At 37.8% G+C, this 144,179-nt stretch overlaps 2 protein-coding genes across 14 annotated transcripts in view; one reads left to right on the plus strand and one right to left on the minus strand.

Annotated features, from left to right (window-relative positions):
* Positions 1-12,021: 12,021 nt before the first annotated feature.
* On the minus strand, positions 12,022-104,202 carry MACC1 (MET transcriptional regulator MACC1). Of its 12 annotated transcripts, XR_011698302.1 has the most exons (9): positions 104,036-104,202; positions 100,960-101,091; positions 84,306-84,420; positions 80,227-82,235; positions 77,214-77,402; positions 74,533-74,744; positions 65,190-65,309; positions 44,779-45,018; positions 43,315-43,865 (listed from the first exon to the last, which is right to left on the minus strand). XR_011698302.1 is itself a non-coding variant. In XM_071560878.1 (8 exons), the coding sequence occupies exons 2-8, from the start codon at positions 100,981-100,983 to the stop codon at positions 12,092-12,094; spliced, it is 2,679 nt and encodes an 892-aa protein (XP_071416979.1). In that variant the 5' UTR covers positions 100,984-101,091; positions 104,036-104,202; the 3' UTR covers positions 12,022-12,091. The 12 variants fall into 12 exon arrangements, 7 of the variants coding, with proteins under 7 accessions (XP_071416979.1, XP_071416976.1, XP_071416977.1 ...); XM_071560878.1 differs by lacking the exons at positions 43,315-43,865; positions 44,779-45,018 and adding an exon at positions 12,022-12,101; XM_071560875.1 differs by lacking the exon at positions 43,315-43,865 and having other exon boundaries at positions 44,154-45,018.
* Positions 104,203-142,925: 38,723 nt separating this feature from the next.
* Positions 142,926-144,179, plus strand: part of ITGB8 (integrin subunit beta 8) — a 47,538-nt gene continuing 46,284 nt past the window's right edge. For both annotated transcript variants that reach the window (XM_071560880.1, XM_071560881.1), the window contains exon 1: positions 142,926-143,601. In XM_071560880.1, coding sequence (XP_071416981.1) covers positions 143,475-143,601 — 127 coding nt within the window. In that variant the 5' untranslated portion in view covers positions 142,926-143,474. The remainder of the gene's footprint in view (positions 143,602-144,179) is intronic.

Here is a 144,179-nt window from a genome sequence, read left to right on the forward strand (position 1 = left end):
TCAAGGATATCCTCTAATGTCAACCTAAACAAAAAAAAAAAAAAAGGGGTACATTCACAGTATCTGTGACATTTGCTGACATCCCATCTTTCTTCACCTCCTACAGCAAAAAAACAGTGTCTGCATAAATGTAGAAGACATTGCACTTAAAGCCCACAACTCTTCTTGTACTGCATCCTAGGTTTTAATGGAAACCTCTGTGGTTCCATCTCATCTACTTCCCTTCCAGTCAAAAGGAACATGTTCGATTTATTCACAGAAACTGTTTTCCTGATAATATGAATTGGCCAGGGATGAAGCCTACTTTAGAGAAGTACTCCTCCAGCACTGTGAAATCCCTTGCTTTAAAAAAATGCATCACTACTCATGACTCCCACACAATTTTGCTTTTCCTCATGTGCCAAGCTTAAAAACAGAAACTCATAACTGAGTTGTCATCAAAACAACTACTCTCTCAGAATTTGCATATTGCATACCTAATGATCTCATGTCAAAATAAGAGTACAATTGGAAAGGAAAATCACTGAAACATTGCAGACCAAACTCTAGTTGTGCTGATCCTACAGAGACAATATCCCACTAAGACATTGTGCCTGTGCAGCACATGCCATGCTGGACATATCAGGAAGCTTTCCTTGAGCTGAACATTTGATCTCACTAATGCAACATGCGCAGGACAATTTCATACCGTGTGCACAGCCCTACCTACCAAACATCCTCCCTGCTATGCAGGGTGCTCTTGCATAGCACTTAATTCAGCTTAATGAAGAGTCTTCCAGCCCATCCAATGGCCAGGGCCTGAAGGACACAAAATGCACTGGACTTCTATACTGCTTTGTGGATAAATATGCTTCTTATGTTAGAGGTAATTTCCTAGGGAAGAAGCTAAATGGCTTCCAGGAACTGAGGACATGTTTTTTTTTGTTTGTCTCTCAAAGTTACAGTAATACAGCTGGTTCTCCATGCAAGGTTCATTATTTATGAAGTCACAATTCCTAAAAATGGTTGGAAAAAAAAGAGAGGAGCAGAAAAAAAGCTAAACCCACTTACTTAACATTTATTTAAAACATCTAAGTTGCTTGACATGAGAATTATTGATTTTAAGACTTGGGAGACAAAGAACAATATTTGAATATATTCATGTAGTAACAGATAAAGAACAATATTTTGAATGGAATTTCTTTTATTTTTATTCTTATTTTTCAAGGCAGTTTTTGTTTCCTGCATTCTATTATTAAAAAAGAAAAACCAAGTTGAAGCACCAATGCCCAAAATCTGGAGCAGACAACATGCTCTTTTGTGTTTGCTCTTAGCACAGAAAAAGCAGGGATTTTTCCATTTTGCACAGTTCACATTTTCCTGCAGTGATGCCACAAAACCAGCGGCATATAAATACCTCAATACAAATTAGCAAAGGCTATTATTTTGCCATTTGTCATAAAAGCTGTCTCTGAGAACACAAACACATATTTCATTTCACATCAGAAGCACGCTTGACAGCAAGGCTTAACTTCATGCACCTCCTGCAGTTAGCAACAAAAAGCTTTCAAATTGTTTGTCAGATACCACTGACATTTCATAAGGGCACAAAATTTTGCTACTGTGCCATCTCATTGAGGGATTTTGCCTGACAAACAAGCAATAGAAATCCTTGCTTCACTACCACCACCACCAATTCCTATTGACATCAGTAAGTGCCATGAGACCTTCAGTATTCACACATTAGCTGAAGTCATTAGTCACAGTAGATCGTATTTTTGCTGGCTGTTAGTCATTGATTTTCTATTTAAGTTTAATGGCAAATTTAGCACTTACCAAAGCTGTCAAATTAACAGCATTGACTTCAAAACTGAATTCACTTCAGAGGTAAAAAAATATTAAACACAGTCCAAATTTTTCCACACTGTCAATATTTGCTCCTTGGAGCAAGTCTGAAGAAAAGGGATCTATCTTCTATATTACTGCTCATTTCATTTTTGTCTTTATAGAGACAGGCCAGAAGAGTGTTAAACTAAGGCAAGGTTTCAAAAGCCTGGGAAGATTTCTTAGTCATGCTCTTATTTAATTTCCCAGATAAAATTCCACTATTTGGCTATTATTCTCCAAGAGGAATTCACATCTTGTTAGAAGGACTTCTCTACTCTGAATCTGCCTGATGCCAATGTCTCTGGCCAAACTACTAGAATATGGAAGAGTACGGGATATAGCTTAATGTAAATCTTCTTTATTTGAAGGTGAGATTGTGTCTGTGGCTTAATGTAATCACCATCCACAAAGGCAGCTTAATCCTTTAGAAAAAAAAAAAGACAACACATTTCATATTTTAAATAACCTAAACTTTACACTTTTGAATTCTCTCAAATTGAGACTATCAAACAGAATTTGTGTCAGAAATTGTAGTGGTAAAAACAGTATTTTTTGCTTCTAAAAAGTCCAATACAGCCATGCTTAACCTTAGCTTAGAACAAAAGTAAAATCAAGAACTTAATTTCTCCTCTCCTCTAGCATGCTACCATTATAACCATGGTATAAAAATGTTTATTTTAAAAAATCAATAAAACCTAAATTAAGAACAATATCAACGATCTGGAATAAATAGATGAGAGAATTACCAATATGCTGTTTACAAAGACCTCCATTTTATAAGAGAAGTCTCATGAAAGAAAGAAAATAATCTGCTCTCCCCTCACCCTCCTCTCTCAAAAAGTCCTTGTTTTCTCTTACTAGGAATAAGCAGCATGATAAATTTTTCATTTTCACTTGTAAGGGTTGGAGGATGATATTTAGCAAGGGAAAATTACATAATAAATGCACAGTTTGGTCTTATTAGCAAACAAAAAAATGCCATTATACTAATGAATCTTAGAAGACTGAGGAATGTAAAATCTAGCATCTACTACTGAAAATAATTCTGCCTGTAAAAGGCAATATTTTTTCTTAATGAATATTTTATCCAGAAGGCTATCACCTCCCAAATTTCTGCACTTGAAAACGTAAACTACTGAGGATGAAGTCAAAATATAAAAGAACAACAACAGCAAACCTCCCAATCCCTCCCCAAACATTTTTCAAAATTCCCAAATCTTAAATAAATGAAATGAGAACTTGTCAAAAATCATTAGTCTCTGTTGACTTCACCAAAGGCTAACTAAATGCAAGTACTATCCAAATGTAGTGAATAATTTCAACTTTCTTTTTCAAAGGATGTTGAAAGCTGTCAGGGCCTCAGTCACTTCACTGTTTTTAGCTCCAAAACACAACCAAGATGTTCTGGAGCATATTAAGAACAATGGGTTCTAACTACTTCTCAGGAATGGCCTTGATTTTTTGCTTCCCCCTCAGCCATCACCCCTGCCATTTTTTTCATACCTTTTTTGACTACTTTCCATAGACCACTGAAGACTAAATGATCATTATACAGGTTTGTGTATTCACAAGAACAGGAGTTTGCACTCAGTGACACAAGTGGTCCCACTAGGTCTTATGAGGAGAAAGATAAAAATCTCCAGCATTGGTCTGCTAGGATTCATAAGTGGAATAAAAGCACTGCGATAGCAACACATGAATCTATCAGGTACCTTGCCTCTGACTAACTGCCATGGGTCATGTTTTCCTTCAGCTTTGCCTGTTTCTCCCATTTGACTCTGCTCCTACTTTTCTTACAGTCTATATCTGAGTAAAAATCCCTCTTCATATTCTTAATTTTTTCCTTATTCCTCAAATATTCTTTTACTTAAATGCTGGTTTTGGTGATCTCAGATGATTTGGGACTTCCTTTATTCTACTCTGTGAAATACCAGTGTTTCAAGGCTCTAAACTCTATAAAATGAGCCTTAAATTCAATTAAATGTGAGTACAAATTCCCCAAAGTAGAGAAAATAGAAGTCTGATGTTCCAGAGTGTTTCTACTACACTGGTGACAAACTGGAGTCATACGATTAAAAATGAGAGGATATTAAGACCATTTCTTAATCCAATAATTAATATAAATATTTTTACAGGTGGGGGTTTTTTTCATAAAAATCACATTCTTGAAGATAAAAGACTTTTTCTGTCAGCACCAGACTGACTATGTTTAAGAAATAATAAAAGGACACAAGTAGTGTGAGTGAAAAAATGCTGATGATAATTGACATTAATTGACATTCATGCATTATGCTGGAGCATGACTATTTAAAAAAGCAACAGAGCTACAATTTGAGTACAGTCTTAAAAGACAAGTAAAGAACTATAGATATTTAAATATTCAATTATTCACTACTGCAGTTTTCTGAAAATCATGTAACACAAAGTTTCCATAGATCTTTTGCTTTCAAATGAAAATATCCTCTTACAGCTGTTCTACTCCATATTTTTATACTATTGTATGCTAGTGGATACAGAAGTAGGTCTGCTTGAAAGTAGGAGATGCACATTGGATGATTTACTTGAAGAGACTGTGCTTTATAAAACATTATTAATCTAGCATGACTAAACACTTGACAGTGCTTATATTAAGAAACAAGATCTACATCTCTTTGGACCTTCACCCTGACAGATTCCATGTAGTCACAAAGACTTTGCAACAGGGTAATTTATTAGCTCACAACCCTGAGAAGACCAGTGTAGAGGGCGATTGTTTGGTAGCAATCAAGGGATCTACCCATTGAACTGTATCTTTTGGCAGGGTTAGGATGAACAAGACATGAATATAAAAGAAAGGAGGATTTATCAATCTCACTTTGATGGTGAGAGAGTGAGGCATAGATCAGTGAGATGACTTCATATGCTAAGAAAAAGCAAGGAATTGAGACCAGACCTTTCAAAATCCCCAAGTTTTATTAACTTTCTCTTAACTTACCTTCATGGTTACTGTTTCCCAGTGTGTTATCCCACCCACCACAGCAAGTATGTCTCTCAGCAAGTATGACAGAGGAAAGCAAAATGTCATGATGCATTTCATATTCTAAAGCCTTTTAAAATGTTGCTGGATGAGTTCAATAGTTTTTTGTTCATGGTGATGTTTTAAAAAAGCTGCATTTTCTTTTTTAAATCAATTTTAAATGCAAACAGGGTAATTTATGAAGTACTGCCAGTTAAATTCCTAACTACATCAGGTTTTATGTATGTTTCCATCATGCTGAACTAAGCGTTTAATAATACAGCTGTCAGAGCAGCTAAAGTTAGCAGAACTTTAAAAGCTGTCTCTCAAAAAAGGTGTCCTAAATCTTATGAAGAATAAAGGATGAAAAACAAATTTGAGGGAAAATTATCCATAGATCTTTGGCCCTAGCCATTTACCTCCTTTTCCTCTAAATTGCTTCTAATAAATGCAATGGATATATGAATGATGGGGTAAAGAAGTTCTGTCTCTGCTACCCAACTCTGAAACAAAAATTTTCAGCTTGATTTAAGCATTGGCCTGTTATTCAGAGCCTCTTAACTGGGATGTTGTAGGGCTTTAGTTCCCTTGAAGAATTTAATTTTTTCCTTTCTCTTATCTTTATTTAGAAACGTTTCTGCTTTGAGGGAGAAATTATAACCTCAGCCTGTGGCATGTTTAATTTTACTCATAAAGGACTGTAGATGGCATAGTGTAAATATTACTGACTCACTAATAAACATGATCAGACAAATTCATCAAGAGTCATAGTGAGAGCAATTAGATAAAAATTTGAACAGAAAGACAATAATACTTGGGAGAAGAGATGAACCCCCACCTCACTACAACCTCCTTTCAAGTATCTTCAAAGAGTGCTAAGATCCCCACTGAGTCTCCCTTTCTCCTGGTGAAACAATTGCTCATGAGACTTGTGCTTCACCTCCTTCACCATCTCCGTTGTCATTTTCTAGACATGCTCCAGCATGTCAATTCCTTTCTTGTAGTCAAGGGCCCCAAACTGGACACGGTATCTGAAATTCAGCCTGACCTGTACAGGGGAATAGGCACTGCCCTAGCCTTGCAGAACACATTATTTCTGATACAAGCCAGGATGCCACTGACCTTCTTGAGTACCTGAGCTCTCTGCTGGCTCATATTCAGCAGCTATTGACTAGCACCCCCAGATCCTTTTCCACTGGGTAGATTTTCAGATGGTCTTCCCCAAGCCTGTGATGTTGTGACCAAGGAGCAGCACATGGCACTTGGATTTATTGAACCTCACACAAATGCCTCCAGCCCATCCATCCAGCCTGTTCAGATTCCTCTGGAGAGCCTTCCTACCCTCCAGCAGATTCATACTCCTACCCCACTGCATGTCAATAGCAAGCTTACTGAGGGTGCACTCGATCCCCTCATCCATATCATTGATAAATATGTTGAACAGGGATGACCCCAACACTGAGCTGAGTGCTGGGGATCACCACTTGTGACCAGAGACCTGCTGGATATAACTCCATTCATCACCACTCACTATGCCAGGCTGTCCAATCAGTTTTTTATTCAGTGAACAGTGCATCCATTCAAGCCAGGAGCAGCCAGTTTCTCCAGGAGAATATTGTGGGAAATGGTTTCAAGAGCTTTACAAAAGTCCAGATAGACACATCCGCAGCCTTTCCCATCAAACAAATTAAGTAGGAAAAATATTTTACTTAAGCTAATACTGTTTGTTACCCACAATTAAGGAGAATTAGCCAGTTTTTCAGCTGCTTTTAAAAATAAAAGTGGTTCTACATTTTGCCAGAATGTATTCTATACTCAGAATATAACTTACTTTCAGGTTAGCTTGATTTCAATAAAAATATTAACCCAATTTTGCTTTCTGCTTTTTTGTGTCCAGTAAAGCTGACATACAGATGACCCTTGCAGTGCTGAGATCTGCAAGAAAGCATGGTAACCTCTAGTCTGACTCATCTCTGCTGTGGATTGAGAGAGTTATTATTGCTGCTGCTTTAGGTTGGCTGTGTACACACAGACTGTGGCTTCTACAGCGTAGTGAGTGTAATGTTTACTGAGGGCTAACCAGCAGTCCATCCAAACTGGCCAGAAGAAGAAGACTCAGTCTTGCTATTTGAACACTATTAGAACTACTTGGGAGGTACATCCTCACAGGTGGATTAGTGTGAAAAGAAGTACAGTCCATGAAGTCTTCAAATGATTTTTCCATGCAGCTTTGAGTGTTATGATCTTGATTAGGACATGTGGCAACCACGTAGAGTTCGCACAGAATATACAGTTAAGACTGCATGTTTTCCCTGCTGTTGCAGCACATGTGCTGATATACTTCAGTTCAATTGCCTTGTTCATCATTCAGTACAACTTCAGTGAATACAGATGCCTAGAACTAACTGAGGAAATAAATAAATAAAATTGATTGTATCTTAATTTATATTCTACTCACAGAGTTACCCTTTTTTATGATAGTTCAACACTTGAACTTTATGATCTTAGAGGTCTTTTCCAACCTCAATGATTCTATGATTCTATAATTCTGTGATTCTCTGAGAGCTAAATGTTCAGTAAGGTTAGTATGCCGTTTAGTTTTATACAAGATTCAGGTAGACAGGCTTTCTCTGATTGATTAATGTTCTCAATAACTTTTAATTCTTTCATCTCAATCTATTTTTTTCCTGTAATATTTCTTAGAAACAGCTTTACTATGGAAGTAAATTTTTAGTTACTTTAAAAAATACAGATTCTTTTGACAAGAAGAAAAACATGAAATAAAATAATATTCTAACTTTGATAAATTTTTGATGCTCAGTTTTAGCAGAGAAAGTCTTCCCATTCAATTTTTGAAGTCACCTGAGTACACTTGTTAAAAGACATTTCTTAAAAAAAGATAGAGTCTAGCAGGATTTTACTTGCTTCTTACTTTTTCTCAATCCAGAGATTACTATTTACACCAAAATTTATACTGGAATGTATAGGGCTCTCATAATTTATTTTTTTCTCTGTGATATTTTTTCCTGTTCACTAACTTCTTCATTTTTAAGTTCTAATATAGATTGATTATCATTTTGGGAGCAGAATTATACTCCTCCGAAGCACCCCCTCTGAGTCAGTCTGTGGAGGAGAAATTGATTCTGTCTCCTTGCACTGTAAACAAATTGTGTGCTAGGGAGATCAGCCTTTTTAAAGATTATAATACCTTTTTTATTTTATGCATCTTCATCTTTCCAAGCTCAATAAATGAACTATTATGAACTAGATTAGAAAAGTGAAAAAATAAACAAACAGAAGTGCAGGATTACCTCTGCTTTCCAAATCATTAGGTATTTTAAATTGCATTATGACATTATAATCTCTCAGCTAATATTTAGTTTTTCCTTACCAATTGACACTGTGTGGTACATTTAATATAGTCCATATCTGGAGGGAATTTGAGCAAGATTATTTTAGCTCCCTAGTTCTACAGAAACTATTGTCATCCACATTTAGCAGTTCCTAAATCAGCAATTAATTTTCCAGTCAAGTTCTAAATCAAGCCTGATTTTTAAATCACTCTTAATTATGGAATGATCATTTGTAAACAGTGACACTGAAATCCCTGGCCCTTAAAGCATCCTTGTCCTGCCTATAGTCTAACAAACTTGAGCTCCCAACCCAGTCACAACCCTCAAAACCACAGTCAACAGTGTCCCACAACCCCACTCCAACCAGCAAACCTGCTCCTGAATTCCCACATCCTCTTCTTCCAAGCCCCTACCTTGAAGCTTCTTCATGAGTTCCTTTAGCATTTTGAGAATATTTCAAACAAAACTAGCAGACAAGCCATGGGAAGGCAAACAAGAGGAGCCTTCATTTCTCAGGGAAAGGAGAAAAGAGCGTGTATCCAATTCCAGATGCTGAAGGATGTCTCACTAAACAGCAGATATGAGCAGAACTGGATGGCTCTTTCCCAGCACCCAGAGGCTGCCTGGGTGCTGGAAGAGGAAGTGGTCGCAGCACCAAACCTGCCAGAGTTCAATAAGCATTTGGATGATACTCTCAGGCACGTGGTGTGTCTTGAGAATGGTCCTGTGCAGGGCTAAGGGTGGGATTCAATGATCCTTGTGGTTTCCTTCTAACTTAGCATAGTCTGTGATTCTGTGATAAGCCAGTGGGATAGGGATAGATCAGAAAATCTCTCCCTCAGATAGAAATTTCTTTTATTGTTGGTTTCTGCTCTGGGAAAAATGCCATCCCTGAGCTAGAACTGAGGAGTTGATAACCCAAATGTTCATATAGTACCAAGGGTCTTTGAGAAAAAGACCAGTATGCTACAAAAAGCCATCAAAACCAACAGTAACAAATCTTTATGGTTGCTCCAGGTGAAGTTCATTTGCTAGAAGCCAAAGCCCTGAGACTTTGGCTTTACACCTGCACATGAAAATAAAGGCTTTGCAAAACCCTGACTAGTGTATCTATCTCTTGGCTAGCAGAAATGTAAGAGAGAGGAAGTGATAGCGGCTTCTGAAAGGCTGCGAGTCTCTGTTTGAGTCTGCTTACTAGTGTCCATGTCCTTCCTTCCAGAGGCAAAGTAAGTAGACACTTGGCACCAGTTTTTCCACAGCTATGTGGTAATTTTACAGAGCTGAGTCACATCAAAGGTCTATTGTGTGACTCTAGTTCTTGATCAGCAATACTATATACTGTCCCAGAGCTGAGTTGTATGTGTTCAAATCATTGCACTAAACATAAAGAAGGCACTTCCCTTAATAAGCCCTCCCTAGATGAACACATCAAGGCTACACTGAAGGCTGCCACAATGCTAACCCACAGTTCCAACATTTTATTTTGTTAGCATTTTTAAAATTATGCTTGTCACTATTTGTTTCATTATCATTTTTTATCCCTGCCTCCCTCATCTATCTGTGCTCCATCCATCAGTGGTTTTTTATCATAGTTACTCAGTTTTTGCTTTTATGTTATTTGGCCTGAAAGACATATTTCATTGTCACTTCACACAGCTTAATTTTCTTCCTGTCTAAATCTCTAAATCCCTGTGTAGAAAATACATTACATCAAATATATGCTCCTATAGAAGCTGAGAATAAATAGTTTGGCATCTGGTAGATGCTTAGTTGCCAAATTACCACTCCATATATCTGCAGTCTCATTGTGGAAATGCTAGTAAGATTTATCCTTTGCCTATATACATTATAGAGTTATAGGAAAAAAAAGGAAATCTTATTGAATAGAGAATGTCACAATTTAGAAATATAAGAAAAAAATTCAATGTTAAACTTCTGGAATGGTTTTGCAAAATCTTTAAACTTCGTGAATAATTTCCTTCAGTGCTAATATCCTTAATTAAATCCTCACTAGCTCTGCACTAACTTCAGGGTAAAATTACCATCCTTTATCTTTTCATTGGGATTTCTAAGCTCTCCCATTCACCAATTTCAACTCTCTTTGAAGAGAAGGGAAGGCTGAGAGAATTAGGTTTGTTCACCTTCAGGGTGACCTAATCGCAGCTTTCCAGAAGTTGAAGGCAGTCACTCCTGAGGGGGATTGGCTTCAAACTGAAAGAGAGTAGGTTTAGGTTAGATATAAGGGAAAAATTCTTTACCATGAGGGTAATGAGGCAGCGGAACAGGCTGCCTAGAGAAGTAGTGGATGCTCCATCCCTGGAGGTATTCAAGGCCAGGCTGAATAAAGCTCTGAGAAACCTGGTTTATTGAAAGACGTTCTTGCCAACGGCAGTAGGTTAGAACTAGATGATCTTTAAGGTCCGTTCCAACCTGAATCATTCAATGATTCTCTAATTCAACTCTTTTTCAGGTACTGCATTTCCCGCTTGTCACATGCCATTTCTTCTGCCTCTTTGTCCCCTTTCTCTCAGAAACTCTTATTAGTGATACCTCTGTGTATTAGTCCTAAAGTCAGGTAGTCAGAAATAATGACATTAATAACACCTTTCCTTGATCCGTTTTTCTGATGTGGTCATAGATCCTGAATGATGACTGAGGTAGAAAATATATAGAATATAATAAAAATATATTAACCTCTGCTTGACATCTCTTTTTGCCTCAGTGAGTTGTATCACCTTTTTACATACTTTTCTTTCTACCATAAAGAGTCAAAAAATGTTTTATCCATTTAAACCTCATTGTGTCTGGCAACATCCATATATTTTTTGTGGGATTTGTTTACTGAAACTGGTCTATCTGTAGTTCAAACATCATATGAAGTTCCTTATCTGAGATGAGTAAATATAACATCTCTAACACAATTAACTGAAACTTTTTAATCTTTTTTTAGATCTCTCTCTCAGCCTTCTCTCATTTCACTCAGAAACTATTGTTTCAGAAATAACTTGCAGCAGCAACACTCATAAGTCGGGGATTATTTTATTTCTGAAGTTATTACTATTTATCATTAAATAGCAGCAGCACTTTAGCATTTTCTTTTCCAGAAAAATTATATATTCAGAATGACTGCAACTGAAATGGGAATGATGATATAATAAGGGAATCTATGGAAAGTATATGGATAGAGATGGTAGAAATATTATTGTCACTCTTGTAAAAGCTGTGTTTTTTATATTTATATTTTTATTTTCTTGGGTGGGATATTAAAATTTTATTTTACATTTGCTGGTTTTCTTGAGCAACACTCCCAAACCTTGATGTCATTTGTCTTTATTACTTGAATGAATGATGGCATAGATTGTTCCTTTGGGCTCTTCCCAGACTGTTTTCTGTATGCATTTGCTTTGGTTTTGTTTGTTTAATTCTTGCTGTTCTCATTTTATCTTTAATTAGTTCCGTGTTCCTCTTTCCAGTCCAAATTGCACAATGCTTTTTGAAGTAGCAGAGAAGTAGGTCAGGAGGGAATAATTCTGTTCTTCAGGAAATGGTGAAATTTTTTTTTTTTCCATTATGAAGTGGAATTAAAATGACCTATAAAACACACTTTCCAAAACATCATTAAAACCATTTGAAGGCATCATATTGCCTTGTTACAAAAAAGTTCAAACATTTTACTATTAAAACATTTTAAAAACTGGCATGAATTTTATTAAAATAGAAGTTATTTTTTTTGAAATAAGTTTGGAAATAAATTATTAAAAACTTTCATGAACATCAAAAGAAGATAAATCTCTACATGAAAAAATGTGCTGAATAGTCCAGAATTTTCCAACATACTACTTTCTTTTTCTTTGGTCAAGATTCGGTGCTCTCCTCATCAGGGTAACCTTCAAGCAATACAGAGCAGACATTTCAAAAAAGAAACACTACAACTCCCTTCTCTTACAGAAACTTGTCTCCTTTCCCTTTGCACTCCACACCCTATTGTCTTCTGAACAGCACCAAATGGCACTGCTGTCTTCTCTTTGCTCAAGCTTCTGGCAGCTCTTCTCCTGGTAACTCCTGTTACTGACATCAACCTGCAGACCTCTGACTCTTAGGTTCACTTCAAGCTGACTTTTGTGTCTACCTTTGAATTGGCAACATCTGTTATGGCTTCTTCACAGCCAGAGTGCAGAAGTGCCCCATCTAGAAGAGCTAACAGCCACACTTCATGCTGCCCCACTTCTGGCATGTGACTTCCCTGAATTCAGCTGCCCCTGCTTTTTGTAATTTGCATTTGTTCTCCTTCTGTCAGGGCTTCAGCCGATCCATAGGTCTTTGACACATTTTGTTCCCCCTACAGACCCATTTTTCTGAATACAAATTCAATTGCAAATTCAACCCATGCACCCTACATTATAGAATCCTTATATGCATATGAAAATGTCAGTCTTTTTCTGTTAGTTCATAACCTCCAAAACCTTTTTTTTTCCAAATTTTCACTGTTACTGGGCTTTTTGGTAAGCACTACCCTTTCTACTATACTAGTTTATAATTGGGTATTGGCTTTGATTCACTAAGCATGTAAAGCCCTACAGAAGTTTATGTCTTCCTGATAGCTTTCCATCAAGATTAGTAAGGACTTATCTACTGGACACATCTACCAGAAACAATCATTTATGCATTCATCTTGCATTTTGACTTCTGCAGCATCCTGAAATTGGGACTGAACTAAAATTGCTTGAGAACTGGACAGAATAAGCAGGAAGAAATTGGACAGGAACAAAAGACCCAAGGGGAAATGGTAGGAAAAGACACAATTTATCAATACTCTAGAAAGAAGCAAATAACTCGTATCTTCTAGTGTGCATACTCTCTGACAAAGAACCCAGGATTCCTAAATGTCACTATTTCAGCCATCATTAAATATCAATTTTGGTGGTTAACTACTGTTGTTATCAGTCATTTTGCTTTCTTAAGTGGCAGAAATTTACATGAATCTAAACACTGTTACTCTGCTGATGAAATACGTGACATTCAGAGTTAATATAAAATGATGATCATCTTTTTACAGCCTGCCTAGGAACCACTAGAAGAAAGCTTCTTTACAGAAAAAAAATTAAGCCAGGAGTCATACATCTCTTCAGGGAATTAGGTAAAGTAGAATAATAGATGAATGGTTAACTTTGTGCAGGCAGATGAAACCCCAGGTGAAAGCACACTTACCTTAACCCTCCAACCACAGCCGAGTTCATTTGTACAGACTTTACAAAGCACCCTTCAAGGTAAATAAATGAAAGAAAAAAACATAGTGTGTTCATTTCCTCCAGTGTCCATGAAATATCTGCTCTGGGATTGAACTGGGTTTCTATAATTAAGGTGACTGCCACATACCATATTCCTATTTCATTTCTTGCTAATGCTGTGAGCAATCTATACTATATCAACTAGAAATGGAAAAATTGCACTTACTGTAAAGTTCCTCTTCCTGGAGTATGAACTGCAGCAGTGCTTGGAATGTGTGACTTGCCTTCATGCCAAAGGAAGCTGTGCTTCATATTTTAAAAGTATAGATACTGCCAGCATATTTAAAGGAAAAATGTTGAGGCCAATTATGTTTCAAGTCAAGAAGCCAAGTTAATTTTTGTCTGTAGATTAGATGTCTTCCATGTGCACACAGAAGAGCAACAGCACATTGTCTTCTAAGAAAGATCTTGAGAATATTCATTCACTAGTACACACCTGATTGAGCTTGTGAAGGAGATCCAGACCTAGCTACTACTGACTTACTGACTTCAATGACTCTGAGGATTTTCAGAGCAAGATCCCAAGGCTTGAACACTGTAACTTTTAAGTAATGTTTGCCAAAGTTAAGCAGTCACTTCATGTTTTCAAAATGCATTTTGATAGCAAAGTAAACTTTAGAAAGGATAAGGTGAACATAAAACATATTATATAACTAGTCATTAAATGAGCATTACCAATTTCGTGCTCAGGAAGAGATAGATGTTTTGTGGGAAAACTAGCATGTGAATAAATCCTAATGTATAAATAAGATAAAATTAACTATGGGTGGTGAGGCATCCCTTATTATGACAGTTCTTAACTGGCAAGTGTTTCACCCCATAGCTACAGTAGTGTTGTTCTACGATAGGTATGTGTGTGTAGTTGAACTATTGAGTATTCTGCACATACTCTTGATTTCTGTTATTTCAGTTATTTCTAACTCATTCTTCTCATTAGTTTCTCACTAGTCCCCAGTACCTGACAATGTCATGTGCTGCAGTCATGCTGATTGCTCAGCCTAATTCCAAGTGAATAAAACCTGTAATATAATCAGTGCAGAGGAAGTATAGCACATTTCAAGCGGTCAGCACAGTCAGCTCAGATCACTTCTTGTGCATTAGGAACAAAAGTTAAGCTCAAAAGGTGTGTTGTAGTTCAGAATCTCTGAAAAATGAAACACCTTTATCAGTGCTTTGTAGTGACAACTTTTGGTAATAAACCCATGGTCTGTGGTATGCCAGAATGCACAGACTTGTTTGTATCTCTCTTCTGTTGGCATATTTTCCAACAAGGCATTCATTTACAGCCCCTTTTAATGGCTGAAGTAGAAAACAAAAGGGGAAAATCAATGTATAATTTAAATAAAAGTTGGACAGAGTATGTGTAGCAATGCAAAGGGTGAGCTATCAGGATAAATGGTGAAAGTAAACCCTGTTTGTAGACTAAGATTAATGACCTTGTATCCCAACTAGGATTACATCTGGCAAAGGTCAAACATGAAAAGTTATCTTTAGTTTTAAGAATGAAAATTTCGGAAAAAATGAAATGCTAATCTGGCTAAGGTCCACTGAAATATATGACACAAGGAATTACACTGTTACAGTTATCACATTGAAAAGTGAGGTTTAAAATAAAATGGCCCAAAGTCAGTTTTGAAGAAAAAATAGTCAGTACAACAGCATTGCAATAAAATCTTTGCTTGGACAAATATAATTGAGTCTTATGTGTGTCTTATTTAATAAGATATATATCTGTCCTTCAGTTGTACTCTGATTGTGGTAATTTAATTCTCTTAACTTTAGCAGATGGGGCACTATGGCTTGGAAGAAGAAACACTGGATTAATGTTTTAGGAGCTATTACTAATTTACATATTTGTTACCTTTATGTCTCTTGATTCATAGATTTTATATCTATGAGGGACTATTTTGTTCATCTAGATAGATTTCTTGCAGAACATGGACTATAAACCCAGTAATTCAGGTTTCAAATCAGTAAAGTCTGTTTGAGATACATCTTTCAGAGCACGTATCTTGCCATAATCTTTCTTCTTCTCACCTTTACCTGTTCCTATTCCTTTCCTCTCTTGTTCCTCTGAAAATAAAAGTCTGTTTTCATCCTACAACTCCTAGAAACACTTTTTTTTTAAAAAAATCACACACAAAACCCAAATGCCACTTAATAAATACTGCATGAGACAGCCACAGATAAACTTATTTTTTGAGTTCCTATTCTGTACCAACTCTGACTGCTTACTGATATGGCAGTGATAACCTTGCTTCTGTGTTAAACATAAAGGCACACACATTGCACATAGAGATTGTGATTTTGTGATACGGTTTGTCATATTTACAGGAGGCAGTAGGACAGATGTAGAGTTACCATGACTGTCTTGAGTAGTTCTACATGCTCTGGTTACTACCACAGCCATAGCAATCTTGCTAAAGGGGGAGAGTCTGGGTAGATAATATTACTGTAGTCTTTATTTACCTTTCTGACTAGGAGTAATGAATGGTTGACATCTTTTTGTTCAGATATACAGGGAGGCAGAAAACATTGATACAGACCACAACTTGATCAGAACATAAAATAGATGTATTCCCAACATTTCCTTGTGTGTGAGCACCTTCTAAGGCATCAGCAGCACTCAGTTGCTATGGGGAGATTTCACTGGGATACACAAATAATGATCTAGAAACACATGTATCTTTAAATATAGAAGACCCAGATTGATTGGGAAAGAGAGAATGAACCAAGTGGTTAGAAAACAAACTTGCCTAAAGTGTTCCTGGTGGGAAGAGGAGAAGACCCTTCAATTGTGCACTTTAAAGAAACAATTACCTTAGCCTCTCTTGAACACATCTGGTGTCCTCTGAGTCTTAAAGCCCCGCTCTTTCCTTTCTTCCTCCCAAGGCCTAGCAGTTCACCATCATTTTCGGCACTCAAGCCTCATCACTTCACTCTGCAACAGTCACAGAGGAACTCTAGAGGAGCACAACAGGCTTCTGATCCCTAAAGGTAACTGTATAGAAAACTACTGTTCATCCCTTGAAGGAGAATTGTTCCATGTTTCCTTACCCCTGGTGCAAAAGGAATAAAATAGAACAGTGTTGAGCCAAATATAGCATAATACAAGCTAGATCTCCATCAGAATGCCATATTCACTGTGTACACCATATATGTGCATATTATATAAAGAGTATATATATGAGTGTGTGCCATACTTGCTGCATGTACTACACTTTAAATTACTATTTGGAATTAATATTTAATGAAATATTTTTTCACCCTATGTCCAAACCATCTGGTCTCTCCCCTTTATGTGTCAAATGGTGTTTATAAAGTCCTAATGAGTGCTCTGTAAATAATGCAGCAAGAACTGCAGCTACTTCCAACTATAGATGCCCTGAGTAAAGTGTGTTGAGTTGTACCTTTTCTCTGACTGTTGGAGCACTGCACTGTTGCAAAGCGGAAAATGCAGGATCTATCCATGAAACTCAGATGATATAACAGCAGAAGAAATTATGATAATATGCATAATTAATAAAAGGTATCTCTCACAGTTTTGTCTCAAGATTTTATGCAAGGGAAGACTTTATTATCCCACCATGCATAACACCTACAAATGGCACAACTAGTGCATATGGAAAATGCTGATACTAAATTTATTGTAAGATAGGCATATTGAAATTAACAACTTGAGTGGTTCAAGAAACTGCAGTAAAAAGTTTCTGCCTTGTCTTCATTAGAAGCTCTTTTTTAACTTCTCTTGCAAGATTTTGTTTAATTACTTTGTGCTTATTGAGAATTTTCATTAGATGATTTCAAATTTTTGAGACTGAACACATCTAAGTGAGGAAAATTATATTGCTTTTTTATAAACTACAATTGAGATTAAGTTAATCACCAAATCAGTGAAAAAGCAGGAAGTCAAACCCACTGGATATCTTTGCTAGGCTGAGTGGCTGTTAGAATCAGGTATAACCACCTGCCTGGAATTATTTTAAAGGGCTTTCTGCATTGAAAACTATGCTTATTTGAGTTATCCCTCTTAAATAGCTTTCTAAAACATGGCCCAAATCACCTGAAGTAATGAATGTTGCTTTTAGAAGGAAAGAATTAAGGAAACTCATACATAGGTATTATCTCAGCCGTCTTTAGAAGTACTATTATACCGCCTGTAACAGGTTTACAAAATTAAGATCTAGTGCACTGAAGCCAGTGGAGGTGCACTTAATAAATTGTGGATCTAGTCTCTACAGAGTCAAGTGAAACTCATTACATTACAAGAATACTACCTTTTGAGTTAACAGTTTATTTCAGATGTGAAATCAGAAGTTTTATAAAGTTTATCCCTCATCCGTGATTACATTCATCTTGCTTAGAACATTGGATATTAATGGCAAGATTCTCAGGTTAGGCTTTAAGCTTAGTCTATTTTCCCCTTAACTGCTCCTTAAACCAGTAAGGTAATAGACAAAATCAGGGATAAGGTGTGAATTCTGCATATATCCAAAAAAATTATGTCAGCACTAAAAGGAAATCTCTGTGCATTAATGTAACCATGCAGCATACCCATGATGCTGCATTTTATGGATATATTTAAAAGCGAGATGAAAGGAAGAAAACTGTATTTCTGCAACCAGAAAAGAAATGCTGTTTACTGTTGCCACACTGTAATAGTCAATTATTCCAGAAACTTAATTATTCTGCTAAATCCAGTACACCAGTATGGCACATCCAGAATTCTCTGACTTCTGTATTTTTTTTCACCGTCAAATAGCACAAAATCTTTAGAAGAGTGTTAGGGATTTAGAAGCTTACTGGCTTTGACATATTAATAAATGTATATGGGTGTGTCAACCCATTATACAGGGCCTATGTAAAGTATGCAGGATCAGGTGCTGTTAACTGCTGGATCCATTGGCAGTGGCAGGATGTTAAGTTTGTGAGTATTTTTGGAGCAGAAAACATATATTCTTTTGATATAACTATATTACATTTATTTTCTCTCATACAAAGACAGAAGCTTATATTATTGTTGGCATGTACTCATATGGGAAGCGGGAAGTTGAAATTTGAAAGTTTTTCATTCAGGCTATTTGTTAAATTTAACTGTGTTGGCCTGGTAGCCCCCTTGTTTTCACTTTGCTATACCCTTAAAAGTAAAGACAAGCATTGCTTCCTCCTTTCCTATACCTGCCAGGGAGGTGATAGGAGAAGTATGGTAGCTCTGCATGCAAAGTTGCAGTCTCTGGCAATGTTGTAAGACTAGAACTTGAATGCTGGTTTTATGAACTTGATCCTGAATATGAAAACAAAAGACTAGATTTTGGCATCTAGATTATTAATCACTTTGCTCAGGTTTAAGATCCCCAATGCAGGTAGGTAGCATGGCAGCCCAATAAATCACACTGACACCCAACTGAAAAAGGGCAATGCCGATTAAAAGGCTGAAATGTCATCCCTGTACAGATCTAGAGGATGAACCCCAGTTTTAGTTGGCACCTCTATGCACTGAGAAGCACAGCCTTATTCAGTTTCCACCTCATCTTGATTCAAAATCTTCCCATGTAAATTTATTTGGTTACATGTGTACTCTACATTAAATTTAATGAGAACTATGTAGATTGAAAATGATACTATTGGCACCCCTGGAGTTCAGCTTTTTAAAAATTTCTGAACTATCCCCTGAAGCCTGCTATTTCTCAAGAGCATGAAACCTTAACACTGGTTTAATCTACTTCATTATTCCACAGAATTATTACTGTTTTTGCTAAGACAGGTTCTTTGTAGAATAGTAGTATTCAGTCTCCATAGTTTAAATCCCTAGGTTACTAACTGTTAGACATAAAATGTTCTAAATATGCTTCTATGGAGACCTGATACAAAGAAGACACAGTCTATTATTTCAGTTAGTGCAAATCTTTGGTTTTCAGATCTACATAAAACTGCCAGTTTGAATAAGCTTGTTCATTATTAAGTGTTACTTTTCTTATCTGACATTCAACTTTTCATGTACAGAGGAATTTTTTGTTTGAAAAACTGTAGAGAACAGAAAGATGACCAAACCAAGGAGGTGTTAGGGTATGTTTTTACACAAGTCAGGGACTTGGAACTGTAGAAAATGTCTAGGTGTCTCTGACTGCAGAAAATAAAAAAGCATTAAAATTTAAATTATATCATTCTTTTTTGTTGACTCTTTGGCTATGCTGAACACCAATAATTCTTTTCCTTTAACTTTTCCTCTTAAGTCATCCTGAGTTTATGTTGTAGTTTTTTTCAGATAGCTTTACAAGTCCCTCCTATAAAAGAGAGACTTGTCAGTAGCACAGTCTATACCCAGCACAGCTGTGACAAGAGAATCTCAGCTATATTCATGTGCACCACCAACTATGTAAGTGTTTATACTTCAGACCGATTTATTCAGATCCTTCCCACCAGGCACGTCATTCTTTAGTGTACATTTGAGGGGGGAAAATTGAGTGAAGAAAAAAAAATCTTTCTCCGAACAAAACAATAAGCTACAGGTCTTTGGTTGGACCCCATCACTTGATCCTTTACCATACCCCTTGATTGCCTTTATCTCTTGAGCTGATCTACCCAATTAATTTATTTGGAACAGAGCTCAACAAGAGCATGTGAGTTTTCATTCACTTCTTGAAGAGTTAATGAAATCCTCAGATTGGGTGTAGTTAATGCTATACAAGATATACATTTGCCAGTCTACCTGGACTCACATATGAGATCTTTTACTGCCTAATAGGACATAACATTTTTTTTTATCTATGGAATACCCATTTCTATAGATATGACATTCATAACTCAATGTCCCTGTCATGGTGCAAAAGGGGAATCCCCCACTGCAGGGCTGACTGACTGCATGTCCCAGGGCCTGATTCTCAGCTCTCAGCAGATCTCCAGCTCTGCTTTGAGTCACCAGCAGATATCACATACCTGTTGCACTCTGTTATGGATCATCAAGGAAAAGGGTTCCTCTTACTTGCATTGGGCTTGTAATTGCTTGTGTTTTGTATTCATAACCTGTTTAGTTCTTGCTTTATTGCTTGATGAAAGTAAAACAATCTGTTTGTTTGTTTGTTTGTTTAATAAAATTGTATAATCTTATCTAATAAGAGGCAGAGAAGGGGAAAATATTTCCATGGAAGCAATTCTTTTTTTGTCATTAAAAATCAGGATTATCTTAAATGTATACTGCTACTTATAGTGTAGTCTTTGCATTGAAAATTATGAAATACATTGGATAAAGAAAAGTACAGAATGAAATTAATAACCTAATTCAAAGGAAATGTTTAGTATGTCTTTTTTAAAGATTTACACTTCAAGACTAAAAATAAGTCTTTTAATAGAGAGTTGTATTTTTGAAGGTTATTTGATTTCCAAGTTCTTAGATTCATAAAAAACCATAGGATTCATACAAATTCAAAGAATTCCTGCTATATGTGTGTCTTCTGATAAGGCTGTGCTTACTATGTTCTACTACTGTATGTGCCTCACAGAACTTCGCAGTCTATGCTGTAACTCAGCAACTCTTCTCTTTTAGGGAAGGGATTTAAACTCTGAGTCAAACCAAACACCTCGGACTAATTTTAAGTGCTGTCACATGGAGGTGAACATCCTTGCAGCCCAGAGCTGTGCCCAAGCAGAGGGCTGGAGGATGGCCATACAGCTGGATGCAATGGAACAGGGCAGGGTTGGTGGGGAATTACAATTTACAGTATTACATCAGCTGTACCACTGCTTTGAATCACAAAATAAACTCTATAGTCTATGAAGCTACAGTTCTCTTTTTGTTTTCTGTTATATTCTAAAAATGACTTTCAGATGTGTTGGCAGTCACAGCTCTTGCTGAAGGCAGTTGGGATTGCAAGTGCTCATCTCAAAGCTGATAAAAGATGAGATTTGTGTAAAATATAAATATTTCATAACAGAGCTGTCATCTCATTTTGAAGTGAAAACAAGTGTAAGAGCTGACTAAAACTTTGTTTTGGTCTTTAGAAGAGAACAATTCCTATACTTTTATTAGTATTTTTTGTTTAAGAGACAGTATTTAAATAATGTCTATTTGATAATCTGTATGTCATCATCAATACAAGTGTAGAATTATTTTTGTGGATATTAGGGCAGGTGGAGGTCTTTTGCCACATTATCAAGAGTGGAAAAAAAGTTGTCTTTTGCTTGAGGACTGTAGTGAGCCTGATGAGGCAGCACTTCCGTTAATGTGCTCTCATGAGTTTTTCTCCGAAGCCACACAAATAGAACTGCTTTCTCCTCTCAAAAGAAACAAACTGGTCAGCATCTGTGTGGCTGAAACTGGTCAATGGGTACATCTTGCCCACTGGCAATTTTTCCTCCCTACAGATATTTAGCTGTAGGAAGAGATGGTTGAGTCCCTCATAATCAGCTCTGAATATAGCTCTGAATAAAACTTTCCTATGAAACCTCTCTTGTTCCAGGAATGCTAATAAAACTTGGGTTTAGGCATGTGTGTACAGAAATTGTGGTGAGTATGGTGTCTTTCTTTTTAGGTATCTACTTTGCTGGATTTTGAAATGCTGTTAGTTAAAGCAGTTTATCCTTGAGTAGTCTCATGAGCAGTTACTAATGAGCATGTTACTTTGACATGTCATTTCTAGTAGTGAGGTGAGCTCTGTTCTGCTACATTTTTATATATCACTTTGATTTCTAGAGCCTAGTAGTATCTAAAGAACTGAGCATTTCAATACAACTTTTACTATCAAACACATCTTTTATTTACATGAGTAGACCTCACATATGGTAAGCTTTCCCAAAATATATATCTGGAAAAACTTAATGTTACTTGTAGGATTTAAAATTGCATTCACATTGAAAGGTTTGATCCTACCTTCGCTTAATCAATTTCTGGTATCTATTAGAAGTCTCTCTCTCAATCTTTTGTACCCTCCAAGCTAAAGCAGATTGCTCCTTGTAACTTATTTCTTATGTCTCTCAATAGATTAAGAACTATTTCAAGGACAAAATGTTTGTTTTGGATAGCATGTAATAAAAGGAAAACAATAAACTCAGAATTCATAAACTTTCAGAAAGTACATAATTTAGTTTAATTTGAATTAATTATCCCTAGAAATTAATTGTACTAATTTTATGGCATTATCTGTGGCTTTTGCTTTTGTTGTGACTGATCATGTGGTTGTGATATAAATTATGTCTCAATTTAAATGAGCATTAAACTGTTCTGCAGAACAACTAGATAAAGGTAGGGAGAAGACATATTTCACTGTTTCAAATGAGTATTTCGAGTGATTTAGAATTTCATCAAAACATAGAGCAAGCAAAGGGAAAAAATTGTTAGAAACATACTAAAAGGAAGAAACCTTCAAAGATAGTATTTTATAAGGAAGATAAGTTTGAAGATAAGATTGGGGAGTCTTAAATTTACTTCTTGTTCCAAATGTGGCTGTTTGTGTAATATTAAGAAGTTTAGTTGTTCAGCTTCTGTTTCCATTAGTGTGACTGTACTGGTAGATTAACCAGTACAAAAATCTTAAAATAAGCCAGAATATAATTAACTCTTTCTTTTAGGCCACTTTACCTATTGAACACCATGAGAATGGACCTATTCTAACTGAAAATCAGATCTCTGTGCTTCTATTTTCCTATTTCAAGAATAAATGGAATAGAAAATAAGCAGAGGTGCAGGTTTTGGAAAATCAATTATTTGGATCAGCTTAGTAAAAATTTGTTTCATTTTTCACAATGGAATCCTTAGAATATTACAGGTGCTACATTTGTAGTTTCTTCAGTCAATTTACTTTTTGGTTTTGCTTTAGTGTATTTTTGAGGGGGAGGGGGAAAGGTTTTGTAGCCTTTTTAGGGGATGTAGTCAAAGGCACTTGTTCCTTAGCATTTCTGAGATTGGTTTTGGAAAAATAAATTTATTCCTAGTGGGAAAAGGAAATAATGGGCATCAGCAGTGTTTACTGGTTGCTTTTTTTTTTCCCAGTTCAACAGTGAACTTAAAATATCAATGGTTTCTTTTTTGTTGTTGTTTGATTGGGGTTTTTGGTGCTGGTTTGTGTTTAATTCCCCTGGACCTGAAAAGACTGCTGTTTTTGTAGTGCCGTTCTCTTTCATTACACTAATAGAAATCCCTGCCTTTTTTAGATGGCTGCAGTTTCTTTTCCTCTTACTGAAAATTCTCAATTGCCTCAAACTCAGCAATTAATTTGCTGTACATAAAAGCACAGGAGAGTCAACAGAATGCAAGAAATTGTATCTTGGGGGTTTTTAATATCTCTTATTGCAAGCCCCAGAATATCTAACTTTTGGGAAAGCTAAGGTACAATCCATTGATAAGGTAGTACTGTGTTCATCTCTGGGTCCCTCAAGCATAAGAAGGATGTGGAAATGTTGGAGCAAGTCCAGAGGAAGGTCACAGTGATGACTGGAGGTCTGTAACACCTCTCCTATGAAGACAGGCTGAGAGAGTTGGGTTGTTCACCTTGGCAAAGAGAAGGCTCCAGGGAGACATTGCAGCACCTTCCAGTACCTAAAGGAGGTTCACAAGAGAGCTGGAGAGGGACTGTTTACAAGGCATGTAATATAGGGCAGTGGTTGATTGCTTTAAACTGAAAGAGAGTAGGTTTAGATTAGACATTTAGAGGAAATCAGTTACTGTAAGGGTGGTGAAGAACTGGAACAGGTTGCCAAAGGTGGCTGTAGATGCCCCATCCCTGGAGGTGTTCAAAGCCAGGTTTAATGGGGCCCTGTGCAACCTGATCTTGTGGGTGGCATCCCTGCCCATGGCTGGGGATGGGGGCGAAACTGTTAGATCTTTAAGACCCCTTCCAACCCAGACCATTCTGATTTGAAAAATCATATGGAAAGGAGTAGATGTAAGAGAAACAGACCACAGACATCTTTGGCCATGCTTGCTTGTCCGCTTGCTTAGTAGAAGAAGAATTATAGTGAATATCAAGTGTTATGGACTTATATTTTCTTAGCATGAGTTACTTAAAAATAATACCACTTGCAATAAAAGTGCTACTTTTTTATTAAAACCTTAATACCCATCTTTGTGCTTTTATTGTAACTTTCAAGGAAAAAAATGCCAAGTACATTCTTCTGTTAGTAGCAGCTGATTCCTTGATAAGAAAATTCTTGATGTTAAAAGCATCTGCCAAATATCGTCACCCTACACTATCTACTGCTAATACACCATTACTGGGTGTGTGCATGTGTGTAGGCATCTGTCTGTCTAATCAGACAGAGATTATAGTGTATACCTAGGCATTTAAAATTTTATCAGTCCACGTGTTTCACATGAAATCCAAGAAATTACATGTCTCAAAAAACTTCATAAAGAAGACTGATTTGACATAAGACTTTTTCAGCATAACCAACAACTGACTACACCACTTAATATTATATTTGATATTTTTCACATCATACCCATTCATAGAATCATAGAATCATAGAATCGATTGGGTTGGAAAAGACCTCCAAGATCATCGAGTCCAACCCTTGGTCCAACTCCAGTCCATTTACTAGATCATAGCACTCAGTGTCACGTCCAATCTGCATTTAAAAATCTCCAGGGATGGTGAATCCACCACCTCTCTGGGCAGCCCATTCCAATGCCTAATTACTCTCTGTGGAAAGAATATTTTTCTGATATCCAACTTCAATTTCCCCTGGTAGAGCTTGAGCCCGTGCCCTCTTGTCCTATTGCTGAGTGCCTGGGAGAAGAGACCAGCCCCCACCTGGCTATAACTTCCCTTCAGGTAGTTATAGACAATGATGAGGTCACCTCTGAGCCTTCTCTTCTCCAGGCTAAACAAGCCCAGCTCCCTCAGCCTCTCCCCATAGGGCTTGTGCTCCAGTCCCTTCACCAGCCTTGTTGCTCTTCTCTGAACTCGCTCCAGCACCTCAATATCCTTTCTAAACTGAGGGCCCCAGAACTGAACACAGTACTCAAGGTGTGGCCTCACCAATGCAGAGTACAGGGGAAGGATCACTTCCCTGGTCCAGCTGGCCATGCTATTTTTGATACAGTACAGGATCCCATTGGCTTTCTTGGCCACCTGGGCACACTGTTGGCTCATGTTGAGCTTCCTGTCAATTAGTACCCCCAGGTCCCTTTCTGCCTGGCTGCTCTCCAGCCACTCTGTGCCCAGCCTGTAGTGCTGCAGGGCGTTGTTGTGGCCAAAGTGCAGGACCCGGCACTTGGCCTTATTGAACTTCATCCCATTGGAATCAGTCCATATCTCAAGTCTATCCAGATTCCTCTGCAGAGCCCTCCTGCCTTCCAGCAGATCGACACTCCCTCCCAGCTTGGTGTCATCAGCAAATTTGCTGATGATGGACTCAATCTCCTCATCTAAATCATCAATAAAGATGTTAAACAGGACTGGACCCAACACAGACCCCTGGGGAACACCACTGGTGACTGGCCACCAGTTGGATGCAGCTCCATTCACCAGCACTCTCTGGGCCCGACCCTCCAGCCAGCTCCTAATCCAGGAGAGGGTACACTTGTCCAGGCCATGGGCTACCAGCTTTTCCAGGAGTATATTATGGGAGACAGTGTCAAAGGCCTTGCTGAAGTCCAGATAGACCACATCCACAGCCTTCCCCTCATCCACCAGGTGGGTCACCTGATCGTAAAAAGAGATCAGGTTGGTCAGACAGGACCTGCCCCTCCTAAACCCATGCTGGCTGGGTCTAATCCCTTGTCCACCCTGAAGGTGCTGTGTGATTGCACGTAGGATGAACTGCTCCATAACCTTGCCAGGCACGGAGGTCAGGCTGACAGGCCTGTAGTTGCCAGGGCACGGAGGTCAGGCTGACAGGCCTGTAGTTGCCAGGGTCCTGCTTGCAGCCCTTTTTGTGAATTGGGGTGACATTCGCCAACCTCCAATCGTCTGGGACCTCCCCAGAGAGCCAGGACTGTTGGAAGATGATGGAGAGCAGTTTGGCAAGCTCTTCTGCCAGCTCCCTCATCACCCTGGGATGGATCCCGTCTGGTCCCATAGACTTGTTAGGATCCAGTTGGCTCAGTAAGTCAGTAACTATATCCTCCTGGAATACAGGAGGGCTATTCAGCTCCCTCTCCCTGTCCACCAGCTCCAGAGGCCAGTTGTCTTGAGGGCCACCTGTCTTACTGGTGAAAACTGAGGCAAAGTAGGTGTTAAGTACCTCAGCCTTCTCCTCATCTTCCTTAACTATAGTTCCCTCCAAGTCCAACACAGAATGGAGGTTTTCCTTGCCCCTCTTTTTGTTAGTAATGTATTTATAAAAGGACTTTTTGTTATCCCTAACTGAAATAGCCAAATTTACTTCAAATTCCACTTTTCTTTCCCTAATTTTTTTCCTGCATGACCTAGCTCTATCTGTAAATTCTTCATAAGTAGCCAGCCCTTTTTTCCATAGTCTGTAAACTTTCTTTTTATCCCTGATTTCTTTCAGAATCTCCCTATTTAACCAAGCTGGCCGTCTTCCCCTCCGGCTGGCCTTTCAGCACGCTGGTATAGCCTGTTGCTGTGCACTCAAAATTTCCTTCTTAAAAGATGTCCATCCCTCCTGGACCCCCTTGCCTCTAAGGGTTGTTTTCCAGGGTATGCTATGAATCAGTTTTTTGAATAGGCCAAAATCTGCTCTCTGGAAGTCCAAAGTAGAGGTTTTAATGGTGGCTCTCCTTACATCCCTGAGGACTGAAAATTCTATTATTTCATGGTCACTATGCCCCAGGCGACCTCCAACCACTACATCATCTACCAGCCCCTCTCTGTTTTTAAACAGTAGGTCTAGCGGGGCCTTACCCCTGGTAGGCTCATTTACCAGTTGATGAAGGAAATTGTCCTCTATACACTCCAGGAACCTCCTTGACTGCCTCTTCTCTGCAGTATGTAGCTCCCAGCAGATATCTGGCAGGTTAAAGTCACCCACAAGAACAAGGGCTGGAGATTTTGAGACATCCGCCAGCTGCTTATAGAATAATTCATTTCCTTCATCATCCTGGTTGGGCGGTCTGTAACAGACTCCCACAAGGGTGTCAGACTTGTTGGCCTTGCCCCTGATTCTGGCCCACAGGCACTCAACCTTGTCACTGCTGACCTCAACTTCAACAGAGTCAAGAGACTCTCTAACATATAAAGCCACCCCTCCACCTCTTCTACCCTGCCTGTCCTTTCTGAAGAGCTTGTAGCCCCCCATAGCAGCACTCCAGTCATGTGAGTCATCCCACCACGCTTCTGTGACAGCAACTATGTCATAGTTTTCCTGCTGCACTATGGCTTCCAGCTCCTCTTGTCTGTTTCCCATACTGCGTGCATTGGTGTACATGCACTTCAGCTGGGCCATTGATTTCATTCCCAACTTGGGCTCTATACCCTTAGGCCTATCTCTGGAGAGCCCAGTTGCCATCCCTTCCCCCTTCAAACCTAGTTTAAAGCCCTCCTAACCAACCCTGCCAACTTATGGGTTACAGTTCTTTTGCCCTCCCTAGATAAATGGAGCCCATATGGTTTGACGAGACTGGGCAACATGGAGTTTGCCCCATGATCAAAAACCCCAAATTTTGATGATAGCACCATCCCCTAAGCCACCTATTGGTAAGCTGGTCTTTCCTAAACCTCTCCTCATTCATCCCGGCTAGCACAGGAACTGAGGCAATTACTACCTGTGCTCCAGTCCCATGAAGAGATCGGGTCAGTGCCTTGAAATCTTTTTTAATTACTCTGGTACTCCTTTTATTAATGTCATCACTTCCAACCTGGACAACCAACAGCAGGTAATAGCCTGAGGGTTGGATAAGCTTAGGAAGTCTTTTGGTAATATCCCTCACTCTGGCCCCGGGAAGACAGCAAACTTCCCTATGGGATGGGTCTGGCCGATATATAGGACCCTCAGTTCCCCTCAGAAGGGAGTCACCAATTACAACAACCCTTCTCTTTTTCCTTTTACCTGTAGTTGTAACCCGTCTGGTAGACTGGGGGTAACCAGAAGACCTTGTAGACAGATCCTCCTCCTGACTGTCCTCCAACAGACTGTCCGAGTCCAGGGCCATATACCTGTTTTTTAAGGGCACCCTGGCAGGTGAAAGGGGTTGAGAGGGGGTGCTTTTTCCTCCACAACCAGGCACCTGTTTCCATTCGTCCCCATCCCTATGGTCTGTTCTGTCTGCCTGATGGCAGGAGGAGCTGGGCTTCACCATCTCCTGCTGGGCTTCCTTAGGAGTGGAAAGGGTGTGACTCCATCAGTCAATTTCCCTTTCACTCTCCCTTATGTTTCTGAGCCTATCCACCTCTTCCTTTAGCTCTGCCACCAGACACAGCAAATCGTTCACCTGCTCACATCGTATGCAGGCGCTTCTCATACTGTCCTCTGGTAGTAGGTCCAGGCTCAAACAGTCTATGCAGCCAGAGGCCTGAGTAGCTGCATCCTTTTTAGAGGGTTCTGTCTATATTGACACCCCTCTACTGGTAACAGGAGCAACAGCTTTCATTTTTTTGGGAGGCATGACTGCCTCGAGCTGTGGGGAAAGGTAGAAAAGAGAAACAAACAAACAAACAGAAAAAAAAAAAAGGGCCGCAGAAATACCTAGGCTTATGCCCTGCCTGTTCGCCCTGCCTGTGCGAACTGCCGTGCCACGCCCTCACTGACGTGCCACGCCCTGTTTGCCCGCTCCTGTTCGCCGCACTCCAGGTCGCTTGCACTCCCTAGAGATGTTTTTAAAGCCTTCTCACTCTCCTGCTAACGAGCAAGCCACGCCTCCAACTCTCCTCTGAGTCACCTGCTGATAGCTGAAGGAGCAGCAAACAAAGCCTGCCAGGGAATTCCTTTGACATCAGTAGAAATTATATGTGTAGATTCAGTGAGGGCAAATTTAAGTCTGAGGTACTTACAGTTAAAGATACAGCTTGGCAACAGAGTTTACAACATGAAAATCAAGAAGTAGATTGGATTATTGTTTCTATTCAGCCTGTTATTGTCCTACAGTACTGAAACAAATAAGACCATTTCTTTGTTAGCAAATCACTCTCCTGGTTTATGCTACTTTAAACTGTATGTAGGTTGTTTTGGTTTTGTTGTTTTGTTGTTTTGTTGGTTTTTTTTGCTTTTCCCACAAGTAACTTATACACTAGTTTCTAGTATTCTAATCTAATATATTCTAAGACAATTTAGGATTTCCAGTGACTATAGAAATTATATACTCAAGATACCTAACAATATGAGTGTGATTTTCAGTTACGCTATGATCAGTAGGCAGGTGAAGCTGAAGGACTTCAGTCTGTTGATTCAAATGGATTCTGGATCAAGACCTCAACTGTTGGATAAGAAAGAAGGTAAAATTGCTGGCAAAATTCCTTCATCAGTTGTCATTAATTTCTAGTTGGAGTTCATAACTTCCTGGCTACATTCACACAGACAAATTGAAAATTCAGCATTTGAAAGAACAGTTTTACAAACGTTTACTTTGCTGTGCAGTCTGCAACAGGAGTTATTTCCTATTTCAAATGTCTGGAAATGCTGTTCCCTGGGAAAAAGACAATAACTAGTAAACACTGAATGTTTACAGGGAATTACCGTGTCTGATGTCCTTTATGAAAACCAATTATTCTAAACCAAAATCTTTCTTGTCCAAGGGAGGCTATTTATAGACACAATTACAAGGATTTTAGCATACATTTGACTTCTTATACAGTGAGTTAAAATGACAGAATTACACAGTGCTGTTAAAATGAAACATGAGTGCATATCTACTGAAAAACTCAGGGAAACATGGAGAAAAATAAATTCTGTTTTGTTTTGATTGACCAAGAACTATGTGGTTTTGAATAGTTTAAGAAATCAAAACAACCAAACTAGATTTCCAATCGACTTTCAGGATTCCTTCTGTTCTTTTTGTGCCTTCTGACTCTCAAAATTAAAAAATAAAATTAAAAAAAATAATCAGAGGATTAAACAAGTGGAATTTGTTTGGTTTGGTTTTGTTTTTAGCCTAGTTTGTCAGGTTTTTTGTTTTTGTTTTTCTAATTTGATTGGAATTCAGGCTTTTTTTCATATGCTTACAAATTAAAAGATGGTAGTTATCATCATTACCTAAATGCAACAATAAGATTTTAGCTCATTTTTAAAAGATTCTTTTTGATGATCTGACTCTCCAATGGGACCATTACATCATGGTCTAGTTTTCCAATATTCATCTCATTTCTTTAGCTTATCCCATAAATGGCTGAGCTGTCCCTGTCTCAGTCCTCTGATAACCTGAAAGTTTAAATGAACACAGAAAATGCATGTGGAACAGAGAACATGGGTCGTGCATTCCAGTTGTGCTCAATGAAAAAAAGTCACAAGAAAATGGAGTAGCTGAAAGAAGTATTTTCCTAAGAAAACTTTCTCATGACATGCAGCTGGCAACTCTGAGGTAGCATATGCCTCATATGACACTGAATGTCTTTATTTATAGACATACAGAACATGACAAGCCAAACACAGAAAAGACAGTTCATATAAGTAATGTTAATATGCCAGTAGCCCCTCTAGAGGAAGAACTACACAATTTGCAAGGAAGTTCAGGAACCCCTTCAAGTTAGGGAGTAATGAAGGGTAAAGTTATCAAGTTTCAGGGGAATTAATGCATTTCAAAATTATGACTAATATGAACAGCTAAGATTCTGGACTTTAGGTTTTGAGACCAAAACAAGAGGTCCTGAAAAATAAGGAGATTTTAATGTAAGGGAGACAGAATTGGGTAAAAATTTGGGAAGTTCTTTCATTCACACAGAAAGTGATGCAAATGAGATTTGAAAATTAAATTGAAAGAGCATGTCAAAGAAAATTATGATGACAGAGGACAACCCTGAATACAGGGAGCAACAGAGCAACATCTCTTTTGACATTGTAACCATCAAAGCAGCCAGATAGCTTTCTGAATGGGGAACAAGCATTTGAAGGTCATAAAAGGAATGGTATTAAATCTAATCCAATTTATCACTAATATTTTTTGTACTTTTTCCAGCTTTTCCTTTCATGCAGAATTAAGAATTAGGGCAAAAGAAAGATGTGTAGGGTAAGAAAGACACAAAATGAACAAATAATCTTTTTGTGAACTTTGCAAAATCCTGTGAATTGCAACATATAAGATCATCACAGAGCTAAACAATTTCATAGTACTTTTGCTCAGACTGTATTGTTCACTCTTACAAAAAAAAAAAATTAAAAAAACCAGCAGTGTGATAAGGAATACAGAGATCACTTACAGCAGCAAGTTCTAGGTGTTATTTGCCTTATCCTGGTCAAATTTTATACTGTAAAGAATGTTATTCAGACAAATCTCCATTTACCAAAATGCTGGATCTAACATTAGAAAAAATTAAACAAAGGGAAAACAAGAATTCATCTGAGCTGATTCTGTCGTTAAGGGTTTTATTTGTTTTGTTTTGGTTTTGTTTGTTTGTTTGTTTTACTTCTGACAGATATATTCTTAGCTTTTCCTTAAATTGGCACTCTGAGCAAAGCCTAGAACTCTGCTCTTTCTTTGACACTGAGGAGCTAAACCACATGTTTCACAGATTTGTATGAAGATACAAGCTACAAAAACAGGGGCAACATAGTGAGAACAAATGGAAAAGAAAAATTGGTTCTATTTTGCAACTGGATTTTAGCATATAGGAAATTTAAAAGATCTATCAGTCCTTTCAATAACGAATTCCTTTCCCTAATAGCATTTGTGATCAGAGATTTCGTTCTGCATAGGAAACGGGGAATTGCTCACTTCTTCCTTGTCTACTTAGGACTACGCAGAATTTCTTGAAATGTAAATATCGAAATGTTTAAATTCATAACTAGGGGTGTGTGACTGCCATTAGTTTCTGAAAAGACATGTTTCATGAGACACCACCATCCCTTTTTATGTGGATGAAGACCAACCACAGTCTTGCTCTCTGAAGTGTTCTGGAATACTTCACACTTGTATCAATTGACATTAATCCTCTGTTTGTACAAGTATCACAACCATGTGGGAAACCTTTACTGGCCCAAGCAGCAAACACTTTGAAAATACCATATCCAGAGTGTCAGTGACTGATGAGATTTATGTTAGTGGAAGGAAACACAAGCACACTAAATCAAGAGATATTTATGCAAGCTTCATTTTACTGTATATTTTGCCTTGTTATGAAGTTATTTATAGGTACAAAAAATTTACTTAATCAGTGCTTCTGTGCCTGGCTTCTGTTTCAAAAATTCATCAAAAATTCATCATCTGCTCTGTTCAATAATATATACTTTGAAATAGAAAGAAACAAACTATAAATGACATAGTAGGGAAGGAAACACATGCTGCTCTATATTCATTTTTAATGGATACGAGTCATGAAAGTGAGTGAATGTAAAATAAACAGGAACACTAGTTTGTAAGATAATAAACAGAAAGAGTTAAAAGATGTTTCTCTTTCATAATTTTTGAATTTCTCGATTACAGAAATTTAATGGAGAGAGGTACTTCTACTACACTTTTCAGGAATCTTAACTTCAGATCATTCTACAACCCTGCACATTGTACTGTGTTGTACAGAACTGTACTTGGAGTAAAGAGTCCTGATGTCTGAGTCCAGAAGAACTACATTCAGCACCTGGGGAGGATCAAATGCTTGAAAGTCATTGCTTTTGAACTGGTAGCTAAAGCTTTACTACAGAGGACCAGTCTGACATTTCTAGCCTAGTCCTGGGTGACATCATAGAAATGGTGAATGAATTTGGGTGCATTAATTAGTGCTGATCTTTGTATACCTTTGCTACCTGAAGGAAAAATCTGCACTGAAACCAGTACAGATATCACTGTGAACAGTGAATGGAGTGGGATTTCAGACTTGCAGTTTTTGAGTATGTATCTAGCAAGTGTTGAGTAATTGGAGACAGCACTGAGCAAATGGAGAAATGGGATTTGGAAAAAACCTTCTTGCATAACCTTTGATTCCTCCTTACAATAAAACTGTGTTCATGTCATTCTTAGTGACAGGAAGATGAGTGTAATCCTTATGGGATTTATCTGTTGGTGAGTCTTAATTACTTCTCCCTGAAGGCTACTGAAGGGCTCGTGTCAGCAGTCGGAGAGCAGACAGTGATGCTCTGACAAAAACTTCTCAAAGCCTTGCTGGCAAGAGTACTTATTTTGATTCCAGTTACTGTCAAAAGCACGAATGAAAACTGCAGAAGTCCCCAGGCATTTCTCGAAGTAATGAAGTGGAAGATTTCTCCCAGAGGAAGATGGACAAAGTTAGAGTCACACATATTACCTTTCATTAGGAATGCCAGGGTCTCAGGAGAGCCCTATGCAGAGCTTTCCAACAAGCCTCTGAAACAGCAACAAGTAATTATTTGCACGTCAGAGAGCCTTACAAAATGGTGAGATGGACAGAAAGGCTTCCTGTGAAGGTAACCAGCATTTGTAAGCTTAGAAGAAATTAGGTTATTCTGCTTTATGGATCCACAATCCAAAGAGCTGCAGAGTGCATATATAAACATTTCTCAAAATGTGCATGTTCAGTTGAGATGTAGATTTGAGACCCACATTTCCCGTAGTCATCTAAGCTATTTTATAATAAGAAGCCTAAACATATGCTCTGATTTCTCTTGGTGAAATCCAAGTGTATCTCTCCTCCTTGCTGTTAAATACCAGTGTAAAGCTGAGAGCTCCATGGTCTGAAGAAGCTCTAAACCAGCCTGTGAGCCTGGACCTCTCTCGGCTTGGGATTCCTTCGTGCTTCCAGTGTCCAAGTCAGTATTTCTGCTGTTTCAAAGACACTTCTTACATTTATTCCAGATGGAAGAACTTATCCCTCTTCTCTCTTTTGCCTCTTCTCTCAAATCTTTCTGAGGTGGGCACAGACTCCAAGGAGCTGTGAAACCTCCTTTGGCCAATCAGACAAATAAGTCTGAAAATTCTAGCAACATTTCTAGGTCATAAATTAGGTAAACGTATATGCTAGTTCAAGGACAATTTTGAGTTTAGCATGGTCTGTTGACAGAAAAGGTTGGGATTTACTGAAATAGAGAACACAAGTTATCAGAAGAGAAGGAATCAGAAGAGGAATGAGAAATGTCATCCTGCTGGGGCGCAGCACAAAACTTCAGTATAGCTTTTTTTACATTCCTCTTTATCTGCAGTTGCACAAGTGAACTAGTTTAACTTTTTTTTATAGAACTGGAGTGCAAAAACTAGGAAGGTATTAGTAGAATCAAATATTTGAAGTTTTTAGGTGATAAAGAGGAGAAGTTACGTATTTTACAGAGCTAAATATACCTAAGTGACATACTGTTTGGTAGGAAGTCAGTCCTCAAAGAGTTTTTTCTCTCCAGCATTACAGAGTGAGCCATAAGACTATCTTCAGGAAAAAATAAGAACACAGTGCTAAACAAGACTTCTTACCAGGAGTTTAAGAAATCTTTAACATTGGGCCCAGAAGTGTGTGGGGTTTTGCTATCTCATATTTTTGGGCTGTTAGTTTTGTTTTCTTTCTCTTCCTGAACCTTCTCTTGAGATTACTGGGAGAGTCCTTGCAGCAGTTTCAAAGTTCAGACAAGAAGACTTTGTCCCTCAATGGAAAATTCATTATTTTTGTTATGGAGGCAAAAATGTACATCAGTGTTTCTAACATTTGGGTGTTTCATGCTTCTCTTTCCCTATGTCCCTTATTGGAGTGTATATTGGTAAATAGCAACAACAATGAATGAGTCCATTTAATTTTTAATTTGGTTCCTACATGAATCAGTCATTTTGTCATCTAAAAACAATGTGTCTTCTGTCCTTCCTGGACACCTGAAAATGAGAGGTTTTGTGGCTGTAAGCATTATTAGAATCTTATCCTATTGCTACCTTATTGTTTTTTCTATCTTACATTCCTGTTTTCACTGATGGTTTATTTTTAGTGGTTAGCTACAATGTAAGATTTGCAACTAAACAATACCAAATGTGTTATCAATGTCTTCAGAAGAAAACATATCTGATAGCATGATACTTATTTGTGTGATAGGTAATGTTAGTAGAAATAGATAGCAGATGCCTCCTCTTCCCCATTCTTTTTATCAAAACAGAATAATTATGGATGAATACAAGACAAAATATTACTTTAACTTCCCTTGCAAGCTAATTGTTCACAATGGTAAGGAGAGATGATTTGCATGTTTGCATAATGAAGTACAGATGAAGGCAGACTGAGTGCAAAGGAAGCAGGATCAATCACAGGAGCACACTGGGTTGCATATGCACACTAGTGTGGCTGGTGGACTTGCTAGGCTAAGTCAGAAAGCCATACAAATATCAGTATACCAGCTGAAGAGGTTTCTGTCTGCAGCTGCCTGTAAGTCAAACTGTAGCTCTGCTTCTGGGAATGTTTATGTTCACATTTTAAGAGGCATTTATTAGAGTATAAAAATGAAAATGCTCAGAGATTGGCTGCACACAATTCATTGTAAAGGGCACAAAAATGCCTTTGCTTGGTTTTGTGTGTTTGAACAGAATAATTAATGAGCCTGACAATTTAATTCTGCATAATCATATTCTTGTAAGAAACTCCACAACTTCTCATTAATCAAATTCTGCAGAAAAAGCAGATAAGTTGCAAAAATAGGCATGAAATAAACCTTGGGCTCCACTGGATGCTGCTGCACCTGAACTTTCAAGAAGCTAAAAAAAGCCATACAAATGTGGAAACTTTACATCTTTAAGTTAAAACTTTTTGCTGCCCATATGAAAGATTAGGAAGTAGATTGGACCCCTCCCATGGTTTAGATTACTGGTGAGCAAGGATCATGAATAGTAGGAGTTGGTGGATATAAATGGATGATGTGACCAGGATCAGCCCCTAGGAAAGGTATATCTTCTTGAAGGCAGAATTGCCTACTTTCCCAGTCAAGAGAGATGAAACATTGACCTGGCACAAAATCTGGACAATCCCTTTTACTGTCATCCAGATCGTTTTCTAAAATACTCTGAAATAGTTACAATTACTGCTAGATTTTACAAAAGTGACTTCAGCACTTTGAAGATTATTTAATTTTTAGTGGAATACAGTGGGATGTGGTCTAGGGGCATTGATTAATGACTATTTATTACATGAGGGTTTTTTAAAAGTTGCTTTATATTGTACCTGATTACCCACAAACAAAAGTGCTGCACCACACTTGGTACAAGCATTCATTCTACGTGGTCCAAACCATGAACCTATACAATTCTATCAAATGAACAATATAAATACTCAATCCCAAAATTAATGAATTAGCTGCAATTAATATTAGCTACAATTAATTTTATTTCTGACCAAAATTATCTATAGTATTTAGTTGTTCTCTGAGGGTCCAGGTTTTAAGCACACAGAGTTCACAAAAGAGATCTGGTCTGCTGTTCTTTCCATCTCTATCAAGAGACAGAAAGTTATAGAATCACAGAATATCCTGAGTTGGAAGGGACCCATAAGAATCATCAAAGTCCAACTCCTGGCCTTGCACAGGACCATCCCTAAGAGTCACACCACGTGCCTGAGAGTATCATCCAAATGCTTCTTGAACTTTGTTAGGCTTGGTGCTGTGACTGCTTCCCTGGGGAGCCTGTTGCAGTGTCCAACAACCCTCTGGGCAAAGAAACTTTTCCTAATATCCAGTCTAAACCTCCCCTGATACAGCTTCATGACATTTTCTAGACCACTTATTTCTAGCGAGGTCTAGTGTCTCTGCTTGTTGTTAGCAGTGACTCTCAAATAAAGTGACAGACTATTCTCTTTATGACATTTCAGATTTGAGGAATAATGTCACCTATTTCTGACAGCATTGTTTCTTTGGAGTGACAACCCTATGGGACCCTGGGGCAACATACTGTGACTCACTACTGGGATGGGGTGGTTTGTTTGCTAGTTTGGTTTGTTTGGTTTGGTTTGTTTGCTTTCCAAAATATTTCTTTTAAACAGAAAGAGTAAATTCTATTTTGTAATAAAGTCATGCTAAATACAGAACATACTCTGATTCTGCATCCTTTCTATTTAAGATTTCTTTTCCTCTGTCATTTTTGTTCTGTACCAGAACATCGCCCACATATTATAGAGGGTGAGCTTATCCAAGGAATGCATATTTTGCACTGAGATTCTAGGGCCCAGGTTATCCACTCAGTGAATGTTAGTGAAAACCTGGACTTCAGCCAGGGAAGTAAATGGGTCATTTTCTGAAGAAGCCTGACCAAGAGGTTAGTGCTTCTTGAGGTCCCACCACTCTGCAATTTATGTCAGTACCAGAACTATCAGATTTGTATGGACTCCAGTGATTTCAAACTTCTTCCCTGTTTAATGTAACACATCCTCTCCACAGATCCTTATTTCACTGCACAAATTGTTGTAGACTTGGAGGGACGGTGCTCAAACAGATATATTCCTGCATTAGCTTATACTTGTGGCTTTGCTGCAGAAATATTTAAGATTGGAAATTGAAGTCACAGTTAAGAAGGCAGGTATAAGTTGGTTTCTAGGAACCAGAATATCATGTTGGAACAAATTCCAAAAGCTGAAAAATAAGAATTCTAGGACAAAAGCTTTTCTTCGGAAGCAGGTGCATATAGCTTCCATAATCTGAGATATCTTTGAGAGGATAATCCCAAAGCATGTGCCTATCCTTTTCCACCTTCCTCAAAATACAGAACATTTGTTCCATCCGTAGCTGTCACAAGTGCCAGAGCAGTACCTCCCCTTGGGATTTGGCTGCCTGGGCTCAGTAGGCACATAGGTAATGGTGTTGGTGTCAAGCCTTGAACTCTTTGGAAATGCTCTACCAAGAATCCTTGTGAGAGCTTTTGTTCCCTGCTTTCACAATCCCTGATTTTTTCAGGAACTGCTTTTAAGCCATGTTGCAGCCTTTTCTGTGGATGTTCTTCTATTTCCCTTGCTCTGATACTCCGTTGAGGTTTATTCCCAGCTGGCAGCTAAGCACCATGCAGCTGCTCGCTCAGTTTCCCCACCAGCGGGATAGGGGAGAGGATCAGAAGGGTCAAAGTGAGAACATTTGCGGATTGAAGTAAAGAGAGTTTAATAGGCAAAGCAAAACAAGGAATTACTTCCCTGCTTCCTGTGGGGAGGCAGGTGTTCTGCTGTTCCTAGGGAAACAGGTCTCCATCACATGTAATGGTTACTTGGGAAGGCAAACACCATCAATCCAAATATTCCCCCTTTTTGATTCTTCCCCCAGCTTTATATGGTAAGCATGACACCATAAGACATGGAATACTCCTTTGGTCAGTTGGAGTCAGCTGTCCCAGCTGTATCCTCTCCCAACAACTTCTGCACCTTCAATCTACTCATTAGCAGGGCAGTGTGAGAAGCAGCAAACGCCTTTACTCTATGTGAGCGCTGTTCAGCAGTAAATAAAACATCCCTGAACTAGCAACACTGTTTCCAACACAAATCCAAAGCACAGTCCCATAATAACTACTATGAAGAAAATTAGCTCTACCCTAGTCAAAACCAGCACAACACCATAATTCACTGACAACTTTTCTGCTTGTCCTCAGACCTGACTCATCACTTTGCACTTGATGGATGATGATTAGACTTTTGGATGACCTTGTTTACCATCCCAGACCTGCCCTCCATGCTTAGGCACTGTGGGCCTGTTCCTCTATCACTGCTCCCGCTGGTCATGGAGCAGCACGTGCCCCTGCTGCTCCCTGACAATTAGGAAAGAGACTCTGGGCTCTGAACATTCATACATCTTTTACTGGCCTTTGCTGCTCATCATAGTCTCTCTCAGTCATCTTCAATGACTGACAGTGACCTGTAGGATCAGGATTTCACATCACATAACTGAGGGTTTGCTGTAGCATCTAGCATATGAGTATCTACATGATTTATACAGTAATAAAATGTCTGCAGACTATCTGAAATCCACACAGATGCTAGTAATGAGTAGCGTGAGAAGAAGACATAATTGGCCTTCTCCATAACAAATCCAACAGCAGACTGGTCCTATAGTGTAAGGGAATCCAGGCTTCCTGCCAGCACTGCTACTGCCCTGGAGGGGTGAAACTGTGGGTGTGTGATGCAAGCTCATGCAATAGCACAGATACCAGTTCCTCATCAAGGCCTTTAATGCAGATGGCTTTATCTTGAAAATAATTCTTTTTTTTTGCTAAACATCCCTTGTCAGGGGGTTTGAAATTAGATGATCTTTAAGGTCCTTTCCAACCCACACCATTCTATGATTCTGTGACCATCTTCAGTGACCAGTATCCAAACTGGAAGAGAATTATTCTTATTGCAGGTTTAAGATCAAGGGAGAGGACCATGGTGCAAAACCCTGCTATTACAGATTTTTTTATCAGTTTATCACTGCCTTAATCCTAAAAATATGTAGCTTCTAATACTTTTGTCTTACTTATTTCTCATAATATATAGGTAGTTTTGGCTCACTTTCAGTCCTAGTCAGTTGTCACTTAGGACTTACAAGAGATGCTTTATTTTATTTCATTCTGAAGTCATGCAAAAGGTTAAATTGTTACTTCCTCAATCCTTTCACTCACACAAACACTCACACATACATGCCCTGTCCCCCTGCTCTAGCTCTCAAGGTAAGTCTACAACTAAAGTTCTGCCTATGAGAAGATGAAGTAGGATGAAAAGGAAGTAACGTGTTGTGTAGAGGTACCTGTCATAGACTTCTTTGAAATCTACTCCCTTAAAGGAAGGGAGTTGGCTGCATTAGCAAAGAAAATAAAAACTATCAGCATAAAGTTTAGATCTTGGGGAGTTGAGGCACTTATCACAAGTTAATTCATCCCACAACACAAGTCCCATTCCTAAATCATTTTTGTCCTTCCTAGACTGAGAAGATGTAATGAAATTTTTCTGTGGTCATCAGAACTTGTCATTCCTTCCATAGGGGAATATTTCCAGGAAAATGCTACAGCCAGTTATGGTTTGGAAGAATTATTCTGTACTGTCTTTTTTTTTTTTTTTTTTTTTGGTGATGCGTGCAAGTTAGAGGACAATGACTTAGAAAATGGGAATTGGGAAATTATGTTGTGGAAAAAGTTGACACTAAAAAGACACAATCAGTGAAGCAGGGAACTAATGGTGTACTGAAGGGTCTACAGGTGATCCCGTATCAAGAGATGCTGATAGACCTCAGTTCATCACATATTGTTGAAATTCTGTAATTATACTGAAATAGCTGAGCAGTACTAACATCTTTCACATATGTTATTTTAATTCAAAATATTAAAAAAAATTTAAAAATATTGGCAGAGGCTTTGAAGAAGCCTCCTAATGCCTTTAATTAGTTACCTCTGAAAACACATTTAATCAAAGTGCTATCTCAGGTAGAAAAGAAATGCAGCCAGCAGAAGGACAAAATATGTTCAGTTTCCATGGAGATTTACTCAAAGGAAAAGAGAAGGTAAGAACTTCTTCCATAGATAAGACAGTAAAATGTTCTTTACAACATCGTAAAGTCACCTAGTCAGTGATAAAAAAATCAATGAAATGCAATAGCTATTTCCTAATTCTCTACCTGTAAAGATAAGCAGCATAAATTTTGAGAGGCTAAGGAAGGGAAGAGTTCAAAACTATATCTGCTAATAAGTATGCTTAGTACCAGGCACAGTCTGCTGAGTGAACCAAATCTCTCTTTGCCAAAGTAAGTCCTATTTTTAGAATGATCACTGTATTCTGTAAGCACATCTATGACTTAGCTGGTTAAATCAAAACATTATCTGGCCTAAAAAAAGCCAAAAGCAGATGATGCTTTTTATGACTACACCTACCAATATAAATGAGGCTTTTGTAAGGTTTTTTATTGATCTTAGTTTTATATTGGTATATTTGGTTTGTTTAAAAAATGCAGGAGCCCCTAGAAAATGCAGGCATCCCTAGTTTGACAGTGCAACGAAGTGATCTTTAGTAAAGGACACAATTGTTCCTTGAAAATATAAACAAAAGAGGGGTTTTATTATTTTCTTGTAGTCAGTGATATAAGTATTGTTTTTATACTTATTATCAATATTCATTTATTGATTTTGTTTTACTGTGTATTCATGCTTTTTTTGTTGCCTTTTTGGAGTCTGAAATACCCTAAGGGAGCCAGGATAACATCTTTCACAAACAAAGACTGCATCAGCTTAGCTGTTGGTCAGCATTTTTCAGAAAGATAACTATCTTCTTAGTAAATTAAACAGCATTAATCCAAATGCAAATCATAAATTCTATAAGCATGAGCTGTAAGAAGTGATTAATAAAATTCAGTTTAATTTCAGTGAACTGCAGTCCTTCTGAAGTGACCTCTGCTGCCTCCTGGCTATACATTACATTGCACATTCAACAGAAATCTGACAGTATCTTTTATGGCATTGTCACATTTTAAAGGTAAATTCATCTTATGAATACCTTGCTCAATGAAGGCCTCATCATGAAATTTTTGCTCTTATTTCATATCTTATTTTGTGAGCAAACAGGTAATTCCTGGTGATATTAACTCCACAGTACAAGCAGCATCAGTATAAGATTTCCTTCATTTCTTCATTACTGAAGCAAATCAATCATTTATGTTCTATTTTCATTTCAACCTACTGATTTTAGACAAGGGTCACATGTGATAAACATGATAATTTCAGCAATAAAGGGTAACTCTTACTACTTCATCAGCTAGGGATTTATTTGCCTCTCACTTTGCATCATATAAATGGTGAGTCTTTCATATGGGACAACACTAACATAAATCCATAGTAAATAATTAGGTCTATAATCTTCTTTCAGGGATTTTGCCATTTAAGTTAGCTGTGCAGGAAATATAAAACATCCTGAGATCTATGTAGTAATTATATTTTTTTTAGGGTCTGATTGAGATTCCACATAAATTAATGAACATTTTATCATGCCAGGAGCAATTGGCTTAAGTCTTTAGGGGTGAACTTATTAAAATAATAATTGCTTTTGTATTAAAGTTGTATCATACTTAGGAGATAATTAGAGTTGCTGAAACTTTATGGATTTGGCAGTCAAATGCAAGAACCATTTCAGAATAAGAAATCTGTTTAAAAGAAGCACAACATCATTGTTAGTCAATGAAAAATCATCATCATGCTGGGCTTCATGAACGAAGAGTTGGAAAGGGGTCTACCCATGTGGGTGTGTCCTTCCAGCCTGCGCAGTGGAATTTTTAGCTGAGGCACAGCTTGTGTGGAACTGGCCCCCCCACCCTTTAACTCCTGAGGTTCATCTGCCATGGCCGAGTGAGCTTGGACAGTGACAGTGAAGTCCTCAGACTAGAACCTACAGCCCCTGATTTTCCCAGGAGGTCTCCCATCCAAGTACTAACCGGGCCTGACCCTGCTTAGGTTCCAAGATGTGATGGAATCGGATGTCAGGGTAGCATTTAACTGCCTGCAATGAAAAATAATGCTAGGTCAAAAGACTAAGTTTTAACCTTTTGGAAGGCACTGTGACTTGTGCTAAAACAGTTTTATGTCTACCTGAAAAATACTTCCAGACAAATTTTATAGCCACACTTTTTGAATGGACTTTTTTCTTTTAATCATGCAACAGTGTCACAATATTTAGTAGACCTAAATAATGAACATAACCTGTTAGCATCTGTATCCATAGCAGATTTGGTGAAAGCATGTAGCATCCCTTGTGCAGCGACAAAGCCCCATTTTATTTCATATCTTCCCTAATGCTGAAATAAATTGCTGGACAATATCATGGCATTTGGCAAGGAAGGAGTAAAATCCTTACAATGCTGAGGATGTCTTAGTTATGATATTACTATTTTAGGTCATCCAGAATGTGTGTGTCATATTTATTCTTGAAATGTTTCCTCTGAAGAACTAAACTGCTGTTTTAATTACCTAATGCAAATTCCCCCAAATCCAAAATAAAAACAAATTAATTTCTCAGATGCAGATAATGAGAACAAATCAATAACACCATTGTAAAATAGTAGTACCTTCAGGAGACAGCTGCAAGAGTAAATAGGTCCATTTGTTTTGAAATCCTTCCCTGAACATCATGACTCATCTTCTGGTTCTATTTTGGGCTCTGTCGTATGTGTGTGTGGCTGAGGTCACACAAGCCAGTAATCCAAGCTACTGAAGCAGTGTGAGTTGTCAAAAAGAATAGTTTATTATGAGGATTTGCTATATAGAAATGTCTTTTCATGCTCTGCCTGTTCATAAAAGGATATGAGCAATAATCTGCCTTCGCTGCAATGACTTAAATCTTCTTATTCAGAACAGGAGAGAGCTTCAGATTTCTTCTCTAGGTAATGTCAAATCTAACCCTTTACTTGCAGGGAAATCAGGTAAAAATAGTCAAGATGGTTTTTCATTTTATCTGGAAAACAGGTCTGGAAGGGGCAGAGAAACAATATATATTTAAAACAGAAATAAATTTCTAGGTCTAGATAGTAACATTTGCTGTAATAGTGCTCTCAGAAGACTAAAAAGGTCCATTAGATGATTTTTACCCTTTCATCTTCTAATTAGAAAAGTTCAGTACATATACACTTGATGACAAGCAGGATTGTGAGTGCTTTCTTTGCTTGCATGTCAATTTTGAGAGCTGCAAAGAGTGCAGAACACTCATATTCACTCACTGACACATCTGTGAGGAGATGTCGAGCTGGGGCTTGTTCAGGGCACATGATGAGTCATCTCTGGCTAGCAGAGAGTGCTGCTCATCTTGGTGAACAAACCATTCTGGCCAGAGTATTACCCGCTCGGAGGAAAGTAGATGTGTTGGGAGAGAGAGGAGACACCCACAATATTTTCACATAGAAAATTGTGTGTTTCCTCCAGTTTTTAAGATTTGCATGTGTCTTTTTGAGAGCGGAGAATACTGGTGCACTTTAATACAAGCCTCTTGATGAAATGATGGTAGCTCTTAAAGTCAGACAAAGAGAAGAATAAGGAACCACTAGTTTTAGTAGAGTACTGTCACTAGGCACTCATCACTTCAGAACAATCCTTACTTTTAGATTTTACAGCTTTGGAATTCCAGGAACAGCACTATGTTACAAACCATCACAAAGAAAATAAAACCTGTTATGTGTACTATGCAATTAAAATTCTGGGGCAGTTTATGTCTGCCTCAGGTGCTAACTTTCAAAGAAAACTTGGTTGGCAGTTTGGGTTTTAGTTGCTGTTGCTGCTGATCACCTATTTAATTTTTTACTCTTCATTTCACTTTTGTTTTTTTCCCCACACAACTCCAACCCCCTTCACAGTATGGAGAGCTACTAAATTTTCTAAATTACTTACAGTGGTGATGGGTGTTTCCTGACCCTAAATTAGGATGGGTCTTCATTGGACTCTGACCAAAAACTCATCTCTAGATTCAATTCTTTCACTGGTGTCCTGGGATTAAAGTAAAATGTGAAGGAAGTCACTTTACGACTAGAAACAGCAGGCCTGGCAGTCCATCTTCCCTCTGACATAGACTCTCTCTCTGTTTCTTCCAGGACTTGCTATAATGGACAACGTGATCCAACCACAGCAAAGCTTTGAAAAAGCAGAAATGATTGGCAATCAGCAATAAAATAACTAGCATAAGCTTTATGAAGAGCCTTGAATGCAAAGGCATCTGGACACTTTGGAGTCAGTAGCTAATGTAGAGAAACAGTAGTGTAAAATCCCTTGTGTTTCTTATTATGTTACTGCATATAACCAGTATGCTTTAGGGTGTATGGCTTTTCAGACTAGTGAAACAAGTGAAGAAACCGTGGCTATATTTTTCTAATCAACTGTTTGGAGAAGAGGCCTTTCCATTTCTTGAAGGAAAACTGATATTTGCAAAAGGTATATACTCCACATAAGCTCCCATTTCTGCTACATGCGAGTGAATGTATTGATGCTGTGTCTTTCAAATTCTGTGTATTTATTTGTCTTATAAACTTATAAAAAAATCTGAACATACACCAAAACCTAGTAAATTCTAATTAGAAGAACATATGTTGTTATCAAACTACAGGTACTAAACATCTGGAGTGAAGTGAACTCAGCAGCATACCCAGCAGTATTCTATCAAGTGAAATGTGCAAAGTATCCACATAGTTATTAATTTATATTTAATTTGTGGGAGTAGTACAAGGTTTATATGCTAATGGAACAAGAACATTTCTTTAGCATTAAATCAGCTGGGTAACTCCTTTCACTGGGAAGAACTCATTGGTTTGTTTCTGTAGATATCAAGATATACTCTAGGAGAAAGGGGTAACTTGCTATGTTTTTCCAAGATGTAGCCATCACAGCAAAATGACTGGCTGGTATCATTATATCCCACTTTAAAATAAATAAATTTAAAAATCAGAGAGAATACACTTTTTCCAACATACAGAAAAAAAAAGTATAAAAATTGCTGCTCCTAAATTCCATGTTTGCCAGGCCTGAGGTGTAGAGATTGACTTGTGCCTATGGCACAGATATAAAAAAGCCCTAATAAATGTGAGCCAGTAGCAGCTTTTGCTTTGGCATTTAATGAGCTTTTTGAATCCAGACCATAGTTCTTGCCTAACTCATGGCAAAGCTCTGGCATTTTAATTAATGCAAATCATAGACAAGTTGCAACAGATGAAAACGTGCAATGGAAGCATAAACTGCTGTTGTTTGTTGTTACCCTCTACTATGGAAATTTGAAAGCTGCAGTAGAAAGGTATCTGCTGAATTCTATAAGAATGAAAAAGTAGAGCTTTAGCAGTATTGGATCTCAGTTATTAGGTTCATTTTTCTCTCAAGGGAAAATAGACTTTCCTTCTGTAAAGATTTTTTTTTTTTAATTTCCTCATGGTGTGCAGTACTATAAATTGCATTCAAGAGACTCGGTTGGAATTTACAAATTACTATAGCCTTTTATTGTGTTTTATGCACTAGTCAAACTCGAATGGCTACTGTAACTGAAGCAATATAGTAGTCATTTTCTACACAATTTGATTTAGGGAAATCTAATGTATGATGAGAACTTATTACAGTATTGAGCATTAATATTATTTCCTGCTTTATTCTGGTTTAGAACCTTCTTCAAATGCAAAGCTCATTCACATTCTCCCAGTCACGCTCAAGGTTATTAATTACATTACCATTACTTCCTACCTTCAACTCACTTTTGGGGAATTTCTACCCTCAGACAGTTATTGTGTTTGGAAAGTCCTTTATGTTAAAGTTTTGCAATAATATATAAAAGTTGCTTCTTCAGCACTATCCAAAGTTCTGGGTACTAATGAGACACCCAGTAACTCCTGCCATTGCCCCACATGAGGAGCTGCAGCCATGGCCCCCAATAGCGCAGCTGTAGCTTTGTTCATGTTGCTGATGGCAAGGGAAGTTTCTAAGATTACCATGAGCCTCCACACCACTCTTGCTCTTTGATGTGTGACTTCTAGTCCAATACACTTAAAGCTATTTCTTGAGATGGATTTGTGCTAAAAATAAGGACCATTGAACCCAAATGTGCCAGAACTCTATAGGTTTGATTTGCAGGGAACATGCTTTTCTGCACTACCAACTTTGTGATTTTAAGATGAAGTCTCCTGACATTTGCTGTTTAAGTAAATGACCTGTCTCTTGAAGACTGGTGATTGTAAGACTGTCTGCTTTCATTTAGGTGAAATCTCTAGGCCCTTAACTGCCAGGCAAAGTTTGAAAATTTATTCTGACTTCACTTATGTTTTTGGAAACAAAGACTGATTCTTTCAAACTAAAAAATAATTTGGGCTTTATGACTTTTATTTTGCACTTGGCAAAATAGTACATTGCCTCTGCTGTAACTTTTGTCACTGTCATCAGTGAAACAACAGTGACAACTGTTGAAATTGCTTTGAAGATCTCTTAGTTTACTGCTTCTTATTAAGTCAGACTGTAAATTACAAGAGTTAGCATAATATATTGATTAACCAGCTGACCCAGGGATCCCTATGTGAAAATAAGTAACATTAGATTTTTCAGAAATTGAATGAGATGAAAATACATTGGGTTTAGCAGATGAGCTCTCTGCCCTTGACTGAAAATTTCCTATCTACAATAATGTAAATAGTTTTAAGCATAAAGAAACTGGTTACAGATGTCTAACAGGAATAAAACACAGGAAAGCGTTGGAAAGAAAGGAAAACTGAGAAAATCCAAGAAGTTTTCATCAAGTAGTATCAATTTCAGAGTGCTCATTAGCACTGTGAAACCAGAACTCTTCATGCTGACAACAGAAAAAGAGGTTGCCATGTTGTAATAAAATAATTTTCTGCTCCAAGGAAAACTGACTTTTTTAGCTGTAGATACTTTACTGCTTCACAGAAGAAAAGCAGTGGAAAGTGCAGGATGCTGCACTGTATAGATACCCTTTGGCTATACTAACTTTTCACGGATTCTCTGTAATAACTTTCTACAGCTTTCCTCTTCCTAATCACAGAACTTTGAATGCCACAAGTAGCTGGCAGATGCCTCCCAGATGGAGAAAAGGGCAGAAAGGGCCCCAGACTGCTTTAAAAATATCAAAGAGGGAAAAGTCCAGTTTGGATGGGAATTAGTCCATCAGAGTTATAAACCAGCATGAAGATAAGTATTGAAGAATGCCTCTGTGTTTGACTCTGCAGTCCAATGCTCAGGGCACTTAACTGATAGAGAAAAGACCTTGTTTAAGATGCATGCTTCATGGTGATATGCGAAATTAATATGCCTACCCTGAATTTTAAAAATTATTACTTTATTTTTAAAAACACCACATGAGATATAAGTAGGTTTTCCCCTTTCATATGAGTTCCTTACCTCATAGGTTATAAGACTGGGATATTTTCTCTTTCATATTATTTTAGCCTTCTAACCATCAAGTTTTAGAACATAACTCAGATTTTTTTGAGTCAGAATCTTTCATTTGTTAATATTTCTTCAGTTTCAAACCAATGCTGAGACTTAATCTCCTCCTCTGCTTTGTGCCAGCTCCACTCATTGTGTCATGGCAAAGCTTACCTTGTCTTGGCAACAAGTCCACACTGCCAAAGGGTAGCAAGGGGACTATTCTGTTTCAGCCACTATCATTCTAAGCTTTCCCTGAATTTCCTTGCCTTCCTGCAGACTGGAGAAACAGCAGGGTTTCTCAACCTCACCAGTAGCTGACTGCCACTTCACTATACCAAGAGGGTGTTCAAATAGCATATTCAGCAAGTACAAACAGCCTTAATTCATTATTAAATTACCTCTAGCTGGTAGCTGGACAGGAACCAAGCATGGCAATGCAGAAAATACAGAGACTTAACCCTTCATGACTTGCTCATTCATCTTGCCAGACAGTTTTGTTGTTTTAACAGTCATTAAGGAAGTGTATGATGCCATACAATGTAATCTAAACATTTCTTCCTCAGAAAGTTTTAATCTTCACCAATGGACCAATTAACTCTCTTTTGAACTCAGTAGATTGTTGAAGTAGCAGAAGTACATGCAAAGTGATTTTATAGCCTAACTGTACCAATGTTTGTCATGTACCAGAAAATCACCTAGAAGTGTTTTTTTTCCTGTCTTAGAGTACAGAGGCTCTTGCATATGGATAGGATGTGTCAGTAGTCTCTGTAGGTCAGATCTATGTTCTTATTTCATTAAAACTCAAAATACATTGGAGATTTTCCACCTTTCTATTTCATACTTATTATCTCCTTTTTGTTTTGTAACTTATTCGATCATATTTCTGTGTGTTTCCCCCACTTCTCATATTCACCTTCCTATTTTTCACTCCCTTTTCCTGTGTAGTTCTAAACTTGATTATCTAATAAGACTTTTTCTCCTACTGCGATTAAGCTGGAATTGAAGAAGATTGCTCACTTCTCAGAAATAGAAAATGGCCAGGAAGCATGCATACTACCTGTGACCAGAACATAATTGAAATGGTAAGAGATGTAAATCTGTAGATAAGACACTCCAAAGTGTCTGTACAGGTGGTGTTAAAGACTGCATCTAAGGAAATCTGTCACTGCACTGCTGAGAAGAAAAAAATGAAACGTTAACTTTCAAGAAACATTGACCATGGAACGGAAATATTTTCTCAATGAAACAGTAAACCTAAAGACTGTATTGGTGGAAATGTAAGGAGGGGAAGAGGGGAGAATGATGTCCTGCTTCATGAAAAAATTTCAAATGTCCCTCTGGAGAGGATTTGCACTTGGGGCATCTCATCAGCATTGCACTTTCATCCTTTCCCCAGTCACCTTTTTCTTGCTCAGTCTGGGTGACAGTCAGTGCAGTATTGTGGAGAAATAAGAAACAAATTTCGCTCACTATGTCAGAACAGTAGGTTCACCAGAAATTCAAGGGAAAATTATGAGGGTGGAAAAGAAAGAAAGAGCTAGTGATATAAAAAGGACTGAGAAACAAAGGGACAACTGAAATATCAGCGTTCCTTACTGTTAAGGAATAGTGAGCAGCAGGCTGATTGAAGACAAATATTTTGCTAAAGCCACTTTTACAACTAGAAGGTGATTGCTATATATGAATCTACATCTCTCTTTAAAATATGCTGCTAATTCAGCAACACATAAAACAAAGGCTTGTTTCACCATTTGATAAAAAAAGACAGTGGCTTTAGTGAATGTAGAAAGTTTCCCAGTATCTTTGTCTCAGGTGATGCTTTTGCTCAATTTTGTCTCAATTGACCAGATAATAGTATTTTTAATGCATTATAAATATGCTTTATTATCAAAAAAAAAGATCTTAGTGTACTCTGCATGAATGGATGTGAGTGCTATAGGAAAATGAAGTGTTTTTCCAACAGAAGTCATAAATAGTTAATTCTGCAGCAAACATCCACTAGTTTTAACCATTTTTGGGTTTTTTAATGGTACTCAAATATTTTATTTTCTTTCACAAAAGCCTGCTTGTTACTTGCAGATCTGATGCTGAATCTGTGTAAAGTTCATTATGAGACATTTTTTTAAAACTCCTGGAGAAACTGAGGAGCAAAGGTGACTAAAATAGAGTGTTCACAAGGACTGGAAAAGAGAACAGCCTGCAGAAGACCCTGCGGCAATGCCAGTGTTGCCTTTGAAACCCAGGAGAGATAGTGCCACTGGGGAGATCATTATGCAGGGGCTAGTATTCAAAAAGCTTCACAACACCTTTTAAAGAAGTAGCAAAACAAAACCATGGCAGAGACAGATCTATAGGACCTCAGCACAGCCTGTGTTGCCTCAGAAATAGGTATCCCCTGCTACCCCAATCCCCTAAGAGATCAATTATGGAACTCTTTTGAATAACAAAACATAAGTCAAATTTCAGTCTCAGCTCCTACCTTACCTTGTATTTAAATTCAGTCCTCAGAAAGCCTAGCTTATGGAAGAGGCAGTGGGGCACAAGGGGTCAGATAAGTGTGTAGCTTAGAGTTTTTGTAGTGCTCTAGCTTGGCATGAATAACTAGGTACCTTGCACAGAAATGCTTTTGGTTGGGTTTTTTTGGGGGGAGTGTTGTTTTTTTTTTTTTTTTGGTTTTCTTTTTTGGTCCAGTAACTGTAGTATTAATGGTTTTGGGCACATAATTTCCATCCCATCATTTTTAGATGATCTGCTGCAGAGACTAACCCTGGAGATCAGTATGGCATAGAAAGTCTCAGGCTGGCAATAGCTCTTGGGCTACTCCCCACTTCCCATTTGAGACAATGGCTGGTACCTCCCCAATGCCCACAGTCTGATGCTGCCCACAGCTGCCCTGGAATAGACTACACTGGCACCACCTCACCCAACCAGGAGCTCCCTGCAGAAAGGAACATTTCCACATGAATTACTGCTCTAGGGCATGCTTTTAATTAGTGCCATTTCTTTGTAGCTGGTGCTCTGTAATGGTCTGAACAGACTGCAAAACTTTGCTTTAGACAGAGGCCAGTGCACAGAAATGAGGGGACAGTGCCAAGTCCGGAGGTATTTATACAGGAACCTTGTAATGGATTTCTGGTAGCCCAGGATGACATCAGCAAGTGATAGATTTGTTTATTTCTGACATCAGAAAATCAAGTCCTTTTTCTGCAGAGCTTCCAGATTCCTGGTTCTACCTCCAGAACTTTTTCCCCTGGAAAACCAGAGCAGTGTTTATAGGGGCACCCCCTGTACTGGGAAGTTTAGTGAGATCCATTAGAAAAAACAAACAAACAAACAAAAAGGTCTAAAAAAACAGAAAAAGCTGAGATTACGAACTAAGGAGCACCAGTTCCATCACCAACCACTAGCTTCTGTGAAGGGCAATAAAATAAGATTAACCAAGTTATGGCTCTGACTGAGAAACCAGAGTGCAAAAGAGCAAGATGGGTGAGGGTTTAGGGGGAAAGAACGGTCCTGAAGCTGGTGGTGATAAATCTTACTAACACTGGGTTGCTGATTTCTCATGAGGGGTAATATCAATAATAACCTGGCACTTCTTGGTCACTACAGTAAGAAAGATTAATTAGAGATGTTGCCCTGAGATGTTAGTATTGGGTGGTAGGATCCTCTTGTATTCTGGAGATTCCCCTGGGTTATAAGTTAACAAGGATAGGTTTTAGTCAGATTTAGTGAATTTTCTCCTGGACCATAACAGGGTCTATCCTTGTAGTGGTAGTATAAAAAGGTAAAAAAATGGGGGTTTGTGTGAGAATCTATGCATGACTAACATTAATATAATGTAGAGTATTCCTACATGCAGACATGTCTAATAGGATATAATATAATGCAAATACGTACCATAAAATATGCATCACTCTGGGGGGCGAATGGAGGGAAGAGGTTAATTTTTAAGTGAAAACTCTAACTCTAAAACTCCAGTCTTCAATATCTGGTTTACAAGACCAGTGTTTTTATAAACTATTAGAGTGGGTTAGAAGTTGAGTATTTTGTTCTCTAGGACTTTGACAATTGGGAGCAGAATGAGGAGGACAGCAAAGTAGGTAAGTGAAGCCAGTTGTCCAGTGATGATGAATGGGTGTTCTAATGGAGCACTCTGGTTTTTCATTTACAGTGACGCAGTACCTGATGAATGGGGAAGCACTTTCAGCATCCCTTGACTGGAATATTTTCCCTTACTCTGCTATGCTAAGATATTAATATACCATGCTGTTCCTCTGACTATCTTTGAACTAATGTTTGCAAGCAATACATGTAGAAACAGCTCTTATGGCATGAAGAATATTTAGAGCAATAAAGTTGCAATATAATACACAGCTTTTTTTTTCAAGAACATAGTTCCTTCTTGCTATGAAATCTGTTTGCAGAATGGCCATACTTGCACTTAGTTGCTAGAAGAAAGCATGCTTGCATTTTCCCTCTTTTTTAAAAAAGAGGGTTTATGTTTACCTTGACAGAAGAGAGCTAAGAGTGCAGGTCACAAGCCCTGTGGCCCTGCAGCAGTTGTGCTGGAAGGCCAGTATGATGGCAAGGTAAGGACTCCCTGCCTTAACTCCATGGGTGCCTGGACCCCAGTTCCTGCCCTGGCACATGGGAAACTCATAACAATCCTTCAGAGCCAGGGCATGGGATTATGGTTTTTTGCTCTGAAATTCAAACCTGCAGCTACTGATTTAATCATCATGAATTTCATAAAGTTTTACAGAAATTTTCTAGGTGAAGTATTTTTGTGTGTGATGGTGTTGTATTAAAAAGCTATTGACTATTTAGACCTTGTTAATGCTTAATAAAAACACTGTTTGGAGAGTGAGACAACTAAAGCAAGTCAGATCATGCAGAATGCAATGATGGTATATGAAGGGTTAACGTTCAGTACTGAAACTGTCAGGAACATCTCAACCAAAAATGACAGTTTTATAGCATCTTAAATAATATACCTTTACTTTGCTCAGCAGCACTTCAGAGCTTTCATATATCAATTGGCCCAGAAGGAAAATGTGAACATTATTGTTTTGTCTAAACAAAACAAGTCTGTTCCAATAAGCTTTCTGGCCAAAAATAATAGGACTAAAATAATATGCCAAAATCAATGTGTGCTTAATATCGGTGTAAAGTTCATTTGTTTTTGTTTGGGTCTATACACTGGCAAACCTTTATGGAATGTGGAGTTCTTGTAAAGTTCTATGGTTTTGGAGCCTATAGACAAATTCAGTAATATAAAAATGCATATGATTTATGACCAGTACTTGAAACAATACTTCAGAACTATTGGTAAAGATCAAATTCTTACTTGCCCCTATTCCATCTTGTTTTCTGTGGAAAAATGTCAGTATTTGCTGCTGAAGTCCCAGTGTAGTATATGAGTCCACTTGTGTCACTGCACAGATCCTTCAAACTTATCACTGACCAAATAATGTTTCTGGGGGTCACTGTGCTTTATGAGGAAGCTATGCCAGTTCCAACCAACAGATATTAAGCTCAACCAAGTGCAAGGCATTTTCCTTCACATTACAGCTAAACTCTCATAACCACCTCTATCCAAAAGAAATATGAGCTCTTAACAGCTTTGAGGCAAAACCTCATAATAATAACTTTTTTATGTAGCATTTTTCATTTCAGGATTGCACAAAGCACTTTGATTCATGGAATTGCTTTAAAGCCAAGAGAAATCTTGGTTTTGGTCTCCTGCAAATCAAAGATTTGTAGTTCTTCTACAGTGCCTTGTAACTTGGGACTACTGTAGCAATCTTGAAAAACCCCCATCAGGTTATGTCAGACTTATTTTGCAAATAGAGAAATTGTGATATTCAGTTAACTGGCTGACTCTGAACACACTGCATGAAATTCAGTGCTCAAAATAAATTGATATTAATCTACGGATAAATTGTTTTAGCAGCTGCAAAATGATTAGCTATTTTCAGACACGCATTTGGTATGGAAAAAAAAAGCTTCTGAGCACAGTACCCTCTTAAAATCTAAGGACTTGTGTGAAAAGAATTAACTGTCTTTAATTGAAAGTGTAAGAGCAGTGATAGACACATGATATTAATAATTTGGGGGTTTCATTATAGTATTTGGAGTCAAAACATAACATAGAGAATGTTGTTTTTCTTCCTTATATACCGTTAGCAAGCCTAGTGGTGATGAAAACAAGTCATAAGGGACACTTTAAGGAGATTTTATTACATTTCTTTGCCATGAAAAAATAATGAAATAGAAATAAAAGAGAGACAAATCAAAGTGCAACAAAAGAAAGTGGAGATTCAATGCTGTTTATGTTTCATGCTAATAAAGGATAGCATTCTATAGTTTTTATGATGCACTAACGAGCAAAACTATGTAGATAAATATGGAGCAATTCAAACAGAATGGCAGGCACAAAGGGGCTTTACAAAATTTGTAATGGGACTGATTAAATTATAAGATTTATTTTTATCTACAGTGGTGACTTTCTGAGGCCTAGTGCAAGATATGCTGTTCAAAGTTAGGATCAGTGAAACACAGTTAACTAATCGAGTTTATGGCTAAACTAAAGTTGCTGGATTATTCACTAGCTATAGGAAAAATAATATCAACATAACTCAAGTTGCATATAAGTTTTTTAGGCTTGGTTTTAGATGTTAATGCTTATAACTATATAAGATGCATAATAACTCCAACTCTGCCAAACTCTTATTGTGAGGCTTTATTTTTAGATTTCCATACAGTCTTTCTAATACAGTTATGCGAGTGAGTTTTTAGTGATTTTTTAAATATATTTTCCTTTAGTAAATTTTATTTTTGATGTTGTTGCTTTATCTAATGATAGGATTTAAAATACCTTAAATGACTAATGAGTCTAGGGCTTGTAGGGAACATACTTCCCTACAGAAAAGTTTTCACTGTTTTGGAAGAACCATTCTTTCATTAATTTAGATTTGCTTTTTTTTTTTTTCAAATTAGTACCAAAATTATCTACTTAATCATGAAAAACAGTCATTTATTTCTCTAGGAATGCAGTATAGCCTTATATCTATTTAGGCTTCTTGTTTGTTACACTTTGAATCAGGTCCTGAGTATTGACAGAAAGACTCCATTCTGCTGAAGTATGTCTTTCATTTTAGCACTAACTAGATGAAAGGAATGTTTCATACAGGGTCACCTGGTTTTTTAGCTGATTTCTCACCATTCATGAAAAGTTAGACTTTTCCATCTTAACTGAAAAAGCCAAGGAAGCAAAATAAAATTACCCGTTTTTCACCTTGCGCACTTAGAGCCACTCAGATCAGTCTGCAGTCTGTTATCTGGCAATATACATTGTTGCACACTCCGCCTCAGGAATATGTTAGGATTTTTTCACCTGACTCATATTTATAAAAGGAATATATTCTTGTCCCAGAGGAGATAACAGTGTAATAATTAGACATCTAAGAGACAGCAGAGGTAGGGGTACAGAGAGAGCAGTCTGAAGGAAAAGTTTGATGTAACCTCTCACTCATCAAAAAAACAGCCAATGTGCTAGCAGAAAGAGCATACTATGACACCTGATTCCTTTTCTTAATATCAAATATGGAAAATCAGAAGAAAAAGCTACACTAAAGTTCTTTTGAAATGATGTTACAATCTTTTCCCTTCCCTGTCTACACTGCTATTTCTCCTTTGAGTTCACAGGGGAATTGCTTTGGGAAAGCCTTTTCCAAACCACTCTAGTTGCCTGGTCATATAATAAGTACAGTTTTGGGGAAAAAAAAATAGTTCTTGGATTAGAGGCAAGTGTATGTCTACTTAGAGTGTCTTTGCTCATCTTAATATAAAAGGCCAGTCAATGCATATTACAGATTAATATGTCATGAAATCACAGGTTTATGAAAAAACAGGGTTGAAAAAAATCAGAAAAAGTCATGAACCTTATTCCTCTGCCTGAAAGTAGAACCAGCCAGGTGTGTGCCATTTTAAAAGTGGAGATGGCACAGCTCCTTTGCAGTGGGTTCATTCTTACTGGTAGGTTACTCCTGATAATGAACTTCCACATTTTCTCCTGCAAGTCAAGGTCATCCAGTTGTTCTGGCTGCTCCTGCCTTAGCAATACATTGTGGCACAAGGTACTACAATAAAACTGAGCCATGTTCAGTAGGAGGTACATCAAATTTTTAGTGATGTTCTCTTTTAACCGTTAATTTGTTTGCTAGTAGGAACACTGATACAAATAAAAAGTGAGGAGACTGACAGTATCCTTTAAATTAACCTTTTTTTTTTAATTGAGGTGCAATTGAAAAATAGATCAGAGAAAAAGAAAATGTAGCACTTGACGGTTTCTGTTGGTACTGTGATACTTCCTCAGATAATTGCAGTAATCTAATTGTATTTTTTAAGTAATCAAGCAGTTTTCCAAAATAATTATTATCAGTTGTATGTTCCCTAAAACCAGCACATTCAGTATCTATGTATCCAATCATATCATATCAAATTAGACAGAATCTTTTTCATATTTTTGACAACAACTTTACAAAATTTTGTACTGAAGTGAAGGCTGAAAAGCTTAATGGAACATATTAGTTTGAAAACTAGTGATTTTTATTAGACAAAATGGCTTTTATATTGTGCCCAAATATTTCATCTGTTATTTTTTTCTGAACCCAAAGTAAATGCATCTCCAAGAATTGATTTTTTACACATTTATTTTGGTGTTAAAAATTAATTTATATTAAATAAATTATTTAGACTCATGGCAATTTATTATATAAATACTTAATTGCAGTGAATATTACAGATCTGATGCTAAAGGGTCAATTTAGCAAAACATTTTAAGGATGAGCATAAAAATGTTTGATTTCAATGGAAGTTAAGCTGAATTGCACATACTCTGAATCTTAACACACTTGTAGTTTGGTTAAGACCCATTTGGTAGTGAGGAAATAAAACCTGCAATTTAGCCTAATTCAGTTTTTCAAGAGCGAAGGTCAGAAGTTTGCCTCCGCCATCATTCTGCCATCACTATGCTACTTCTCTAGAATAAAAGGAAAAGCTGCTGAAGGGGAAGAAATGCACTACATCCGAGCTGTCAAACACTTGGTGTTCAGCCTCTATATCTGGTAACTTGAAACAATGAAATGGTGTCATCCTCTTCCTGGTGCTATAAGGGCAAAATAGAGAAACAATGACTATCCCATGCTTTAGACTGACAAGGAAGTGGGAGAGATAACTTTGGTGCATTCCTCTGCTTCAGGGTTCCTATTTTGCCTCAGGTAAATCATTTTTCCAGCTGTAAAACAAGGGTGAATATGACTCCCCATTCCTCGAAGTGTTGTGAAAAGATCTATTATGTATCAGATACTCAAGAAAGACTATACTGGGGATCTGAAACATTTCAAAAAGATGTTCATTATGATACCTCCAAGAAACTTAATTCTGGGTGATAATTTAACCTATCTGAAAACATTCTTAAAACTCAACTTAGTTGAGTTTAGACTTGTTTAGACCTTTATGGGAAGGAATATGTTAAAACTGAAACAACAGTAGTTAGATTTTCATTGCAATTTAACTCACTCAAGAACAGTAAATGACTTCATGTCACAAATATAATGTTACCAGAGTGTCCTAAACCATGGATTCATATCAATCTTTTAGCAGACTGCAGACTTAAATTGCCAAATTTTAAAAGAACATTTTCTGAAACACAATCCTTTAAATTTGTTTCAAACCGGTGATTCAAAACCAGACAGTTCAAGTCATTCGAACATCTTGGAAATCTCAATCTTGATTTTAGAGCAGCTCACACTATTTTTATGATCCATTGCATTCAAAAAGCCCTTTATAAACTTTCCTTCAGAAGTCTTGGACATGATAGTGAACATAAGCAATTTCTACAACATAAGTCATAGGGATAGGTTTCAGCTCATACACAAATTCTGGTACAGTTGAAGATTTGAAAAATGAGTACAGAATAGAAGGGCTGACTCAGCATTAACCTTGTGCAATTAAATCAATATTGTAATACAGACCCTTAAGCTGAGACAACATCACCTTTCCTGAGCACTCCTATTTACTGCATGCAGCAGCACTTTGTGTGAATCCTGCTTATACCATTACAGGAAAGAATTTAAAATAGAAGTAAAGTGCAGTGGTTACCTGGAGTCTGGCTTTTGGAAAGGGAGGATGTTACATTGAATATGAGTCATTGGTTAGTCTTCTAGAAATCACATTTATCATCTAGACTTCTCAGTCATAAAAATGCTACAAACTGTATTAAAATAGATACATAGAAAGCTTCCAAATTTGTTTCCTTTGAAGTTTTTCTTATTTGAAATAGATTTTTCTAATCAAAAGCAAAAGATTCTGGATTGAATTTAATCATATAGAGTTGTATACAAGAAATAAAGTGTTAAAAATATCTGATTCATTGCCCAAGTTGTATTTACTACTTTGTAATATATTTTCTCAGAAATAAGAAACTGATGGGGCAAGCAGCATAAAGTGAACACACTGAGGAGTAGGACATGACTTTTTTGTCTTTGATGGTGCCAGAAGCGTACACTTTCATTTCAACACTCTCCAGTGTCTCCTTTTTGAGAGGTCCCATGAGAGGTCTGTGGCTCAGGGCACTTAAGAGGATATGGCTGTAGTCTGAATGTATTTCATATCACAAAAAGAAGGCAAGGCTCCTTGACTTGGGGAACTGGCCACACAGTAATATGCAGGCTTTGCTTTCAGATGCAGCAAAATATTGTGGCTCATACCAAATTTGTGTTATTACTTAACATACTAACTCTTCTATTCAGTGCATCTGACCAAGTGTTATAGAACTACAATTCATGTGCAACTTGTAACCTGTACTTGTGACTCAGCAGCCAGATAAAAACTCTGTGACAACATAATAAAAAATTCTAAAAGAATAAGCAAGTTACTAAATTAACTACCATTGGAAAGCATGATATTCAAGGCCATCAGTTCTACGTGTGTATTTCAGTACCTTCTGCTGCTCTCATGTCCCCAGAAGCTATCAGACCTCTTTTAAAACAGGTACTATTTTAGTCATTTTGTTAAGACAAAGTTTGGTTCAAGTTTTGTGATGCCTCTCAGGTCTGCTACAGCGTTTTGTAAATGAGAAGTTGCAGAAAGACACATGCTTTTCTATCTATGTTTAGTGACTATTAGTTAGACTTAAAAACTATCTGATTAAAATAGTGTGAATGAACAATTTACAATTAACCCTGTATTTCAGTTACTTTGCAGGTGGTATGACTCAGCTAGTATTATTGTAGCAACACTGTTCACATTATTTCATAATAAAAAAGAGAGAACTAACAGCAGTATTCTAAATGTCTGGTTGTTTTGAAGTGTTGATAGTTTTCTAGTTCCTCTCTCCTCTAAAAAATTTCATGATAGTTTGGTTAGGATGATCTACTTCTTTGCATGAAAGAAAGAAAATAAATGTAAACTTATCCATAAGAAAACATATGGCACATGGTTCTTTTTGAAAAGTCAACATCATGCTGAACTGAATAGCTGTTATTCTAAGTCTGAAATCATTTAGTTGAATCTGGATCTCATGCCACAATTTTGCCTCCTCACTGTAGAAGTCTATGGCATTCATCTTTTTAATTATGCATTTCTCATTGTGTGTTTTGAAGGTGGATGTGAAGATCTTCCTACTACAGGACCCCTACTTTGCTTATGAGGCAAAACAGAATTCTTTTTAGAAACACAGGAGTGATGGAGACACTTTTAACATGCAAAGCTGAAGGTCTGAGGTTGGGCTGAGTGCTGCTCAAGGGAGCACTTAACAGGAGGTAGCTGAAAGGTTTAACCACCATAGCTGTTACAGGTGTCTTAAGGTAGTTTAAGGTGTCTAAAAACTGTTACAGTACTCTGAGAATAAAATACTAATATTAGGAGGCTATAGCATTTTATGCCTGTGTTGCTCAATTAACACCAGTAAATGGTAAGTCAGCATTCTAAGAAGTGGAATCTGGCTCAGTCATTTGATTCAGATTATTTGTGGTTTTCATCAAAAGATGGAAAAAAGACATATGCCTGAGAGTCGAGTTCACTAGAGCTATGAACAGTAAAAAGTCTAGTGAGGTCATTTGGCTTAGTTAAAAAATAACATAGCCTCCACTACTTAGAAAATTTCTAATCTGTGTCTATACAACTTTATGACTCTCTTTAGAATAAATAAAATACAAACAATACATTCTCTCATGTTCCATTTGAATTAGGCTAGAAAGCATTACTGGGGCCATATGGCGTGTGCGGAGTTAGGCATCCCTCAGCTGCCTGAGAATGATCAGCTGTTACTGTTATGGTCTGTTATGGTGTAAAACTATTCAAAATCCTTAAAGGGGTAGATGTTACCCCTTCGTAAACAAGCATATTAAAATTATGCCAAACTGGACAGGTCTGAAAATTTTTCTGTACCTCTTTTCTCTCTCTCTCTCTCTCTCTCTCTAAAGGAGAAAGAAGAGAGAAAGAAGTATTTCTTCCTCTTTCTTATTCGGTAACTGGAAAATACCATCACAGAGATTGAATTAAATAGCTAAAGATGGTAAGCACCCAAGGTATAAAAAAGCTGTCTCAGGCCCAGACGTAAAGAGCACAAATGATGCCATTATTTTTGCTCAGACTCCACACTGGAGTTTGTTTTATCTTTCATGAGAACCATACTCTATACTTTAGGTAGTTAAGTAAACACTGGGGTTTTTTAGTGCTAATGTAGTCATAATTTTAGCAAATCTTACAAAATAAACATAAGAGGACTGAAAATAATCCCAGCACTTTAAGTTTATGGTAAGTGAATAGTTTGGAAAAAAAAGTGTCACGGTCAAACAAACAGAGTGTTACTGAAAATAATTAGTGTGCTTTGTCCTTTGGAGTACTACTTTTAAACCTTATCCAGTTTATCCTGCTCTTGACATTCTGCTGCTGACATCAAATGGACATTTTACAGCTAGATACCTAGACTGTCTCACAGGTCTTTATGTCCTAGAAGAAGCTAACCATGTAAAATCAGATTAGCAAACCATCAAGCCATTTATAAAGTGTCTCCAAATATCTCCTGGATTCTGTAGTAAAATTCCACAGCAATCGCCACAGCTCCCAGAGAACTGCAAAGCTTACTTCTCATTTGGATGGCAAAGAGGGTGATTAGCTATTTTTTGTCACTGTTCTAATTGAAGCACACTTGCAATAAGACTTTAAAAATTATTTTTAAAGGGGGGTGTGTGTGTTGTGTTATGTTATATGATTTGTATATATTTATTGCTATTTCAAAAACTTCAGATCCAAGCCTCACTTAGTATGTACTTAAATCAGTGGTGCTGGATTGATACACACAGATTCTGTGCATTTGACTTAGAATTAATAGTTATGTGAGTTTTATATCTGTTTTATAGGCAGAAAGTTTAGGTGGAAAATTTGGAAGGTAGCCTCTGATATAGAATGAATCACCTGTAATATATGGTGCTATTCTAGAAAGGCTGTAGCTCCTTCCTTACCCTTACCCTTACCAATTCAGTGTGCTCACTTGGTGTCCAGTGATGCTGAGTTGCTTAGTGAAATATTGCTTCTCCTTTTCTGTCTGGATAACTGCTACTTTAAATGCTGAAATGGTGTGAAGGTGCTTATCTATAAGCAGCCAAGCTGAAGTTTTCTGGTTGAGCACTTATGGTTACATGCCATAATACCTATACTAGCATATGTTGTGTCATCCTTGAAAGAAAGAGTGTTAATCATCCTAGCTGCTTTTCTTTTCTCTTTTCCATTGTCATTTTAGCCAAGAAAATGACACTGGGCTTATTTTAATTCATAATGGTAAGACATCTCCTGGTCAAGAAAAAAACTCAAGGAAGGACTTCACAAGACAACTAAGCCATGCTCTGACACTGAAGGCAGCCAGTTCAACTCACTGAATCAGTAGAAGCTAATTTAGGAAAACAACGGTTATGTTTTATTTCAGGCTAGTACATTTCAGATATTTGTCAAAGAATTGCAAAGGAGAGACAAGCCATTTAGCCCTTTAAAGAGCAATGTCTCCTTTAGCTGGTCAGCTGGAAATCTGCTCCTTAAGTTTTAAAGAATGAAGTTAAATATATCCAAATCCCTTGAAAGGCATTTAAGAGAAGACTGGTGGTAAAAGTCGGCATGCCCCACTGACACAGCATGCTCTCTGACAAGATCTGTCTAACAGTTGAATCTAACAGCAGGAATTCAGGGCACACAACACGTTCATAAGATGTGACAGCAGGCCAGGTTTATAAAGGGGATAGAAAGAGTGATATTTCTGATTTCTTAAGACTGGGTTTGTTTTTTAAGTTTACTTGGTTTTGTGATTTCTTTGGTTTTTTCTTTTTTTTTTTTTCAAATTTGTGGCTGTCTTCTATGAATAAATGTGCTGTCTACTTTGGAGTTACATAAATGTGTGCTTTCACTTGAATTTGACCTTGAATTGCCTTGAATGAAGTGCAAATTCATGGTAAATAAACAGCAGGAGTGAATTCCTTGTATAACGGTCCTGGGCCACCCTGGATCTGTAAAGAGAGAACACTATTCCAGCTGCATGGACCAGGTAAAGATCTGGTAGCATAGCTGACTGAAAGAAATTTCTTCCAATAGTAGGAGGTAGCCATGAAAATAATTCAGCTTGTAGCAAGATAGCAAGATCTGCGTTTGGAATCCAGGTCTCCTCCAGAAGTAACTCATAGCACCTGGTGAAATAGGCAGCCCTGGAAAGGGCTTGAATTTGTTATTCCTCATCATTTATACTGCCAGTTATGTGAACTCTGACAAGGGAGTAATGGGAACAGACACATTGATAGTGCTCAAAACAAAGTCTTGACTCAGGAAAATATTGACTGCTGTTTGCTCAACACCACTGGAGAAGACAATGTAAGAAGTGGCTAGTACAATGACTGGGGCTAGAACACAAGATTTTCAATTCTTTATTTCATGTCAGTCACCTTCAATTGTTCGGTGCAGTCAATCATGAATATTTATGTGTGTACCATCCTTGTTTGTAAGAGAATTAAGTCCATGGTTCTCAAACTGCTGTTGCAGAATCAGATGACTAATGGTATTAAAATAACAGGCATGATCAAAGGAACAATGACAGCTGTAAATTAGTGAACATCTGTGACCTTTCAGCATAGATGAAAAGCATCTCTGTGTCCTTTACAGTTGAATTCTGTGGTTACTTCAAGGAGATCTTGACAACTGCTCTTTGCTCTGACTTTATGCAATGCTTAGCATAACAGTAGTGATGCTGCCTGTTTCTGGATCAGTTACTACAAATAGTACAGTAATAAAACCCTTCAAATACATTGGTGTAAATTATCTCCTGACCTTCAGCTGTGCCACATCAGCATCAGACTACAAATCTCCACAGTATGGCTTTTTCACTGTTTACAGCAATATGCAAGATGTGTCAAAGAGGCATAAGGAGGTGCAGATGTAATAGAAGAGTAATGAAAGACAAAGGCGGGGTAATAATATTATATGTTTCCTTCAAAGTAATCTTAATAACTCTTCATGTCACCATGACAGTGAAACGGCTAAAAGTAAGCCAGTCTGTAAACAAAACAAAATCAAACAAATCAACCAGCCAAAAGCAAAACAACACTAACAAACAAAAAACAAACAAACAAAATGCCAAAACCAAGCTAAACCAAACTAAACCAATTAAAAAAAATCACTCAATGATCAGAATAGGAAAAAAAAAGGGCAGAATTTTGAAGACTGAGACTTTGAATACCATATTAATCCCATTAATGTAATTGGAATTTCATAATGCTTTAACTTCTATAGGTACTTTGTAGGTACTTAAAACTTTTAAACTTTCCTATGATCCTCTCCTACATTAATTAAGCTAATTACAAATAAGTGTACAAGCAAAACTATGCACAACTATGATTACTGTATTCTGCTCAGAAATGATTGATTTTTTGAAGAGTACTAGCTACAGAGAAATGTTTTCCAGAACTATATAAGACCCAAACAAGGCTAGAAAAAAATAATTCATAGTTTTCTATTATTGCATTCATGTATGGAAACTGTGAGGCGTCTTCCACTAAATGAAACACAGAAAAGAGAAATAACTCCAGATTAATGAAGATTCACTGGTTTTTATTAGCCTGTGACTTGAGACTATGGCTGACCTAAGTGCTTATTCCCTTCTAATTCATGTTGTTTTGCAAAATTTTGGTGGGCCATAACTAATAACATCATGCAGGAATGCTCTAACTAACCTCAGCAATTATTTCTCTGTCTGAAACTCTGTGCTGTACTGGCTTCCTCTTGACATTTGGGTAAGGACTTTTGTGCTCATTATAATCTTAATCAGGTGCTGCCAATATTTCAATAATACCTCCCACAAAAAAGTTTCTTAGTACTGTATACCAGGTGCTGTACCCTTTTGTGATGCACACAACAGCTGGGGGATTGCGAGGAGAGAAAAATTAGAATATTAACTACTTTTTTTAAAAAAGATGAAAAAGCCCTGATGATTTGTGGTATAAGCCATTTAGGATGGGTAAGTACAGAGAAATAGTGTGGGTTTTGGAAGAGTAATTTGTCAGCATTTGCAGGAATGTAATCCTAAAAGTGTAATGCTTGGTGACATAAAATTATCAGAATACAGGTAACCATGGCTGTATAGCTAAGATACTTTAATAGGTAGTGAAAACTATTATTGCTGCACATAATGAAGGGTCAGAGCATCCTTAGCTTATAAACATCTTTTAATGATTCCCTTCTGCCCTAATTAGAAAAGGAGAAACCTAGCAGCACTATTCTAAGTTAATGGGTATCCCTGAAGACAAAAGTAATTGGACTTGAGGGAAAAAATAATGCAACACCAGTACCTTATTTGGATACTTGTAGGTGTGTTCATGTTCTCATTTAGATTATATAGCCCGGGATGCTGTTTGCCCATACTCAGTGATATCTGTTTCGAAAGAATCAGTCTTCTAGAGACAGCTGATCTGAAACAATACAAGAAAGCTGTTCACTTTAGCAAATGTGAAATATGAAATAATATTTCAATTAATTAAAAATGGTAAAAAATCTCACTGCTACCCATTCTGGAGATGTACTTGACATTACACTGAAAAGACTTGGTTTATTTAAATGTTGTCTTTTCTCAAGACAAACTTGCTGATTTGGTGTTACACTGTCTTGGGTGTTACTTGCAGCTGGCTTTTACACAGAGACAGAGGGAGTCCTCTATTAGTGTCTTTGTCTGCTAAAGATATTTCCTAGCTTTTATTTTTACTTGGCACTTAACATTGCCAATGTTGAAATAAAAGAATTAAAGCAGTCAGGATTTCAACAGAAACATCCTGTCTTAGAGGTCCACTGTTATGTGAATAAAAACATCTCTTATATAGCTAATCTTACAGCTCATCACACTTTATGGCCTATAGTTGCAATTCAGGCTAGTTCCTCTCTCCTAAAAGTTCATCCTATATCTGCATATGGTGGGGTATTGGTGACCCCTCCCATGGGTGCACCATCGGTCAGTTGTAGTGTCCTTTCCATGCAGTGAGATGCATAGATCCCACATGCAAAGGATGCCCACAGTTTGGTTAGGTGATGAATTTGTCTGAATAGATGACAGAAAACATACACGCTGTGAATAGCCTGCAAATCCTTTTGGAAGAACCTGTGAACCTTCCTACAGCCAAAACACCAGTATTTCTCAATATACAGCTTCAAGATAATCCAGGTAACTATAAAGTTAGCAACGATTAATGAATAAGGCCTGAGCAAGAGCTCAGAAAAATCCTGGGCGTATCCTCTGAGTGACCTTGAAAAAAAAGCTTTTCTATCTTCACTTTGCTCCTTGTACTTTTTCTCACTATCCATTATTGGAGATGGCTGCACAATAGATCCTCAGCTTCAAACCAGCTATTGATGTAGTACAAGTAGATAACAATAATAATCATCCAAGTAACAATAACCTCTGCTTTCCTCTCTCTGCTCTTTTACATTCCTCTCCCCTACAGACATACTTTAAAGTAGACAAAAATAAACTGAAGAGGGCTCGAAATGTGTTGATTGGCTGTTAATGTCTTGTAGTGGTTTTAATTACTGTGTCTTCCACATCCTATACTTTGTTATCATTTCCTTCGCTGGTGAACTGACCTGACACAAATTTCCATTGGAGTGCAATAGTCCATCAACATTGTTCTTAGACTCTAACATGCTGAGTTTCTGTGCCAGCAGCACTTACCTTTATGCAACCCAATCTCCAAAGTAAAAATCTACTTGTAAGAAGTCTCAAAAGGACAGAAGCCATCTGAGGTTAAAGACACTGTTTAAAACAGGAGCCTGGCCTTAACTACTCTGGTGCTCCTTAATTTCTTGGCTTAATTAATTGAAAATGCATAAAATATCCAGAAACTAGAAACCTGTGAGAAGGTGTCTTTAGTCTAGTGTCGAACTTCACACTTCATCTTTACTCCTGTGTATTAATGGATGGGACTATCACAATTCTCCATTTTCTTTTTTTTTTCTTTCTTTTTTTTTTAATATATTCAACTCTCCTGCCCCAAAAATTATGTGTGGGTAGATTTTTTTGGCTGAGGCAGCCTGTACCCATGTTGTTTTCAACCTCATCAGGGGCTGGATCCTGGAGTCTATTCCTGAGCAAAGAGCCAAACAAAGGGCTAAGTTCAGCCACTGTGGCTCTGATGGGAGAACATCCCATTGCCTGACCAGGGGTCCAACAACAGGTAACAGCAGGATTTGTCAAAACTCAGCAAGAACCCCCAGGACTGTGAGGTGGTGGGCATGGGGCAGTCAAGAGCTGGGAAGAATCACACAGAGGTACATTGCAGGTGACAGAAAGCCTGTGGAGCCAAGGCTGTAGAAGATGGTAATTCAGTTTAGGAAGAGCTTTGGGGGAAGAAGAAAGTACAGGGTGTTGGGTGTCATAGGAAAGGGGTGTTTCATTTCTCAGGACCCAGAGCAGTGGGCAAGGGAGAGTAGCTGAGGTCTGAGAAGTGGAAGTCTAAACAGAATGACTGACAGCTAAGCTGAGAAGACACCTCTGGGAAGAGGGGTGGTAAGATGGTTTGAAAGGATGAGAGTAGCTAGGAAGACAGGCCTGTAGCATGGCTTGCAAAGAGGTCTGTGCCTCCAAAGCACTGAAGTGAACTTTTCCTACCAGCACCTGTCGTGGGAAATGGGCACCAGACAGCCTCCACATGAGTCTGCACTGTTCACTTGCATTCTCCCCATCCCAGCTGCACCACCACTTTTGCTTTATGGAGGCCTTTTATAGGCAAATAAAAAATGAGGAAAGAGCAAAGTCCATTTAGATTTTCTACAGTAGTTTGATATGTTTGATACCCTTACATGAAGGGTAAATGGCCTGCCACTGAAGTCATCGTGCTGGCTAGAGGCCTCCAGGTGAAAAGACTTGTTTGTATGTATGAAAACGGAACTTCTGACCTAAACCTCTTAACTGTACTTGCAGGCATATGTAGGCAATTCAGATTTCTGTTTCTATGAGATAATCCCTCGGCACTAATGACTGAGGTCTGTAAATTATTCAGCAAAATGTCCCAACTTCTTCTTGCTGGGACTTCAGAGCTTTGGGATTTTTTTCTTTTTTTTTTTTCAGATTTGATAATCCTATTTAACCCACCTGAAAATTGAACCCCAGGGAGAGCTTTTCGGTTACACACAATTAGTTTTATAAGCAGCATTATTAAATCATCCATTAGTTGTTTGGGGTTTTTTAAATTCCTTTATTAATAGCAACAAAGGGCTTTGTATGAAGAATAAAGGGTGGCACTATATGAAATGGTTTCAGACTCTAATAATAACTTTTCCTGCTTGTAAGTAGAATTAAGAAATGAACTTTCTTGTCTAAGATTTTGTTTAAAATCTGCCACTCATTTCCCCCCCTTATCCTTCCTCTCTTCATATATTTTTCCCTCAGATGCATGAAATAGGACTGTGCTGGATCCTGAGGGAGAAAAAAGGCCATGGGGCTAAGCCAGGCCTGAGGACTCTGCTTAGGCTGATGTCTCTTTGCCTAAAGTTGAGGATCATGTTCCCCCATCAGCAAGCCTACTAAGAGAGGCAGCAGATCAGAGGATCACAGCTCAGTCCAATGAGCTGCTCTTGGAACCTGAGGTCATGAGTGTTGCTGAATAAATTGAGGAACTGGGGCTGGGGCAGAGAAGAGGTGAGTACTAGAAAGGAGCCAATCAGGTTGTGTGAGGACTGCATGTCTCATGTTTGTAAGCGTGCTGGGAGGATTGGGTGAGAGCAGGCACCTGCCCACTCCATAGTCACAGTGTCCAGAGGGAATGGTGAGAAATAAAGAAATTGCAGGATATTTCTCCTTGCTGCATTTTCAGTATCCGATCCTGTGATATATGGACCTGGTGGCTGTCAACAAACCACCACATCCACAAGGCACTTTTTCCCCATAAATTTGACTAGTTTTCTTTTGCACCCATGTGTGCTTTTGACTTCAACAATATCCTGTACCAACATATTCCCCAATTCCTCACTGTGTGCAAAGGTACTTTTGTTTATTTTTAAACCCACTGCCTGCTAACTTCGTTGTTATGAGACAGACCAAGAAGTCGTTGCTTATTCACTTCCTCCCTGTCACTCCTGATTCCTATTGTTCTCAGGGTACTGTATCTGACAAGGCTGTATTTTAGATATTGTTCTGAGTTTAACAGAAACATAATGTTTAAAGCTCTGAAGTTGTGGAGTGGAACTGTCTGCTCTCCTGGGACTATTGTGCTGCCATCCCTGTTCCTGGCAGGCCACTTCATTTACATTTTAAAACGTGGGATTCAGAATGGATATGTAAATTAAGCGTCTAGTTCATATCCTAACTCCTGGTACCTAGTCTCAAATTTAAATCCTAACCATAAATTTAGAATTTAAGATATAGACTGTATTCCTGTCCAGTTTATACAGAAAGTATCAGATGTAAGTTTGATTTGAGAAAACTAAAATAAGCATTCCATTAAAAACCAATCAGCAGTATTATTTTCTTTCACCAAAGCTTCAGAAGCTTGTGTTAGTCTTGACTATCCTTTTCAAATGGTGATTTGAACCTACCTTCATGATTCTCCAACAAAAAAAGAGAAATTTTGAGGACATATTTTTGTGAGAAGACCTGACTTCCTCAGTAAGGTCCAGAGATTGCTCTCTTCTCAAGACTGGGCTCATTCTGTTTCTGGAAGCAATATAAGCAAATTACTTTTGCTTATGAACATGCTAAAACGAGTGTATGTTCATCTTTTTAACACACAGGATTTTTAAATGAAGAGAAATATGTATAAAGGCATCGCTCATTTCCTGGTATTTGCAGAACAAAGATTATTCCCTCCGTGGCCATCTTTCTTTTCTTTTCTTAGTCTTATAAAACCAAATTAAAATTCATGAGGGATTCTGGTGGACAATATAGTTTTGTTTATTTTGTTTAAAAATATATACTGTAAGCTAAAAAAATAGATTATATATATATATATACACATTGGCAAGAAATAGAAAATGTCACTTTTTGTACTGAGAATAATCACAGGTTATTTGAATATCCAATAGTGTCTGTAGATTTTTTTTTTCAGCAGAACTATCAAGAACAATGATTATCACCCACAGTAGACTCACATTTTCTTTACATATGTACAACTGTTCTAGGATATTTCCAGAGTATTTAATGGTTGGTGTCTCACACTAACATGCAGAATGCCATTTACTACTTTCTCTTCCTGGGGTCAGTGGGTAATCCAACCCCTTTACTCTCTATTTTATAGTCTTTTTCCCCAGGTAATCTTCATAACTGCAACACAAACACAACAAACCAGAATAGCTTTATATTTCTATTTGGTACAGCTGTCCATAGATAAACAAGCTATTAAATGATGAAAAGGTAGGATCACTGGGTTTAGCTGGGAATACAGCATTGCCTTCTGCAGTTCTAAACAATTGCCTGTATTATTTAGTAGTATTGTCAGCTGGATCACTTACTGAATCCAGAGATACTTTAGGAGTAGGTCTTTAGAGTCAGCTCAACCCAACAAATCAAGTTGCTTGTTTGGAGTTACCTAATGTTCTTTTTTCACACAGCTTAGTTTTACAGGAAAAATTTGCGAAAATCAGTCATTTTCACAAAAACATTACTTCATAGACACTCGCCCATTCCTCCCCATTTTTCTATTCTCAGTAGAAAGAAGGATGGCTGATGCCTCCTCCCCTTTTCTTCCCTGGACAATTCCACAAAGAACACCCTATAACATGCAGCTCAGTCTTTGCGTCTAACATACTGTCTGGAGCCTGGCTTGGGGAGTAGCCCTTTACTTACAATTTAAAAAAAAAAAAACAAAAAACACTTTCTTTTCCTTCCCTAAACCTTTGGTTTCCTAAAGAAGCAAGTGAAACCTAAGGAACTGAACCCTTCCCTAAGCCCAGCTGGAGGACTGGAACTTCTGAGGGGGGAATAATTTGCCTTTTCTTTCCAATCTTTGCTATTATTAATTCAGAAGTACGTCACCGCACAGTGTCATTAAATGGCATGGAGCTGAGATGCTTTTGCACTTTGACAGGAACAGCTTTCAACTTCACTGAAAAACAGCATTTTTAGTATGAGTGACAGCTAGGTTTTCCTTGCCAGTGCCCACTGAGAAAGATGTCTGCCCCACTCAGGAGCAGCCTCACCCAAGGAAACCATTTTTCCAGCTTTCATGGGTAGATGAAATCATAAAACAACCTTTGCATCAACAACCTTTTCATTTGCTCCCTTGCTTAAGAAACACCTATGCAGAGGATAAGAAGGGTGGTGAAAGGTGAGGGGTTTTTTCTGCCAACACATTCAAAAGGAAAAGAAACTAGCTGAGGCAGCTCTTTTCTATGCAAAGAAATTAGGAAACTTGGAAACAGGGTCATTTCAGGCAAGGACCAATGCCTGGTATTTTTCCTTGTCTCCTCCTGAGGAGTGGTTAATCTCATCTCACTTTGAAGAAACCAAAGCAAGTATGTGTGCAGGCTCATGGGAAAGCTGTTCTCTTGACAGGGTGGGAGGAAAGGAGAAAAGGTCAAGAACAGAGCATGTTTACCTAAGCCCTGTGCTCTTAGCTGTGTCTTGCTGCTGAGTGCAGCTGCTTCCACTCTCAGCTGGCATTTTGTGGTTTTGAATACTAGACCACTAAATAAAATATGGGGTTTTAATACCTTTTTTTTTAATATATCCAGTGTGGGCTGCTAAAGTAAACAGAATACTGCACGAGTGCGCATTTCATTTATGTCAGCAGAAGCTTAAAGCAAAAACAGGAGTGCAATTAGCAACTCAAACCAGAAAAGACCCTGGAATACAGCACAACTACAGACAGATATAAATTTCCTTTTAAAGACACATACTTGGAGGACTAGAAGCATAATTCTGTAAGCTAAGGAGCACACTGACTCACTGAGTCAATATTTGCTAAGTTTACTGGGCCAAATTCAACTTTATTCAAAACAGAAAGAACTTTGTTAAAGAACAATGAAAGGGCCTGGCCATGAGTGTCACAGGCAGCAGCTTCTGGTCCCTGAACACTTCTCTTCCTGAATCCCTGATCCCTGACTGCCTTCTCTGGATGGATTGTCCTTCACCCTCAAAGACTTTGGGCAGCTTGCTCTTCGTATTTGGTATTTGGTAGACTCACACCATTAGGAAGAGGTGCTTCTGGTAGCTTTCCCCCCTCTTTTGACTTGTATTAACAACAGAAAAACACAGGACTGAACTAAGAGGTTCAGACTGTTGAAAAAGAGAGTAAGCATGAACTTGCTAAAGATAAAAAATTAAGATGTTGTAAAAAAGGATGGACTCCAAGATCTGTCTTCAGAAACAGATATAAGCTAAGTTGCTTAGCTGTTGCAGACAGGTTAACAAAATAGAAGGAAAAAAAAGAATGAAAAAAAGCTTTAAAAAGTTACTTAGCAGGGTTTCAAGTGTGGAAACATGGGCTGCTGGGATGCATAAAAATCAGCTGGTGAGAAAACATGGGGAAGCTGAAAGATTTGATCTGTGACATTCTCTTGTACTTCAGCTCTGAGGGACCAAAAATGTATTTCCCTGAAGTTTTAAGTAGGGAGATGGTCTGTGACCTATTGTGCCACTGCAAAATCTTGTTCAGGTTTCACAGTCTGCCATGAGCAGGGTCTAAGGTGAAAGCAGAAATAGTCTGGGAAACCTAAAAAAAGTTCCCTGGAAGTTTGCTGTGGTTTTTAATGTTTCATATTTGAATGTATCATTTTACCTTTAAGGAAGTCTATTTTATAAGGAACCAGTATGCATCTTTTCCTTACCTAGTAGCAAAAAAAGAGTAGGACAACAGATTCTTTCTCACTTTTTAGGGGCTTCACTACCTGCAAGAAAAAAGGTCAAGCTGGTTTCTGCACTAAAGTGCAGATCAAAAGAGAATGCTGTCTTACATTGTCTCTACAGCTTTTTTTAAAATCGTGTGGAGCAACATATAAAATTGGTGCTGGCACCTGAAACAGCAGGGAACTTTGACAACCTGACTCCTTTTTCTCCACCCTTCCTCGAACAACAGAAACAATTACTCTTCTGTGGGCTGAATTTCTTATTGTCTTGCAAATTAAAGGCAAGTCCACTGAAGCCAGATAACTTGTACACATGTTAATTCAGTCACGCCCTGGTGCTAAAGGGCCTTCTGATGAGTGAGCTATCCTAGTAAAAGAGCAAGTGTTCTTTTCTCAGGCTCCTTCCTGAGCTATGGATGCTTTGGAAAAGCTTAATGAAAGTAGAAAAGAAAGGTTAGAGGAAAGGAGAGAAGAAAAATGTTTAAATGTACTGGATTTTTTTAGAGTCACAAAATATCCCTTCTTAGTAAAGGTTAACTAAGACAACAGTGGAAACACAGATTCTGAACTGAAATTCTGCTACTCTGTGGTATTCCGGAAAGAATTTGACTTTGTCTTGTGAACCTCAAGTGATGGCAGAACGCCAATTTTCCTCTCAACTGGTTGTCATGAGTATTTGCTGATGTTTCTGAATGAATGTTGATAAAATATGCTCAAAATGGCTTTAACCTTTTAGATTTACCACTTAACTAAAAATATATTTAACATCTTATATTTAAAAAATTATGTTTAAAAATTTGGTTAGGCTGTGACTATTATTCAGCCTCTATTTTCTGTACTTACAATAAGCCACTCAGTAATTGAAAGATTTTTTACTGATACCATCTAAGTGGGATTCTTTTTAGAACACATGCCTAATTATAATTAATTGCTCCACAAATAAATTAATCTAAAAAGCACCCCACTCTTAAATTTTTTTGAGAAAATAGTAGTCATCAGGCATATTCTTCATCTAGTAAGGTAGAAGAAAATGATCAACAGAAGCAGGCATGAATTGTTTACAGATCTTGTGCCTACAAAATCTCTGTATACTTATTTAATAGCAACAGAGAGGAAGCAAGCAAATGATCAGAGGGATGGACAGTATACACAAAGAAGCCTTCCCAGATTTTCTGGAGTTTCCACTCAGCAACATTTCAAAAAAAATTGCTTAAATATAAGCAAATAAACAAAAAGAGAGATGACCCTGTTTAGTCACATTAACAAATTGATCAAAACCAAACACTTCTGACTTCTTCAAAATAGACACCAGAAGCCATTCAGCACACACCTAGTTTTTCCAGAAACTGTTGAGTTCTGGCTTTGTGAGAAAATTAGATTAATTTTCTCCCAGTTGAGGATGAAAGAAATTTTAATTCTTTTTCTAGGCTAACCTGCACCCATTGACTTAGAGTTAAGGGGTTTGAGCACCAAATAAAATAATGTATTAAGTATTTAGATTTTAATACTTCACTGAAAACTATGTAAACTGAGGCCCCACAGATTGAACTCATCCATGTATAGTTCTGTTTTCTAAACTGATCTCCACCTAGAAGTCAGTGCAATCAGAAATAGCTCCTTCTAGAAAATATCCTGTAGAATTCAAGTAATTGTTGTTGACCTCATTAGTTTAATCCCCCATTCTTTTCTTATTTACTCAGACAGCATTAGTAAGATCTGGCAATCTGTAGTTGAGCACCACAGACCCAACATCAACTCAGTTAAAACAAACTTCATTTCAGCATGCTGTGCAAGCATCACTAAAACAGAAACATCAGCAGTACAGTTTTCCAAGAGATTTTCTAAAAGCATATCTATGTTGTCTACCCTTCTTCCTCCATTTTGGAGAAAGCACTTGCTCTTAACACCTCCATGCAGTTCACAAGGATGAGTGTTCCAGTTAACTCTCGCCACTGTTTTGTTACTGGGTTTTTCATTTTGTCCAACGCTAATTGCAGGTCTTGTAAGACATCCCTGTAACCGTCTCCATAATGGGCAGCCCAGGTGTAGAGAAAGTCATATGCAGGTTTCCACATCATCTGAAAATAAAAGGGAAGAAATTAAAAGATTTAGTTGCAGAAATTGAATTATTGAAGGGGGGAAAGAAGAAAAAAACCCTAAATGGTAGAAAAGTCATAGAAAAGAAAAGAGTGTTTGATCCCCAGCCATGCTGAAATGCTTTATCAAAAAAGGCATGTTGATATGAAACCTCCAGTAACTTTATCTAGTTCATCTCTATGAAACTCTCAAATTCTTAGAGGGATAAATAATAGTAATACAAATTCTTCATTCAGATGATTATGATCAAGTCAAAATATATCCTTGTCTGAAAGAAAAATTCAAAGAACAGGGATGGGAGAAAAACACCTCACAGAAGAAAAAACATCTCACAGTCTGATTAGTGTAGCTTCTGTCTTGAGTTTAAGCCTGCCATGCTTTCAGTGAAGTTTCTCATTTTAGAGAGAAAGGTATCATCATTCACCCAAATGAGTAGTGTTTACTTTTTACTTTAAGCAAGTCTATCTTAAGTCATAACTATAAAGTTACAAAAGGAGGAAAGCAAAGTACTTTAGATGTATGGGGGAAGAAGGAGATCAATAAATTCTTTCCTTTTTTTTTTAGAGAGGCTAAGTTGAAAATTATTTTTTCATGTACTACTGTAAATGACAGATGTTACAACATATTTTAATGAATTGAAGCAGTTCACCACTGTTGTATTTATGCTGAGACCAGAAAGTTTCTGTATTTCTACATGTAGCTTGATAACTAGGGTAGCCAATGACAGAAACTGGAATTTTCTGAAATTCTGTTGCTGGCTATATATGCTGCCTGTTCTCTGTCTCTTGCTTCCTTTTCCTATATTCCGGTTAGACCCAGATATTTAAAGAATTGAGGTACAGTCTCCTGTTTTCACTAGAATGTGAGAAGACAGTGAATATCAAAAGGTGCTATGCTTTGACTTATGCTGAAGGTCAGTTTGATATTGCAATAAGACAATTGGCTGAAACATATTAAATACAAACCCTGGTTTCCTCTAATCCGTCACAAGTGATTTTTTAATCTAAGACAAAAGAAAAGAAAGCAAAAAAATGGAATGTAGGGATCAAAAGCTTTATAAATTGGTCATTGCTGATGCATGATTAACTTAGCAATGATCTACACATGCATCACATTGTAGTAATACTCCTCTTAATGGTGGAACAGCCCTTGATGGGTAACAAATTAGTTAACATTTTCAGATAATTCTCAATAATTAGTCAAAACTTATAATCCTCCCACTTTTTCCTGGCTTCTTTTTTTCAGGCCAACTACTATCTGTAAGAAAGTTCAGAAGTCAGAAGAAAGCCCTGAAATTCAGTAGAAAGTATTCAAATTTAAGATTAGATTCATAGGACAGTGACTGTGCTGAGTGTTCACATGAGACACCAAGTGCTAGAAACATAGTGTGCTTTGAACTAACATTCGTGTGGACAGGCACTATTACCATTGTGAACCTGTGTATGGAGAATAGGAATTCCTTTGGTACCAAGAGCTGAGAGAGAAGGAATTTAGTCTGGATCATATGTATGACCTGCAATAATCAAGGAATGATGGTACAGAGAGTTGAACCTGAAAATAAGTGCTCAAGTGAGAAAGATCAGCTTGAACATCATTCAACAATGCTTATAAAAGAGGATTTTCAGAGTAAAACCCAATCTGGGACCTAGAAGTCGTTGACACATAACTCTGTGGGAAAGAGTGTACCTACTGTGTGCTTTGGAGTTAACGCAGAGAAATACAGGAATTAACTTCTTTCCCAGGCAAAGGAATGCCTGGAGCACAGGCTGACCTTCAGCTCAGCAGTGTGGACAAGGATCCACCCTGTCTTGTGACATATCTGACAGTTCATAGATGCCATGAGTACCTATGGGCACCTCAAATGGCACTTGATTTCTAATTAGATACCTAAATTGCTCCTCAGATGTTCATGCACTAAAATACATCTGAGAGGACAAATGAACTTTTGTTGAGAACTCACATTTCTGCATAAGAACAGTGCTTTTCAAAGGAAAATAAATAGCATAATTTATCTGACAAATTATGAACACAAAGCATAGATTTGCAATGTTCATACAATAGAACAGAAGTGGAATTGGTGTCAGAGGTTCCAACCTCTTCTTATGTTACTTAAGTTAAATTATACCAACTGGCATAGAAAAGTATTAATGATGAAGGTCAGCTTCCCTTTGGTGAAAAGAACAAAAGCTGTACTGAGGATGATTTGAAGTGGCTCCTTCAAGGTCTGGATGCTCTGTCTCTCCTTGTCTGAATGGATAGCAGAGGAGTGAGTAAGGTTAAGTGGACAGGACAATAAGAAGGGATTGATCGCCTGAAGTTCAAGACAAGAGATTGAGACCTCCACAGGAAAGTACAAAAGGAAAGAAGCACACGCAGCAAGGAAGAATAAAGATCCCTGGCTATGTTTGTGCAGAGGAGCAAGTGTGCATGCACTGTTACACCAGACTTACCTCCAGAGATACTGCTCCATTTTTCCCTTGATGGGGCACTTCATATGCCTCTATTTGCTGCTTTGTGAGTCGGGCTAACTTCTCTGCAAGCTCCCGCCAGTTTTTGCCAAGCTTGACAGCTGAAGTCAAAATTATAGTGTCCTGGGTAAGACGTGCCACTAATCCCTGGCAATCTATTTTCAAAAGTGCCTGCAACAATAACTTTTATTAGTGACCCTTCACCAGTAATTACAAACTGAACAATTTAATTTCTCTTTATAATACTATTCTGCACTTCTACATAGACAGAAAAGCTGATTTTTTTTTATTTTGTGTTCTTACAAATATGTAAATTTTTTCCTACAAAATGGTGTTGCCAACAGTTTCACAGGAAATCTGTCCATGAGCTTAAGAAACAAATTAAACTGGCATTCAACTGCTACAACATTCCAGAGTCAGATGGATCCTGCAAAGCTTAAGATGCTGAAGGAAAAATAGGCTTCCCCAACAAAAATATTTGGGACATCAAATTTACCTCCTTAGAAGTATTACCTGAAACTTGAAAATTAATTTAGAGCGCTATTATACTAAGGTGTTGTCTTTTGTCTATAGCTTTCCTGGAAAATCACTGATCACATTGACTGGCACATTTTGATTTACTCCTCCCACAAATCTGAGAAGTTGCTGACCATTAAACAGAAATGCAAATATAGACCTCTTCCCTCCCCTGTGTGAAGTGAGCATTTAGTGACACAGTTTTATGGCAAATTAAAATGGTTGCATGAACAAAACCCAGGAAATGCAGATATGTTGCCTTCTCCTTTCATTTCTCTCTTTCTTTCTTTCTTCTTTCTTTCTTTCTTTCTTTCTTCTTTCTTTCTTTCTTTCTTTCTTTCTTTCTTTCTTTCTTTCTTTCTTTCTTTCTTTCTTCTTTCTTTCTTTCTTTCTTTCTTCTTTCTTTCTTTCTTTCTTTCTTTCTTTCTTTCTTTCTTTCTTTCTTTCTCTCTTTCTTTCTCTCTTTCTTTCTCTCTTTCTTTCTTTCTTTCTTTCTTTCTTCTTCTTTCTTTCTTTCTTTCTTTCTTTCTTTCTTTCTTTCTTTCTTTCTCTTTCTTCTTCTCTTTCTTTCTCTCTTTCTTCTCTCTTTCTTTCTTTCTTTCTTTCTTTCTTTCTTTCTTTCTTCTTTCTTTCTTTCTTTCTTTCTTTCTTTCTTTCTTTCTTTCTTTCTTTCTTTCTTTCTTTCTTTCTTTCTTTTTCTTCCTCAGCTAACGACAAAAATAAGTGGTATTTTTTTCTTCTTAACAGCGAAATATTCCACTGTAAATGTTGAGTTTTTCAGTGAGTGATCAAGAACAAAAGATGTTTTCCTTGTTTTTGAGATACTGATTTTTAGTGAAACATCAAGCATTTCTGCAATAATCAGTCCTATGTGATTTAATTGTAAAATATTTTACCATAAAAATCCCCACAGCAAACAACAGAACTCTGGTAGGCACAGTAATGAGAAGCTGATTAGGGTGTACTGTACCAAATTCCCCTATATTTTGTCAAAGTGAAGACAAAGTTGTTCAGTTTGCCTTTGTTCTGATAAGCTAGGACCCTATAACATGTAAAAATAGGAGATTAATTAAAAGAAGCAACCAGCAACTTTTCCCCCAAAATTACACAAATGATACCTAGTTTTAAGCCTAGTTTTGCAAGGACAGGGGTCTTCATTGGAACTTCATCGCTCAAAATTATATAAATCTCACAAAACAAGACATTGAGCATCCTGGTCTAGTGGAAGGTGTCCTTGTCCATGACAAGGGTGGTGGAATGAGATGATCTTTAAAGTTCCTTCCAATGCAAACCATTCTATGATTCTATCTTATTCTAATTATTCTCCACTTTTTGCCTGTTCTGTAATGAACTCTGTTTCACTGCATTCAATCAAAAATTTGAATAGTTTTCACCTTTATGTCAGGTCTCCCTCTTCTTTTTTTACAGAGACATGACAGACTTTGCTGTTCTTCATACTGGTTGTTTTATTCCATACAGTTTAATGTGCTTTTAAGAGTTGTAAATGGCCACTGCAGCCACAATTTTCTGAATCCTGTTAAAATTGCTGCCAACACAGGGTATAGACTAGTTATGAGAAGCAAGTTCTGCTAAGGTTTACAATTCAGGCTAATCAAAGGGCTTTAGATGATAGCTACAATGTGAAATTTTAAACATCAGTTTTTATAATAATTTATTTTCATATCAGAAATTTAATTATAATCTGTCCCTTAATAGGCTGGTCGACTTTTCAGTCAGAGCCAAGGACAGTATTAAGTAGCTATTAATTCCAAATTAATCTGAACACAGATAAGTAAGTAAATTAGGATGGAACAGTGCAACTTACTACCTGAAAGAATTTAGAATAAACCCACTTTTGATTCACGTATAAGAGCATTTAGTCACATAGAAGTTGTCCAGTGGCTAACAAATAAGGCCTATGAAAGTACATACTGAAATACTTGCAATATTGTCCTTAGGCTGCTACAACATTGACTATGAAGAAGTCATATGTGGATAGAAAATCCTGTCTTCAACATGTGTATCATGATTTTATTTTTAAACATATGAAGCTAAGTTAGGCACACATCTTAGCATAGACAAGTAAATATATATAATGGTATTTCCACAATGTAAGTTTACTTAATACTTCTCAATAGTAATGTGAATTTCTCAGGGTAGCAATTTACTATGACAAAAGACAAAACTATTTTGATAAGTATTTAAAAAGCAAAAAATCAACTCAGTCAACCTACTAAGTGAGCAAGGTTCCTGGAACATTAACAGAAGATTGTTTAGAACTAGTTTGTCAAAGTATTGTCCTTCATGAGACTCTGAATGTATTTTCTGTCTATAGGTGTCTACAATTTTTAGTAATATATTCAGGTTTGTAAAAATTCCTGCAAGGGTGCAGAATCATGTTTTCTTATTCATACTTAACTACTGAGCAGTTTCTTAGCAATGCAGTCTCAATAAGCAAGTTAGTTCATGAAATACTTACAACAATGAGTTCATAAAGAAATAGTCTTTTTTTTTTGTTAGCATGGCAGTCTTGCTTCATCCTCTTCACAACATGTGCAACTCTCTCTGATTCTTTATCAATATGTGCCTCATTAAAGTCATCCAAAGACATATGTGAGTATCCTAGCACCTCAGCTAAAGCTCTCCAGTCATAAACACTCTCTGATACTGTCGAAAGAACTACTGAGTAGATGTAAGTCAGTTTTTTGAATGGCAATGCAATTTGTTCAACAAGATTCCTGGTTGCTAGCTCACTATCAGCGGTATCCATAGCTTGTTCTTTGGAAATCACTTTTATGTTTTTGCAATGTACAAGGCCAATCTTTCTTCTGAGTACTCCTACGTACCACTCTTTCATTTTAGTTTGTCCAATGGCTTTAACTTTATCTTCACCAAGAAGTGCAATTGTATCCCCTTTAAAATACTCCAGCAAATAGTCAATCTTATTTTGACGTAACACAGTTTTCAAAGCCACTCCATAAGTGTTAATGCTCAATGGTTTATCTTGAAACCTTGGATATTTTACTGTTGGCATCAAAAGCCAAGGCGCAGATTTGATTTCTTTGCGGTTCTGTAAATGTTTTGGCCTATTGAAAATTCTACTTAATTTTGGAGCTGGATCAGGAGTAGTAACATGGAACTGTGTAACTTGGCTACTTTGTAAGGCTTTAATCTGAACAAGGAAGACAAAGAAATGCACCTCCCTACATCCAAGCAGGGTAAACAAGAATTGTTGGCGGACCATTTTACCAGTTTTCAAGTCCTCCTCCTTAATATTTTTGCTTTGGTCTTCTGTCTTTACTTCAAAATCTGGATCACAGGATACCAAAGAAATGTTTAGATCTTGTGGTTTTTCAAGCAGAAATGTATGTTTTCCCCACAGCTGAAACACCACAGGAGGCATACTTTTCCCCCCTTTTTTTATATCACAAATTGTGAGTTTTTCTGGAATGTAGTTATGACCAAAGACTGTAAAAACTGCTGTAAAAGATGGATGAATGTATTTGGGGCCATAAATTCCAACTGAGACTGTTCTATGAACATAATTCCAGATGTTAGTTGCTGGAGGCTGGATTTTGTTTGCTTGTATGGCAATCACTGCATACATCACATGACTTAGGTCCGTTAGCTTCACTTGTATGGTATCTTGATAAATGTAGCAATTCTCTAGCTTCTTAAAAGGCCCGTCTTTATTGAGACTAAAAAAGCACACAATGTCACTCATAACTTGGCTGAGTGGATCATTCTTCACTTGAGCTGCAACTTTCACCTCTAGGAAAATAGCTTCACTTGTGTTGAGGTTGCTCAGCGTAAGTTCTATCAGAGGACTTACAGTGCTAGACAGGATAGCCTTTAAACCAACTTCTTGGAATTCTCCTGGTAATACATGACCCATAGGGACATGAATGTTGATATCTGAGTCAGGTAGTTGTACTGAACCTCCTTCATGATTCAGTTTACAAACTACATGAATGTCTGTAGCTTGTGTTTGTGCCCATCCAGGACTATGGCTCATGCCTTCTAAATCTAGGCAAGATCGTGTGAGTTGTCGGTGTCTCAACCAAGCCATCTTGTAGGCTTCACGGTCATTTTGAAGCCATGTCATGTCTGAGGCTGTAGTTTTTTGAGGTGCTGTCTTGTGAGGATTAAATCTTTGGTTATCAACAATATCCAGGAAGTCAGAGACACTCTTGGATCGTCCAGATCTTCTTGATGAAGTCTTTCTTAAGAGACAATCAATATTTAGCTCATCACCTGAGGAATCCAAAGAGTCTCTATTGCCAGAAACTTTTGAGAACAAATAAGGTTTTTCTTTTAAGATAGAAAGGCATTTATTATTTTTATTTCTATTTGAAGCAGCTATGTCATGTATGAAAGGGTTGGAGCCTGACAGTTCGTTCCAGAAAGGATTAGTTTTGGAAACAGCTTGGGCATGTTTGAATACACCAGACCAGTCAATATCCAAATCCAGTTTCCTTTCACTGACATCTGTATAAAAGAAAAAATAGATGCACTTCCTAAAGCACAGAGTCTTGAGACATTCTCCTAAAGCACAGAGTCTTGAGACATTCCATTCATTTCAAAGTGATAGTCTGTTAAACTAACTGGTGGCTAAATTTATTCTCCTGAAATACATAAAAATCCTTCCTATATTTTTCCTTCAGGTTTTTCAATAGTATCAATATTGATTTAATTAAGAATCTTTCTTAATAGAAGAGTGCTAACAAATTAGTTCTGGATAACAAATTAGTGTTGAAGGATGAAAAGCATCCTCTTCAAGGTGCTGATCATTATCATCTCCTATGATTATTAATTGGCATTGAATACAATAAGGTTTCATAAGGCTTAAACCATTACATTATAGTAATATTTTGCATCTTACAAAATGCTATGGATTTCTTTCCTTTTTGTCCAACTCTGCAAAGATTAAAGAACTACTGTTTCATTTTTCATACACTACAGACTGTACAGACAAATGCATTATTCAGGATTCCTTTTCATGGTAGTGCACATGCATTTAATTGATAACAGCACACTTACAATTTATCTCAATGTGTGCAGAATTTGTTATACTAACTTTCCATTAGAAAAAAATTATTGATATAATTCATGAGGTCTTGTGCACCTTGAAATTTGGAGAAAAATGTCTGTGGAACTGCTATTTTTTCTGAGATTGTATTTTGATAGACAAATACGGGTTTATACAGGATATTTAGATATGTTTTCTAATAAAAATACTCATAATTAACAGTAGTGTCTATTTGATCAGAAGAACAGATGTCCTTTTATTTTATATAAACACTTGTTTATAGAAACTGCCTTACTGGTTGAGACTTACAGTTCTTGCAGTGAATAGAGTACCTGTAACTTTTTATGCTAAGGGTTTCTATTACTTCAGTTTGCTATTCTGTTTTCTACACATGGACGTTATACCATCCCTTCTTCATACGTCCTTGGAAAGAGTTTAAATTTCTAGAGAAATTGGTTGTTCCTGTTTTTTCAGAATAACTATAGCATTTATTATTACCCTTTCCATAGTACCTTCCATTTCCAAGGTTACTTATTATTACTTAATTGCAATAATGACAGGCACAAAAATAAATAAAAATAAATAAATTTTTAGATTTATTTTTATGTATTTTTAAATAAACTTTTCCTCTTGTTTCATTTGTCAAAGTTTGATAAAGAGCCAAAACCATGAAGCCTTTCCACAATTCAAGAAAACTGACAATTTGGAAGTACCAAAGTGGAATTTACCTGCTTCCCAGCTGCCTATCTGCAAAGCTGTAACATTGTCTTGACAAGAGCCTTCCAGATGAGCTGCCAGGTGTGTTGAGCCCAGTAGCAGCCTTCTTCTCCTCAAGCACCTAGTCTTAACTGGGATCACCAGATGGGGCTAGGCTGCTTGAGCACTCGCTGAAAACTCCTTTTATTTCTGCCCATAGGCCAAAAGCTTTCTTTGAGCTGTGATGCCATTACAGTCAGAATATTATTGTCTATTAAAAAATAAATTACTTATGCCCAAAAATAACAAAAGGGCATTTTCTTGGGGTTCTTTTCCCATCCTAAAGGGCATGTTTCTAAAACTGTAGCAGAGCCTGAGCCACTAGGATGAACACTTTCTCACACCAAGGTAACAGAATAAAATACACAGGTGCAGTAGGTTAGTGAGGAAATAATTTTTGCTCCACAACTCACACAGCAAGCTCACTGTTACATTTCCTGCTGGACAAGAAACTAAGAGAATGCCTACATTGTGGAAGGTGAAGTTTTCTTAACTTTGGGGTTAAAATAGTAAAATAAATCAACTTTGCTGAGATCCAGTTTTCAAATTGGGCTAATTCAAAAATTTCCTTGTCTTCCTCGTTCTTAAAACCCTGAATTAATATAACTTGACTTAGAACTCCCTCTTCTCTTCCCCAGTAGACGTACCCTAAAAAGCATTTGTTGATATAAGGTTAAAGATTTCAACTCTTCCTCCCAACCTGCCTGCCTAAGAGATTTTCCAGAAATAAAGATGGAACAGCCTAAGCACAGAAAATAGCAGAAGAGACATACTGTAGCTGTCTGAAGTTGTCCGGTCATCTACATCAATCAAAGTACCCTCTGACCTGCTTCGTGGAATCTCTTCACTGCTTAAGGAATCTGTTCCACTGCTGGAAGAACTTTCCTCCTAAAAAACATTTAAGCATATAAAACATCAACAATTATGCAATTTGAAAACTTGTTGAAGAATAATTGATCTTTGGTCCCGTGGTGTGACATGAAATAAAAAGTGAAGTTATGGTTTATGAGTAAATTTATGGAGTTTGCCCAAGACCATCACAATCCTGAGCAAGTCTTACTATCTAATGTACATCAAACCCACCAGATGCCACAGCTGCTATTTAATAAACCTCAGTCCATGGTGATGTACAATAACACATAATTGTCTTGTAGTTGGAACTGAGCCAATTTTACAATAACTGCCATTGAGTAAGTCTTGAATAAAACCTTTTTTTTTTTCAAAAAAATAAACATCCTAATTCTTGTTTTCAGTTAAGTTTGACTACAATCATTAAAAGGGAAGAGATAGATCTATTGCTTTCTTTCTCGATTAATAGTATTTCCATCCCTTTCTGTATTACTATTCTTCTTATGCTTTTCCCTGAAAGAAGATCAGGTCAGATGTCTCCTTTTAGTCTGTCGAAGAATGACTTGAAGTACCCTTCCTTGGGGCCCACACCAGGACAACAACAGCCCAAGAGAGGATATTCAGGCCTTTCCTCTTCCTTGTTCTGGCTACAAAAAACTCTGTTTCATTTTGACAGTTTCCTTGTGGACTGGGCAATAGGAGAGCTGTAAACTAGAAGCTGTGCTTAAAAGAGAGTCAACAGCAAACCCATTGACAAGGCAGGGCAGAACAGACATCCCTTTGAGGCAGGCAACAGAAGGATGAATCTCTACTGCCATGTCTCCTAAAGACAAAGGACTTGCAGGAGTTTCAAAGGAGCATTTGGTAACCTATATGCTGAAATTACTGTATCACAGAAACAGAAACTTGAGGAAATAAAATATTAGAGATCTTTTGTGCAGTGGAGCTCTTTAAATTAATGTTATAAATCAAGAGATAATTTAGTGACTTTCCCAGAATCCCCACAGATGCAGTGAGGTATAAATGCTGATGATCAATAGATACACTAAGATGTATGGTTAAAAAATAAACCAAAAAATGCCAAAAAACAAGCAAAAAATCCCAAGGGGGAAAAAAAAGAGAGAAGGTAAACATCTAGAAGTTTTGTTGGTTCCATACATGGGATACAACAGTCAGCTTTGTTCAAGAGTAAAATTTTGCAGCCTGCTACTTCTGCAGCTGTAATTGTAGATCTGGTTTTATCATTATTAAATTGGAAAACAAGAAAAAATATCTGGTTTTGCTGTGGCTGTAAGAAAAAGGAATTTTCAGTTACAGTTCTAGTAAGTGAGTTATGGGAAAAGGAAGCATATCTTGTATCCAAGCATTACTGCACAGAAAGCAGAAGCTGGCAGTCTGTTTTTGTTTCATGATGCCGTGGTTTAAGACTTCTCTTTTTTTCTTGCAAATATAAATTAGTATTTTTTGTTCTTCTCACAAGATGTATCTTCAGCTAATAGCACTCTGTTCAGGTGGTATTTTGTACACAGACAGGGTGCAAGGCTGAGGTCAGTCTAAGCTGGGCAGTCACCCAGCCGCTCAGAGGGCTGTACAGACTTTCAGGTTCTTATGTTACCACAAATCTGTTATTTGGCCTTTGAAGTCCTGATTTCAGCTGATAGTGTAAGATAGCATCCAAGTCCAATACTTGGCTTCTGCTAGTAATATGCTACCAAGAACCAAACTGGAAACTGAAATGCCTATTTAATCCCAATACCCTAATTCCAAGACCTGACATTCCACACCTGTATAAAGATATCACTCTTCTATCTGTGTCTGATAAGCACCAGTGTCTTTGATAATGTATACAGACTCCTTCAAAGGAAATAAATTTTGCTTTGCTGCTGCATCTCAAAATGTTGAGAAACTGAATGCATTGTACAAACACACATTTTATCTTGGGCTTCTACTTAGACACTGGGAAGGTTTAATCACACTGGGGTAAGGAATTCATAGTTTAAAATTTTAATAAATTTACAAAAAGTAAATTTACTTTTGACATTATCAGTGTACTTGTTGCCAGCATTAACCTCTGACTGATTCTTATTGATCAATTGACAAATTAAAGAACAGTTCTTTAAATAGTTAAAACACCCACAGTTATTTCAGTAGCTGTATAAAGTGGGAGGCAGCAAGTAAGGATGAGGAAAGGGTACAAGAATGTAAATAGATGCACAGGGGCTAAAACAGGAAACCCATAGGGAAGGAGGAGGAAGAGAGAACAAGAAAGAAAAACAATCTCTTTACACAGTGGGAGTATATCGACAGAGACATAAGATTGCATATGGAAGTTTTATAAATGCTAAGGACTTCTGCAAATAGAATAAGCAATTTACTAAAAGTTCCCTCTGGGAACTCCTCAAAATGTTCACCACTAGCCTGGCATAGAGACAGAAAAGGCAATACTGAAAAGGAAACCACTTTCAAAAATAACCCTCCAGCCTCTTGAAAGCATTCCTTGGTATGAGAGCATGATGGGGGAGCCCTAATGATTAAGGCATTTCTTCAGGCCAGCCAAGAAAAGGATGAAAGAAAGTGGGATACATAAACATTCCTGGGCAAAAGATGACCAGATTTGGTCATCATGTCAAGGGATGTGGGAAATGCTGGGGACAAGCTGTACACACATCATTGGGTACTGGGCAATATGCCCTCTGCACAGAATTACATTATAGAATCATGGAATCATAGAATCGATTGGGTTGGAAAAGACCTCCAAGATCATCAAGTCCAACCCTTGGTCCAACTCCAGTCCATTTACTAGATCATGGCACTCAGCGCCACATCCAATCTCAGTTTAAAAACCTCCAGGGATGGTGAATTCACCATCTCTCTGGGCAGCCCATTCCAATGCCTGATTACTCTCTCTGCAAAGAATTTTTTTCTGATATCCAACTTCAATTTCCCCTGGCAGAGCTTGAGCCCGTGCCCTCTTGTCCTATTGCTGAGTGCCTGGGAGAAGAGACCAGCCCCCACCTGGCTAGAACTTCCCTTCAGGTGGTTGCAGACAGTGATGAGGTCACCTCTGAGCCTTCTCTTCTCCAGGCTAAACAGCCCCAGCTCCCTCAGCCTCTCCCCATAGGGCTTGTGCTCCAGTCCCTTCACCAGCCTTGTTGCTCTTCTCTGGACCCACTATCACCAGGATTGTGTCCTATCTCTCCTGTGCTCCATTCTTAGTGCCGGGAGTGCCTAAAGCTCCAGTGCTTTTGTATGAGACTAAGAAAATATGAAACCCCAAAGCTCAAGCTTTTCCATGGGTACATTCTGTGAAAAAATAGCATCTCAAATTAAACTTTTGACAGCACAGCCCTATTAATTAGGCACTTACCTGGACAAATTCAGAACAATCATTCACAAGAGATGCAAGAACAGTGCATGTGGGATATATTGCTATAGTGGTGAAAAGTAAAAGGATAAAAACCTTTTTCTGCAAAAAGAGAGAATTATGAATAGGAAGAACCAGAGATCAAGCTTTTTATTTGCTGTAACTACTGAATAAGGAAGGTGTAAACTGACAAGTGTTCAATGGCGCAAGGAATTATTTCACTGATGGTATGTCAGCTCACAGTAGGAAGTGAGCAGGGAATGAAGAAGTGAAGAGGCTGGAAAGAGATCACCTGTCAAGGTGACCAGTGAGTGAATCTGAGTGACTGCTGAGAGATGTGGCATTTTTCTGTATGAGAGCAAGAAACAGTCGAGTGGACTCTGTTGTGGTTTGCGTGACGGGTAAGAGCAGGGGACTCAGGATTCAGAGTGCTGGTGGCCAGCAGGTAGCAGCACTTTCACAGGGGGAGAAAAATTCATTAGAGGAAGAAGAAAGTCTCAGGTAGAAAGTTCAGTCTCACAGAAGTCAGGACACAGCTTTGCTGCAAATGGCATTTTTGCTTCATATGATGTCTCCAGAAATCTCATCCAGGTCTTTCAAAATTCAAATGCACCTTTTTCTTTCTTTTTTTTCCCAGTCTCTCTACTGAAAAAACCCATATCCTGCTGTGTTTAAAATAGTGGTAATAAAGAATATTTTTTTAAAAAAGCCTAGAATAGTCACTTCCCCACTGCCTTTGCCCTCAAAAATGAGAGAGAACACACATTCTTCTGTGTTTTTAGAGTATCAGCATCCCAGAGCAAAACACTAGCAATTTGCCTTTCATTCCACCTTAATTCTTCAAAAGCAGGTTGTGTTAAAAACAGAGCTCTCCTGTGGCCATGTCTTCCAATGGACTCCTACATGTTCTCCATGCAGATACTGCTACTCAGCCGTATACTTATTCACAAAGACTCATGGACTTTATATCCAGAGGATTAAGTTTATGCATTAGCACACACAGGATAAGCACCAAAAACAGGTAGTAGAGTTGTGTATCATTCCTCAGGCTCATTTTTATGTCACATGGGGGAAAATTACTTACAAGTTGTATAGGTTGGGTTGTTAGACTTCATAAATTTCTTTCTGAAAATGGAGCAAGGTAAATGCACCAGAATGTTAAATAAAGTGCTTCTTATCTGACCAAATACTGAATATACTGAATTATTTAAATTATAATATAGAGAGAAGAAAAGGAATTCTAAATACAGTAATACATAGAAGAGAGATTGTTTCAGAAGGCACTTCACATCACAAACAAATTGAAAACACTGCCTATTTTCAGCAGACTAACATGTTTCTAGCAAAACATTTGTTACAGTAATAGATCATATTTTATCAGTCCCTTGATTCTTGTGGCCTGAAACATCTTTACACAGCTCAGAGTTCCATGAGAATTCTTTGGATCCAAGTTACTAAGCTTTGATTACAGGGCTGAACTGTGGTCTGCAGCTAATGGGAGTGCAGGATATCAAATGAGACATTCATTTGAAGTGAGGAAGCCTTTATTTTAACCTGATGCATGTGAGGCAGTCAAGAGAAAGCATCTTTATCTCACTTTGAATAGGAACAAAATTGATTTTTAATGTTCAACCTTGAGAGTTCTCAGCCCTTAATAATAATTGGCAGCAATCTAAATGTTTTAGTATGACCCTATTACTTCCCACTTCATATAATTATAGAAAAGAATTTTCAGTTGATATATCTACTGGTTTACTTTGTTGTCGTTGCCAAATTTGGTACCTACTTTTTACTGTTTTGAAAATGTATGACCCTGGAGGAACTGCAGGGCTATTCACAGTGAACCCAGAGCTTAGGCTTTCTGCAGACCCAAAAGATGTCTGCGCAGCTGCGTGATCGCTGCTCATAATACTTCATTTCAGCTAGTGTTAAAGGGTAGAGCTAATACTCTCAGCACAACAAAAATGGGAATTGAAGTGGGTCATCCTCTCAGTAGATTTCCACTTCTTCACAAGTGGGTTTTTATAGCCTCCACTCAGCCCTTCACGACCCAGAACTGACTGCTTTTACAGCCTGTTTGGAGAACACTATTCAAGCAAAAATGACTATACCATAATACTCCCTCCACAAGACAAGTATTCTTCCTTCCATTAGACACATTTATGCTTCTAAAATTGCTGGTTTTAAGCATAATTGGTAGAGCATTTATTTTTAATTACAAACTTTAAATTTGTGAATATTGCTTTCCAGAAGCCTCAGGAATGTGTAGTTAAGTTTTGATGTTGTCCTTTGCATTTCAGCTACAACTCTGAAATACTCCACAGTTTCCCTTTAGCTTCAGAAGAAAAGAAGTGTGTTACCTTCTTCTTACTTTACCAGGTAAATATTTGAAAAATAGGAAATGGAGTGTAAAGATATCAGTAACAAATGAATTAAAGGATCTAACTATGCACTACTACATTGCATTTCTTATTTTTACTGAACAGAGAAAACTGAACAAGTTTATTAGCTTAATTCTTCCATGGACTAATTTCCTTACACCTCTAAAAACAATAGTTAAAAATCACTTAATTCTCACTTATTGTGTCTACTTGTACATACTTCAGAAGCACAGACAGTTCCTTCAGTTTTAGAGGTTCTATAAAAGCACTTCTAGTTCCTTCACTGAGATTACAATAACACAAGTCCTACAGACTGATGCCAACCGAGCTATTCTTTCAAAGTGGATATTGAAAGCATTCTGTAAGGAACACCTTTTATTTATAAGTTTCATTACAAGATAAATCTTTCATTTCTAGGTGCCACGAGTGTTTCAGTGTCACTATGATGCATGCAACATTGCAGAGCAAGGCAAAGCCTGTATATACCATCTTCTGCATGTAAACTAGACCCCTGCTGCTCATCCTTAGGTATTTTAAATGTTTTCTAGGATGAAAAAAAAACCCTCAACTGTCAACATTTTTGAACAACCTAGAGAAGTGGCAGATACTGGGAATCTCAAAATCTATGTTAGGTATTTTTATCCCTGTGAACTACAGCGTGATCATGGGTTTATAAGTGCATGTTATCACCAAAACACTCTGTATTATTTTCTTACCCTGATTTCTTCTTCTATTTCCCCTAAATTAGACTTTTTCTCACATCCAGGCTGCACGCAGGAGTTACACTGGGTCTTTAACTGAGTAGTTTGCCTGTCAGTGGCAACTGGAGAAAAAGGCTGAGACATCTGTGCACTTATGTCTCTGAATCACTGGGGCATGACAAAACAGCAAAAACAAACAAACAAACAAAAAACCCACAAAGGCTTCCTCTGTCCCAAAGAATTGATTCTGGCAACACTCTTCCAGCTTTTCCATTGATATATAGAAAACAGCACATCTACTATCCACACAGAAAGTAAGCAAAAGATCTGGTTTCCAGACAATCAAATCCAGGTCAAGTAGTGAAGTAGTTCTTCATTAGAAACTGACAACCAGGCATTTATGAGTTAGATGTTTCGTAAAAATAATTACTTTTAAATTTAAGGGCTGACCACAGGCAGAGAAAAAAATCCCTCATGACTTTCAACATTTAAATGTCTCAAATGGCCCAGTGATGTGATTAAAAAATCCTGCAAGATCTGTGCTCTCTTCACAGCATCAGGAAAAGGCAGAATACACTAAGAAACTCATCTGCAGAGAAAGAGCAGTGTTTTATTTGCTTACAGCTCTTAAAGGTCTTGAAATTATAGCTGTACTTAATATTGACAACAGATTTTGAGCACCTGCATCAACTGGATATGTTGCAAATGTGTAAGATGGATTTTCTGCTCTTTCAGGCTAAGAATGATGTAATAAAAGTGATGTGGCTGGCACCATGTCAGGATCCAGTCTTGAATATCCAACTGTGGAACTAGACTGCCTGTCAGTGTGCTGCCTGGATAGTGACACTTTATTTTGGACAGGTGTAGATTAAAGATGCATTAGCAAAACATGCAATGAGAACCTTGATGGAAATTGTACGTGATATCCAGGCATATAAAAGGTGTCTTTAAGCTTCTGGTGTTCAAGTTTGAGCAAATTGAGATGAGTGCCTGGAGAAGGATATAGGGGGTCTACAATATGCTGTGCCTTTGATGAGACAAGGTACTAGAAAAGCCTCTTTCCATAAGCATAACAGAATTTTGCTTCAACGGAAAGAAAACAAATGTTAGAAGTCCCATACTGTCAGGTGGAGCTTTTTATATGAAACCTCTTTGGGTTGATATTAGTTACCGAGGGGGGGGACAAAAAAAAACACAACAGAAAACCCCAAGCAAACCAACACACTCACTGACGAAAAAATTAATTAACACAGTAATACACATGGAGAATTTGCTTTTCAGTGTTTAAACTATGTCAGGAAAGCTTTCAAAAGGTATAGACTAGACGAGAAAATACCCAAGTTGTGTAAGGCAAGAATGGCAGGGTGAAGAAGGGGTAATCATGCCAGTCACTTGTCCCACTTCTCTTGGGAAATATAAAGGGAGATCAATACTGAGATCGCAGAAATGATGGAAAAGGGGTGACACAGGATCAGCTCAACATGGGAAAAAATTAATAAAACTGGCAACTACCTATTTTGGGAAAATAATTACCTTAAATATAGTACAAGAAATTAAATTCATTTGGCAAGTGTTTCTCTGGTTGTAATTAGAGGTTAGTTCAGACAATTAATAACAGTAAGCATAATCACTCTTCAGTGCATCCACAAATTACATTTTGCTCTACTTGAATGACCATGTAACAGACACAGGGAACATGTACCAGAAACAATAGTTTGATATGTTTGATAAATTTTGATAATATTCACAAGGAAAGACTGTTATCTATTTTATGTGTATTGATCTGTTTTGACTGAAGGACTTTTTCAATAATCCTTGGCAGTTTAGGAAAATTGCAAAGAGAGCATCAGAGAGCGAATCTTAATCACAGAGATGATTTTCAAGGTATACTGCAGAAAGCGCACTTTTTTCTGTGTTGCTTTTTATGACAATTACAGTCCCCAGAGTCTGGCTGGATGTCTTCTCCAGAAGTGAGACATCATTACATTTAAAATATTTGTGCCTGTGTTGTCAATAATAATCAGAGTTGTCCATTAAACTACACCTGCCAATATTTTAAGGTTATTTTTGACACTGTAATTTTGAAGGGAAGAAGAGAGGGAAGTTCATAAAAACACATTTTGTTCTCTAAAAGCAAAAAAACCTACTTCTCATTATAGTGTGGTCTCTCCATTTATGTAACAATCACACACGCTCTTGACAAGCAAAAAGCCCTCATTTCTATCAAATGGATACATACATGTTTTGAAGGATAGTTTCTCTACTAATGAAGGACATTTGAGTCTCTGAATTGCACTCTTAATTACTACTTTAACAGTGTCATTAACTGAATATTTTTACAGAAATAGTATGACTGCCAGTTTGGCTCTAAAATGGCAGAGATCCAGCAACAAAAAAATGAAGTCAGAGGAAGATGAACTGCCGTGCAATATCAGGTCCCATTTAATAATCCATCTCTGACCACAGAAGACTGCACATTTCAGAGGAAGTCCAACCTATGAAAGCGAAGAGAGATTTCCAGTATTGCTGGAAATTTTATAACCACAATGGGAGTGATTCTATTAAAAAAACCCAAACAAACAAACAAACCCCCAAAAAATCAGTCTACATTATCACTGTATATATTCTTTTTGAAGAACAGTAAAATTCAAAATTTCATACATTTATGTGTCTAAACCTAGTTTTTAAATCTAGCTGCCTTACAGGCTCATTGACTGAACTGTCTAACCCTATCTGTTAAGAGGAGGGCCTTTATAATTGTGGTTCTTACTGCTTGGTACAATAAGCAGACTAACATGTACAAACTCATCCATTTTTATGCAGTGGTTACAGTCACTCTTCAAAGATTTTCTCTTTTTTTTTGAGGAGTGAAATAAGGAGTTCTTTGTATTATTTAACCACCTTCATTTTCTCCACTGCTCCAAAGCATCCAACTGTCTTTTCAGTAGCAGTTCTCCCTTTGGTGATGCATACCATTGGCCTAGATGCAATATCTCAGTGGAAAGCTAGTATTCCTATCCAGGAAAACCATACTAATTATATTGCAATGGATATTATTACCCACTGGAAGCATCTTAAAGCTGTATATTCCCTTGTCCCTGCTCGCTAAAGGGATAGAGACAGAAACTGTTCCTAAGGTTCTCGCCAGACAGTTGGCTGATCTCCAAAATCAATCAATTAAATGCTTGTACAAAAAATTGGAGAAGTCCCTCATGTTAGCCCAGGCATTTCTATGCTGACTTTAATCTCCCATTGTCTCTATTCACCACAAAAGTGACAGCAGAGCTTCAGCTTGCTTTTCCTAAGAGCCTTGTCCCTCAGGCTGCTACAGGCACCCTACCTTCCCACAAATTCCTGCTCTTCATTCTGAGCCAACATCACTGACGGCAAAACTTGATGAAGGAACTGAGAGAACTGTAATTTCTCAGGCACAGAATGAGCAGACAATATACAGTGATGGATGCCTAACTACATAAGAACTGTATCCCATTCAGCTCTATAACATCTTTCCATACCATTTGCCAAGAAGAAAGCACCTAATATTAACTCTTCTTTGTATTTGATATGTCAGAGGTGAGGAGAGAAAGAAGGCATAAAGTTGTTTCCTCCTTTTTTCTTATTTCCTTTCTATCTACACACTGGTGGATTGGCTATGACACTGTGATAGAGATTTTGAGGGAATTAACATAGGACAGAAAATGAGGGTCCCTGGCTCAAGCTCCATAATAAAGAAGACTCTCCACTCCATTCACATGTCAAAGAGGAGAAAAACCCAACACCAACCCCTAAATTATCATGAATTTCCTCCTTTTATATACAAAAAAATCATCATTTTATTTGAAGAAAAATTTTCATCTGTTCCCATAAATTTGGCTGCTAAACTCAAATAAAAATAATGGCTGAAGTGATAAAGTTACAAATTGTTCAAAAAATTGAATGAAACCAAACTTATAAATTTTCAGAGTTCCTCTCAGATAACCCTGCAGAAAATCTCCAGGAAAATGTTTCAAAAATGCAGTGGATTATTCTCCATCAGTTCAAAATATGCCCCCAGTCTTTTAACTCAGTTATTCTGCCTCAGCAAGCTTTACTATTTTTCACCACAGCTGAATTTACTGCCTTTCTAGCAGAAGTGGGGGGCTACAGATCAGTAGGTCTTAGATGGAATAACAGTATTTCAATTTTATGACCAGATTCCCTTCTGTTCCCTTCCCCCATTCACCTCACCCCTAAAAACCCAAACCAAAACCAATCCACAACTCCAATCACTCCTACACTCCTTCAAGAACTTTTACAAGCAACAAATTAATTTTCACTGGTGTGGCAGTCTCTGCAACACCTGGCCATTGTCAAGCCTTGTGATAATCCTACTGTCAATTGTGTCTTTTGGCTCACCCTTCACAGACACTGAGCATGCTCACCATCCAATTTTATATATAGACTGAGTAATTTCAAAATTTTATACTATTAAGCAGCTGAAAAAGCTGCTATTCCATGATCTCACTAGCTTCCTACACAGAAAAACCCTGGGTGTCATTTATCATCCCAAATCAGTTCTGCAGCCATGGGAAGCTCCTTTTTAATCACCTCTTATACAAAGTGATATTGCTCTGTAGGCTGTTGTCAGACTACAGAAAGAAGAGAAAATTGATTGACCACTAGGATATTTAAACATCATAGAAAACCAAAATAATTTTACAACTATTACTTTAAATTAAATTCTCATTCAAGTGTCTAGAATTGAGGTTTTTCTGGCAGCCTGTCTTGCAGGGGTAAAGGAAATCTCTCTCTGCTGGAGGGAACTAACAATGGTGACTACAGCATATTGAAAGTAACGGACAACCATCTCAAATATCACTAAACAGCCAAGGGGTGCAATGTCCCCGTAGGTACCAGCACAGGCCATTTCTTTTAGGATAAGTGCCTCCGGGAAGCTGGAGTTTCTCTAACTGGCCAGTTTCAGTCTGATCAGTCACAGCAGAATAACATTTGCTTCAGACAGAAATGATCAAATACAAGCTTGCAAGTGAAATAAACTGAAATCTGGACCACATTTACAACAGTTCTTTAGTACTTTGATTTTCCTAATTAGAAACTTGAAAGCACCTGCCATGTGTTAGCTTGAAATACTCAGCCTATTCAGCAACACCTTTCAAATGCCAGCCCTAAAGGAACAGTTTTTCTGGTCTCGCCTTCATAAGTTTACTGTCCTTGCCCCATTTGTACCAAAATGTGGGAGGAAGAATTCACTGCTTTTCCAAAAGGTCACTGACTTTGATGATCAAAGCATTTCCCTACACATCTCACCTCCTTGGCAGGAAGTCTTGAGTTTTACACCTTAAAGCAACTCCTACCTCCCAAGACGATAAGGTTCAAAATGTGTGTTTTGTTATGTGATATAGTGAAGAATCATATATGTGAAATTCCAGTTTATTTTTTTCCTAATCAAATTTGTTATTTTATGTTTTGGGGGTTTTCATAGAGACTAACATACACAACACATTTACAGCACAGTTGAAAGATTGTTTAGGTCAATCAGCTGACTCCTACCATTACACATATATTCTTGCTCACACTGTCAGGGGTTCCTTGATTAAAGTACACAAGTGTCACAATGCCCTAAATATCATAAATATCCCTTTAACATTTAACTCAGCAACATCAAATCAAACACACACTTTGATGTGCACCTTGATATGTGACGGCAAGTAACTTTGCTTAAGGCATTACTCCTTGGCTGTAATGAGACAGGAGACTCCTGTTTTATTTCTATTCTGCAGACACATGTAATCCTGATTGTGCAATATATTGGATGTCATTTTGAGTTTCCCTTTTATGGTAATTATACCTCCATGTTTCAGGTTATTGATGACAAGTAGATATTTGCAGAACACAAAAAGAGAAAGAAAAGCCTGAAGTATATAAATCAATACACAAAGCTTCCAAAGCTTCATCTAAACTTTAATTTGGCAGGTATTCTTGGAGATGCATGGTCCAACTGTTGACCAGCATGAAGTCAGTTTAGGTCAGCTCCTGTCAGATCACAGCCCAGGGCTGTATTTGTATAGGTTGCTTTATCTTTAATAAAGAGAAATATGTACAACTTTGCTTCAAATTTGAATTATCATGATCTATGAAGCTCGTAGTTTTAATATAGCATTTTTCTGATAGCTATTGTAAGCTATGTCACATCCACAAGAAGTGACAAGTATCAGGCAGCAGATCATCAGTAAGAATATGGCAAATATTTGATATAAATTTTGATCTTCAGAACTTCAGGAGATTTCACACCAAGCAGAAATGATAGTATGCCAAAGAGCCTTGACAAAGGTAGCTAAACAGTTTGCTCTGTTGCGAAAGTTAGTTCAGATAATTTTACTTTACAGTGTAAATTCATCTCACATTGCTGATTTTATTGTCTGTCATCATCATTCACTAGCATTCAAAAAAGTAACTTCATTTTAAAGTTCTTTAGAGATTAGTGTTAAAAAAACCTTAAGGCTTAACCCATAGTTCATATGGGACCTTTTTGCCTAGAGGGAAAAAGAGTGAGCTTTTGCTCCATCTTGTTCATGTTAGGAGAGATGCAATTAATCACTTAAGAAACAGGTAGGGTTTTCAGCCTCCCAGATCTACTTGTACCAAGACACAGTTTTTCACACCAGAGGCATGAAAGCTCAAAACCTGGAAAATCCTGTAATTGTCAGAGTGTTTCATAATTATCAAATTTGATTTACACATCAATTTCAAAGCCAAAATCTCTAGCAAAGTAATCATCTAACAAAGTAATCATCTTTATTCTTCCTATGCAGAATCAAGGCCATAGACTTTTACCTAGGTCTTACTGGGACAAGTTCTGTTATTATGACACTTTTTTCATTAACTGAAAATGTTTATTTTTTTAAAAAAATCCAATTCTGAGCCCTGGAACTTATGTTTCTATTCTGCTAGGACCCAAACCAAGCCTTCCTTTTCCTTTTCCATTTATATCTTGCTAGAACTAGCTGGAATAGCACCCCTCTGCAAAACTTTGTACAAAACAAGCAGCGTCTCATTATGAGAAATTGATTGTTTATTGCACAAAGAAAGGGAAAGGCAGGGCTCAGGGGAAATGGAGACAGACAAGCTGACAGAACATAAAATCATAGAATAGTTCGGGTTGGAATAATCCTTTGAAGGTCACCTAGTCCAACCCCTAATCCAAGATGGAAAGACTGAACTACAAAGAAACTGATAACCACATTCCAGTGTCTTCCACCCCTACTGTAAGATTTGTGTAAACATGTGCTAATCCCTTAAAATTCCAGCTCCAAATGTGTCCCAGACTACTCAGGAAATCAGTGAATGAGAACAGGACGTGCAAGTGCCATGGGAAGAAAACTGTCACCAAGACCAGGGCATTGAAAGTAACTACATAAATATCACAAGAGTCCTTCTCTGTCCCCAGGTGTTCACACCCAGAAAAGGAAATTAATTGGAGAGGAAGGCAGGTACTCATAAACCCTCCTGACAGCCTTTGCTATTACTAGGTTTGGCCTCTCTTTTCAGCTATGAGCAGAAATCACATATCAAAATCAGATACAACTAAACTGCAGCTCTGTATAACAGGTAGCAGAAAATTACAGATGTATACGCACACACAGACCTTACAGCAGTGTGTTCACTCTCTCCTATGTTTTCATTTATCTGCTAAAACAACTTACTACTAGCCAAACTTGGAAGTCTGATATCATTTATTATTATTAAAAAAAAAAGAAAGAAAGAAAGTATTTGCAGTGGTGAAAAAGGGAACTTCCATTAAGTTCAGACTACAAGGAAATTGTCGTTCTGTTTCTGCTACCATTTACAACATGAGATGAGGAAAAGTCTAGGGATATTCTTACCTATCTGGAGAAGATATGAGTAGTGCATATAATACCTTTTGCTGTGTGTTTTGTGACTAGGGTACAATCATTATCAGCTAAAATACACCAGGAAATTCCAAGGTGCAAAGGGCTGTCTTACATATTTTCCTGATTAGTAGCATTTTTCTGCTCTCCACCTAACAGTGCAAGCCAGGCAAGTAACTGTGGGTGGGATATTGCTGGCAGAGCATAACTACCTGTTCTGTGGCAGGCAAAAAAGTAACTCCAAAAGTTATTAAATTCACTTCTTGCTCTCCATTGGTGAGATAAAGTGAAGTTATTTATGTTTGGATGGTGCATATATTCAGCCCTTGCGATTAAAATCACACACATACATCAGAGTTCAAGCACTTCTGAAGTCACAAAAAAAAAAAAAAGCCGTTATCTCACTGAGGAAGCAACACTAGTTTCCAACAGTCTCCTCAAAGCTACATGGAATTTAGCTTGAAGGATTTTGTGCTTGGCTGAACCAGTACCGTCCACATCCTATGCACCATCTATCTGTAGGTCTAAACAACTTTGCTTCTTGTCTGTTTGTCCAATATATGGAAAGTGAGGGCCCTGGTTTAACTTTTCTCACCCCTTAAGACAGGTATTATGAACACTTCAATCAGAAAATACTTCTGCTGAGAAATTTAAATGTTACTTTGCAATGCTAATGAAATTTTAGAAATGTGTTTGTGACGTTATTCATTTCACTTGAAGATTGTATAAAATGCATTGGAAGCAAGAGTTTCAGTCCGAAGCTGAAGAACTAGTGTCCACATTAAAGGACAGATTAATTTTCCAATGGAGAAGAGAAGAGAAGAGGAAGAGAAAAGAAGAGAAAAGAAAAGAAGAGAAAAGAAAAAAGAAAAAAAAGATAAAAGAAAAAAGAAAAGAAAAGAAAAGAAAAGAAAAGAAAAGAAAAGAAAAGAAAAGAAAAGAAAAGAAAAGAAAAGAAAAGAAAAGAAAAGAAAAGAAAAGAAAAGAAAAGAAAAGAAAAGAAAAGAAAAGAAAAGAAAAGAAAAGAAAGAAAAAAAAAGAAAAGAAAAAAGAAAAGAGAAAAGAGAAAATCACTGAGCAGAAGAACAAACTAGCGTTTCTCGTGTTCGTGGAACAATAATTTCATGCAGAGCAAGAAGTGACAATTAGTGCTGCAGGAATTAAGGCAGTACTATGAATAAATTGATAATTCTTGTGCCTCGGCTGTGTCTCACCCCTCCCACCTTTACAGAAATCCTGTTAAGGCTAGTGGATCAGAGTGAACTCAAGAAGGTTATCATCACATCATAGCCTTTCCTTCAAGGCTCAGAGCAGGTATTGCATGAGATAATGTATGAATCAAAGCAAACCACTTCAAAGTCTTGTCAGCTGACCCTCCCCCAAGTTATTTCAGATAATGTAATTTCCTTTTAATTAAGCAGCTTAGCACATGTAGAAAAATAGTTTATTTTCCATGTAAATACATATCCAAAGATTGGTTTCATTTAGGATCATAAGACAAAAATTAGGCTCTATAATTTGCCACTGGTGGATCACAAGCTTTGAGTGTACCGAACCTTTTGGGTTTTTTTATAGATGTAGGCTCAGGTGTGAACTTGAAAAACTCCTCGTCAAGTTGTTACATGAATGTTTTGCGATACATTCAGCCATAGGGAATAGAACTGCTTGCTTTGGCATGATTGCAAGATGACTGGCACAATGGATAAGTAAGGCTGTTGGGAGTTCTTATTAGTAAGTAAATACGTACCCTGAAATAATATCATTATATCTAACTAGAGGTCAGTGCAGATTAAAGTATGAACCAATATGTTTTAGAATAAATTTAAATACTTGTGAACCCTCAGTTAATGCAGGGAAATATTATAGGTCTCCATGGAAAGAGAAAGAGATTAAAGAACTAATTTGGAGCAAGCCTGGAAAGAGGCAGGGTCAAGTCTCCTAAGTGTTTTAAGTATTAGAAAAGAGATGAGATCATGTGGCATTGTGCTTGAGGTTAAGCCTGCTCTTGGGGATGCCATCTGACTGGGTGGCTGGCTGGCTGCTCCAGAAAACAGCAGTACTACATCTCCTTTGCATCAACACAGGTGCTTATCTGGTCTCACCAGGAGCTGGTCCAGGCACCATGACTCAGTGTTCAGCTGTGCTGGCCTGTGCAAAGTAATGGCAAAGTATGAGCAGTGGGGAGTAGCCCATTCAGCAGCAGGTAGCCATTACAGCAGCTTAAATGGAGTCCAATGACTTACCCAAAGTAAAGTGGAGGACTCCATCTCACAGGTATGTAGCAGAAGAACACAAAGATTTATAAGTACTCTGAGTCTCCAGTGAAGGTAGAATTCCTCTAGTCATTCAAGAAGATCCTTTTTCCATTGAGAAAGCTGAAGAAAATGGCAAAGTTTACTTCTCCTACTGTTTACATATTGGACTCAATCATTATCTGGAGTCTTTTGTAAATACATATCCCAAGCAGATCTCAGAGACCCTCTTCTGGGCTGCCAAAATACTCATGGGATTTCCAGAATATTTCAGCTTGCAATCACCTGCACAACAAGGGGGAGGCAGTATTGGGGGCATATAAGGCAGGTCACAGCTAAATAATCAGCCAACTCTTTCTGATCAGGCTGGCAGACAAGGTGAAGTTCAGCTGCACAACGAAAGGACTCCTATTGTTGCAATGTGTCAGTAAATTATCAGTATATGCTTCCCATAAGAGTGCAGGTACATCCAAACCTAGAAGCTTTTGCTCATCACCAGGACACCAAAATGGAAGTCAAAACACCCCTTGCCTCAAGCTATAAAAAAACTGTTTCAGTTTTCTGAAGTTTGCAGTGGTTCAAAGATCTGAATCAGCTTCACCACTGCTCCTTGGCAGGGATACTGCAGTGCCTTCACTTGTTGAAGTACACAATAGATGGTTTGAGTAAGTTCTGAAGAGTGGGAAGAGAAGGTCACTGAAAAGTGATATGACAATGCTTGCTCACAAACCAAAATTACTGAGATAATGAACACTAGAGCAGACTATGAAGAACTATAGGAAAGCCTAATAAATCAGACAGTGTAAGATTAGGTTTGCTGTAGATAAGAAGTGCTTTCAGAGGAACAACCTAAAATTACTCATACACATTGATTTCTAAACTAGTTTAAGTTTCTTAGGAAAAGTTTAAGCAGTATCTTTGGCAGTTTCAAAAGGATGTGCAGAAATGCAAGTAGGATACTAGTCTGTACTGAGAAACAGAGGAAAATATGTTAAAATGTTGCAGAGCCAACAGGGATATATGTTTTCCATGAGTATATGACATCACCTTTACTCTGGAATTCATTTTCTGAAAAATCCTATTTTCTGCTGAAATTACAGAGTTGAAGGAGATGAATTGAAAATAATTCAAGAAAGAGGGCAAGAGAGGAAAGTAAAATGATGGGGAAATCACTATGAAAAAGAGTTAAAAGAAGTTGAGTAACAAAGAAGTGTGTGATTGAACCCAATTAGCCATTCTCATCATAGGGAGAGAAAAAGGAGGAAGAGAGATGAGACAAGATTTTGAACCAAATATTTAAATGCTCAATAAACCCTCTATTGTAACATATTGTTGTAGCAAGTCTGAAGAAGGGCAACAAAGCTGGTGAAGGCTCTACAGCACAGGTATTAAGGGGGGAGCAGCTAAGGGAGCTGGGATTGTTTAGTCTGGAGAAAAGGAGGCTCATGGGGGACCTCATTGCTCTTTACAACTAGAAATGAGGTTGTGGCCTGCTGGAATCAGTCTCTTCTCACAGGTAACTAGCAATAGGTCAAGAGGAAATGGCCTCAGGTTGCACAAGGAAAGGTTTAGATTGTCTATTCGAAAAAAAAGTTCTTTACCAAAAGACTTGTCAAGCACTGAAATAGGCTGTTCAGGGAAATAATGGAGTCACCATCCCTGGACGTATTTAAAAGATGTGAAGCTGTGGCTCTCAGGGACATGGTTAGGTGGTGCATGTGGTAGTGCTGCGTTAATGGTTGGACTTTATGTTCTTAGAGGTCTGTTTCAACATAAGCAATTCTTTGATTCTGTGACTCTGTGTAATTAGCCTGTTGAACACATTCCCACAGGATATTATTGTACTGTGTAGTTTAGTGAATATGAATGTAAGTGTTGCTTGTTTTTAATGTACCCAAGGCAAACACCATTCTCTGGCTTCTAGCATGACAATAACCAGCTTGAACTTGTGTTGTTAATCCTGTGGTGTATGTCCCACCCAACATAGACACTGTGAAACTGTCTTCAGTGTCTGAGTTTAGTGTTGGAGAATTTCATATTAACTACTGTCAAATACATAGTTTTGGACTAGGGAGAGTGTTGTGAGTGTGACAACTTGTGCCTCCAAAGATCTAACCAGAAGCATATTACCATAACTCCCTCCTCCCCTACCTCCATCAGGAGGATTCTTATTTTCTTTTCCTGGTAAAGCCAGTCAAAAGCTGCTCTCAAGCTGCAAGAATTTTGATCTGTCTCCTTAAAAAATTAAACCCATATGAAAGAAAAGGTGTTATTAGCTGAGTGGTAATAACAGGTGGGGAAAGTAGAAGAACTGTTTCTTTCTTGTCGTTCATTTCAATGTGTCTATTTTTAAGCAGACTGGCCAGCTCTGCCTGTCATTTTTAAGCCACAAAGGGACTTGGTTCGAGGTCTGTCAGCATGATAGCTCTTGCCTCCATTTAGCCTGCAGATATTACCTTTCAGTGAATATGTTAGAGTTCAGAAGTACATGTGCTCTTTAAACTCTATTTCTCTGATTTCTAATAGCTGCCTTATTCACAGGGAGGATTGTTATGTGGTGTTCTGCATCCTGATCCCAACTCACAAAGCCAGGGGCCAATTCAACTGCTGCATGTGTGGAATGTTTTAATTCATATAGTGCTTCAATAAAAAAAAAAAACATTTAACAAAAAAAAAAACAAACTCCACAAAGATGTATGCACATGGACACACGCACACACATCTACAGCAGCTCAGTTCAAAGAAGTAAAAAGACAGAGAAGGCCAGCTTAATATTGATTGATTAAAAATTGTAAGAGGTTCATTATTATTTAAGCTCTCAGCAGCACCTGGCAAGTGCCTTTCTCCACATATACCAAATCACCCTAGGGTACAATACTGTGCAATTCAAAATATACATGAGTTCTGCACTTTCTCCAGAGGCAACTGGAACTAACAATGGCCAAAAGGATAGTATTGTACTGATGAAATAGTATTAGGTAAAAAGCTACTCTGATATTTCAGATCCTTCAATATATTTTAAACATAAACAACAAATGATACTTGAAAGAAAAAAAAGCAAACTCACCATTCTGGAAACCAAGAGCTTTTTCCTAGGTCCAAATTATGTTTTTGTTCAAGACATCAGCATTGTTGAAGGAGCTCTTATTCTTGCTCCAACTTTGAAAAACTCCAGCGTGCTGAGGGTTCAGGTAGGTGCTGGAACACACCTGGCAATCCTCCCTCTTCAGAGTGCTGAGCAGTGCCTGCTGGAATGTGCAGTCTAGCAGGAACCTGGCACCACTTGTTCAAAGAGACAGCAGTGAGCGATAGGACTACATTACCCATAATTGTCTTTGGCTGGTTTATGATTACACCTGAAACCAGGAGAGGTGGTGTGGGAGTTTCACCTTAGGGAGGAGAGATAAACACCAAGAGGACAGATGGAGGAAGCATGTGCTGCTTGTGTGCCATTGGAACAGAGTTAGGGTTTTCTACTTTCACACACCATGTTGCAGATATATTGAATTGTTGGGAGGGCTACAAAGAGTGGCCTTCTGATAAAGGTCAGGTTAGAAATAATTAGATTTACAGGCAATGAGTACAATGCCTGAAATTGCAGAAACCTGTATGACCGGTTTAGGTATGTGAGAGAATCATACAACTGGGTATACGGAAGCAGGGAAGGAGGGGTGGCAGTGGCCTAGGATATCTACAGAGGAGGGAATGCAAAGACATGGGAGGGTGGGGAGGAAAGAGTTGCCTTTTAGCCCTATGTCCTTGAGGAAAGAGCAAGTTTTCCCTTATGTTATATTGCAGGTGTTTCTCTCAGTGATTTCAGAATTTTGTAGAATAAAGTTTAGAAGGACAAGATTACAGGCACAGAGAGATAAGAAAAATAGTCTTTGTGCCAGGAATGTCACAGGGAGCTGGAAAAGGGATGATTTGCCTATCCTGTTGTTATTTGCTCCCTGTGGTTTTATGGCACTTAAAACTCACAGCTGAAATCCCCTTCCATGAAAAGAGGCTTCACAGGCTTTCTATTCCTGCCTCTGAAAAGCTGAAATATAAATCAGATAGGGTAAAAAATTTGAGAAAGACAGAATCCAGGTTGTTTATCAACAAGACAGGGTCAATATTCATGTACAATTTTCACCAAACTAAGTGGTTCTGTTTGACCAGGGCTGGTAGCAAAGTGGGGTGAAAATCAGCAAGTAGTTTTATCTGGAAAAAAATGATGATGTTAACACCATTTCAACTAAATCATCAATCCAGCAGCATTCAGTTCCTTCAGAGAAGTGAACAATTTCCCTCCCCCTTCCCAGGCCAGAAAATATCCTTTCCCACCTCACCATATGCATTAGAGGGAAAAAGAAATGCCTCATCTCTAAATGGTTTAAGCAACAAGACAGATTGTTGAGAGCTCTCTATCCTGCTGTCAGAAGCAGGATGTTAGAGTAACACAGCAGGGTTATTCACTTTGTACTACAGAAGATATTTACAGAAATATTGGGTGATTTCTACTACAACTGCTTCTCTAAAGGTTTAGTTTGGAAATTCAAGATTTGGAAATAGAAAATATAGGACAGATAAGCCCTGTCAGATACCAGGAGGGGAAGGGAAACATTTTCAGCACCATTTGGTGGCTTACTCAGAGCTACTAAGAAAGCAAGTATTTGGGGTTTTTTTTATATGTTTCATTTTCTGGTTTTTGGGGGAGTTTTTTGAGGTAGGAACCATCTAACGTGTCTGATGCCAATGACAAACCAGTTGAATTTCACTGTTATACTAATATAATCTAACAGTAAATTAAGATCTTGGTATCCTAAACTCTAAATTTCAATCCCTTTCTGTAATCTCAGACTACTACTTTAAATTTATTTAAATACTCTGTTTAGATATCTCTTCAGAAACAGTTTTAACCAGTCAACTTCCATTTCCAGACTCCACTGAAACCCAGATTCTTCAACAGCTTTTCTTTGAACATAATTTGGTAAGACATTGCAGTTTTCTACAGCTTGACTCACTGTCAAAGCAAAGTCTTCCAGAAATCAGATTTAGACTCTTAGGCCTTAGGAATGCTGAGTAGTATACGGACAGTTAACAAGCAATTTCGAGTGTTTAATTAATCACACTGTTTGTGTACAAGGGAAACCCGCATGCTGTACACACAGACAAAAACAATAGCAGATGCTCACAGATTCACTTGGCAATGTATTTTTCACTTTTTTTTTTATTTGATAAGCTCAACCTACTTCTCAGATATATTTCTGTTATTGAAACCAATGGAATTTAGGGAGGAGTCTTATGGTACAGAAGGGGTAACAATGAGTTTTAATTCTGAGATGGAAAGTTTGGAAGATGTGAGCACTTGCATAGAAAGCCCTAGATGAAAGCTGGACATGATGGGTTTGTCCACATGAGCACAGCAACTAATGTAGCAAGAACAGAAGAGCTGGTTTCCAGCAAGAAGGGCTGCCAACTCCAGGGCAGAAGCAACATCACAGGATACTAAATCTCACTTTGGAAGTGAGTGAATGCCACCAATATACATCCTTGGCTTTTGCAACCTTGCTGGTAGTGATGCCAGGATCCTGGAAAGCTTTGGAGCATAAATAGTTTACATGCTGGCTTGAGATAACATGCATTGGAAATGTCAGCCATGTCTTCATTCTTTGTTTGATTACAGTATGTGTTTTCCCCTTCACTGACTTTTTCTTTTTTTGTTCGCTTGTTTAAATAGCGACATATTTTGATGGCTAAACGTAGCAATGACTGTAGGGCCAAAAGGCACACTTAGGTTCTGCATGTAAACTTTTTTTTTTGCAACAGATGAAATAACTGAAACAGAAAGTAGCATACACTCTCGGACCTGCATATCTGTTTGATGTAGTTCTCATCAGAAGAATAGAAAACACCAAGACTTCACTGTACATTACATATTGTTCTCATCCCATTTGTTTCAGTTCCTAAAGCTCATGAGAAAACAAATATGAACCCCTTGCCCATGAAGCCATTAGAAGATGGGCACCTTAGACTTCATGACAATTACCTACATAATTACTTCCAGTGAAAATGAGCTGTACTACACTATGATTTACGCATGCATGTGGGAAAAGAAACAAAAGTACAATGTCAGGCCATTCTGGACATAAAGAATCAACTCAGACATGGTCAAATATACTATTCTTCACCTGCCCCTCTGTAACAGTGGAAAAAAACTCCCATGGCAGAGAATATTCAGGCCAAAGATGTTGACACATGAGGGAGCAGCTTGGGCATACCTTCCAATGAAATAACAATTAATAAAGGTGTGGGAGTGGAAACTGTTTTTCTGACAGGTCTGTGATAGAAATGTTTAATAGTATTTGCTATGCTGGCAAAACCAGTTTTGGCTGTTTTTATTGATCCCAGGACCATGAGTATAATCTATACCAGAAAAAGCACTTCTACCAGTTTTGTGTCACATTAGGGCTGTTGCCAGTATCTAACATTGCCAAAAATCACATTCTTAAGAGATATTTCTTATACTAACAAACGTTTCTAAAACAAAGCAGGCTTTACAAACACTAATGAATACGCCAGTCAGGCAGGAAAACCCACTTTTCCTGATAAATGGTGAACCAAAGCAATCAGAAAGCTTTTACCTGTTTTCTGAGTGGCAGGATACAGTTTTGGGCAATGATAAACATCAGAAAAACAGCTCTCAAAGCATGTTGTATCCTCAGTGGGCTGTTTCGTAGACTCTAGTCAAGGTGAATATTTCATTTGAAAAGACCCGTGGCATCACATTTTAATGAATATATAGAACTTGTGGCAAGAATACCACAGTATGGAAAACTACAGCCAGAGCTCAAATGTTTACAGAGACTGCTGAAGGCAACAGACCAGATTGAAAGAACATTGTCCAGCAATGAAGTTTGTAAGGAAGATGCTATATTGAGCAGCAAAAGTCCTTATTAGATTTACTCGTGTTCTGATAAAAACAAAAAAACAACAAAAAAAAAAAAGGAGAGGATTGTTTCTCCATGGTAAGTTGGAAGTGAAATGTGGTTTTATGTAAAAAAAAAAAAAAAAAAAAAAAAGAAAAGAAAAAAAAAAAAGAAGGAACACGTAGAAAGTCCAAGAGGAAAACCCAGGTTTTTTTATTTCTATGTATCAGCAACTCAAGGAAAATCATTGTTTTCCTCTAATATTTATCTTGGTGTAGAAATGAGAATACCATGCCTTTATGTTGGTTGTACATGAAATTATATTAAAGGGAGCATTTTTTTTAAATAATGAAAACTCTGAAGAAGATCATTAGTATGAATAGGTAGCTTGAAAATTGGACTGAAGAACATTAGGGCAGGAGCATTCCTGAATGGTGAGCATATGCTTGCCAAAAGGGACTTGGCAGAAGAGCTTTGAAAGTGGTAGAGAAAGATCTCTTTCTCTCTTGAAATAGCAAGTAGGTTGGAACTTGTGCCCTAGAGAAAGACTCACAAGTTTTCTTTTGTACCATGAAAACATTTGTTTCCTCTAAAAGCTGTTTAGTTTGGTTAGTTGCTAGATTACTTTATGCAAAGCATGTTCATTAAACAGACTATTTATTTTTATGTTTACACCATTTTCACTCTGTTGCTAGCAAACTTCTCTCTCCCAGAGCTGAATCTTCTGTTCTCTGCAGGGAATGATCACTTCTTCCATTCCCACAGGGAAAAGGTACAAGGAAATCTCAAAAGAAGGAAAACAAATTTGGGTTGAGCATACAAGACTATGACCTCAGTCAGTAAGACACATGTGAAGACCTCCATGGCCCAAGCAGCATTTTGCAGAGACCAGCACTGAAGTCCTTGCAGCAATGCCTACAGATCCCTGTAGCATTGGACTGGACAAAATAATAACATCTCTCAGGTTAGTAAAACCCTATTTTGGTCAGTTCCTCATTAAATTCTTCTTCACTTACATTGCATGTCACTGAGGAAAATTTTTCATGTGACAGAAAAAAAAAAATTTGCAGGCAGGAGCAGTAAGGCAGAAGAGTGGGGCCCAGGCCAAAAAGTTCTTGTCTTGAAGAGTAATGAGCAGTGAGGCAAGAAAAATACTATTCTGTCTCAGATTTTGTTATATTTCTAGAAATTACTAGCACACTGTACTCAATCACACTTGGGTAAAAAATAAGTGGTTACTAAAGAAGCAAATGAGGGGGTTTTTGTTGTTACCTTTAACCTGATTTCCCCAGGAAACAGGGTCTATGTGATTATGCTGTGCCTAAGACTCCAGTTGATCCTCACCACTAGCTCGTGAATCCATGAACCAGTTCAGCTTAATGAAGGGATAGAAACCTCATATTGGATAAAATGCTGTAAGTTTCATGAAAACGTTCATCTACGTAAAAAAGAAAGCTGAGGCCCTCTGTGGAGGAAAGGTTATTGTTAGACCTTAGAGAATCACATAGAAAACAACAAATGAAGAGGAACTGATATTAAAGCACAATATCCAGAGAAAGTTTACTTTTTAACAGGTAAAATTCAGTTCAAAACAGAAGATCATGAGCAATTGATGTCCAAAATCTTCTCTTGCTCATAGGAAAACATAGACATCAAGAATAAAATCTGATCTTGTTGTATATCCTTAGCAGCTCTGCTGAATTAAGTAGTAGGTGACTAGCTTTGACCATATAGTTTGTCAACATAGACCTGTTTATCAGCAATGACTATGTTAAGAACTTGAAAATCTGGCCACTGGTGCCTCACTGGGAGTCAGGAGATACCAGACACTCTTGAAAGACCAGACTTTGTTTAGGTGCCTATATGGAAATCAGCTGCTTCTGACAATCAGATTTGAGGCACCAGGGGAAGACCTAAAAATGCATTATAGCACCATTACAAACTTAGAACTGATTGTCTCCATGTTAAATAGGGAATAAATAATTACATAAATAATAAGAATTTCATCTTTTTTACACCATTTAAAGATGAAAGTAAGTATTTACTAGCTGGGGTTTCTTCCTTTTACTTCAGGCTGATAAAAATGCAATTTTGGAAAGGCTTAAAAAATTAAAATTTTTATGTTATACCCTCTTACTAACTTGAACAATTATTTGCTAAATATCTATCAATTACAGCATAATTACTACTTTTACCTGTAAACAAGTTATTCAACCCTTTAAGACAGATTGTATCTCCACTAATATAGGAGTCAATAAGCCCTGAAAACCTAGAACCACAAATTGTTTTCTTTCTTGTGAAGTGACAGCTTTTAGGTTTTATTCATTCAGTTGAGAACATTTTCTCAGTTTGCTACATAACATTTGTCCTGTTTTAATAACACTTTAACCTGTATTAATAATAAACCAAAATGTGATTAATTTTCTGAACTGTGGCCTTAAAAGTAGTTAATGAAAGTCAACACTGAAGTTGTGAAGGGAGCTAGAAGGCATTTTGTGTCCCTTCTCACAATCACCTGTCCTCGTCCATCCAACAGCATGATACTGCTCACTGTGATATATCCTTGAAATGTGATCTCTTAAAATAAGTCAAGTAACAGCATATTTCTGCAATAACTGAAACAATAGTCTAGACTTACTACATTATTGACCTATCATACCCAGTCCTTTATGTCTAATATCTTAAGTATTCCTTAGTCATATTAACTGTGCAGTATAACAGATAAAGAAGTGCAAAAGTGAACCTTTTAAATGTTGCCTACATCTAGAAATAGGACTCTAGGTTTCAATAACATCTACCATGGAAAACAATTTGTCTTTACAACTATCATAGAATTTTATGAGATACCTGGATTGATCACATTTTTGTTTGTCAATTACTTACACATCATATTTGAAGATTAAAAAAGTACAGGTTTTTGTTGCATTTGTTTTTCTTAGGTAATATGATCTTATTTATTTTTATAGAGGCAGAAATTATTTAAGTTCTACTATCACTTTGACACATATTTGTGATACAGAAATGTGGATCTGAGCTCTTACTTTCTGCATATTCATTACCTGGGAAAAAAGCACTGTTTCTCACCATCAGCTAAATCACTCAAAAGAAAAATCTTGTAACAATGCAAAGAAAAAAGTCTAAACCACTGAAAAAGCTATGAAATCACTCAGGTGTTCAATTAGGTTTCTGACTCAGCAAAATATCAGTTAACCTTCTTTTTGTTGATATAATTCAGATGCATATTTAACCATGTATTTTGGTGTTTTGCTCTTTAGGAATGGTATTATCACATTTATATTGCATATGTATATGGTTTTTGATGCGCTGGAATCTAAGCTCTGGAATATGTATCTCTCAGCTTCACAAGCAACCAGTACTAACTAGACACTGCCACCATCCTGGTAATATTGTCTCATCTTTTAATAACTGAAATGTAATTTTCCAGAAGTTCTACAACCACCTGATCTGCAAAACACTGTTTCTGGAACTGAAATATCTCTCCTATAAGAAGAGATTCCTGGTGCACTCTGAGCACACCAAAATTACTCCTAACGCAGAATGAGCCGCTTCTTTCAGAAAAGGCCTGGCATTATCATCCCTACACGTGAAAAACAGGACTTGGCTAATCTGAAGCACTAGTAAAGGTCCAGTGAAGGTCTTTAATGTGTCCACCTAAAGGGAAGGTCATTTCTGGCTGTCTTAGGAGTAATAGGGCTGGAACTCAAGAGGATTTCGTCTGAAAAGCCACTCCCAGACCTGGCCAGCTCTGGGCAGAGCTGCTGTTCCCTCTGGGCCCATGGTACTTAACCATACCTCCAGTTGCCTCTTATTACCGTAATGACTGTAATTAATGCCTACACCGCCAAAGCAGTGTGTGCTGGTCCAGCAGCTCTCCACCCATGGCTGGCACCCCTGGCCATTTCCTGCAGGCGGTGGCAGCTGAGCACTCCCTACATCTACTGACATTTTTTGCACTGACGCTGCTAACATGGGAGAATTGGTAATGCAAGAAGATAATACTCTGACTTCATCTTCTGCTAATATCATGTTTCTTTTTTCTGTTTTGTCCTTTCAGGCTTTCAGAGATTCTAATTTAAAATTACTTGCCAGCTTAGAGAAAATCTTCAAGGTGCAATAAAGAGTATGATTTAAGCACAGCATATGCTGGGAATGCAGTTATAAAAAGGTAATAATGCTGGTTCTTCAGCTGTTAATAATCAGAGCAACTCTGCTGAAGCAAAAGGAGTAATTCCAATTTACATCTTCTGAGGAGCTGATCCCTATCAAACCCATTGAACACGGGGACATCACTTCAGCACACTAGGTCCCTGTAAACTGAAAGCTGTAGAAATGGGAGCATGTTGGATTTAGAGGTCTTTATGAGACCTGTTCTGGAAGGCAGGTCTGCAATGCGCTGAATGTTTTCAGCACTGACTGGCTCGAGGGAGTGCACTCTCAAAAATCTTGCAAGGTTCATTCCTCTTGCCTTTATTTTGAATGCAATGATTTATCTTTGTTGACACATACAGGAGCAGATAAGATCAAATAATGAACTGTTTTAAACTTCTTTAAATGGCATGCATGGTTTCAGTAAACATTTTCCAGCCAAATAATACAACCGATGCTTAAGCTGGGATCTTCCAGTGTCTCACACAATTCTCTTTGTTTTTTAAATCCAGTGCACTGATGAAGCTTTGATTATTCAGAAGCAATTAAATTGGAGTTCTGCTGATTGTGGTGTTAACAGCTGCGACTCTGAAGACTTCAGAGAGCTCTTGAGTTTAGACCAGCAGTAGCACTGCCTCATGGCTGGAAGTTCAAATAGAAACAATGAATAAAAAGAGTAGTAAAGCCATCTCAAAATGGTAACAAAAAATAAGTTGCATTTCAGTAAACATACACTACAAAGTTAATTGCTCTCAGATGTTTTTGAGCAACTGGATGGCAGAGGTTCCCTGAAAATTCCCTTTGCATGCATTTCTTGCTGAAGGTCAAGTTCAAAGATATATATAAATTGGATTCTGGTACTCTTCGGCAAAATGTTGAGACTATAGCAATGCAAATGCAAAAACACATAAGAAGTGCTCATAAATACTTGCACATATAAACCCCTACCTTTTTGCTTTTATATTATTAGCTACTCTTTTCAATTTGTTAGTTTACTGGCATTGTACTTAACTTCTATACTAAAAAATACTTTTCAGAATAGGGAATCATTATCTCACTTTATTAATAGTGGAAAAATTTAGTAATCATGAAACACAAACATTAATCTATTAAATATGAGAAAAAAAAACTTATAAATCTGAAAAATTTCAGAGAGTAGTCTTCCTGATGAGTGTCTTGAAATGGATTCCTCAACAACATCTGGAAGATGTAAGTCATAGTCTTTTTCCCCTCATAAACATGTAAAATCATATACAAGTTCAGTCAAGATTGTTAAAATGTTCGTTACAATGAAGAGAGTATTTAAATGCGCCCACAAAGAGCATTAATTACCAGAGCCACCAGGCCCGTTGTTACTGCCCTCACAGCTTTTAAATACAGACACTGTTACTATTTGGTTGAACAAATGCACCTATTTCTGATCTGACATTAACAATCTTATTGTGAGCTGTCTTGAAACAGGTATGACCTGTCAAGCCTCCCACAATGAGGTGTGTGACTTCAGGCTCCTGCTCTGCAGTTCAAGCCACATCTCACACACTGGCAATGCATTGCCCTCACTCTGGTTCCTTTAAAATGTTTATTTGCTGACCAACATCATCTAGAGCACAACAGATTGCTCAAGTGAAACAATTTCTTCCTGGACTCATTTCTCTGGTCAAAACAGTGCTGCTTCCATGCCAGTCCCTTTGACTCAAGCCTCAATCTCATATCTCCCTTTCCATTATGCAGCATCTTCCTCATGCATTGAAGCAGATGAATCTTGACAGGAAATTTACTAATAAAGTTGTAAAATCTGTCAGTCATAGTTGTATTTAAAACCATTCATCCAAAGTATGTCTGCATGCATGTTTCTACAAAGGTTATATGAATGACCAGATTTTCTATAATAGGTGCCCCTTCTGTTCAAAATTTGACCGAGTGCTGAACATTGGGAAATGTATTTATGAGCCAATGGAAAATGTCATAAAATGCTTTGATGAATTTGAGTGTCTAATTTTGTTAGCCACACTTTCCTTGGAACTATCGTCTTCCTGAGAATCTCAGGCACCTTCAAGAATTTCTAACTTCACAACTTTTTGGTGGATTTGTCCTCGACAAATCATTCCTGCCAAAATGTCTGTGGCAGTTCAGAAATTACATCCTTCACAGATTTTTATAGTTTCTTCTTTGCCAAGGATTCTGTAGCTAGAGCTCTTCTAGCATAACATATCAAGTGAGTGTTCCTCATTGCATACATAATCTGAAACAGTACTTTGGAAAATCTAATACTGCAGCCTCATTCTGCTATTTGAATTAGAAGGTGCTAAGCTTTGCTTGATATTTTATTTCTAGATTTCAGCAGTGTGAGTGGAGAGAAATAAGATTTGTCTTCTTTTGCTGCAACTTGTGTTGGAAAGATTTACCTTCTTTGGCATTTTTCCATATAACTAGTAGGAAAGAGAGTGATTTTTTATAACTCTATTTTAACCAAGCTACAGCTAGTTAATTGAGTGCTTTTATGATGTCAGATATTTAAATTTTTAAAAAGTTTAAATTCAAGTTATGCAGTAACACACACATTTTTTTAAATGAAATCTACTTTATAAGAGACATCATATGGAAAGTTGAACAAAATGTGTGATGAAGTGATTTTTATCCACACCAACTTATGTTCAGATGATTTGAATCAAGAGATTATTGAACATGAGCTGTATATAAATATTTGAAAACAGAGTTAATAGACAGTTTGAAAACAAATAATGCTCTTAACATCTTTTACAAATATTTCCACTGACAAAACACCCATGAGTCATATTTTAAAGGCTTTCCAATAAAAAAGCTGCTATAAGAGGACTCCGCTCCACACGCACAACAAAAATGGTTGGAAACTCACATTAGTTTGATAGTGGAATAATGTTATTCCAGAACATGTTCTGTTGCCAGTTTCTCTCTCTCTCTTTTTTTTTTCCTCCCTATGGAGACAGCAGAGCTTTCCCCATGAAGTAAAAGGCTGAAAACAGTGTACTAAATCACCAGAAAAGCATGTGTATTTTCATGGAGCCTCCTTGCAACAGGATAACACAATTAGAAATAAAACTATATTTTGCTTTTATTTATGTTTCAGCCAATGAACTCGTATTTTAAATGAAAATTTTGTGCTTATCATTAGACGTAGAATTAAATACTATTGAAGAAAACAGAAGGAAAACAGAAATTTACAAAACATATTCTAAAGGAACTTAGAATTTTCAAAACCTAACAGAGCTTTGATTCAGTTTACATAAAATTCTTTAAAAACTCCCCTATTAATGTACTAAAAAACTATAATCAATCTATCTCTGGCTTAAATATTCCAGTGTATTTGTAGACACAAAATTAAGCAAGTAAATGCAAATCAGAAGTGATAATAGTTTCTCTTTTGTTTTATAACAAAATCAGTTATAACTTAGAAACATAATCTTGTATATTGGGCATTTAATTATGTTAGAACAGAATCGAAAGTGAATGTACTATTTACGTGGTGAATTAGTGTTTGCCATACAGGCAATGTGCAGAATATCCAAGACTCTTGTGTAATTTTTAGCCCTAGAAGCAGTAACAAGCAAGAGACTAGATATATTAACATTTGTGTTTGGGCCTATCATCAATATATCAGCATCTCATAAAAAATGGACTGAACTTCTGAGTAGTTCATAAGATTACTGTAAAAATGCTTCTACTTATAGTTTTATGTCTAATACTTTGCATTTACAAAACCTTGAATTCAGTATTTATGTTTATTGTTTCTTATGTTTAATTTGAATTTAAGAAAGAAAAAATGGAAGGTCAGTTTTTCTTTGTCGGTAACAGACTCAAACACATATCAAAACTAGTGTGTATAAGACCTGAGGAAGTCTTGGGATGGGGATGCTTTGAAAAATCAAGTCACTTGTCAAATTCTCATAAAGGGTTAGGAAAAACCTGGGTAGAGATTTTTTAGTTAATTTGGAGAAAATGTGCAATTTAAATACATGAGTGACAACCTAGAAAAAAAGAATGCTTGGAACAGTGATTACACTTTATAGGATGCATTTATTTGGCACAATAAAAAGCACTCATACATTTCGTAGGATCAGCACAAGTAGAGTAGACTTGTCGGTGAACAGTCCTGCAACATACTATGTGCTTTCAATTCTCAACACAATTGGTGGACAATGAATGCAGGTTCAAACCTTTATACATCTAACATCTTTTTTTTCTAAAGGATATGACTCCTTTTTCTTTTTTCTTTTTTTTTCCCCTTTTCCCTAAAAGGGATTTCAGGGTTTGTTTGTAATTTTTTTTTCTAGCTGCATATTACCTAGCATATTATACATTGTGTGGAGGGTACTAACCAGGAATTTGATACTTACATCACTCCAGATTCCGTCTATGGAATTGAATAAATCAGATTTTTTTCTTTTTTAGGAAACTAAAACCTTTTGAAGGTCAGACCTTAATCTCTCTTTTCTATCGTCGGTGCAGGTTTTTGGCATGTAAATTAGAGACAAGACTTTTCTATCTTACAGATCATAACAAAAAAAATAAATTAAAAAAAATGCAGTCAGATGCTGAAGAATTTTTTTTAATAAGACTGTTAATGAAACATTATACATGCAGTCTGCATTTTGTCCTTGTTGGCAAAAAAATGATGAAATTATACAAATTATAATTACAGTCTTGTCAGTCTCTATCTTTGAAAGCAAGACACTGCCAGGAAATTCAGTTAAGATACTAACTTAGAATTTAATATATGACAATGACTAAAAAACTAGGCTACTTTTAATTGTCATGACAAACCTCTTTAATCAGAACATTTTGAGACATCTAAAACACAATACAGGTAATTGTAACTGGAAGACTGAGAATATGCATGCAGACATAAAAGACTTTATATAGCTCTGTTATCATGGCCCCAACAGAACAAAGTATTTTCTGCCAGACAGGCAATGGAAAACAGACATTTTGGGTGTGTGCAACTGGAATTGATTTTCCTCTAGAATTAATATATATATGGAAAAGTAAGAACTATGCACAGACTGTCACATACTTACACTTGAATATAGAAAAGTATGCATAGGTATGTGTATCCAATTTATACAGATTGAAAATAGAAAAAAATAAATAAAAAACTAAAAAAAACCCCAAGATTTAAAAAAGTCAGACAAATTAAAAAGATATTTCACAATTCAGGGAAAATGAGTTATGGCTTGTTATTCTGAGGCCTTGAGTTTGACACATGACTCTGTAATAGAAACAACATCAGTAGTTCTTGGAATATTGCCTAGGACAAAATAATTATGAAATCCACAGTTTGTGGCAGCATTTTCTCATTTTTACGTGGCATAAATTTAGAACTCATTTAGAGTTTACATAGTGAAAGAACAGGGCCATATACACATGCACAAACATACGACATAAGTATGTATGCAATATTTACCAAGTAGAAGATGTGCTGCAATTGAGTTCCCATTTCATAGCTGTGATATATAATGTAGATTGTTTGTTGCCCTAAAAGTCCACCTCTGAACAGTAAAATAAAGGATACCTGAAGGGTAAAAATAAGGATTTCCGATTCTAGAAACATAACATGCATTCTCTTACATATATACACAGCACTTCAGCACCTCACCAACACCATACAAGAAAACAAAATCCAGTTGTACCTCTCAAATGTTCAAACCTTTAACTCTGGACAGTGTTTTTAGTTCTGATACAGCAATTTCTGATGCATCTTTTTTTTATGTACAAGGTGTCTGTACTTCATAAGCCTGATTTCATAGACTTCAAAATATAATGGCAGGCACTAATCTATTGAATAGACACAGGTGAGAAATAAGAACATCGAGAGCAATCAGCAGAATAAAACCACTAGTAGAATGACCTGTTATGGCATAAACATTCAGATCATATCAACTGCATGATTAATCATTAGAGTCTAAAATACTCATGCATGAAGAATAATATCCCCTTACTCTGAAGTATATCTCCAATTACGAAAACAAAATGATATCTCTTTTTAGAATTTAAGGATTATTCCCTCCAGTACATCAAAGAGATCTTCCTCTCATGTGTTCATATGTAGAAAGTAAATATCTAAAAATTTAACTTAAATTTAGAACTCCTGTAAGATTTTTCAAGGGGTGATTTCATTTGCAAACTACTACAGGGTACAAAGTGAAAGGAAGTAGGGCAGTAAAGGTAATCCAGAAAGACATCATGACAATTTTGGGGAACATGGCAATAGTAAAGGTATTGGAGATACAGAGACAACAGAAGGTGTACCAAGAGGAAGAATGTAAGACATTTGAGGTGTTTCCCAGTGGGAAAAATGAGAGGTGGAAGGATGAAAGACACCAAAATACAGAGAAACTCTGTGGCTAAGCAGAAGCCACCTCAGAGTCAACTTTTCTAAATACTTGACATTTTGCTTTGTATTTGATGCTATTTTTTTCCTGTGTCATATTTTCCGTTACTTATAATTTTACTTTGTGTCACACTGTGTCTTTTTAATCAGTTGACTCAAAAGAGATATCCTTTTATCGCTGATTTCAACCTTTCTAACCTTTCAGTCTCTCTAACCGTAAGAAATATGTTAATTATGTGAAACTTGAAATATCAAAAAGGTCACAAACAACTACAGAAGAGATGTAAATTATTAATCTTGAGACTGATGTGTATGCATGTCAGTCTATCTGTGTTCACTTCAATACGAAGTTTATCTTCTTCAGGCATGCATTTCACAGACTTCCATGTCACCCTTCAGCTCAGTTCTCCAGCTCTTTTCTGGCCATTGCTACTTCCAGTTTCCCTTGCGCCAGTCTGACTCTTCAGCCTTTTTCTATACTATGCAGCAGACTGTGCAACAGGGAAGAAACCACAGCAAAAAGATGCTAGAGAGAGATATGAAATCTGGAAATTCTTCCCTGCAAGTGGATCAGCAGAAAAGGCAGAAAAGATACACCCCTGTTGTGCTGTGTGAAAGTAAGGACAGAGATAAAGGCACAAGTCTCCCACACAGGATGTCAGGCTTGGCAGGTCTGCCCTGTCTTGTAAGTGCCAAGAGTTCTCTCTTGGTCAGATGGGGAGTACCACCTACTGGGTGACCTTCTGAAAGTAAGTCATGGGTTTATGATTAAGATAATTATAACAGGAATTTAAATGAGCAAAAAAACAGCAAGGGCCTAAAATTAAAGAATCAGCTAATCAGACTTGGTGAGAAGGACAAATTGGACTTAAATAGCTCCCCTACAGTTTCACAACCAGCTTGCTGCCTCTTTTAGTAATCCTTTTCTGGCATTCTGGTCAAAAATCTGTAGAACTTGCCCTCTTTTAATTGGAGCGAAGCTTTTCAAAAGGCAGCATGCAGATGCTACATGCCTGTCAAACTTCTCACAAATCTCAGGGTTTGACTCTAAGGTGTGATAACATTATCTTTAAAAACAAAGGAAAAAGAACCATCCATCAGTTCTTGACAATGTCTTACACCTACACATATCAAAGTTAATAATAAAATATTCTGAGTCCTCCTAGAGATCCTGAAGGAATTTTCTATGGTTCGCTCAAGTATTAAAATGCAGCACTCATATTTGGGCTGTGACGCAGTAGTTACCTCACATCTGCCTAAGTGAAGAGTAACTGCGATTTCCAAACTGATTAGTTGATGAAGTTCACATTACACATGAAATCTCAATCATTATCTGACATATTTGAAGAAGTTAATACAAAAAAATTTTAATATTGAAAAGAAAAAGGGAAAACTGATGACAGAGCTGAACTAAAAGAGTAGTAAACTCCCAGAAATTCAGCATCTGATAATAGAACTTAATGGATTGCCCAGGAAAGCACAGCAAGATCTTCAGTGAATGTCTTGGCTTCAGAACCAGAAAGAAGGCTGCCCAGAAAAAGTCAAGTTAGGGTCCAACCACAACTGCCAAAATTGTTGTTGAAAATGGGCAAGTTATTACTTAATTAAATGCAACAACAGTGCCATCATTTCCCAATCTGACTACCTTCTGACAAGAGAAAGCGGTCTCACACTCACTTGACAAAGTAGTCCTGTGAGAGCTGACTGGAGTAAATCAATTTCTGCCTGAAGCACAAGACACAATGCAACTGCAGCAAAGGGCAAAAGCACTAGAAAAATCACACACAATGGCACTAGTTTAGGTTTTTAAGGTGATGGTCAATGTCCAAACAACACAAATATTTTGGTTCAGTGGCCATCTGTGGCCAAATAAAAAGAAGGAGGCTATTACCTACAAAATGATGGAGTGAAATTGAGAAGGTGGAGTCAGGTTGTTCATAGCAATATGATGGTGGAGGGAAGATGAGAGGCAATGGGTGTAAACTGAAACAAGAAAAGTACAGACTAGATTGGAGGAAAAACTTTCACCAGACAAAACAGGTTGCCTGGTTATGACAGTGTGCTGTCTCCATACTTCATTTTCAAGGCCATAATAAAGCCCGGAGCAGCCTGGTCTGTCCTCACAGCTGATGTGAGCAGGAAGCTGAACTACGTACTTTCAGAGGTTTATTTCCATGAGAACTTTTGGTTAGTCTAAGATTATATTATACTATGAGAGTAAATAACTGAAAAAATATTTAGGCTCATAGAAATCCACATGAGAAGAAAATGCTTTAAAAATTGATTAGCAGAAGAGGAATTATATGTTATGACAAAAAAAAAAAAACAACAAACTAAAAGAACCCAGTAAAATTCAGTTATATAAAGATTATAGAAGAATTCAAATACCTCTGCAGATGTACAAAGATCACACGAGAATTGAAATAGCTGAGCTGACAGGTAATGATTGTGAATAACAATGTTAGTTTAAATGTTAGCGGTCAGGATGAATAGAACAATATGTTGCAGAATCCCCACAACAGGAATACACTAAATGATCTGCAACATCGAGTGAACTAGACAATCATTAAGCAAGTCACAACGTACATGTCAAATTGGTGGCCAGCAAGGAGAGCAAGCAGATGACTACTTGATAGAATGAAGATAAGATTTCTTGGGAGAGTTCTGCCTAAAAGGGCAAGGATGTAGAGAAATTTTATTCCCAGTCTAGGGAACCCCTCTCATAGAATAGCTGTGTGGAATGAAAGATTTCATAATGGCCAAAAAAAGCCCCCAAATTATGAAAGTTTAAAGAAATCACTGGAAAGAACAGAAAGAACTAAAAGAAACTTTAGTCAACTTGATAGTAATGAATGAGATCTGCTGACTCAAAACCCAGGATAATAAGACTACTTAGTTTCAAATATCTGTATAACACTTGAGAAAAATCCAGTAGTATGCAATAGTCTCACTAAAAATAAAACTCAGGGATAAAAATCAAGTCAGATTTTCATCTCTGGGTTTAGTTCCAAAATGCAGATAATTTTGAGATGCACTCTAGGAGGTCTATACTTTTGTGAGTAGCCCTGCCCTTGGTGTTGTACTAATAAATGTTAAGCGAAAATGTAGCTCTAGGTTGAATACAACAGATGATGAAGCAAAGGGAAAAGATTAAAAAGAAAACACAGATGTGAAGATGCTCTTTTTACCTGAGATTGTGAATATTTTAAAAGGATTGCATTGACATGCTAGTACTGACACATTTTGTTGCATTTAATACCCAGCTCATCAGTTTTAATAATAATAATTTCCAGTTTGTCCATCTCCACCGAACTTTTCCATCTTTTGTCTTTGATATTGTTTCATATATTTGTGCTTCTTTTGAATAGAACATTTTATCATGGCTCTTGTTTCCAGTTTCACAGATCAGACATTGGCCTCTTCTCAACACCAAATCAGAATTTACTTTTCTAGACACTTTGGAAGCCTATTTTATTGCAGCATAGATGAACTCCTCTGATTTCTGCAATAATCTTTCATCTAGATGCTTTGGGTTTTGTGCTAATATGAGCTTCTCCTTGTCATAAGATTGTGAAGTAGGCATTCAGCAGTCACACTGACATGTTGCTCTTCCCAGGAAAGTCTTTGAGCAGGGCATCAACAGTTCATGTTACATATCACAGCAAAGAGTGTCATGGCCAATGCCGCTCGATGGCAGCTTTGCACTAGATAACATGAAAGACAAATAAATAGCCAAGGACACCTATTCTCCCCTGTCTGCCAAGAAAAAATGGCACTGTAAGAAATAGAGAAGAGCCGTTCAGTTTTTTCATGTGGCTACAGTATGTTTATTCCTCAAAAGTAGAATAAAGATTTTGCTCTTGGAACAGAGAAGTTATGGATTTATATTAAAGAACTATGTTTTTCCTCTTGGTTTAGCAAAAAACCGATTTTTATTGCTGTCAAAGTTTCAGGATGGTACTGAATCTGGTTGGTAAAGAAACCATAACATATCCAACAATTAAAACCTAAAAGAAACAAGATGAAAAGGTTATAACTGAGGTAGGTAGGGAATGGAGAAGCTGAATGCAAAAATGAGAGAAGTGAAAGTTCTGAGGAGATGTGAAAATTCTGAGGAGACTGGCTGATTCTTTATGAGTCATCATCTGCTTTTAGAAATATCCATAATGGGAAAAGAGTCTACTTTATTGATGTGATTTTCATATTTTTTACACTCCAGTCTGACATCTGCACATAGGAAATCTGATTGACATATTTATTGTAAATTTATTGTAAAATTAAAACTGTGTCTGTTGATACATTTATTGTCTTCTGTTCAATTAGCAGTGGTGTGTCTGGAACAATGTTCTCATTGGCTTCAATCTCATGTCCCTTTTATGACATGAGAAGTTATACTGCTTGACTTGAGTCTAATCTGCTCTAACAGATCTCTGACTTTAAATAACACTTCATGATATTGCTTCATATGTTTTACAGTGTTTTTTTTAATTTGTTTTGTTTTTTTAAATAATGCTCCCATGCAAGTGAAAGTGCAGCTGTAGAAAAACAACATCTCATAATTTTATATTTTTTATTTCATGAAATGATCCTGTATTGCTTTTATCACTCTAACAAAAGGCCAGTCTTAAAGTGACGTCACTTAATTTTTTCAGAGTTTTCATTATAGTCTCTATTCCTTGGGGCTCTGGAGGTAAAGAATAAAAACACACTCATTTCATAATTCTGTTGCTAATGTAAAAATGTGCCATAGTTCATTTTCAGTATTTACAGCTAGTGTTTACAGTATGTGTATTTGCCTTTATAAAATATTTGAACAACTAAACTAATCATATTCAACAACCTGAAGAGTAGAATGTCCCCCACGAGATTTATTTTCATGATACTAACATGCTCCAGATACATTTTTGGGGGTATTTTTTTTAGTTGTTTACATCTTGCTTTGCTTGCATTTATTCAATTCTGTTATGCCAAGCTGAACCAAAATTTGTACTTTTAATTTTAAGTGAATTTTAAACTGTTGAACCCCAAAATTATATATGTCATTGGATTTTCCCACTAAAAATCTGAATATCTGCACAAACTGTATTTTTCTTTAGACTGTAATATGGATTCTCCCAAACCAATATTTGATGTCATATTTTTGATGGAAATATCTAGACATGCATTCATATCACTAGATGTCACTAAACTGTCATTTCCTTTTAAAAGATCCTGCTTGATTGTTTTCCATTTAGGAAGACATTTATATTTCATTAGCTTAGTTTTCATCTCCAGGTATGACTTTGTCTCCTACAATTGGTTTGCTTATCACCTACATTGTGTGCAAACCACAGTGATGTACTTCATCGTGGGCAAGGTTTTCTGGTCACTGCGTATAATTGTATGGGAGGGCAGGTAAAGCCTTCTTGTGAGTTTATTTTTATAAAGAGCTCTGTTTTTACATACTCCCAATAACACCAGAACCTCAATTTGTGGTACCTGAATGTGCTTTTTTAAACTAAAATACTAAACATTTCCTCCCTGTTGAGTATATGTAAAAAGACTATTCACACCTGGCTTTCTGGGAAACTTGCTTTAGGTTTCATATGTACCAAACTATGTATTTTGCTGAAATTTTTTAGAGGAAGCAGAAAATGAATATGCAAGAGCAGAAAGGCAGTCATCCTAATGGTTCTCATGTTCTAGTTTTCAACATGAGCCAATTTGTCTCCTAAAGTCTACTTTGAAAGGGGTATAGCAGCTTACAGCTGACTCTACACATCTGCCTAAGAGGGACAGAGGGCTGTATATTCCAAAAAACCTCTGCATTAAGACAACCCAGGGAAGGTAGGAACTATTCTGGCCCTGTTGAAACAGTCCAAGAATTCCAACCATGCCACTGTGCAAACATTTGGCAGGCTCTTCAGGAGGAGGGCTCACAGTGTACAATGCAAGAGAGGTTCCAGCATCGCCTCTTACTTGCCCATTTCTGCCTCCTGTACTTCCAGTTATCTTGTTCTGTGTTGTCAGTACCCAAATGCCTCACTTTTATGCCATGCTCAACCATTACCACATCATCACAGCTTGTTTAGAAACAATCGTCTGGGTTTATGTGTTGCTTGCTAACACTGAAAGTGCATTTGTTCTGAATGTAGTAGCTGAGCTTGCCCAGAATAATCATTTTAATGCACGAATAGCTTTGCCACCAGCCTTTGATTTGTTATCTATGTAGCGTGGAGCATGCATTCTTTGTGTGATGGGCTTTTAATCTAGCTGTGACTCTTACTAGTTCCCAGAGGTTGCATTTGACATGTTTCTTTTTAATCTGTGTTTTTCCAGTCTGTTGGTGGCATATGTATACCTTTTTCAATAAAAGCAAAACTTTCAAACTAATGACCTTTTAGAGAGCATTAGCGTTTTCCCTTCCTGTTTAAGCTCTTAGTTACACCTTGGTTACAGATACCTAGTGGCCCTTTGAACGTCACCAGAACTGCAGTCAATTCCTCCTCTGTTTTCAAGGTCCAAATCATTTCTGTCATATGCATAAATTAGCCTCATTCAGACAGTACTGGGAAAATTTGTAAATCTTGGAAACTTTCCCTCATGAACCTCTATTTGCATAAATATATTTCTTTTAAACCTGAGAAAGTGAGAGAGTTACTAAGAGTGAGCCCCTAGGAACAAAGCTAATGTTTAGGTAAAGAGCAAACAATCTGAACTTCTAAGGGCATTATTTTAAGAACCTACATCTAGAACTAAATGAGGAGGTGACAGTATGTCTTAATCAAACACCAGTGACTATTTTTGGGGGGAAAAAAATCAGCGCACTCCAAAAATGGTTTTGGTGTTTTGTTGGGTTTTTTTTGGTTTTTGTTTTTTTTTAATGAAAATGCAAGAGATCCACAGAACTCACATTCAAGCATCAAGATTTCAAGGAACTGGAACTCATTAAAGAAGAGGTATTTGTGCATATACAAAGCACTATGGAGAGAGCATTTTGTGCATTTTAATCTAGAAGCTATTTGGATGGGTTTCCAAGTATTTAAGTGCTCTAAGGAGATTCATTCTGAGCATAGATACACATCTATATTAGGTAACACATACACTACACAGGGCTTAAAAAAAACCAGTCAAGTTCACTTAGAAACCTGGGTGGTGGTCACAGCTGTGCATTATTGTCTATAAAACATCCCTGAAGAGAAGTCCACTGTCTTTAATAGCTTTCAGATGTAATATTAAGAATGGGGTATCAATGAAGGTGGTCTATCTAATTTACAGCTTGGATGTTTTCTTCTTCATGTGCACAGAATGTGAGAATGGGTCAGGTTGGAAGGGACCACAGCCAGCCATCTGGTCCACTGTCCCCACTCAAACATGGTCATCCTAGAGCACACTGAACAGAATTGCATCCAGCTGGTTCTTGAGTATCTTCAGGAAAGGAGACTCCACAACCTCTCTGGCCAATCTGTTCCATTGTTTGGTCACCCACACAGTAAAAAAGTTCTTCTTCATATTCAGGTGGAACTTCCCGTGCATGAGTTTCTGTCCCTGGCCTTTTGTCCCATTGCTCAGCACCGCTGAGAAGAGCCTGGCTCCGTTCTCTGGACAGCCTCCTTTCAGACACTTGCAGACACGGATGAGGTCCCCTCTCAGTTGTCTGTTGTTGTGGAACTGCACAGTGGTGCAATGCTATAAAAGGCAATGCATATTGAATTCCACAAGCTACTTGCAGAAAATGAGAGACCTATGAAAATAATGCTTTATAAGAAAAAAATATCGGAGCTGTTGCATTTCCATAAATGCAGTGCTGACCTTGATGGGAGTTTTCCCTTTGGTGAATAACTGCTTAGAGGTCCTCTTACCCAAAAACTTAATGAAGACTTTTTGCTTATGCCAAGTGGCAGATGCATGTTTTTCAGAGCAGAAGCACTCATCTTTTCTCCCTCAGAAGTTATGCATGGACTCAGCATATTTTAAAGCAATGAAGAAAAAGGAATAAATTTTTACACATTTGTTCTGAATAGTGAACTCACAGCAAGCAAGATCCCTTTACATCAGCAAAGCCTTCTGCACTTCTTTTTCTGCAAAGTTTTATCTGATTTATTGCTGATTTCCCCTTTTATTTCAAGAGTACTTAGACAATATCAAAAAAGTTTCTCTATAGTCTTTTATTAAAAAGAAAAAAGTGAACAAAATGGTGGAAGAATGTAATCTTTTAAAATCTATTCCTAAAACAACAACAGATCATTCAGGATTAGGGATATTTTATTATACTTTTGATGGAGAAAAAAAAGGCACACCAGGACAGTTTTTATACTGTTAAAGCAGTGTACTTATGCCTCAAATTACATTCCTCTTGGGAATCTATGTGTATCTATATTTTGTCTTTGCTCTGGTCCATCTCCATAGCAACATGTTTGTTCCTATGGAGAATCTGGGTGAATAAGTTCAAATTGAGCCTGAAAGTTTTAAAACAAGATTTCTCTTCGATATAAAGTAATTATGGACAAAAGCAATTTTCCAAAATCCATAAAATAAACACAATTTTGCTGTTGTCTTTTACCCTACCCTAGGCATGATTAGCTCTGAAATCCTTTGATCTCTCTTTCCCGTGACATTCAGACTGGAAGCAGGCTTATCCACATGACTTCAACAGCTGTTATAAAATCTGCTGGGGGAATTTTTCATTTCAAATTCAATGGCTCACTGTATTCACTAATTATGTTGTTATTTACACACATTCCAAGTTTTTACTCAGAAACTGAGATCTACAATTGAAAATCTCCCAATAAACAAAATCTCAGGAGGAAAGGGGGGAACAGAACACAGCAAGATGACTCTAAAATTACTTTCAGAATATTAAAGTTAATTTTAGAGGATCTCTTTAAACTACAGCCAGTACCACTTCCTGCTCGTATTTGTAGCTGATCACTTTTTCATCTCAGGGAAAGATTCTATGGCTAAACCCCACATATTGCTACAAGACAACAGTGTTAAAAATAGGGGGGTTAAAAAAAAGATAATTGCTCTTTAGCATTAATGCTAATGAAATAATTGTTTCTTCATTTCTTCAAATGTATGCAGTCAGAGAAATAAAAAAAGAAAGGGGAAGGATATTTCCATCATGCTGGAAAACAAAATAAATTTAAAAAAACCAACTGCCCCCCAAAAAACTAAGAAAAAAATTATTCCTAATTACATACTGAGGTTTTTTTTATCATAAATTTTCACAGATCAGTAAGTCTTTTAAGCCCAGTAGTGGAATTATTTAGGTAGATTTTCAGTCAAATAATTTCAGGAATCCTCATGGAATTGCCAAATTTGTCTGACCAAAGTTAGCTTTCCTGCATTGCCCAATATAGCAAGACTGAAAATCCTGTGTGTAAACTAGCATAAAAGGAAGGACCCTTGTTTTGTTTGATTGCTCAGGTGGTGTCAGCCTATTGAATCCATCTCATATAACACCATTTGTTCAACTTAGCAGAATTACTGCTGCAAAGATTGTTTCAGTTTGCAATATTTTAAGGCAGACCCAGCATCTGCATCATCTGGAGATAATGAGTCTCTCATTCTCTATGCCAGCTATTCAAGCCTTATATCTGATACTCAGAAAGTTTTCACAGATGGTTCATTCCAACCTGCTCTTTTTCTGCTTCCCCTCAGCTTGTACTTTTTTAGGCATTTCTCATCTGCCTGTTTTAAAATTTTTAAATAGGTGGAATTTCTGGTGAAAGGAATGAATACTTTTATTCTGCTTCCAAATTCTTTCCCAATGATGCCACATGCACATTAGAGCTGGTACTCCCATACTTTGAAAAGCATAAAATTAAGAAGCAAAATATGGACCTGTTTTATGTAATAGTGAGTCACTGATGCATTTCAGTCACAGTCTGCAGACAATGAAAGAGAAATGAAATGTCAATTATTTAATTGCCAATAATAGACAAAATCTGTACAGAGACAGCATTATTGCTTTTCAGCTGCAAAACCATGTTCATTTACAGGGTAGGTGTCCTGCTATCATCCAATGAAAACAGCTTTAAAAACCTATATCATCCAAGTAAATGGGACATACAATTATAGAAGTGGTTCCCAAATATCACTCAGAACAATATGCTTGAATCATACAAAAATAACAGAGAAATAGCTACTGAGTTATGAAAGACAGTATCATTCATTTTGAATATAAATATTGAGGGAACTTAATTCATATTCCACAGCGGAAGTAAAGAAACACTAAGCAATATCTTTGACAATTCACTTTTAATAATTTAAGCCAACCTTTCCTAGTTCAGCTACATAAAAAAGCGAACATGGAAAAGGGTGGCAGCTTTGTTTGGAACCAGGATTGGCTTTCTGTAAGAAAAAATCCCATGTGGCATGTGTGTGACATTTATCATTTCAATATGTTTACAACTATCTTCAGATTTCAGATGACAATCCACTTGATTTCAGTGGGAATAAGTAGGAAAATCAGCCCCTGCCTAAGTCAGACATCCAGAATTTTGTTGCTCAGTTCCAAGATACTTTGAATTCTTTGTCACTTTTGAAAACATGGGTTCTGTATGCAGTCCACTCATATTTGTAATTCAGTACTTCTGCTAGAAAACTATAGGAACACCTGCAGAAAGAAAGAGGAGCATGTTCATCAGAATTGAATGTACTGAAAGTAAATCATTACTCAGGTTTGTGCAGTTGTAGTGTCCTAAAATTCAAGCTGGTAAATATACCCTGTAGTATAACAACTGTGTACTATGCTACAGGGAAAACCACAGGCATTCATCAACTCCATGGAATATAAATCTAAAAACCAGGACAATGGCATACTGAAAGATTTTTTTTTGTCACATGAAGATAGGAGAATTAACAAGCATGTCAGGAATGAAGCACTGAAACACATCAGATCCATTTCATTGAATTACAGTGATTAGCAAGTCTCACATGAAGTTTTTTAAAAAGTTGTTGAATAGATAGTTCAATGAGATGCTATTAAAAGGCTAAAAGGCTTTTCCTAGCAATGTAATATTTGGAGACTTCCCATCTAACAGCAAACAGTCATGGATAAATAAGTTCTTCTTTCCAAATCCATGAACTATCTCTAAATGTACAGAAACAACGTAGAGAACCTCTGGGAATACTGTGTGTGCTTTGGATCACATCATAATTAGATGACTTTTAACTGTGGCTATACTGAAATATATGTCATACTGGAGTTTGTAAGAGGATACATAGGATAAAAGTTAAACAGTTAGTGAACTGAACAAAAGAAACCAGATTACTATTTCTCAAGTTTTTGGACTGCATATATTTTGTATAGCACCATCTCATTCTAAACAAACACTACAGTGTCTTCATGAAGGACACAGTGGCATGTGATGTTAGAACAGATTGTTTTCAGAAATATCTTCCTATATATCTGTTAAAGAAAAACAGCCAAAGAAATGTGCTTTGCACTTGGAAAGCAATATGGAAATACCTAAGGTGTTTGAAAACCTGTAGAAGTCAGTTCCACTCATTTTCTGCATATGTAAGTTTTACTTTAAAAATATAAGAAGAATTTTATAAAGCCAGAATAAGGCCACAATACACCATATCACTTGTGTATGAGACAGATTGACATTCCCACTCACAAAAATAGCAGAGCTAAAAGTTAGAGCACTTTTCCAGAATTTGAAACTTGTTAATCCAGGGAATGCCTTAAGTAATACATTAGTTTTTCCATCCTGGTTTGAAGAAATTTTCCCCAGAATGATCTATCCATATATTTAAGCCTATATATTGCCAGAAAATATACTGGTTTCAAAAGAGGAAACTTGATGGCTCTATGGATAATGAATTAAGAGCATGTTATTGACTGCTAAGATAAAACCTAGCTAGATGGGCATAATATTAAACATCAAGAAATACTGTTTTCTATGGAACATCCATAAGGAATTGAAAACAACTGAGACACTACAGTATGAACAAACCAAATGTAAATTTGCATCAATTAGTGAAAAAGATGAATCCCTCAGACTCTCACACTCCTTCAACTCTTCTTGGCTGACTTTATCACAGTCTTCTTCCAGGATAAATTTTTTATCCAAAATTCAAAATCATCTTGTTGACAGCGTGGTCTTAAGTGATGAATATTACTTAAAACATTTACATTTCAGGATAAACAAAGATACACTCATTCAAATAAAATAAAATCCTTTATGTGCACCCTGATATACACAAAGATTTTACATGGCAAAAGACAGAACAAAATATGCCAACAAAATAACAAATTTATCTAATTAAAATTTATGACCCTGTCAGTCTTCCCTAAAGCCTAACCATTGCATTGATTAGGCCACAGATCACACCTTTCTCCATAATGGTTCTTCCTAAGCAGTTGTTCCGGAAAAGGCTTACCTAGGAATATAGATGTAATTTCTGTGTTTTTCTATTTCATCATCTTCTCTGTGGCTCTGGACCTCTGTTGTGTTTTGTTTAGAGAGTAAGAACACTTCTGCTTTAGTGTTTTCCTCTCTTTGATACTGTTGTATAGCAGGCTGTGGGTGTTGCCTAATATGAAAGCCTTGGCCTCTTAAAATGTGGCTGTCACCAGCAGTTGCTAAGAAACTACAACTTAACTGCTTTCAAATACGGTTTTGCTAAAGTGCAATTACCCACACCTGCTATTATTATTTATATGAGCTAATGTGTAACTCCTTCACCATACTGGACACGTCCTCTCTTACCTCCCATTTCACTAAGCCCTTCTTTTTGGCAACTTGTGAGATCATTTCTCATCTCATTCAAACAAACATTTCAAACCATCCCCATATCCCGAATATTCCCTGGGCAGTGAAATGTGCCACAAAATATCTTAGAGTAGTTCAGAACAAGACAGTGTATAAATGTCCAGCAGGTCACTGTTACTTAGAAAACCATTATTATGAGACAGAGCCTTCAAATAAATTTTCCTGTAAGAGAGACTGTATGCCTGAAGAGGAGGGGTTGGGCATTTTTCACTTGAAGAAAATGTTCATGCAATAATAAATTATTTAACTAAAAAGTAAGCAGACCATTTAACAACTCTGCCTCTAGTTAAGTCAACCTCTGATGTTTTGTTATGCAAACAAACATAATGCCAGTAATAAAGAATATACGTGCAAGATGAGTGGGTGTCTTATGGGTGAAAAACTTCTGTCTCTATGTCTGTTTATCATCTGTTGGTGCCTCTTGAACAACAAGGGCATATTTTAGAGTATACTGTCTGTATTGTGCTTCAGCTCAGACCATTCTGTTCACTAAGAGAACAGGCTCTGCATGGAGGCAAATATATTAGCCTCAGTGCAGTTGTGTTAAGTAACAGCTGTACATCTGAAGAGATGCTTGTAGCTGAAGATTCAGAGTTACTGGAAATAAGGATTAATATGTCTCCAGTTATTCACATGGGCTCACAAAAGATAGAAAATATAAAAGAAAAAAACCCCAGAATGTAAAGGGAAGAAAAAAATAATCTTCTTGAGTAATAAATACCCACATACTCAAGCAGAACTTGCATGTTCACAAACTGCTTAAAAGAAAGTAATATATTCTAATGCAAAATTTGTTAGTCACTGAAACACAGGTAATTTCAGATAAACTAATTGATTTTTAACATCTGCTGGCAATCGGCACAATTTCCTGTCTCAGTGTCATATTTAGGTATTTGCTCTGCAAACTCTATAGGGTTTTGCCCCTGCAATGTTGAACACTTGGGCCTATCTGTGGGGCAGTGAGGCAATGCATGCGGTATTAGATTGCAGAGGTAAACAACATTATTTGTAGCTGTATGTGATTGTTAACTATGTAAAATAAAACCCCCTTGGGAACAGCACAATAAAACAAATGAGGTTATTTGTAAATCTCTCATTTTCTAGTTTTAACTCCCAAACCACATAATACAAATGCAGTAATTTTTCTTGCATGAAAATAACAGTGTTAAAAAAAGTCAGCTCTGTATCAAAAGATAGCATTGTGCAGTTATTTGTAAAAACGAAGATGTATTTCTTTCCCTAAGACAGTTCCTCAAGACTACAGTTTTTTTCAAGGAGCTTTATTTTCATTAATAAACATTTTCATACCTCTAGATAACTTAATAGCACATTGTTAGAACCTATTTCAACACATCTACTGCCTAACTGCAGTAAAGTAACCTCAGGATTTTAATGAGTCCATTTTATGAATAAAACAATGACCCACCATTTCCACAGAACTCTGCTTTACAGCAGAATGGGAATAATAAATTGGAACTATAATTCCTGAAGATATCATTTGAATGACCACCTTCAGAAATGCAGTCTCCCATGGCATGCCCCAGATTGCTCAGAAGGCTTGCAGAGGCATTACTGTGTGGGAGACACGAGGGGACCAGCAGGCCCCACTGCCCTGCTGTGATGGGAGATGGGGCAAAGGAGGTACATGCCAAGTGACCACCAAGGGTTTCCAACCTCCAGATCTAGACCCACATTATCATTCACATTCCGAACACAACACAAAGGCATTATATTGAATGCTATTTTTAAAATAAATTTATTGATAGGAATAAGACATTAGGCTTTAGGGTGTGCTTTTAATAGCTCTTTGAAAGAGTTTGGTGGAAGAGCAACAGATCAAGAGAAATTCCAGGTGCATTCCTGTATAGCCAGATATATACAGTTTTTAAAAGTTGTTTCACCTCCATGAATTTTTATTTGTTTTACTTTTGGATGGATCAGAAATTCATTCTTCATCATATCCTTCTTGCCACCTGAGGCAGAGACCATAAACCACACCACTAATAAAGCTAGGGATTCAAACTGCAGCCCTTGACTGCCACCTAAAGGTTTCATATACTCCTTTAGAAGACACCATGAGACTCCACTCCCGTGTTTGGAATGGAAAATGCTTGCCTACTATTAGTACAGGCAACCTCTGTGGTTGCTACTGCTAAGAGACTAAAGGAAGGGGGGGGGGGGGGGGGGGGGGGGGGGAAGTTGGTCAAAAAAAAAAGAAAAACAAACAAAACGGCAAAACAAATGAAAGGAAGAAAAAACCGCCATATTAGTTCAACAATGCTAAAGAAAGAATGATTCTTTGTCTCTGCACATACTTGCAATTTGAAAGCCAATCTAAAAATTAAACAAAAACAAACAAACACAAAAAAAACCCAACACCACCATCAACAACAAAAAAATTCACATTACTTGGTTTTGGTAAAAGAAGACAGCCAGAACAAATAAACAGTATAAAAGAAAGTATAATCTGCCGAGCAATGGATGGCTCAAAAGCAAAAAAGGGCAGTGTGACCAGCCATCACCTGGATAACACAACAGGGGCAAAAAACAGATTGTGTAGGTCTTATGCTCTCCATAGAGGAGAGATTTCCCTCTCTAGACAGTCTAGAAATTCAAGTTACTTAAAACCAGCAGGAGCTCAGATGAAAAAGAAAACCCTGGCCATGATTTCCTTTGCCACTAATAGGCAGAATTCTGCCTCAACTCTCCATCTAGCTACAACTATCTATAATTGTCATCAATTAGGTGGGCAATTTATTCACACGTTTTTAAATCTATTATAAAATTTTCAATTTCAATGACGTATCAATTTTACATAATGAAATCATTTGTTGGGAAAACTTTTTCTAATGCATCTAGAATTTCTAATATTATATGGTACATGTTACTTTTTGCTTCTTCTATAAGAGGATCTCCTCCAATTTTTTATTATTTTTCTAGGGTGCAGAATATAGAGCATGGACCTGAATTAGAACAAGGGCTCTGAAGTGATGTGGCCACATAGTATAAATATCAAACTATCAGAATATCAACCTATAGTTTGAAATGAAGTTCTACTCAACATTTTAGTGTTAGAATATTACTAATGAACAATTTCCTTATCATTTCTGTGATAGGTTCATCATATATGTATTACATGCTGGAGCACAAACAGCAAACAAAAGAAATACTAAGTAGGAGGTATTTCAAGAGTGAAAAAAACACCCTATACTATTTTAGGCTCTAAGAATTTCTGGACAACAAAATACTCTATTGCTTATGGTTTTGGTTTTGAAGTTTAATCCTGATTTACACATCCAGCTCCATTTTGACTCTCCACAGGATTTGATCTGTTTTATTTTCAGTTCAACCTCTCCTCCTACAGGAATGACACCTCTCATGTTCTTATAGGGAAGTGGACTGACCAACTGACAATGATGCACTGAAAAATAAACCAAGAATCTACAGAGAACTAGTGGTTTCCTCCCACACATGGGAAGAAGCTTAGTGACAGCATCATTTTGGCCTCCACCGTAAAAATGAAAACCCACAAGCGATCAGTAAATTCATAACTCTGTATTTTCAAGCTGTGATGGTTGTTATTTGTGGTATTCCCTGGGAGACAGTTAATGGCTAATGGCAATAGATCTAGTCATTCTCTTCTGCCCTTTTGAGTGTTCCAGGTGTATATGTGTTCTGCGGCACATACAGTTATACTTAAATTTATTACCTGGATTACATCTCTTGAGATCGTAACTTCCCATGCAAGTTATTATTAGGATAGTTTGTGCATAGGTAAGGTGCATGTGACTGGTATTCATACTGCCTGTGGTGCTGGCTCCTCTTACTTCAGTTTTGCACTTGTATTTTTCTGTCACATATGGAGAAATTTTAGCTTAATTTGATGTAACATAATCTTTGCTTCTTCCAGTCAGCCAAGACACCTCTGAAAATTGACATCTTGTGTTCCATTTTCTCTTCCAAGTCCAAGTTATATAGTTTTGCTAATTACCTGTAGAAGTGTGGACGCCCAGAAGACTGTTATAACTTAAGTCAAGAAAGAATTATAATCATTGTCTTTTCTGACTTCCTGTGTTATATAGCCTATACAACTTCACCTAGCAATTTAACATGAACACTTCTGTTTGATCTACAGTTTCTCCCTTATACAGACATTGAATCTTGAATTCAAGACCACCCATGGTGAAAAAAATGTGCCAAAGAAGTTTTATCAGAAATATTTTTCTTCAATCACAGTTAGGCTTACTAAATTACTTTGCAATCTCTATTTCTCCTCTTTCTTCCACTGTTCATTAGCGTGTCATGTCACACCAGGATTATTTGCTGGTACAGTATGACTAACTAAACTCTAATGGAACACATTACTAGCTTGGCTGTAACTTAATTATGTAAAATATTTTCCATTTGAGAGAAAAAGACAGGGTCTAGCAAATCCTAAGGTAGCTGTGTACTCTATTCAAGTATGTGCTAACAGTATGACCTTAATTTTGTTCCTTAGTTTATATTCACTCTTAATATATTGCTGAACAACTCAAGTACTCCTAGACTGCTTCAACTCAGGCTAGAAGTGTCTGTCCCCAAAAACGTGGTGTCTGTTCCTTTGCAATACTTAAATCACATAGTCCCTCTCATGCCTTACTCTGACTTGTATCACAGCTGGGACCAGATGCTACAGCAAAGGTGGAAATCATCTTTAAAGGAACACATCGCTGTGGGGCCACAGGGGAAATTTCTCTACAGCCTCTGACAGTGGTTAGTTCTTGTTCTGGAGCACTAAAGTTTACCTTTGTAATGAACTTTTATCCTGGCTATTGTAAAGGCAGAAGGAATTCATACCTCATCTATTTCTAAATTCTACAAATTTCTTCTCTGCAGCCAATGAATTCCACAAATTAATTATACATTATTTAAAAAAAAAATCTTAGCTTTCATGTAGCATAAAGAAATCATAGTAAAACTAATAACTGCAGCTCCACTGGAGCCTGGAATTAGACAAGAGATTTTCTGATATGAATTTGAAAAAAACTTAGAAGTAGGGATATCTTTCAGAAGTAGGCATAAGCTTGTGTGAGGTGCTGACCAAACACACATGCTTCTATGCCAAAATGAAAACAATCCAAGTATAAGCAGGATGTGGAAGGTGAGAAGATGTATATGCAGACACATATTTGAAACAATTACAAAAATCAGTAAGTAACTTTTTTTGTTATTTCTGAATGTCCCCATCTGCCTCCATTTTTTCCCGATTTTGCCACTAAATGTTTCTTGATTTACTTTAGCTGTCATTTTAGCAGTGAGTCTTGAGCAGCAATCTGGTGAGAGAGGGGAGGGGATATGCCAATAAATACCCTACAGAGAGCATACAGGTTGTAATGTGCACACCATGTTTCAAGACTGAGGACAAAATCAGTTGAAATCCTAGCAGGGAAGTTCAGAACCTTTGATAATTCTGAAAAAACACACACTCCCCATCCATGTCCCCTGTAAACACACACACACTTCCCCTCTTTGCCACATACACAGAGAGTTTGCCTGTGGGATTTTTCCATTCATTAGCCACTGCTCAATGCACCAGCTTAGCTATGGGCAGAAGAAATGATTTGCACTCATCAGTCACCCCATTACAACTTTCTGCATTGCAATTGTAGGATACTTTGAGCCTGATCTATAGAGGCTATACTGAGCTAAAAAAAATAAACTTTAATTTCTGTAAACAATACTCGTGCTGTTTCTAAACCACAACTTAGCTTTCCCTTTCAACCTCTAACAATTAATTTCCTCAACAGTTTCTCAAGAGGAACTTTAATCTTTCAGAAGTCCCAAAAATATTTCCTACTAACTATTTACTATATTCTACCTTCTTTCTACCAGTTCCTTGTAAAACATTACAGAGGAAACCTCTGGGAAATAACAAGTGAGCTAATGGTGACAGGGGCAAATGTGGGAATTTTCTCTGAAAACTTTCCAAAATGTCAGACCTGCCATATTATTATGGAATATTTCACCTTCACTCTTGGTAACTCAAGATTCTGGGGACAGAGAAGGGGTGAAATCACCATGGAAAGAGGATGAGGAAGAAGATGCAATACTGCAGCTCCATTAGGGAAGTGAGAAACACAGGGAAGATGTAGATGGGAAAAGCAAGAGGCCTGCAAAGTATCTGAGGATCTATCCAAAGTGACTGAGGGGAGAGTGGAGATCACACCAAAAACAAAAAAAAAAAAAAAAGAGAGAGAGAGAAAAAATCCTAAATTTTGAGGAAGAAGGAAATGAAAACACCTGAGGTGTAATACAGTCACTTGACGGGCACCTATGCTCGCCCTCAGCAATAGGGTGGAGATTACATACCTTTTTTAAGTACAAGAGAGAAAGACCAGAGACAGGCAACAAGAACAGAAGGAAATGGATGGATGTAAGGAAATAAAAACACATGGAGTGCTAGTGTTCTGTGGACAGTTTGAGCTTGCAATAACAAAAAAATTCTGATAAAATTATGTGACTTGCTAAACTTCACAGTGGCCGTTGCTCCTCTGTAGAAATAAAAAGGTTATTTGTTTATGTCAGAAACTATCCTGTTTTCAGAGTTCAGCAGCTTCAGTGTCTGCGGATCTACACCTACATCTATCAAGAGGAGAGCTGCCCTTCACCCATCTTCCATGGAGCTGGAAAACAACATAGCATCAAAGTTATTATGACTGGTTTTGGGTGGGCTGCAGTCCTTTGTGAATACAAAACTAAGTAAAACTACATGCTGTTTATCCTCTGTCACTGAAGGAAAACAGGAAAATGGCACACAGATTAGTAATACAGGGTCTTGTCTTTGGTCCTTCAGGCAAAAGTCTCACTGAAATAAGGGTAATGAAATAACTCATCTGGTCTACTACTCTTCTAACTATTCTTTCAGAATCAGGCTATAGTGCCTGTAAATATGTGATGCAATATCTGGAAAATATTAATGACAGCATATAGAAGAATCTCAAGTAAATTTTATATTTTAAAATTTACTCAGGGGACCTCATCTCTCTGAAGTCAGAAAGACTCTCAAAACAAATTACAGCTGTATTTTTCAAAAGGAAGAAAACACTTCTATCTAAAATACCAGTTCCATCAAATGAAAAGGCATAGTGGAAGTACCAAAAACTTAGTGTAACAGTGTTCTTTAAAATTTTTCATGTGACAACAATTAAAATGTTCTTCTTTTGGAATCCATCTGTTCAACTTAATATACTTCTGGGGGTTTTAAGTAATTACTTCCAGAAAAAGGTTTCTGGAGCACTTCAATAAACAACCTAAGCTTTGACCACTTCTTATATACATATTTTTATGCTTTTAAGCATCCTTGTGGAATTATGTAGATAATACCTTATGCTTCCTTCTCTCTGGAAAAATCATTCTACTCTTTCTTAAACAGAGGACAGGGACACATTGACCTAGTAAACGCTAAACAGAGTGCTAACTTCTCACCTGAGAAGCCACTGCTATCTCTTGCAAAAGTATGAAATATCTTAGGTTTATTGTCTTATAACACAGACTTCTTCAGGGGGCTTGTTGCATGCACAGAAGTACACAAGATCAAGATTTAGGATTTCTAGAGGATTACATACTCTATTTTTAATATAGAAATTTTAGAATTGAATGGTTTATATAAACACAGAAGATAAGTATACTATCAGGGTTTTGCAAGAAAAGAAAAGCAAAAGGGAGGAATTGCTGCCACAGAGATCAGAAAAGAAAATCATCTTACAGACAGATCCATACAAATAAATTATGAATAAAAACAACAGTTAGATACAGCAGCATATACAAGTCATGAGGCTGAGTGTATGGAAAATAGAAGGTGGTATGTGTCTGCATAAAATTGATCAAACTGTTAGCATCAAGAAGGTAAAAGCAAAAAGATGTTTCAGATGTTGCCATATAGTTTCACCCAGGCCTACTGAAGCCACTGAAGTTGCAAACCCAAGTAAAATTTGTAAGCTTCCAGAAAATGTCTTTGTGAAATCAATGGAAGTCTTCGTGAAAAATTAATTAGATTATTGGTCATTTTGGATTTTTGTTTTACCTTAAAACAGACCATTTTCTCTTTGATACAAGTGCATCAGGAAGTTCAGTAGCACAGACTGCTAAGTAAGGTAAGGCATTAATACAAAAAATAACGAGAAATACTATTTTGGGGAATAAAGATTCTCTTGTAAAAATTGACATTACCAGTGCTCACAGTGGTAACTGAGCCTAGAAATGAAAATCGATGTGCATAGTTTTAATATCTTATATGGGAAAGCATTACAACTTTGGCAAAATTACAAAAAAAAACCCCACATTTTGTTAATGTATCAGGGAATTGAAATTTTATACTTAATTTTTCTGGATATAATAAACAGCATCAGTGGATTGTTCATAGTCTGCACTTCTGGGGAAGAGGCCTATGACTCCTTGGCAACTTGTTTCGTGGGAATAGCCATTGATTTTGAACTGTTCCATCATTTTAAATTGATGTGTTGTAAAAAATTTGCACAATACATTGACCTTTTTATATGAAACAGATGCAGTTTAGATTCAAATATTGTATAAAAAATGAAGTCAAGCAAATGCAATTGTATCTGACAGAGAAGCATATGATCCATTTAGCTAGTTATATAGCAAAGAAATACAATTTGCATGTCAGTGCATTCCAGCAAAGCCACCAAATCCAAAACAATTACTCTACTCTAGCAGTGTTTTATATTATTATTATTTATATTATTAAAATAAGGAAGTTGGGGGAAAGTACAATTAATTTAAGTACACCATAATGCTTTTTATGGGGATTTCAATTGTGTCCAAGATGCCATAATGTAAGAAATCACATGACCACCTAATGAACACATAGTGAATTTTTTATTTTAAAAAAGTTGTGATATTAGAAGTTGTAAAACACCATCAATCTTCCCTTTGCAACCTTGGTTTGGACTCTCCCCCATGAAATGGCACATTAAAGATGTTTGGAAATATTCAACCAAAAAAGGAACATGGGTTTTGTAAGAAATGTTTTGGGGTTTTTGACCAGCTCTAGTTAGCATTCATTGCAAATGAAATATTTTCAAAACTGTTTCCTGAAAAGAGAGGCTGTTCACTAACACTGTGATATACAATTGTATTTTGTTTTCAATAAAGCAAATGTAAATACTGAAAAGAAGCCACAGCTATAACACTGCAGAAAACTTGGTATACATCCCATATAAGAGCAGAGAATGACACACTTTCCACCATAAAAATTCATAGAATAACCTAGGTGGAAAAAAGCGTTTTGAGGCCCAATGAGCCCTCTGCTCAAAACAGATCCAATTAGTTCAGGTTGCTTGAGGACCTGTTCAGCTGAGTTTCAAATATCTCCAAGGACAGAGATTCCACAACGACATTACTTCAAGGATTCATGGACCTGTGCAGAAGACAATGGATTGAGACTTAAATCAATTTCCAGTTGTCTTAAACTCCTTGTTACATGTCTCCTATGTGACCTTGGACGATTCAGTTTCTCTATTTGCAAAACTAGAATTATTCTCCAAAACTCCTGCATAATTGTATTATTGCATTATAAACACTGTCTAAACAACAATAGATTCAAAGATGCTATCACTGCAAGGTCTTTAGATCCCACCACGGGAGGAATGAAACTAAAGAAACAGGAAAAAGCTGCATTTTACTTAAACCAGCAGAGCACTTTAGATCATTACAGTGGCCTGCACACACAGATGATGCCTAAACTATTGGCATCTTCAGCTCTTGTCTTATTACTGCTGATACTGGTGACTTTAACTATTCAGGGTCCATAGCTCTCACCCAATACTGACATCCTTTTCATTACATTCTCAGTGTCCAGAGTGTTTCCATTTTGGTTATCTTATTCTCTGATTTTATATAAAAATTTTCCAAATTTTTTTCTTCCCCATTAAACTGTAGGTGGTATTATCTTCCTGCCCAGGATGCTAAATCCTTGGATGTCGCTCTCATCAGGAGCAGTACATGTAATGACTCCGATTCCTGTTTGTATGACGAACAGTCTTTGCTTAAAAACTTGAAAGATAATTAATGCTGTTGAGGTCAGAGCTATTTTCTTTATGATGCATATGATAATTTACATTCTGATCTGATTAAAAAGATTCATAGAGAATATATCTGTATGAAATATCAGCTGTATTCTTGCTCCCATCAGCACTGCTTAGGCAATACAGGTGAAAATCCCAACGTAGAGAGATCTCAGTTTCAGTGACTTTTGCTTCTGTTGGCATTTTGTTTAAAGATAACTTACTTGAGTTTGTTTATGCTTCATCCTGAATCCCTTTTTTCCAGATAAGCTTGAATCACCATAAATTTGCAACATTGTGACCCAGGAGTTAAACATTACAGTGTCCAATAGGAGAAAATTAGGTTTAGCTCACCTGTCACAAGTGTATCTTATTTCAAATAGCACCCAACTGAGCTCTCATGGGACATGTAGCTCACCACTTATAGTGTTTGAGACCTCTGAAATCAACAGCTTTTATATCAAGAATGCCACAATAATGTAGATGCTACATTTTTATATGACTGTCACTGCATATGACTTTCCCACATCATATATCCTCATTTGGGCTGTGGCCACTCGAGGAATGACAGTCAGATGTCTGGGGATTTTTCTGAGGTGAAGCAAAGGAGATAATACAGCATTTAAAAACTCTTAAGAGTGGGAGTATAGGACTGTTCCATTGCCAGCTCTTCGTCAGCACCCTTGAACAAAACAGTGTGGGGTCACTTTCCGACCTTGACACGCAGATGATAAAACGACTATCCATAGCTCCGTGAGGCTTAGCACAGGGTCTGAAAAGGCTTCCACAGTCTTTCTCTCATAAAGACAGTGAAACAACAATGGTTCTATTTGCAGGATTTATTAACGTTGTACCCTGCACAGGCAGACTTGGGTGCGGCGTCGAGATGCTGTTTTGGGATACTGCGTGCACGGACGTTTGTATGAGAAATGAAAGGATGACACCAGGCTGGCTCTGTGCTCAGCCCAGAGCCCCGCAGCGGCACATCTGCGTGGTAACAGCCACCGGTGAGGTGCCCAGGTGCGTTTCACCTGCAGGGAAAGCGCCGCCACCCACCGCGTCCGCGGGGAGCGGAGCCGGGTCGGACAGCGCACCTTGGCCCGGCGGGGTTTTCCTGGCCCGCACGGCGCGGTACTTTCCGGGCACAGTTAACCTTTGCGCTACTCCCACTGTGCCCGGAGAGGTGGAAACTCCGGGCAGAAATCACTCGAGGAGGGCGGTAAAGGAGTGGAGGTGTACTGCTGCCAGCGGGGCGCTTCAGGGGGGCCCGCGGCGTCTGTAGGGCCGGGGGGCCGCGCTGCGGGGTAAAGAGACGGCTGGAGCGAGGGTCGCACGAGCGAGTAGCGGCAGCGTCACTCGAATAGAGGGCTGGCCCCGCCGGCGGGGCGGAGGGGCTGCCACGGGGCGGCGGGCGAGGTGCGGCGCTGCGTCCGCGGCCTTCGCCCGCCTCCCCACCCGGGGAGAGCGGCGGTGCCAAGCCCTCCCGGCCCGGGGGCAGCGGCGGTACCGAGCTCACGGCGCCGAGCTTAGAGTTCCACGACCGGAGCCGTCGCCGAACAAAGAGGCGCGGGCCGTGATGTCTCCGCCGGGCCCGCCCCCGCGGGCGGAACCTGCCCCGCTGCCGTCTCCTGGCAACCGCGGGGACCCGCGGGCCCGGCGCGCTCCCGCCGCGGAGCCGCCTGCCCAGCGCCGCCGGCCGCGCTCCCGCGCCCCCCAGGCCGCGCCAAACCCCGGCCCCGTGGCGCGGAGAAGCGGCACCGTCACCGGCTCGGGACTGCAGCCGGCAGCGCCCACCTGGCCCCGGCGGGGGCGGGCGGGGGCGGGGACAGCCGTCGGCCGCCTGTGTGCCCGAGGGAGGTGCGGAAACGCCGCCGCTCCCCGCGCGGTGCCAAGAGCCTCCCCGCACCCCTCGGGCAGGGCGGGCGGGGGGCGTCTCGGGCGCGCCGGGCTGGAGGCAGATGGAGGGATCCGCGCTCCGCTTGCGGCCGGCGCCCCACGGCCGGCGCTGCCGGGGGCGGTCCGGCCCAGGCGGGACGCGGGGACGCTGCCCTCGAGATGCTGCTGCCCGCGCCCCCCCCGCCCAGCGCCCTACCTGTGCCGGGCCCGCCGCCGCCCCTCCCCTGGCCCCGCCGCCGCCGCCGCCCCCGCGGGGGCCGGGACTGAGCGCGCCGCGGCGCCGAGACACGGCCCCGAGGAGAGGCAGCGGGAGCGGTGCCGGCCGCGGCGCACGATGTGGGTGCCGCTGCTGGCGTGCCTCACTGCGGGGATCGTCTCCGTGCCCAGGTGCCAGCGCGGCCCCGGAGCCCTCCTGGGGGCGGCCCGGCTGCTGGCGGCCGTGCCGGGACTCTGCCAGCGCCGTAAGTGTCGGAGCGCCCGGGGCTGCTCGCCGAGCCTCGGCTGGCTGGGGTTGTGGCTGGGTTTGGTTCTGGCGCGGGGGCCGTGCGGGGGCGGGGGCCGCGGCCGGGCTCGGCGGCTGTCCCGGGGCACAGCCCTGGCAGCCGGGGCCGCTCGGCGCCGCGGGCACTCGCCGGCGGCCGGGCCCGGCTGGCTGGCTGCGCGTACCTGCAGGGAGAGCCGGGCTGGAGCGGCCGGCGCCTGCCCGAACTTCATACCGCCGGTGCCAACCCGTGATTTAACAGTCTGTCCATCCCGGCAGCGTCCAGATTTTAAGGAGCCGTGGCAGCTCCCGGGGAGCCCGCGGGAGTATCGCGCTTCAGGGTGCTGCCGGTCTTGAATGCACCGTCTGCAGCAGTCCGTGAAGCGGCACGCAAAACCGCCTGCGGAGTCCCAAGCTACGGATAGACAAGTTCTTAGGAATAGCAACACTGTTTTACGTCGCTTATATGGCATGTGGTTCTAGTGGCGGGGTTAAATAGGGATAGAGCTACGGAAAGATTGTCTTCTGTTTAGCTTGGGGTAACGTGTATGCTTACAG

This window comes from Pithys albifrons, chromosome 7 (genome assembly GCF_047495875.1).
Source record: "Pithys albifrons albifrons isolate INPA30051 chromosome 7, PitAlb_v1, whole genome shotgun sequence".
NCBI classification, from domain to species: domain Eukaryota; kingdom Metazoa; phylum Chordata; class Aves; order Passeriformes; family Thamnophilidae; genus Pithys; species Pithys albifrons.

What these genes read in the sequence shown, in the direction of transcription:
- MACC1 (XM_071560872.1), bottom strand. Translation starts at nt 100,983, where the DNA reads ATGGAGTCCTCCACTTTACTTTGG. An exon ending in TTCTTTATGAACTCATTGTT is followed by an intron (nt 77,403 to 80,226) that starts GTAAGTATTTCA and finishes TTATTGTTGCAG; the next exon opens with GCACTTTTGAAAATAGATTG. An exon ending in ATGGAGCAGTATCTCTGGAG is followed by an intron (nt 74,745 to 77,213) that starts GTAAGTCTGGTG and finishes TTTTATTTTCAG; the next exon opens with ATGATGTGGAAACCTGCATA.